The sequence below is a fragment of the Oncorhynchus masou genome, chromosome 9, assembly GCF_036934945.1.
Source record: "Oncorhynchus masou masou isolate Uvic2021 chromosome 9, UVic_Omas_1.1, whole genome shotgun sequence".
In the NCBI taxonomy this organism is placed as follows: Eukaryota; Metazoa; Chordata; class Actinopteri; order Salmoniformes; family Salmonidae; genus Oncorhynchus; species Oncorhynchus masou.
The window spans coordinates 12,680,750-12,808,571 of record NC_088220.1 but is presented as its reverse complement, the minus strand read 5'-3'; the positions used below and the strand labels follow the sequence as shown (position 1 = coordinate 12,808,571).

General features: G+C 44.8%; 6 protein-coding genes and 1 long non-coding RNA gene across 10 annotated transcripts; 4 read left to right on the top strand and 3 right to left on the bottom strand.

The window, feature by feature from the left end:
- Nucleotides 1–27,767: 27,767 nt before the first annotated feature.
- On the bottom strand, nt 27,768–30,234 carry nek12 (NIMA-related kinase 12). Its single transcript, XM_064973198.1, has 4 exons — nt 29,121–30,234; nt 28,785–28,988; nt 28,454–28,651; nt 27,768–28,342 (listed from the first exon to the last, which is right to left on the bottom strand). The coding sequence occupies exons 1-4, from the start codon at nt 30,118–30,120 to the stop codon at nt 28,248–28,250; spliced, it is 1,497 nt and encodes a 498-aa protein (XP_064829270.1). The 5' UTR covers nt 30,121–30,234; the 3' UTR covers nt 27,768–28,247.
- Nucleotides 30,235–46,474: 16,240 nt separating this feature from the next.
- LOC135545535 (NTF2-related export protein 2-like) lies at nt 46,475–69,876 on the bottom strand. 2 transcript variants are annotated; one of them, XM_064973197.1, is made up of 4 exons: nt 68,658–69,876; nt 58,640–58,726; nt 58,334–58,478; nt 46,475–47,071 (listed from the first exon to the last, which is right to left on the bottom strand). In XM_064973197.1, exons 1-4 carry the CDS (start codon nt 68,661–68,663, stop codon nt 46,713–46,715), a joined length of 597 nt encoding a protein of 198 aa, XP_064829269.1. In that variant the 5' UTR covers nt 68,664–69,876; the 3' UTR covers nt 46,475–46,712. The 2 variants fall into 2 exon arrangements, with proteins under 2 accessions (XP_064829269.1, XP_064829268.1); XM_064973196.1 differs by lacking the exon at nt 68,658–69,876 and having other exon boundaries at nt 58,640–58,798.
- Nucleotides 62,474–63,232, bottom strand: LOC135545346 (uncharacterized protein C21orf140 homolog). Its single transcript, XM_064972959.1, has one exon. It carries the CDS (start codon nt 63,230–63,232, stop codon nt 62,474–62,476), a length of 759 nt encoding a protein of 252 aa, XP_064829031.1.
- A 1,285-nt stretch (nt 69,877–71,161) lies between the features above and the next one.
- On the top strand, nt 71,162–82,781 carry LOC135545534 (E3 ubiquitin-protein ligase XIAP-like). Of its 3 annotated transcripts, XM_064973194.1 has the most exons (9): nt 71,163–71,321; nt 72,424–72,546; nt 73,365–73,640; nt 73,730–74,297; nt 76,198–76,297; nt 76,382–76,460; nt 76,593–76,632; nt 79,756–79,938; nt 81,637–82,781. In XM_064973194.1, the coding sequence occupies exons 3-9, from the start codon at nt 73,401–73,403 to the stop codon at nt 81,828–81,830; spliced, it is 1,404 nt and encodes a 467-aa protein (XP_064829266.1). In that variant the 5' UTR covers nt 71,163–71,321; nt 72,424–72,546; nt 73,365–73,400; the 3' UTR covers nt 81,831–82,781. The 3 variants fall into 3 exon arrangements, with proteins under 3 accessions (XP_064829267.1, XP_064829266.1, XP_064829265.1); XM_064973195.1 differs by lacking the exon at nt 72,424–72,546 and having other exon boundaries at nt 71,162–71,321; nt 76,402–76,460; nt 81,637–81,774; XM_064973193.1 differs by lacking the exon at nt 72,424–72,546 and having other exon boundaries at nt 71,164–71,321.
- A 4,681-nt stretch (nt 82,782–87,462) lies between these two features.
- On the top strand, nt 87,463–90,162 carry LOC135545533 (uncharacterized). Its single transcript, XR_010456474.1, has 3 exons — nt 87,463–87,630; nt 89,806–89,923; nt 90,003–90,162. It is a non-coding gene; the product is annotated as an uncharacterized LOC135545533 (long non-coding RNA).
- A 5,728-nt stretch (nt 90,163–95,890) lies between these two features.
- LOC135544943 (cohesin subunit SA-2-like) lies at nt 95,891–97,079 on the top strand. The gene is made up of 4 exons (XM_064972634.1): nt 95,891–95,987; nt 96,264–96,347; nt 96,611–96,838; nt 96,964–97,079. Exons 1-4 carry the CDS (start codon nt 95,891–95,893, stop codon nt 97,077–97,079), a joined length of 525 nt encoding a protein of 174 aa, XP_064828706.1.
- Nucleotides 97,080–101,390: 4,311 nt separating this feature from the next.
- On the top strand, nt 101,391–118,019 carry LOC135545532 (cohesin subunit SA-2-like). The gene is made up of 25 exons (XM_064973192.1): nt 101,391–101,542; nt 101,642–101,765; nt 101,891–101,989; nt 103,237–103,316; nt 103,407–103,514; nt 103,955–104,066; nt 104,189–104,306; nt 104,385–104,488; nt 104,580–104,672; nt 104,783–104,872; nt 105,243–105,446; nt 105,646–105,716; nt 105,828–105,996; nt 106,473–106,565; nt 107,201–107,375; nt 108,282–108,421; nt 108,749–108,850; nt 109,589–109,737; nt 109,929–110,057; nt 110,302–110,528; nt 110,759–111,011; nt 111,104–111,211; nt 111,461–111,587; nt 113,565–113,642; nt 116,513–118,019. Exons 1-25 carry the CDS (start codon nt 101,499–101,501, stop codon nt 116,534–116,536), a joined length of 3,021 nt encoding a protein of 1,006 aa, XP_064829264.1. The 5' UTR covers nt 101,391–101,498; the 3' UTR covers nt 116,537–118,019.
- Nucleotides 118,020–127,822: the final 9,803 nt, after the last annotated feature.

Here is a 127,822-nt window from a genome sequence, read left to right as displayed (position 1 = left end):
CGTCTCGTTTGCTTCCACCTAGTCCTATCCTGTCGGAGTCTGCCTGGCAGGTGCATCCTGCACTCTACTAACTATCTTTTGTTTGCACCGTGTCCAGTTCATCATATGCTACGTGTGATCAGCTACCACCGTTCCTCTGTGACCCGCACCGACCCAGAGCGACCTGCAGCCTGTCGCCGCTACCCAGCTATTCATCAGAGGGACTTTATGTTTCATTTGTCACCCTCTCTGCGGGTATTCTATTGTGCCATTGACAACGTCGGAAGAGGATCTATGCCATTCCTGTTTTTTCATTAAAAGAACTCTGTTTCTGTCAAAACCGCTTTTGGGTCTTCACTCAAGTACATAACACAAAAGTGAAACATTTGCCGCCATGTCACACCCTGATCTGTGTCATCTGTCCTCGTTATTGTCTCCACCCCCTCCAGGTGTAGCTTGTAAACCCCAGTGTATTTATCCCTGTGTTTCCTGTCTTTCTGTACCAGTTTGTCTTGTATGTTCCGAGTCGACCAGTAGGTTTCCTGGGCTTCTGCGGATTTTTTGTTGTTGCATTTCTTCATCTAGTCCTCCTGGTTTTGACCCTTGCCTATTTCTGGACTCTGTACCTGTCTGCCTCGACCACTAGCCTGTCTGCCTCGACCACTAGCTTGTCTGCCTTGACCACGAGCCTGTCTGCCTTGACCACGAGCCTGTCTGCCTTAACCACGAGCCTGTCTGCCTCGACCACTAGCCTGTCTGCCTTGACCACGAGCCTGTCTGCCTCGACCACTAGCCTGTCTGCCTCGACCACTAGCTTGTCTGCCTCGACCACTAGCCTGTCTGCCTCGACCACTAGCCTGTCTACCACGTTATACCTCCTGGACTCTGATCTGGTTTTGACCTTTTTCCCTGTCCACGACCCTTCTCTTGCCTACTTCTTTTGGATGAATAAACATTGTAAGACCTCAACCATCTGCCAACTGTGTCTGGATCTGGGTCCCGCCTTGATATAGTCTGAAACACAGGCTTCCAGGGGAAGCTATTTTGGGGTTTCACCTTGTTTCATCAAAATGTACAGATGTGTGTCGTTCGCACAGCAGTGAAAGTTGACATTGTATTTCTGAATCGCGTCACCAAGAGGTAGTATGTGTGTGAAAACAATAGTGGTCCTAAAATGGAACATTGAAGAACACCGACACGTACAATTGATTTGTTAAAGGACAAACCATCCACCGAGACAAACATATCTTTCAGACAGATAAGATCTAAACCAGGCCAGAACTTGTCCGTGTAGACCAATTAGTTTCCAATCTCTCCAAAGAATGTGGTGGTCGATGGTGTCAAAAGCAGCACTAAGTTCTAGGAGGATGAGGACCGATGCAGAGCCCTGGTCTGACGCCACTAAAAAGGTCATTTACAACTTTCAGGAGTGCAGTCTGCTAAAACAGGCATCTGGAACAGGCAACTGCAACAGGCTGACGGAACAGGCAGCTAGCGTGTAGAGCCACATTGAGGCAGCAGCTCAGTGATCGACACTGAGAGACATATGTTAAATAACAGAGCAATTAACATTTTTTTGTATGACTTTGTAATTCTCAAGTATGTGGTACATTTTCACAACTCTTAGTACAAAACTCAAAACAGATCATTAAAAAGGCTAAACAAATGTTAAATTAGCCTACAACACAAATCATACAAAGGACATCATATTCCCAATGGGCTCTAGTCAAAAGTATCGCACTAAATAGGGAATAGGGTGCCATTTGGGACGTATCCCACATGTTGGTCTTCCTGTACTCCTCTCCAGACTTTGTACTGTAGTTGATCGTCTTAAAATATACAAGATCTTTGGTGGAATTATTCAATGCATGATAACAGTGGAGAGAATTCAAACAGTAATGACGTAGTCACCCGGAAACCCACACGAGCGCAGCAAAATAGCAAAATTATGTTTGGAGTAACAAGTTATGTTGGGGTATCTTATCGCGTGTGTGTGTTCGTACAAACTTTAAATCCTCGCTCTCTTCAGATGGAGAGACTAAATAAAGGAGTCAGATAAGACCTCTCCATCCTCATAGAGAGGATTGTGGGTAACGGCATGTATCTTCTTGTACATCATACATCTGGTCTGTATATCTTGGTTGAGGTCTACAGAGGTCTACCTGTTCCTGTAGACTTCCAGCACGCAGAGACATAAATATGGTATCTATCTGATATCTCTCCTGACAGGGACTTGACAAATGAACCCTGGAAACCACTGAATGACCTGGGTCTTGTTTGTAGGAACAAGATATCTGTAGTTCGCTAATACAGTAGCGAGGCTATATACAATGTTTTGAAAAATATATATTTATTTTCCTTAAAAAATACAGTTGATCGAAAAATCATTCATGTAAAGTTCTTTACAGTATCAAATGTAGGATTCATCCACATTCAACCATTATAGTATAAAATAAATATTCAATACATATAACATTTGTACATTAATTTGAAATATTCTGTAATACAATATAAAATCATCTTATTTGAGAACAATTATGCTTTTCATCATGGAAGTACATAGTACAGTATATCAATCAAACGTTTATATTCTGTAAACAAGCAGACATGGGAAGAACACGGACTGTAATCTTCAAGACACATTTAGAAAGTAATAATTTAACAAATAAATATGTTTGTTTTAAATAAATAAATACATTAAATAAATACTCAACTTGTGAATACCTTTTCTTTAACATAGTGATCCAATCCGTAAGAAGTACATTGAAAAATACATGAACAATCTAAACCTGAGAATGGTCTATAAATAATCATTACTTCTCTCACAAAAAGCGATGCAGCATATTTATGGGCCATATTACCCAAAGAGATCAATCTATAAGATATAGAGAATCTGATGACTGTATCTATACGGTAGTATCTCACACACATTCGTTTTCATTAAGGTTTCGAAGGAATAATATGTACTTCATTAGAACAATTGTCGTCTGTAAACGGGGAAGCACTTTGTCCACCATGGGGCAGATCCTGGCCTCCTTTAAAAATAAAACACATTCAACCATTAGTATGTAACCTTCAGTGTCCTGAACCAACTTCTACCAGTAGAGTGGGCAGAACCGTCCCGGAGCTGGACCTGAACCTGAACCAACTTCTACCAGTAGAGTGAATAAACAGAGACAAATGGCAACATATTCCCTATATAGTGCACTACTTTTGACCAGGGCCCATAGGGACTGACCTGTCCAAAACACTAAACTAAACAATGTGTATAAAACAGCCAGTGTTCAGAAACTTACTTCATGGGTAGAGGTCTGAGGCAGAGCCTGGATGTTCTTCTGCAGTCTGTTCAGAAGTGGTTTGTGTTCCTCGGTCCGGGGCTTCACCTTGTCGACCACACGCTTCAGCTGAGTGGCAAACACCCCCTGGCACTTACACTCCAGCTAATACATGAGTAGACTTGATCAGATCACAATTCAGACAACAGTTGTGAGTTATGCATACAATACAGATGTGTGTGTGTGTGTGTGTGTGTGTGTGTGTGTGTGTGTGTGTGTGTGTGTGTGTGTGTGTGTGTGTGTGTGTGTGTGTGTGTGTGTGTGTGTGTGTGTGTGTGTGTGTGTGTGTGTGTGTGTGTGTGTGTGCATGTGGACTGATGAAGGGTTGATGACTTACTGCGTTATCCTCCATTTCTTCTGTTGGTATTCTGTTGGGCAGCAATGTCTGTATGATGGAAGTAAGACAGTCATTAGATAAGAAAGGCTGCATTCAGAATGGCAGTATATTACAACTCCACCAGTCATCTCACTGTTTCTGTGTATTTATTTCATTTAGAACGCATCTCTTGTTGAACCAATGCCCTGCAATTTGTGACTAGCCACAATGAACCACATTGTATGGAACTCACCAACCAACTCCTCACATGTCAACTAATGTCAGTGATCTTAACTTTGAAACCTTATCAGGAACTATCATCTCAGCCACACTGCTGATAATGACGCTGGGCTAGGTTTTTTTTCTTCTTAGAATTTTCTGTTGGGACAAGTTTGAATAACTAACCTTAACCCTAATCTTAACTTTAACCCAGTTCCATCATTCAAATAGTAAAGGAATCTGAGCTGCTGCCGCCTATAGAGTCTTTGATGATTGCATTGTTCATGAACGTGGTCAAAACACATGGAAATCTGTGACAAATTTAGGTAATGTCCCAAATGGCACCTTATGCCCAATGCCCTTTACATCTACGAGGGCCCATATAGGGAATAGGGTGCCATTTGGGAAGCAGCCTATGAGATGGTTATCTCTGCTGTTTAAATCAGGTTGTAAGAACTAGATGTTTCATTTGCATATTCACATCTAGACCCAATCTCCTCCATGAGTCTGATGTTATCTCATATGTATAGTGGAGTTATTAGGCCTCAGTTACATTTCCTGTACATTAATCATATATATGTACAGTATGTCACCATTAACATGCTCTAATAAATTATCCAATTTTTTATTCATTATTTTTACATAACAAATTCTGATGCTTAAATTGTCCACTCTCCCAGCCTTCCATCTCCAGCTGGTGTCAGCCAGGCATTCTGTGAAATAAGTTTCTGTTGTGATGTGTGTTTACTTATGGTTGTGCTAATTTCATTTGCCCTCAGTGGCTATGAAATTGCTTAACACTTATGCATACACACCCCCATAACCAAGTCTAGAATGATTACACTAATTCATAAATATGTCTGTGTAGTGGTAGAGCCTCACGCTGGTTAATGCAACAACATCATCCTATAGCTATGGGCTGAAGCCATATAGAATCTAGCAGAAACACCCTCCTATCAGATCTGGGTTCAAATATTATTCTCAATAATTAAAATAGTTTGAGCCTTTGCTCTGGCCTGCCTGGAATGGCCGATTTGTGGGGTTGCAGGGCAGGGTTGCAGATTTGGGGCTACTCAATCAATCAAATATTTTTATGAAGCCCTTTTTACATCAGCAGATGTTACAAAGTGCCATACAGAAACCCAGCCTAAATCCCCAAACAGCAAGCAATGCAGATGTAGAAGCACGGTGGCTAGGAAAAACTCCCTACAAAGGCAGGAACTTAGGAAGAAACCTAGAAAGGAACCAGGCTCTGAGGGGTCCTCTTCTGGCTGTGCCGGGTGGAGATTATAAGGGAACATGGCCATTTAGGCCAGATTGTTCTTAAAGATGTTCAAATGTTCATAGATGACCAGCGGGGTCAAATAATAATCACAGTGGTTGTCGAGGGTGCAACATGTCAGTACCTCAGGAGTAAATGTCAGTTGGCTTTTCATAGCCGAGCATTCAGAGGTCGAGACAGCAGGTGCAGTAGAGAAAGAGAGAGAGAGAGGTAGTTGAAAATAACAGGTTCGGGACAAGGTAGCACGTCCGGTGAACAGGTCGGGGTTCCATAGCCACAGGCAGAACAGTTGAAACTGGAGCAGCAGCACGACCAGGTGGACTGGGGACAGCCAGGAGTCATCAGGCCAGGTTGTCTTGAGGCATTGTCCTAGGGCTCAGGTCCTAGGACAGAGAGAGAATTAGAAGTAGCATGCTTAAATTCACACAGTACACCAGATAAGACAGGAGAATTACACCAGATATAAGACTGACCCTAGCCCCCCGGCACATAGACTATTGCAGCATAGATCCTGGAGGCTGAGACGGGGGCGACGACACTGTGGTCCTGTCCGACGATACTCCAGGACAGGGCCAACCATGCAGGATATAACCCCACCCAAGGCTGAGTATATCCCACCAAGATTCTAGGGACAATAAGGAGGCCTCCATCTTGTGATTGTAGCGTACGTGTAGGTATGTACGGCAGGACGAAATCAGAGATATAGGTAGGAGCAAGCCCATGTAATGCTTTGTAGCTTCGAAGTAAAAGCTTGAAATATGCCCTAGCCTTAACAGGAAGCCAGTGTAGAGAGGCTAGCACTGGAATAATATGAATGATACATTTTTTGGTTCTAGTCAGGCTTCTAGCAGCCGTGTTTAACACTTACTGAAGATTATTTAGTAATTCATCCTGGGAGCCGGGGAGTAGAGCATTGCATACTCTAATCTAAGAAGTGACAAAAGCATGCATTTATGGACCAAAGGTTTCTGATTTTTGCAATGTTACGAAGATGGAAAAAAGCTGTCTTGAAAAATTCTTGATATGTTCGTCAAAAGAGAGATCAGGGTCCAGAGTAATGCGGAGGCCCTTCACAGTTATTTTAGAGACGACTGTTCAACCATCAAGATTAATTGCCAGATACAACAGATCTCTTTGTTTCTTGGAACCGAGAAGTAGCATCTCTGTTTTGTCTGAGTTCAAAAGTGAAACATTTGCCGCCATGTCACACCCTGATCTGTGTCATCTGTCCTCGTTATTGTCTCCACCCCCTCCAGGTGTAGCTTGTAAACCCCAGTGTATTTATCCCTGTGTTTCCTGTCTTTCTGTACCAGTTTGTCTTGTATGTTCCGAGTCGACCAGTAGGTTTCCTGGGCTTCTGCGGATTTTTTGTTGTTGCATTTCTTCATCTAGTCCTCCTGGTTTTGACCCTTGCCTATTTCTGGACTCTGTACCTGTCTGCCTCGACCACTAGCCTGTCTGCCTCGACCACTAGCTTGTCTGCCTTTACCACGAGCCTGTCTGCCTTGACCACGAGCCTGTCTGCCTTAACCACGAGCCTGTCTGCCTCGACCACTAGCCTGTCTGCCTTGACCACGAGCCTGTCTGCCTCGACCACTAGCCTGTCTGCCTCGACCACCAGCTTGTCTGCCTCGACCACTAGCCTGTCTGCCTCGACCACTAGCCTGTCTACCACGTTATACCTCCTGGACTCTGATCTGGTTTTGACCTTTTTCCCTGTCCACGACCCTTCTCTTGCCTACTTCTTTTGGATGAATAAACATTGTAAGACCTCAACCATCTGTCAACTGTGTCTGGATCTGGGTCCCGCCTTGATATAGTCTGAAACACAGGCTTCCAGGGGAAGCTATTTTGGGGTTTCACCTTGTTTCATCAAAATGTACAGATGTGTGTCGTTCGCACAGCAGTGAAAGTTGACATTGTATTTCTGAATCGCGTCACCAAGAGGTAGTATGTGTGTGAAAACAATAGTGGTCCTAAAATGGAACATTGAAGAACACCGACACGTACAATTGATTTGTTAGAGGACAAACCATCCACCGAGACAAACATATCTTTCAGACAGATAAGATCTAAACCAGGCCAGAACTTGTCCGTGTAGACCAATTAGTTTCCAATCTCTCCAAAGAATGTGGTGGTCGATGGTGTCAAAAGCAGCACTAAGTTCTAGGAGGATGAGGACCGATGCAGAGCCCTGGTCTGACGCCACTAAAAAGGTCATTTACAACTTTCAGGAGTGCAGTCTGCTAAAACAGGCATCTGGAACAGGCAACTGCAACAGGCTGACGGAACAGGCAGCTAGCGTGTAGAGCCACATTGAGGCAGCAGCTCAGTGATCGACACTGAGAGACATATGTTAAATAACAGAGCAATTAACATTTTGTATGACTTTGTAATTCTCAAGTATGTGGTACATTTTCACAACTCTTAGTACAAAACTCAAAACAGATCATTAAAAAGGCTAAACAAATGTTAAATTAGCCTACAACACAAATCATACAAAGGACATCATATTCCCAATGGGCTCTAGTCAAAAGTATCGCACTAAATAGGGAATAGGGTGCCATTTGGGACGTAACCCACATGTTGGTCTTCCTGTACTCCTCTCCAGACTTTGTACTGTAGTTGATCGTCTTAAAATATACAAGATCTTTGGTGGAATTATTCAATGCATGATAACAGTGGAGAGAATTCAAACAGTAATGACGTAGTCACCCGGAAACCCACACGAGCGCAGCAAAATAGCAAAATTATGTTTGGAGTAACAAGTTATGTTGGGGTATCTTATCGCGTGTGTGCGTTTGTACAAACTTTAAATCCTCGCTCTCTTCAGATGGAGAGACGAAATAAAGGAGTCAGATAAGATCTCTCCATCCTCATAGAGAGGATTGTGGGTAACGGCATGTATCTTCTTGTACATCATACATCTGGTCTGTATATCTTGGTTGAGGTCTACAGAGGTCTACCTGTTCCTGTAGACTTCCAGCAAGCAGAGACATAAATATGGTATCTATCTGATATCTCTCCTGACAGGGACTTGACAAATGAACCCTGGACACCACTGAATGACCTGGGTCTTGTTTGTAGGAACAAGATATCTGTAGTTCGCCAATACAGTAGCGAGGCTATATACAATGTTTTGAAAAATATATATTTATTTTCCTTAAAAAATACAGTTGATCGAAAAATCATTCATGTAAAGTTCTTTACAGTATCAAATGTAGGATTCATCCACATTCAACCATTATAGTATAAAATAAATATTCAATACATATAACATTTGTACATTAATTTGAAATATTCTGTAATACAATATAAAATTATCTTATTTGAGAACAATTATGCTTTTCATCATGGAAGTACATAGTACAGTATATCAATCAAACGTTTATTTTCTGTAAACAAGCAGACATGGGAAGAACACGGACTGTAATCTTCAAGACACATTTAGAAAGTAATAATTTAACAAATAAATATGTTTGTTTTAAATAAATAAATACATTAAATAAATACTCAACTTGTGAATACCTTTTCTTTAACATAGTGATCCAATACGTAAGTAGTACATTGAAAAATACATGAACAATCTAAACCTGAGAATGGTCTATAAATAATCATTACTTCTCTCACAAAGAGCGATGCAGCATATTTATGGGCCATATTACCCAAAGAGATCAATCTATAAAATATAGAGAATCTGATGACTGTATCTATACGGTAGTATCTCACACACATTCGTTTTCATTAAGGTTTCGGAGGAATAATATGTACTTCATTAGAACGATTGTCGTCTGTAAACGGGGAAGCACTTTGTCCACCATGGGGCAGATCCTGGCCTCCTTTAAAAATAAAACACATTCAACCATTAGTATGTAGCCTTCAGTGTCCTGAACCAACTTCTACCAGTAGAGTGGGCAGAACCGTCCCGGAGCTGGACCTGAACCTGAACCAACTTCTACCAGTAGAGTGAATAAACAGAGACAAATGGCAACATATTCCCTATATAGTGCACTACTTTTGACCAGGGCCCATAGGGACTGACCTGTCCAAAACACTAAACTAAACAATGTGTATAAAACAGCCAGTGTTCAGAAACTCACTTCATGGGTAGAGGTCTGAGGCAGAGCCTGGATGTTCTTCTGCAGTCTGTTCAGAAGTGGTTTGTGTTCCTCGGTCCGGGGCTTCACCTTGTCGACTACACGCTTCAGTTGAGTGGCAAACACCCCCTGGCACTTACACTCCAGCTAATACATGAGTAGACTTGATCAGATCACAATTCAGACAACAGTTGTGAGTTATGCATACAATACAGATGTGTGTGTGTGTGTGTGTGTGTGTGTGTGTGTGTGTGTGTGTGTGTGTGTGTGTGTGTGTGTGTGTGTGTGTGTGTGTGTGTGTGTGTGTGTGTGTGTGTGTGTGTGTGTGTGTGTGTGTGTGTGTGTGTGTGTGTGTGTGTGTGTGTGCATGTGGATTGATGAAGGGTTGATGACTTACTGCGTTATCCTCCATTTCTTCTGTTGGTATTCTGTTGGGCAGCAATGTCTGTATGATGGAAGTAAGACAGTCATTAGATAAGAAAGGCTGCATTCAGAATGGCAGTATATTACAACTCCACCAGTCATCTCACTGTTTCTGTGTATTTATTTCATTTAGAACGCATCTCTTGTTGAACCAATGCCCTGCAATTTGTGACTAGCCACAATGAACCACATTGTATGGAACTCACCAACCAACTCCTCACATGTCAACTACTGTCAGTGATCTTAACTTTGAACTCTAAGTTTAAGTCCCAAATAGCACCCTTGCACTCATATAGGGCACTACTCTGGTCAAAAGTAATGCCCTATATAGGGAATAGGGTGTCATTTGTGGCACAACTCTAACTACAAGTGATAAGAACATTCCTATAACTGTATACTTACAAAATTGAAGTTCTTCTGAGTGAGCTTTTCCAGGTCTTCCAGGATCTCTGTGCGTAAGTTGTTGCCCAGGCCGAGATGCAGCATGTTGAGAAACATAACGACGACAACAACAGACTTTATCATTTTCATACTGTGATCTCTGGTTCTCTGTCTCTCGCTGTCTCTCTCTGCTTCTCTCTGTCGGTCTGTCGGTCTGTCGGTCTCTCGGTCTCTGTAAAATGTGTGAAGTGAATATGATAGAGATCAGCAGCATTGATGCTTTTTATGATAAACAAACAGGAAGTTGTTGTGAGAGGGCGTAAAGAAACCGTGATGTCACTGAAACAGCCCTTTTCTGAGACATCAAGGAAAACACTATTATCATCTTCACCACCAAAGCAATTAATGGTCAGGGATGATATTCGTGCATATATGAATCTGATGAAGATTTTTGATAGATAGTTTCATGTTTTTTGTTTCCAGGAGCATATATGTGTTTACAAAATTCTGACTTGTTAAATTAAAATCTATTAAATATGTTTAGAATTGCTGCTCTCTCGTTCCAGACCAGCAGGTGTCTTTTTAGAGTGTGTGTGCGCATGGTGAGAGAGATGGTGCACTGGAAAAGCTATGATAGAGTCAACATATTACACTTAGCTTTCATCAAATAAAGGCTCTGACAGGTTGCAAAAAGTTTTTGAGGAGGGATTTTGTGGATGTGGAGCTCTGGCCTCTTGTGCGAGATGACCCAGAGATTCAGCTTGAGTTCTAGGCTACTATAGGAAGTGGTTGTCAGTGAGATAAAATTACTCTATATTTATCTGGTTGCACAGACAGACATTTCTGTGCCTCAAGCCTGCTTGAAGCACTCTGACCATGCTTGAAACCATATTGCCCATCTGCCCATGAGATAAATCAACCATGAAGTGACTCTAGGTCAGGCAAATTGCACAATGGGGCTGCATCTGAAACGGCACCCTATTCCCTACATAGTGCACTACTTTTGACCAGAGTTCTATGGTTCCTGGTAAAATGTAGTGTACAAGGGAATAAATAGGGTGCCATTTCGGAAGCACCCAAGCTGTCAGTCTAGGCAGTGTAAAAGTAACTTTCCATCACAGGAGGTTGGTGGCACCTTAATTGGGGAGGACAGGCTCATGGTGATGGCTGGAGTGGAATCAGTGGAATAGTACCATATACATCAAACACATGAGTTTCATTCCTTTCACTCTGTTGCAGCCATTGTTATGAGCCTTCCACTGCTTTCCATTGAAAAAGCTGTGGGGTTTCTTAGCCTTCTCTAGTGTGTGAGGAGGAGTTGACTAATAATACCTTGTGTGAAGCAGAGTTTCTGTAGTGTCAATGAAACCTTATCAGGAACTATCATCTCAGCCACACTGCTGATAATGACGCTGGGCTAGGTTTTTTTTCTTCTTAGAATTTTCTGTTGGGACAAGTTTGAATAACTAACCTTAACCCTAATCTTAACTTTAACCCAGTTCCATCATTCAAATAGTAAAGGAATCTGAGCTGCTGCCGCCTATAGAGTCTTTGATGATTGCATGGTTCATGAACGTGGTCAGAACACATGGAAATCTGTGACAAATTTAGGTAATGTCCCAAATGGCACCTTATGCCCTTTACAGGGCACTACATCTACCAGGGCCCATATAGGGAAGGGGGTGCCATTTGGGAAGCAGAGATGGTTATCTCTGCTGTTTAAATCAGGTTTCCTGTCAGAAATAGATGTTTTCATTTGCATATTCACGTCCAGACCCATTCACACATCTCCTCCATGAGTACCGTAATTTCCGGACTATAAGCCGCTACTTTATTCCCACGCTTTGAACCTCGCGGTTTATACAATGACGCGGCAAATTTGTGGATTTTTCCCGCTTTCACAAGATTCATGCCTCCAAAAAACTGAGCACCGTCACATAATGTGACGTAAATCGAGCGCACTCAAACTTCCCATCATTCTGATTACGGTAGTCATTTTGTCACCCTCATCATGGCAAAGACACGGAGAAATGCATATGATGCAGCTTTCCAGTTGAAGGCGATCGATCTGGCTGTTGGAAAAGGAAATAGAGCTGCTTCACGGGAGCTTGGCCTTAATGAGTCGATGATAAGACGTTGGAAACAGCAGCATGAGGAACTGACTCAGTGCAAAAAGACAACAAAAGCTTTCAGAGGGAAGAAAAGCAGATGGCCCAAAGTATTTGTAGCCACTCGACATCAGTGTAAATCGTGCATTTAAGGTGGCGCTCCTTGTTCAGTGGGAGGCTTGGATGACAAGTGGGGAGAAATCCTTCACTAAAACGGGCCGCATGCGAAGAGCAACTTATGGTCAAGTCTGCCAGTGGGTCCTGACAGCGTGGAGCATTGTCGAAAAATCCACTATCATCAAAGGATTTCGAAAGGCTGGACTGCTGCGTGTTGAAGGGGCAGCATGAGCTCAGCGGGGTATTTGCCTCCGGATGAAAGTGACGAGAGCGACAATGAAAACGATCCAACATCGGATGAAGCAATTCTGAGGCTATTCAACTCCGACACCGAAGGAGATGACTTCAGTGGTTTCAGTGCACAGGAGGAGGACGATAGTGACCAAGTTAATTTGTTTCAATGTACCGGTAGGCACCTGCGGCTTATAGACATGTGCGGCTTATTTATGTACAAAATACATATTTTTTAATAATTCAGTGGGTGCGGTTTATATTCAGGTGCGCTTAATAGTCCAGCAATTACGGTATAACTATATCTCATATGTATAGTGCACACTGGAGTTAATACACCGCAGCTGATCATTTATATGTACAGTATGTCACCATCTAATAAATTATCTATTTTATTTTTTTATTTTTTTATTTTTTTTATTTTCAGATTTTTTCTCCCCAATTTCGTAGTATCCAATTGTTAGTATCTTTGTTAGTATCTCTCATCGCTACAACTCCCGTACGGGCTCGGGAGAGACGAAGGTTGAAAGTCATGCGTCCTCCAAAACACAACCCAACCATGCCGCACTGCTTCTTATCACAGCGTGCATCCAACCCGGAAGCCAGCCGCACCAATGTGTCGGAGGAAACACCGTGCAACCTTTGTTAGCGGGCACTGCACCCGGCCCGCCACAGGAGTTAATGGTGCGCGATGACAAGGATATCCCTACCGGCCAAACCCTCCCTAACCCGGACATCAGCAGATGTTACAAAAGTGCTATACAGAAACCCAGCCTAAATCCCAAAACAGCAAGCAATGCTGATGTAGAAACACGGTGGCTAGGAAAAACTCCCTACAAAGGCAGGAACTTAGGAAGAAACCTAGAGAGGAACCAGGCTCTGAGGGGAGGCCAGTCCTCTTCTGGCTGTGCCAGGTCAGTACCTCAGGATAAATGTCAGTTGGCTTTTCATAGCCGATCATTCAGAGGTTGAGACAGCAGGTGCAGTATAAAAAGAGAGAGATAGTTGATAATAGCAGGTTCGGGACAAGGTAGCACGTCCGGTGAACAGGTCAGGGTTCCATAGCCACAGGCAGAACAGTTGAAACTGGAGCAGCAGCACGACCAGGTTGACTGGGGACAGCCAGGAGTCATCAGGCCAGGTAGTCCCGAGGCATGGTCCTAGGGCTCAGGTCCTAGGAGAGAGAGAGAATTAGAAGGAGCATGCTTAAATTCACACAGGACACCAGATAAGACAGGAGAATTACACCAGATGTAACAGACCGACCCTAGTCCCCCGTCACATAGACTATTGCAGCATAGCTCCTGGAGGCTGTGGTCCTGTCCGACGATACTCCAGGACAGGGCCAACCATGCAGGATATAACCCCACACAAGGCTGAGTATATCCCACCAAGATTCTAGGGACAATAAGGAGGCCTCCATCTTGTGATTGTAGCATACGTGTAGGTATGTACGGCAGGACGAAATTAGAGATATAGGTAGGAGCAAGCCCATGTAATACTTTGTAGCTTCGAAGTAAAAGCTTGAAATATGCCCTAGCCTTAACAGGAAGCCAGTGTAGAGAGGCTAGCACTGGAATAATATGAATGATACATTTTTTGGTTCTAGTCAGGATTCTAGCAGCCATGTTTAACACTTACTGAAGATTATTTAGTAATTCATCCTGGGAGCCGGGGAGTAGAGCATTGCGTACTCTAATATAGAAGTGACTAAAGCATACATTTATGGACCAGAGGTTTCTGATTTTTGCAATGTTACAAAGATGGAAAACAAAGCTGTCCTTGAAAAATTCTTGATATGTTCGTCAAAAGAGAGATCAGGGTCCAGAGTAATGCGGAGGCCCTTCACAGTTATTTTTGAGACGACTGTTCAACCATCAAGATTAATTGCCAGATACAACAGATCTCTTTGTTTCTTGGAACCGAGAAGTAGCATCTCTGTTTTGTCTGAGTTCAAAAGTGAAACATTTGCCGCCATCCACTTCCTTATGTGTCACACCCTGATCTGTGTCACCTGTCCTCGTTATTGTCTCCACCCCCTCCAGGTGTAGCTTGTTAACCCCAGTGTATTTATCCATGTGTTTCCTGTCTTTCTGTACCAGTTTGTCTTGTATGTTTTCAAGTCAACCAGTTGGTTTCCCGGTTTTTTGTTTTGTTTGTTTTGTTTTGTTTTGCATTTCTTCATTTTCTAGTCCTCCCGGTTTTGACCCTTGCCTGTTTCTTGACTCTGTACCTGCCTGCCTCAACCACGAGCCTGTCTGCCTCGACCACTAACCTGTCTGCCTCGACCACTAGCCTGTCTGCCTCGACCACGAGCCTGTCTGCCTCGACCACGAGCCTGTCTGCCTCGACCACTAGCCTGTCTGCCTCGACCACTAGCCTGTCTGCCTCGACCACTAGCCTGTCTGCCTCGACCACTAGCCTGTCTGCCTCGACCACTAGCCTGTCTGCCTCGACCACGAGTCTGTCTGCCTCGACCACGAGTCTGTCTGCCACTCTATACCTCCTGGACTCTGATCTGGTTTTGACCTTTTTCCCTGTCCACGACCCTTCTCTTGCCTACTTCTGTTGGATGAATAAACATTGTAAGACCTCAACCATCTGCCAACTGTGTCTGCATCTGGGTCTCGCCTTGATATAGTCTGAAACACAGGCTTCCAGGGGAAGCTATTTTGGGGTTTCACCTTGTTTCATCAAAATGTGCAGATGTGTGTCGTTCGCACAGCAGTGAAAGTTGACATTGTATTTCTGAATCGCGTCACCAAGAGGTAGTATGTGTGTGAAAACAATAGTGGTCCTAAAATTGAAAATTGAAGAACACCGACACGTATAATTGATTTGTTTAGAGGACAAACCATCCACCGAGACAAACATATCTTTCAGACAGATAAGATCTAAACCAGGCCAGAACTTGTCCGTGTAGACCAATTAGTTTCCAATCTCTCCAAAGAATGTGGTGGTCGATGGTGTCAAAAGCAACACTAAGTTCTAGGAGGATGAGGACCGATGCAGAGCCCTGGTCTGACGCCACTAAAAAGGTCATTTACAACTTTCAGGAGTGCAGTCTGAGTGCTATGATGGGGTCTAAAACCAAACTGAAGACTTTTGTGTACACTATTTGTCTTCGGGAAGGCAGTGAGTTGCTGCGCACAGTTTTTTCTAAAATGTTTGAGAAGAATTTGAGTTTAAATGTTTGTTTTTTAATAAAACGTTTTCCAGGTCAAGGTTTTGCTTTTTCAAGAGGCTTTACTGCCACTTTTAGTGAGTTTGGTGGTTAAGGGGTCATTTACTGAGTTGAACTATGTTAAACATAGGAAGGCCAAGCACTCTCTCAGTAGTTTAGTTGGAATAGGGTCCAGTATGCAGCTTGAAGAGGCCATTATTATTTTCATAAATGTGTCAAGAGTCTGTGCAGACTCAGGACAACTGAGCTTTGGAGAAAAACGCAGATTCAAAGAGGGGTCTGTAATTTGCTTTGATTTTTTTTTTTTTAAGTTAATGAATTCATTACTGCTGCTCTATCCTGTCTTGGGAATGCTTATAGCATACCTCTGTTTGAGCAGGGTGTTTCAGTAGGCTAAACTAGCTAGCTGCATGTTCTAGCTAACTAAGTGGGAAAAAAGAGAATACATCTCTTTCTCTCTTGCTTCTCCATTTTGGAAGAAATACATTTTTTCAAAACTGTTCAACAATTATGTTTCTCTCGAGTCAATTACTCACCACATTTTTATACACTGCAGTGCTAGTTAGCTGTAGCTTATGTTTTCAGTACTAGATTAATTCTCTGAACCTTTGATTAGTTGATTAGTTGGACAACATGTTCATGCTGCAAGAGCTCTGATAGGCAGGAGGACGTCCTCCGGACGTTGCCATAATTAGTGTGTAAGTCTATGGAAAAGGGTGAGAACCATGACTCCTAAGTTTTGTATTGAAGTCAATGTACCCAGAGGAGGACGGAAGCTAGCTGTCCTCTGGCTACACCATGGTGCTACCCTACAGAGCGCTGTTGAGGCTACTGTAGACCTTTGCGTAATAGTGTGTTTTAATCAGTTATTTGGTGACGGGATTATATTTAATATAGTTGTATCTAAAAAGGTGACCTTTTTAATGTTTTACAATTTTAAATGTTCATGAAATTTATTGAGGAGGATGGTCTTTCCCTTCCTCCTCTAAGGAGCCTCCACTGTTTGCAACTGTCTTAAAAATACATTTGGGATTGTTCTTATTCTCCTCAATTAGGTTGGAAAAATAGGATGGCTCTTCGATATTGCACGGTACTGTCTTTCCAAGCTAGTCGGAAGATTTCCAGTTTGGTAGAGTGACATTTCCGTGACAATTTTCTGGAAGCTTGCTTCAGGGCTGGGGTATTTTCTGGAAGCTTGCTTCAGGGCTGGGGTATTTTCTGGAAGCTTGCTTCAGGGCTGGGGTATTTTCTGGAAGCTTGCTTCAGGGCTGGGGTATTTTCTGGAAGCTTGCTTCAGGGCTGGGGTATTTTCTGGAAGCTTGCTTCAGGGCTGGGGTATTTTCTGGAAGCTTGCTTTAGGGCTGGGGTATTTTCTGGAAGCTTGCTTCAGGGCTGGGGTATTTTCTGTATACCAGTGAGCTAATTTCTTGTGACAAATGTTTGTTTTTAGGTGTGCGACTGCATCTAGGGTATTACGCAAGGTTAAATTTACGTCCTCAGTTAGATGGTTCCCTGATTTTTGTACTCTGACGTCCTTGGGTAGGCGGAGGGAGTCTGGAAGGGCATCTAGGAATCTTTGGGTTGCCCAAGAATTTATAGTATGGCTTTAGATGATCCTTGGTTGGGGTCGAAGCAGATTATTTGTTGTGATTGCAAACGTAATAAGATGGTAGTCCGATAGACCAGGACATGAGGAAAAACATTTAGATCCACAATATTTATTCCACTGGACAAAACTAGATCCAGGGTATGACTGTGGCAATGTGTAGGTCTGGAGACATGTTGGACAAAACCCACTGAGTCGATGATGGCCCTGAAAGCCTGGGGTCTGTGGACTTTTCCATGTGAATACTGAAGTCACCAAAAACTGTGAATATTATCTGCCATGACTACAAGGTCTGACAGGAACTCAGTGAGGAACGCTGTATACGGCCCAGGAGTCCTGTAAACAGTAGCTATAAAGAATTATTGAGTAAGCTGCATAGATTTCATGACTAGAAGCTCAAAAGATTAAAACTCAGTCATTTTATTTTTATATAAATTGAAATTTGCTGTCGTAAATCTTGGCAACACCTCTGCCTTTTCAGGATGCGCAGGGGATATGGTCACTGGTGTAACCAGGAGGAGAGGCCTCATTTAACACAGTCAATTCATCAGGTTTGAGACATGTTTCAATGAAGTCAATCACATCAAGATTACGAACAGATATAAGTTGACTATGAATGCTTTGGAAGTGAGGGATCTAACATTAAGTAGCCCTATTTTGAGATGTTGGATATCACAATCTCTTTCAATAATGACAGGAATGGAGGAGGTCTTTATTCCCAGTGAGATTGCTAAGGAAAACACCGCCATGTTGAGTTTAGCCCAACCTAGATTGAGGCACAGACACGGTCTCAATGGGGATAGCTGAGCTGACTACACTGACTGTGCTAAGCTGGCAGGCTGGCTAACAGCCTGCTACCTTGCCTGCATCCTATCTCATTGTGGAGTGAGAGGAGTTAGAGCCCTGTCTACGTTGAGAAGATGAGAGCCTCCCTCGAGCTAGGATGGAGTCCGTCACTCCTCAGCAAGCCAAGCTCGGTCCTGTTTGTGGGTGAGTCCCAGAAATAGGGCCAATTATCTACAAATTCAATTTTTTGGAAGGGGCAGAAATGTTTTCAACCAGCGATTGAGTTGAGACTGCTGTAGCGCTCATCAGTCCCCATCACTCTCAGTCCATTGAGCCAGGCAAGTTCAATCAAGCACAAATAAAATATATTAAATTATTTCAAATACTATTTAAACGCAGTTCTGCCTTCTGTTGAGACATAAAGTAGGCCTAACTATACAGCCTGGCTCTCCGACCCAGAGATATGGGCTGCATCCCAAATTACACACTATTCCCAATATAGCGCACAACTTTTGACCACAGCCCTATGAGCCTTGGTCAAAAGTTGTGCACTATATAGGGAATAGGGTCCCATTTGGAACACAGACACTGTGCCACAATGTACATTCTCACAGTACAGCAGAAATAGCACCGCTGCTCTTCTCAATTGAGGATGTCCGGCATGACTGAAGGTGACATCATAGTTTCAGTGTTGCTGCCAACACTCAGGGGACCTCCTGGATCATTAGTGATATAGGCAATAACAGAGCAGGGTAGAAAGGCCCAGAGAGCTGTGAGTCATGTTAGGCTAGCTGTGGTGACTATTTTTTCTCTCTCTCTCTCTCTCGAGTGAAATAACAAGATCCTCTGACTGCAGATAAGAGACCAGGGTGGAGAGGCCCAGACAGGTGTCAGTCACTGTGGTTACCAGTGATAATCTACATAGATTTACAGTACATGGTCATCTTGTGATGATAATGGTCCTCTGGGGAAACCACAGCGGTCGAAAGATATTGAAGGTCATAAAGATAACATGGGTATGACAACAGGTGTTCCCCATCCTTGGTAGTGTTTAAAAATATGTTTTACTGAATTTTAAAACATACAATTCACCTGCAGTTTAGCCGCTCAACATTTACATAACATTTTAGTCATTTAGCAGACACTCCAATCCAGAGTGATTCACAGAAGCAATCAGATCAAGTGCCCCCGCTCAAGCGCATGTCGACAGATCGCTCACCCAGTCGACTCAGGTACCCGAACCAGCGACCTCTCGGCTACTGGCCCAACGCTCAACCATCCAATGCGTGCATTTGAATGTTTTTTTAAACTGACATTTTACCCCTCACTCAAACTTCATTCCCTCTCATCTCCAGTTCCATAATCCAACCCTTGGTTTCCCTCACCCCATCCCATCCCACCCCATCCCACCCCACCCCATCCCACCCCATCCCACCCCATCCCATCCCACCCCATCCCATCCCATCCCACCCCATCCCACCCCATCCCACCCCATCCCACCCCATGCCACCCCATCTCACACCATCCCATCTCATCCCATCCCATCTCACCCCATCCCACCCCATCCCACCCCATCCCATCCCACCCCACCCCATCCCACCCCATCCCACTCCACCCCACCCCATCCCATCCCACCCCATCCTATTCCACCCCACCCCATCTCACCCCATCCCACCCCATCCCATCCCACCCCATCCCACCCCATCTCACACCATCCCATCTCATCCCATCCCATCCCACCCCATCCCATCTCACCCCATCCCATCTCACCCCATCTCACCCCACCCCATCCCATCCCACCCCATCTCACCCCATCCCATCCCACCCCATCTCACCCCACCCCATCCCATCCCATCTCACCCCACCCCATTCATTCCCTCTCATCTCCAGTTCCATAATCCAACCCTTGGTTTCCCTCACCCCATCCCATCCCACCCCATCCCACCCCACCCCACCCCACCTCACCCCATCCCACCCCATCCCACCCCGCCCCATCCCATCTCACCCCACCCATCCCATCCCATCTCACCCCACCCCATCCCATCCCATCCCATCCCATCTCACCCCACCCCACCCCACCCCATCCCACCCCACCCCATCCCACCCCATCCCACCCCACCCCACACCACCCCATCTCACCCCACCGCACCCCTCCCCACCCCACCCCATCTCATCTATCTCTGCTTACCACCCTCTTCAGATTTCTATGTGGGTTGGAATATTATTTGTTGTAATATTTGTTCCTTTCCATGGGATGAAATTGTAACCAGCTCTGTTTTGCCTGTTTGAAAAAGAGAGAATCCTGAACCTAAGTCTACAAAGGACGCGGCCCTTGCAGAGCAAGTGGAACAACTACTTCAAGGGCTCAGAGCAAGTGACGTCACCGATTGAAACGCTATTTGCGTGCACCACCGCTAACTAGCTACCCATTTCACATCGGTTAGAGTGGCAATCTGCAAAAATGCAATTTTTAAACAAGGCATGAGCTTCTTTTAGTAATCTACTTGAGAACCATTTTGGGTTTAAGTAAAACTTTTGTGCAAGTGAAGCTTTTAAAATCGAATAATCTCAGCCCACCCAGTTCAAATTCATTACATAGATAGGCACACTTTATTTTGTCTGGTTTAGCATCCTAGAGAAAGCTAAATATTTTTTGCTCATATGATTTGAAAAACAAGTTATCTGGAGTACACAGCACCATAAATAAGTTAGTAAACAGAGTTAATCAGTGTAATTAATTTTTCCATAAATAGACAGGTATTTGCCTCTCTATGGTTGCAGGATCTTGCCTATTTGTGCACATTTTCTATTGAAATTCATTGTGGAGCGCTCATGAATTTTTTTATGATATGAATACCAAGTACGTCTACTTCATCATCAGACCATTTTATTGGTAAACTGCAGGGTAATGTTATTGGTAAACTGCAGGGTAATGTTATTGGTAAACTCCAAGGTAATGTTATTGGTAAACTGCAGGATAATGTTATTGGTAAACTCCAGGATAATGTTATTGGTAAACTCCAAGGTAATGTTATTGGTAAACTGCAGGGTAATGTTACTGATAAACTGCAGGGTAATGTTACTGATAAACTGCAGGGTAATGTTATTGGTAAACTGCAGGGTAATGTTATTGGTAAACTCCAGGGTAATGTTATTGGTAAACTGCAGGGTAATGTTACTGATAAACTGCAGGGTAATGTTATTGGTAAACTGCAGGGTAATGTTACTGATAAACTGCAGGGTAATGTTATTGGTAAACTGCAGGATAATGTTATTGGTAAACTCCAGGGTAATGTTACTGATAAACTCCAGGGTAATGTTACTGATAAACTGCAGGGTAATGTTATTGGTAAACTGCAGGGTAATGTTATTGGTAAACTCCAGGGTAATGTTATTGGTAAACTGCAGGGTAATGTTACTGATAAACTGCAGGGTAATGTTATTGGTAAACTGCAGGGTAATGTTACTGATAAACTGCAGGGTAATGTTATTGGTAAACTGCAGGGTAATGTTACTGATAAACTGCAGGGTAATGTTACTGATAAACTGCAGGGTAATGTTATTGGTAAACTGCAGGGTAATGTTATTGGTAAACTGCAGGGTAATGTTATTGGTAAACTCCAGGGTAATGTTATTGGTAAACTGCAGGGTAATGTTATTGGTAAACTCCAGGGTAATGTTACTGATAAACTGCAGGGTAATGTTACTGATAAACTGCAGGGTAATGTTATTGGTAAACTGCAGGGTAATGTTATTGGTAAACTGCAGGGTAATGTTATTGGTAAACTCCAGGGTAATGTTACTGATAAACTCCAGGGTAATGTTACTGATAAACTGCAGGGTAATGTTACTGATAAACTGCAGGGTAATGTTATTGGTAAACTGCAGGGTAATGTTATTGGTAAACTGCAGGGTAATGTTATTGGTAAACTCCAGGGTAATGTTACTGATAAACTCCAGGGTAATGTTACTGATAAACTGCAGGGTAATGTTACTGATAAACTGCAGGGTAATGTTATTGGTAAACTGCAGGGTAATGTTATTGGTAAACTCCAGGGTAATGTAAAAGTTGTCTTTTAAAGATCCAATACGTAATATGATTGGGTTTCAGGCCAGAAAATCATCTAGATCTTCAATGAGACATTGCAGGGATCTAGCTTGTGGATTTAATATTAAACTTGAGTCATCGGTAAAAATGTACACCTCTGATTTTAAGCCTTTTTTTTGAGGGGGGGGGGGGTTAAGGCTAATCCAGTGAACACCCTTGATTAACTCTTCTTGACAGTTGTAATGAATACAATGGGAGACACAAGCTGGTTTTAAGCACAGGGCGCAGCAGGTGTTTATTAGGAAAGGACCACAGGAGGAGGCAGGTATCTGGGTCCAGGGACAGGCAGAAGGTCATACACAGGAAGTACAAACAGGTAACAGTCCAGGCAGGGGAAAGGCTAATGACGTAGTCCGGGAGATCAGGCAAGAGGTTGATGACAGGAAATCAGATGGGTAACAGTACAGGCAGGGAGGAGGCAGAAAGGCGTCTTTGGTGAGGATGGCCAAAAACATGATACACGGGACTGATACGGAAATAAACAGAGCTCCGACTAGAACGTGTAACAAAAACAAACAATACCTCACAATGATGGGGTGCAAAGAACTGAACTAAATAGTGTGTGATAATGACATACAGGTCTGTGAACAGGTGATCAGAATTCAGGTGATTGGGGATCTATGTGTTTGAGAGTGTGAAGCAGACGTTACAACAGTAGTAGCCATTATTTACTATTTTACACCTATACATTACTTTTACCCATTGAATAAGAGAATCAACACAATAAAACATATGCATTTACATATTAATTTCAGTCAGACTTTGTTAAAGGCCTTTTTAAAATGGTGGTTTGTTTAGGGCTTGCCTCACCCCTAGAACGCTCACCCTCCCTCAAACCAAAAGACCATTCTCTAGCTTTGCCACATAGTAAGAGGTCATTCAAAAAAAATATTGATTACATTACAACACAATTCAACGTATCTGAATGGAGTATGCCCCAATATGTTGGTATGTACACCACCTGATTTCTGTGGCTGACATTGAATATTTAACATCAAATTTGAGTTGTTGATGTGTTTCTTCTGGGTGCTGAGGTGATGTTAGGTTTAAAGTCTGATCGCTAACGTAATCATTATTTCTATTAAATGTGATGACTTGGTTCTAAAAGTGGTTGGAATCTGAAAGGTGCCTTAAGTTCCAGTCAACAGTCAGAAGGTGTTGCTTTCTTTACATATGTCTGCACACCGTCAGTGTGTGGGCAGAGAGATGAGTGACAAGGTACAGAATATGGGTTGAGGGGGATATTTCTGATGTCAGATTGTGTGATGATAGGAAGCCATTCCTAGTTCTCCTGACTCAGACAGCTATGCACTACAGGCAGTCCATATCTCATCCTGTCTATCTTGTCTCTAATACAGCACTTTTCAACTAAGCTTGTTTGCTTGCATGAGTGTCTGTGCGTGTGTGCGTGTGTGTGTGTGTGTGCGTGTGTGGGAAACTTCAAAGAGGACAGATGGTGTGATGATATGAATCCTGCAACACATTTCCGCTCACAACCCATCTATTTGTTGAACTCATCATGTAATTATGTTTATCACACAGACCTCACAATGAGATATATCCACTGATAGAGAAAATGGAACTGTGGAACGTGGATGGATAATACCACTAAACAGTGTGTGGAATTCCCAAACAATAGAGGGAGCTGCTGTGTTCACTTCTTAGATCAATGGGTTGTTAAAATATCTCATTTTTCAAAATACGTGGGAGATCAAAATGTTACCTGGAAATGTCATCCTCTCCCCCACCTACCCACCGGCAGTGGTGGAAAGTACTACTTAAGTCGTTTTTTGGGGTAACTTTACTTTTTATATTGTTGACAACTTTTTATTTTACTTCACTACACTACTAATGAAAAGAATGTACTTTTTACTGCAGACATTTTCCCTGACACCCAGAATAACTCCTTACATTTTGAATGCTCAGCAGGACAGATAAATGGTCCAATTCATGCAATATCTCTACTGCCTCTGATCTGGTGGACTCACTAAACAGAGAACATCCCTGGTCATCCCTACTGCCTCTGATCTGGTGGACTCACTAAACCGAGAACATCCCTGGTCATCTCTACTGCCTCTGATCTGGCGGACTCACTAAACAGAGAACATCCCTGGTCATCTCTACTGCCTCTGATCTGGCGGACTCACTAAACAAAGAACATCCCTGGTCATCTGGCGGACTCACTAAACAGAGAACATCCCTGGTCATCCCTACTGCCTCTGATCTGGTGGACTCACTAAACAGAGAACATTCCTAGTCATCCCTACTGCCTCTGATCTGGTGGACTCACTAAACAGAGAACATCCCAAGTCATCTCTACTGCCTCTGATCTGGTAGACTCACTAAACAGAGAACATCTTCTGTCATCTCTACTGCCTCTGATCTGGTAGACTCACTAAACAGAGAACATCCCCTGTCATCTCTACTGCCTCTGATCTGGTAGACTCACTAAACAGAGAACATCTTCTGTCATCTCTACTGCCTCTGATCTGGTAGACTCACTAAACAGAGAACATCCCTGATCATCCCTAATGCCTCTGATCTGGTGGACTCACTACACACAAATGCTTTGTTTGTAAATGATGTCTTGAGTGTTTGAGCGTGCCCCTGGCTATCCATAAATAACAAAAACAAGAAAATGGTGCCGTCTGGTTTGCTTAATATAAAGAATTTGCAATTTATCCTTTTACATTTAATTCTTAAGTATACTAAAAAAAAATACTTTGACTTACTCAAGTAGTATTTTACCGCGTCACTGTTACTCGAGTAATTTTCTATTAAGAAATCTTTACTTTTACTCAAGTATGACAATTAGGTACTTTTTACACCTGCCCACCGGTTTTTCCAACTTTCCATAATGCAATGATGAGCAAGCAGAGACAGAATACGCCTCCCAAATGGCACCCTATTCCCTATACAGATTTAGACTAGAGAGCTATGGCTCCTGGTCAAAAGTAGTGCACTATAGAGGGAATAGGATGCCATTTGGGACGCAAGGAGATCTGTCAGACCTTACTGGTGACCCATGACCTATGTCATCTATATGTGTGTACGTAGGAAGAACAAGTGATACTAATTGTTTAGCTCCACTTGGTCACAGCTGAGCTAAATAAAGCTTATGAGGTGTGAAGACGGACATGAAACTCCTATGATTCAACCACATGGGAGGGGCTTATTACTGTGTACTTTTTGGGGATTTTCTAAAATGGTCGCAAGCTGACTTTTAACCAAATTTAGCACAATCCATTGCATAACCTCCAACAGTTGGAAAGCTAATTTCCTCTCTGGCCAGTAGAGGGCAGTACAGAATGTTGTTCCCTCCCTGCTGTATTAAATGTGGATCATTATTAATTAAATGTTGATCATTATCATTGCAATATGTTTGTGTCTGGGCGGGCGTTTGTCCTCGTGGAGATGTGCAAAGGGAAGGGATCACTGCTGTCAACTCGCTTTCCAAACAAGGTGCAAGAATTGAGGAGCGAGGAGATCCAGCAACACAGAGGACAATGGAATTGAATAAAAAACAGTTTCTTTATTGCTAAAAGTAGAACCAGCACGTTTTGGCTTCGAAGAAAAACCTGATGAGGGTGAAAGGTCGAAACACGCTGGTTCTATGTTTAGCAATAAATATGTCCCCTCATCATGGAGATGTGTGAATGTCCCCTCATCATGGAGATGTGTGAATGGATCTCGATGAGAATATGAGGCAAAGGAAAACATTTCTGGGTTATGACAGGAAATCATGAGACAGCAGAGATAACCATCTCATACTCTGAAACAACGCTACGTCCCAAATGAAACCCTATTCCCTATATGATGCACTACTTTTGACCAGGGCCCATAGGTAGTGCACAATATAGGGAATACAGTGCCATTTGGGCCATGCAGATATCCTCTGAAACAGTTTCTGCAACCCCACGACCCATGCTATGGAACACAAATAGATTCGGGGTGTCTTGCTTATCTAACTAACTAACAGGCATTACCTTACCTACAGCTCTGTTGGTTGTTTCAAACTCGGCAGAACAATGACAGACCAGACGAATGTGCTGATAAAGATTCCTCTTTCATAAACTCAGCAAAAAAAGAAACATCCTCTCTCTGTCAACTGTGTTTATTTTCAGCAAACTTAACATGTGTAAATATTTGTATGAACATAAGATTCACAGATATGTGACTAACAGAAATGGAAACATGTGTCCCTGAACAAAGGAGGGGGGGGTCAAAATCAAAAGTAACAGTCAGTATCTGGTGTGGCCACCAGCTGCATTAAGTACTGCAGTGCATCTCCTCCTCATGGACTGCATCAGATTTGCCAGTTCTTGCTGTGAGATGCTACCCCACTCTTCCACCAAGCCACCTGCAAGTTCCCAGACATTTCTGGGGCGAATGGCCCTAGCCCTCACCCTCCGATCCATCAGGTTCCAGAAGTGCTCAATGGGATTGAGTTCCAGCCTCTTTGCTGGCTATGGCAGAACACTGACATTCCTGTCTTGCAGGAAATCATGCACAGAATGAGCAGTATGGCTGGTGGCATTGTCATGCTGGAGGGTCATGTCAGGATGAGCCTGCAGGAAGGGTACCACATGAGGGAAGAGGATGTCTTCCCTGTAACACACAGCGTTGAGATTGCCTGCAATGACAACTAGCTCAGTCCGATGATGCTGTGACACACCGCCCCAGACCATGACGGACCCGCCACCTCCAAATCGATCCCGCTCCAGAGTACAGGCCTCGGTGTAATGCTCATTCCTTAGACGATAAACGCGAATCCGACCATCACCCCTGGTGAGACAAAACCACGACTCGTCAGTGAAGAGCACTTTTTGCCAGTCCTGTCTGGTCCAGCGACGGTGGATTTGTGCCCACAGGCGACATTTTTGCCGGTGATGTCTGGTGACGACCTGCCTTACAACAGGCCTGCAAGCCCTCAGTCTAGCCTCTCTCAGCCTATTGCAGACAGTCTGAGCACTGATGGAGGTTCCTGGTATAACTCAGGCAGTTCTTACACGTGGTCTACCACTGCGAGGGCGATCAGCTATCCGCCCCGTCTCCCTGTAGCGCTGTCTTAGGTGTCTCACAGTACGGACATTGCAATTTATTGCCCTGGCCACATCTGCAGTCCTCATGCCTCCTTGCAGCATGCCTAAGGCACGTTCACACAGATGAGCAGGGACCCTCGGCATCTTTCTTTTGGTGCTTTTCAGAGTCAGTAGAAAGGCCTCATAGCTGTGACTTTAATTGCCTACCGTCTGTCAGCTGTTAGTGTCTTAACGCCTGTTCCACAGGTGCATGTTCATTAATTGTTTATGGTTCATTGAACCAGCATGGGAAACAATGTTTAAACCCTTTACAATGAAGATCTGTGAAGTTATTTGGATTTTTTCAAATTATCTTTGAAAGACAGAGTCCTGAAAAAGGGACGTTTCTTTTTTTGCTGAGTTTAGCATATTGCCAAACATTTCAGTAAAAATGAATATGGGCTTTCTTCTTCAGTAGTACATGAAGTAAAACATTGAGACAACATAGAAATGCATTTACATGGAAGTAATTAAATAGATAAATAAGGAAAGTTTCTACTTGACATCGTAAGTGAATCAATTTTCTTTATTTTTCAAGCACCTTCTACAGTTTCACTGCCTCCAGTAGGGAACCAACAAAAGCCCCTTCAGATTTCTGCTTACTTCACTTCAAGGTATTTTGATGGAGGGTGTTCTCAGTCTTACCCACAGATGTTCACACTTCAAGGTGGTATCTCCTTTAATCTTTTAACTTGCTACCGGTGTCATGAAACCTCAAATCAGTTTGGGCTGTGAACTGCCACTGTAACTGAGGGTATTTTCCCCTCCACAGTTTCAATGAAAAGCCTGATAGCACCCTCTTCTGTTTACAATGTTATGAACCATGATGGATGACAAATCATCCACAACATAAACTTGCTGCATTGTAGGCCTACAGGTAATGTCATGGTGCATCAGAAGTCCAGGTTTGGAGGTTGGTTCCACCATTTAAATGTTTTAACACAGTTTACCCTCTTGGTTGAGAGTGAATATGAGATTGCAGTTTTCCAGATGGTCAGGTCCCCAGTGTGTGTTTAAAGTGTGGCTGCTGGTCTTCAGGGCTCTCAAAGTCTTCGCTGATTTGCTCGTAGAGAGAGGGGCCGATGCCCTCTGCAATGACAGACAGACAGACAATCAACACAGGCAGGCACACACACACACACATACATACACACACACACACACACTCACACACATACACACTCACACACACACACTTACCCATGATATAGCTGTCTCTCAGAGTCTTCAGTGTGACAGCCACACCCCCTGCGTCCCTCAGCTGAAACTCCTCCCCATCACCCTCTGCAGAGAGCTCCAGAGCAGCGCCGGCATAGTGGACCACCATCATCACATCCTCGTCTTCCTCCTCCTCAAAGTCATCAGGGTACTCACTAGGGTCCTCCACTTCAGGGGTCACTGAACACAGATGTAAATTGTTGATTCAAATACTGAAATGTAACCTTAGTGGATTATCTATGAGGATCAAGCACACAGCTTTTGAGTGAGCAACACATTGTTTATTAGACCTAATTGTTTCTATCAGATTTACCATTAGCGTCCATAGAGACATCCTCCGTGACAGAGTTAAAAGTTGTAGAGGTTGCCTCGTCCTCTCTGTGTTCCTCTATGGAAGACAAGCTGTTGTCGTCATCAAAGTCCTCAGAGTAGTCAGACTGGCCTACGCTGACCACATCACCCTCTACCTCCTCATTATCACTGGGACAGGGCTCTGTACTGTCCCCCTCCTCTTCCCCTGTATAGGAAGGTGTGAGCGGATGTGGTCCACAAACACAGAGAGAGACAGAGAGTCACACAAGCACTAAAGACAGCATATAAACACAATAGGGCCTAAACAATGCAAGATTTAAGCATGTAATTAGAGTACCAGAGTTACTGTCACTGCTGCTGTCCTCCTTCCATTCTGCAGTCACGGCCATGCTCTTATCTGCAGGTGAACTCACGGAGCCAGATGTTCTCACGCACTCACAGACCCAACTAGAGAGGGGTATGGATCTGGAGTCTACATTATCATACACTGCTATCTCCCTGTGCTTGACAAACTCTCTGAGATGTTCCCGTACATAGATCATGTCCAGTATGGCTCCAGCACTAGGTCTGTCCTCAGGCACCGGACAGAGCAGTATCTGGACCAGAGGGGTGATGCTGTCTGAGTAGGTCTGGGGAACAGGGCTGTACTCTCCTCTGATGATCTTAGAGAGCAGACTGAGCAGGTTGGAGGCAGCAAACGGCGGTCTGAGAGAACAAATCTCATACAGCAAGCATCCCAGTGCCCAGACATCAGACTTCGAACTGTATGGGATGTCCTGACACAGCTCTGGACTCAGGTAGCTGGGGGTACCAACACAGGTACGAGCCATATCCAAAGTGTTGGTCATTATCTTGGATATCCCAAAGTCCCCCACCTTTACCACGCCTCTCTTAGTTAGAAGCACATTGGAGGTTTTGATGTCCCGGTGGAGGATTCTAGCTGAGTGAATGTAGCTGACTGCCATGGTAACCTGTACAAACCACTCCATTATCATCCACTCTGGGAAATAGTCCCCTGTCTCTCTCTCCTTGACTTTGTCATCCAGTGTCCCTCCATCACAGTAGTCCATGACTATATAGATGTATCCATCATTTGAGTCAAAGAGAGCCTCGCTGCAGGTCACTATGTGAGGGTGATTCAGCTTCCTGATGATTTCAGCTTCTTGTAGGATGGCCTCTTTGGTCTTTGTTTTGCGAGAGTCGTCTGCTTGTATTCTTTTCACTGCATGCAGTCTCTTAGACTCCGCGTGTTTCATCAGGAATACTTCTGCTGCTCCACCTCTTCCCAGACAGAGAATCTTCTTGTACAATTCCATTATCGTTTGTAAAATGTTCATTAGTTATCAGCCATCTCAATTAATGAGATTAAAAATGTTTACATTCCATGTCTTGGTGTGAAGTACAAGTATTTGTATCAGAGAAACTCTCGCACAACAAAAACAAAAGTCACCTTGAACCTTGTGTTGTGTCTGATTCCCATAGTAACCGTCTGGCTCAGCCCACTCGGTAAATAACAGGGTTTCTTTATTTGGTCGGAAATGCTGTTGCGTTCAGAAACTGTTCCAGTGAAGCTTAACATTGTAATGTACCCCAAGGAAACCCAGTGAGCACACATCATAAATAGCTTTTAAAAATCAATATTCATTGGAAAACGATTTAATATAAAAACGGTGCGTATAGGAAATTAGTATTGTTCAAAACACCTAAACTGGATTATGCATGCGCAATTTCTCGTTTACTTCCGCGCAGTTTAGCGCACATTTATAAAGCAGAAACATCACGACTACGCGTGTCTTGTAGTAGATGGCTAGCTAGAAGTTATATTTCCAGTTGTCCCATTCGTTTTCTGTGAAGGGTATTTTCAAGAATGCCACCTGAGGGGAAAGGTGCCAAGGAAGGGGGGAAGGTGCCAAGGAAGGGGGGAAGGTGCCAAGGGGTGCAAAGGTTACTTTATTCATGACTAAATCGACTAGGCATGTTGGATTGAAAAACATGCTAACTTTACAACACAGCCTGTGTGTAGTTAGCTAGCAGCTAGGAAGCCATCTCCATGTTAGTCATGTTATTATGTTGAACGTTATCATTCAGGTGGAGCTGCTGCAGGGGGTGGAGACAAAGGAAAAAGGGAAGAGAAGACGATAAAAAGGAGGCACTTATGTTAAGGTAGGTAGCGAGATAGCTGGTCTATGTTACACATTTACATTTAAGTCATTTAGCAGACGCTCTTATCCAGAGCGACTTACAAATTGGTGAATTCACCTTCTGACATCCAGTGGAACAGCCACTTTACAATAATACACCATACTGTAATGTCTTTGGCTACAGTGTGTACTCATGTGAGCATAGACGGCTAGCTAAATTGACTAGCTATGTTGTTTTAATGTATTCCCCAGGTCAGACATATCCTGTGTGAGAAACATGGTAAATGCATGGAGGCGATGGAGAAACTCAAGTCCGAGTTTCGCTTCAGTGAAGTGGCCTTTCCAGTACAGTGAAGACAGACAAGGGGTACGAGAGCCTTTCCCATGCTAACAGCAACTAACAGACATTCACCTTTACGATCTCTCGTGTATTGGTTTATTATGGTAGTGTAATGTATGGGTTTATCATGTAGTTGAATAGGGGGTGATGTCTGTTAGTATCCAAAAGATCTACTAGATGGCATCCTCTGTCTTGCTGTCTATCACTTGTTCATTTTTCAATAATATTGTTCAGATGGGAGAACTTGGAGGTGTATTCATTATTCGCAGACTGTTGCAAATCTTTTGGTCTGTTGCAAAATGTTTTGCAACGTAAACTTTACTCTAGGAACTAGAGGTCGACCGATTTATGATTTTTCAACCCCAATGCAGATTAATAGGCCAATTTGATTTATTTGTAATAATGACAATTACAACAATACTGAATGAACACTTATTTTAACTTAATATAACACAGCAACAAAATCAATTTAGCCTCAAATACTGAAACATGTTCAATTTGGTTTAAATAATGCAAAAACAGTGTTGGAGAAGAAAGTAAAAGTGCAGTATGTGCCATGTAAGAAAGCTAACGTTTAAGTTCCTTGATCAGAACATGAGAACATATGAAAGCTTGTGGTTCCTTTTAACATGAGTCTTCAATATTCCCTGGTAAGAAGTTTTAGGTTGTAGTTATTATAGGACTTTCTCTATACCATTTGTATTTCATTAACCTTTGACTATTGGCTGTTCTTACAGGCACTATAGTATTGCCAGTGTAACAGTACAGCTTCCGTCCCTCTACTCGCCCCGAACCAGGGACACATCGACAACAGCCACCCTTGAAGCAGCGTTACCCATTGCTCCACAAAAGCCGCGGGGAAGGAGAACAACTACTTCAAGGTCTCAGCGCGAGTGACGTCACCGATTGAAACGCTATTAGCGCGCACCCCACTAACTAGCTAGCCCTTTCACATCGATTACACCAGCCTAGTCTCGGGAGTTGATAAGCTTGAAGTCACAAACAGCTCAATGCTTGAAGCATTGTGAAGAGCTGCTGGAAATCGCAGGAAAGTGCTGTTTGAATGAATGCTTACAAGCCTGCTGCTGCCTACCATCGCTCAGTCAGGCTGCTCTGTCAAATATCAAATCATAGACTTAATTATAACATAACATACTGAAATACAGGCCGTAGGTCATTAATATGGTCAAATCCAGAAACTATCATTTTGAAAACAAAACGTTTATTCTTTCAGTGAAATACGGTACCATTCTGTATTTTATCTAACGGGTCGCATCCCTAAGTCTAAATATTGCTGTTACATTGCACAACCTTCAATGTTTTGTCATAATTATGTACAATTCTGGCAAATTAATTAGTGTCTTTGTTAGGAAGGAATGGTCTTCACAGTTCGCAACGAGCCAGGCGGCCCAAACTGCTGCATATACCCTGACTCTGCTTGCACGGAACGCAAGAGAAGTGACACAATTTCGTTAGTTAAAAGAAATTCATATTAGCAGGCAATATTAACAAAATATGCAGGTTTAAAAATATATACTTATGTATTGATTTTAAAGGCTTTGATGTTTATGGTTAGGGACATTGGTGCAACGACAGTGCTTTTTTTGCGAATGCTCTTGTTAAATCATCACCCGTTTGGCGAAGTAGGCTGTGATTCGATGAGAAATTAACAGGCACCGCATCGATTATATGCAACGCAGGACAAGCTAGATAACTACATATGGTTGACGATATTACTAGTTTAACTAGTGGTTATGATAAGATTTTTTTAATAAGATACGTTTAATGCTAGCTAGCAACGTACCTTGGCTTCTTGCTGCACTCGCGTAACAGGTAGTTCATCTGCCACGCAGTCTCCTCGTGGAGTGCAATGTAATTGGCCACAATCGGTGTCCAAAAATGCCGATTACCGATTTGTTATGAAATCGGCACTAATTAATCGTCCATTCCGATTAATCGGTCGACCTCTACTAGGAACCAAACAGACGCAAAGGCAACAAAGCGGGAGGGTCTAGAAGAAAAAGAGGCGCACATCTATTTAGGTGCTGGCTAGCGGAGTAAAAAAAACGTAAAAATAAAGGAGAGCCGCACACTCTAGGAGATCGGATGCAAAAATGTAATAGCTAACGTTTCAACAGCAAAGCTGTCTTCATCAGGGTATAATCACAAACACTGCAGGGTGACTTGTTTATATAGTGTCAAAAGACACATAGGTGTCGTAATCATGGCCAAGTGTGGCCTGATATCATTGGTTAATTCTCAAATGTTAAAATGGCATACAAAGAACAGCATACAAAAAACTAATGGATAGCATACGATCATAGATTCATATTAGACTACACAAGCTTACAAACAATTACAATGGCAAAAGTCACAATCACAAGAATGGCTTCAGATCAACGTCTACGTTGAGACCGAAGGAAGCAAGGGTCTTTAAATGAAAGATTGAGATGCAATCTGATACACGTCAAATCAGTTTTCTTGATCTTCTGATCTTGTGTGAAGATAATGTTCGAAACACAGATCTTTACAGGACGCCTACTGATCGTAACAGTTTGAGGGCTGATAGTTGTCACCCACTTCCCTTGAAAAATAGCTTGCCCTACTGCCAATTCTGTCAAATCAAAAGAATTTGCAAAAAACAATCAGATTAATATTGCCATTGAGAAAATCCAAAATAAAACGAGACATATCCTTTTTCAAGGTCAGTCTCGCAAAAAGACGCATTCTTGCGTTTCCCTGGGTTTTCACGTGTGTTTTGCAACAGTGTCTGCCTTATGAGTACACCCCTGTTTTAGCCTTTGTGACTGTGGCAATATTGACTGTGCTGTTATCCTGGTTGTGTCAGGGTGATCTGGGCTGGATGACGAGGTTCTATAACTGACCCTTCCAGGACACTGCCTTCACCCTACCCAACAGCACCATGGACCCATTTACACAGACCCTCCCATCAAGACCAAGTCTGGCTACCACATCATCATGGTGGAAGGAAAGCAATGACCTGAAGGTAAGATCCACTACTCTTCACGGTGTCACGAACCGGCTCGTAGCCCGTAACAAAGAGGGAGATAACATGGAGATCAAGGAATAACAAATATATTAAATGTATATACACTGCTCAAAAAAATAAAGGGAACACTTAAACAACACAATGTAACTCCAAGTCAATCAAACTTCTGTGAAATCAAACTGTTCACTTAGGAAGCAACACTGATTGACAATACATTTCACATGCTGTTGTGCAGATGGAATAAACAACAGGTGGAAATTATAGGCAATTAGCAAGACACCCCCAATAAAGGAGTGGTTCTGCAGGTGGTGATCACAGACCACTTCTCAGTTCCTATGCTTCCTGGCTGATGTTTGGGTCACTTTTGAATGCTGGCGGTGCTTTCACTCTAGTGGTAGCACAAGACGGAGTCTACAACCCACACAAGTGGCTCAGGTATTGCAGCTCATCCACGAATAAGACCCGAGTGGTGCAGTGGTCTTAGGCACTGCATCTCAGTGCTAGAGGTGTCACTACAGACCCTGGTTCAATTCCAGGCTGTATCACAACCAGCCGTGATAGGGAGTCCCGTAGGGTAGTGCTCAATTGGTTCAGTGTCGTTTGGCTGGGGTATGATGTCATTGTAAATAAGAATTTGTTCTTAACTGACTTGCCTAGTTAAATAAAGGTTCACAATAAACTAACAATGTACTCCTGTACATAAAAGGACACACAGGGGCCTCCCGAGTGGCGCAGTGGTCTAAGAGTTGTGCCACTAGAGATTTTGGGTTTGAGTCCAGGCTCTGCCACAGCCGACCGCGACCGGGAGACCCATGGGGCGGCCCAGCGTCGTCCGAGTTAGGGGAGGGCTTGGCCGGCAGGAATGTTCTGGACACAGGCTAATAGGATGTATGTACTCCTGTCTGTACATAAAGGGTGGTGAAATGTGTACACTGCTGGTCAATTAAACATTGTAAATGTCCAGGGGTGAAATTAGATTTAATTTCTTACCGGTATGGGACACCCAAGTGAGAGCACAGTGTTTTTTGAATACGACAAAAAATACAGGATATCCTACTCTGCGGTCACTGACAAACAGATCAATAAAAACAATGTTGTCTGATCCGTATAATTGGCCTACGAGAAGGGGAGACAAATAAAATATGCCGTCCATCTAATTATTGTCCAAAAACAAAGTGTCACTCTGTCACTGACCCAATGATAAAGATAGTGAATATGCACATTCACTGGGGATATGGCCGGTGTTCTCCGCTGGTGCCAGATAAGATAAGCTACTGTTCGCTCAACTAAGATAAGAATATTGAAAAGACAGATTGGAGTGTTTTCATTGTCATAGCTTTACAGCAATAGCCATTTGCTTTCCAAACAGTTTTTCTGTGATTTGTATTTTTAAATATTGCGATATGCCTGGTTGAGTCTGCTTTTCACTGACAGTCGCAACTCAACAATCATCTACACTGAACAAAAATCTAAGCGCAACATGTAATGTGTTAGTCCCATGTTTCATGAGCTTCATTAAAAGATCTCAGAAAATGTCCATACGCACAAAGTTTATTTCTCTCAAATGTGGGCACAAATTGGTTTACATGTTATCAAGATAATCCATCCACCTGACAGGTGTGGCATATCAAGAAGCTGATTAAATAGCATGGGCATTACACAGGTGCACCTTGCGCTGGGGACAATAAAAGGCCACTCTAAAATGTGAAGTTTTGTCACACAACATAATGCCACAGATGTCTCAAGTGTTGATGGAGTGTACAATTAGCATGTTGACTGCAGGAATGTCCACCAGAGCTGTTGACAGAGAATGTAATGTTAATTTCTCTACCATAAGCCGCCTCCAACGTTGTTTTAGAGAATTCTGCAGTACGTCCAACCGGCCTCACAACTGTAGACCACGTGTAACCAGGCCAGCCCAGGACCTCCACATCTGGCTTCTTCACCTGCGGGATCATCTGAGCGGTGCTGAGGAGTATTTCTGTCTGTAAAGCGCTTTTGTGGGGGAATATTCATTCTGATTGGCTGGGCCTGGCTCCCTAGTTAGTTGGTCTATACCCTCCCAGGCCTGCTCATGGCTGCACCCCAGTCCAGTCATATGAAAGCCATAGATTAGGACTTAATCTATTTATTTAAATGTACTGATTTCCTTATATGGACTGTAATTCAGCAACATCTTTTAAATTCTTGCATGTTGCGTTCATATTTTTGTTCAGTATATTTCAGTGGTCACCAACCTTTTCTGAGTCTCTCCCTACTCAAGTGCAGTTAGGGTATATTAACTACAGAGTCAGAGCATTTATCCCAAGACCAATGCAGTGTGATCATTGTAAAGGTTTTGGTCATGTATCAAGTGTTTGCAGAAGGGAGAAGCAGAGATGTCCAAGTTGTGGAAAAGATCATATGTGTTATAAAAGTGATGAATATGTGACATGTTGGAATTGCGGTGGGAAGCCATGAAGCCAGGGAAGCCATGAAGCCAGAGAAACAAGGGAAGCCAGGGAAGCCATGAAGGCAGAGTCCATGGTGCTGGATAGACCTTTGCTGCAGATGTTTCCTTTCACCAGCAGGATCCTGACATTTTAAAGGTTAAGATGGACTTTTTGGCATTTATAGCTGTGGTGATTAATGACACTGCAAAGGTGGAGAGAAGGTCCAGGAAGATAGAAATCATAGTGGAGGAGCGGTTCCTGGAGTTACATGGAATATTGGAACAAGCCGTACCACCCGCTCAGGTCCTACAGCCGTACCACCCTCTCATGTCCTACAGCCGTACCACCCTCTCATGTCCTACAGCCGTACCACCCTCTCAGGTCATACAGCCATACCACCCTCTCAGGTCCTACAGCCGTACCACCCTCTCAGGTCCTACAGCCGTACCACCCTCTCAGGTCCTACAGCCGTACCACCCTCTCAGGTCATACAGCCGTACCACCCTCTCAGGTCATACAGCCGTACCACCCTCTCAGGTCCTACAGCCGTACCACCCTCTCAGGTCCTACAGCCGTACCACCCTCTCAGGTCATACAGCCGTACCACCCTCTCAGGTCCTACAGCCGTACCACCCTCTCAGGTCCTACAGCCGTACCACCCTCTCAGGTCATACAGCCGTACCACCCTCTCAGGTCCTACAGCCGTACCACCCTCTCAGGTCCTACAGCCGTACCACCCTCTCAGGTCCTACAGCCGTACCACCCTCTCAGGTCCTACAGCCGTACCACCCTCTCAGGTCATACAGCCGTACCACCCTCTCAGGTCATACAGCCGTACCACCCTCTCAGGTCATACAGCCTGAGAAGGGAGATATGGAAAATTAAACAAAGGAAGAAGTGGGAGTTTGTTTTGGCAGTGTACTATTTTTATTAGGGTGGATTAAGTAAGTTTTACTATTAAGTATGGGTTTTTTATTTCCATTTTTGGGGGGGTTTCAACCCTTACAGTTGGTGTGGACAACACACCTTTTTGGGTTGTAGTCTGCCATAAAACCCACAGAAGAAGAATTGCGGGCCCTTCTGAATGTCGGCTATATGATTCACAACAATCCACTGCTTCTTTTTAAGAAGCTCATGATCCTCTGTGGCCAAATCATGCTTTCTGCTGTAGTAGACTGTTTTAGGAGTCGGCTAATTAGGCTATATCATTTTGCCAATTTAATTCAGTTTACTTTAGGGAAAGCTCAGCTTCCCCTAGTCTTATGGGGACAATGCCTATGCATTATAATGTGGCAGAAACACAACCAGTCATGATGCTTTCATCTGATTGTCAAACAATCACTTAACAAAGACGGTCCTGTAGTCTACCTGTGCACATTAGTTCACTCAGAAAATAATTCCAGCATCCAAACCCCAACAGTGCGCTGTGCATTAACAATGTGATGAATGGAAACAGACAGCTGCTATAAAACACGTAGGTATATTGTAATGACGTTCTGGGATTGTCATTAGGCCTCCACGGTTGTCCACACGTGCCTCGGCCTCGGCCACTCATCAAAATGTAGTGTTCTACTCAAACCAAAATGCAATTGGGGTATTACACCACCTAGTTTCCAGCCAATAAGCACATTTTTCATGCAGGTGACATGTAGTAATATTACATAATTGTGTAATAGACGATAGTTTTTGGGGCATGTAGTATTATTTGTTTTATCGGTAAACTGTACCCCCACTATTTATTTTGCGGGGACGGCGTACTGGACTGTACCGCCTTACTTTCACCCCTGAACATGTCTGAATGAATACCCATTGAGGTGTTTGTTGCAGAAACTTACTTCGGATGCAAAGTTGTCCACTGCTCTCGGAACATACACGATACAATGAATGTGTTTGATATTACCTTGCTTTTTTATTCATGCAACCAACGGTTTACCACTTAAAATCCAAGTAATTTAATAACCTAAAATGATATCAATTCAATAATATACAACCCCTTAAAAAAAAAAACCTAGAAGCACCAAACAGGAAGTAAGAATCCTGCTTCGCCAGCTCATTGGCCCAGGAATATGGAATGAAATGAGGTATTGTTTCCGGGTTCCCTTACTGGCAGAGATCACAAAAGGTAACTGTCGGTCAATTCGCTCTGGCAAGAGGGGTCGACTGACCGGGCTTGGCAGCTGAAGATACGGATGTTTCGAACTTGCCAGGTAAATGGTATTATTTGCTAGCTGGCTACTGTAATCTTAATAAAAGTGTAATCCCTATGCAGATCATTGACATTTCAAATGAGTGGATTCAGCTATTTCAGCCACATCCGTTGCTGACAGTTTTATAAAATCAAGCGCACCGCCATGAAATCTCCATAGACAAACATTGGCAGTAGAATAGCCTTACTGAAGAGCTCAGTGACTTTCAACGTGGCACCGTCAGAGGATGCTGCCTTTCCAACAAGTCAGTTTGCCAAATTTCTGCCCTGCTAGAGCTGCCCTGTGGAAATGTCTAGGAATAACAGTGGCTCAGCCGTGAAGTGGTAGGCCACCCAAGCTCACAGAACGGGACTGTGTAGTGCTGAAGCGCGCAGCGTGTAAAAATCATCTGTCCTCGGTTGCAGCCGAGGACAGATGATGCCTCTGGAAGCAACATCGGTACAAGAACGGTTCGTCGGGGGCTTCAAGAAATGGGTTTTCATGGCCAAACAGCCACAGACAAGCCTAAGATCACCATGCACGATGCCAAGTGTCAGCTGGAGTGGCGTAAAGCTCGCTGCCTTTGGACTCTGGAGCAGTGGAAACAAATTCTCTGGAGTGATGAATCACGCTTCAGTCTGACGGACGAATCTGGGTTTGGCGGATGCCAGGAGAATGACGGAGAGAATGACATCCCCGATGTCCAACCTGACCATCCCTGATATCCAATCTGACCATCTCTGACATCCAACCTGACCATCCCTGACATCCATCCTGACCATCCCTGACATCCAACCTGACCATCCCTGACATCCAACCTGACCATCCCTGACATCCAACCTGACCATCCCTGACATCCAACCTGACCATCCCTGACATCCAACCTGACCATCCCTGACATCCAACCTGACCATCCCTGACATCCAACTTGACCATCCCTGACATCCAACCTGACCATCTTTGACATCCAACCTGACCATCCCTGACATCCAACCTGACCATCTCTGCTCTTCCTGTTTTCACGAACCCCTTTTTCTTCAAATATTAATACCTTTTATTTTCTGTTCCAACATGAGGACTACTCTATTTGGACTGAGTGGACTGGAACCAGATGGCATCAGCCTAAAGTGAGCCCCTACCTGTCTCTGGATCCTTGGCATCGATAAGGTTCCTCTCCTCATTTCCTGCCCTGGTACTACCTCACCAGGGCTGGGGAGAAGAGAACCCAGGCCAGACGGGTCAAGGCTCACTCCACCTACTGCCGCTCCGAGGAGCCATGACACCCTGACCTTTAACCCCTGACCCCCCCCCCCCATCCTTTCCTTCCTGCCCTGGTACTACCTCACCGGGGCTGGGCAGAAGAGAACCCAGGCCACACGGGTCAAGGCTCGCTCCACCTACTGCCGCCCCGAGGAGCCATACCGCTGTGTAGACCGCTTCCAGAGCTTGGCCACAGAAGACTGGTCCAACTGTTCCAGCAAGGTGTGCAGCGCTTTGAGGACTCTTGAGTGTTTAGGGACTGGAGAGGTACTGAGTGAGGAGAACGAGCCCCAGCCCAGTGGGCGTGTGTGGCACTGTGACGTCTTTAAGAAGGTAACCTACATGCATACACCTGTCATAGAGTGCTACATACACCTGTCATAATGTTACATACATCTTTAATAATGGTACATACAGGCCTTCCGAGTGGCACAGCTGTCTAAGGGGAGACCCATGAGGCTGTGCACAATTGGGGAGTTGCAGCGATGAGACAAGACTGTAACTACCAATTGGATACCACAAAATTGAGGAGAAAAAGGGTCGAAGTACAAAAATGTATATAATAATAATAATGGTACATATACCTGTCATATTGCTCCTGTAAGTTTCTCTGGATAAGAGCTTCTGCTAAATAACTCAAATGTAAAGGTCATAATGCTACCTACACCTGTCTTAATGCTACCTACACCTGTCTTAATGCTACCTACACCTGTCATAATGCTACCTACACCTGTCTTAATGCTACCTACACCTGTCTTAATGCTACCTACACCTGTCTTAATGCTACCTACACCTGTCTTAATGCTACCTACACCTGTCATAATGCTACCTACACCTGTCATAATGCTACCGACACCTGTCATAATGCTACCGACACCTGTCATAATGCTACCGACACCTGTCATAATGCTACCGACACCTGTCATAATGCTACCTACACCTGTCATAATGCTACCTACACCTGTCATAATGCTACCTACACCTGTCTTAATGCTACCTACACCTGTCTTAATGCTACCTACACCTGTCTTAATGCTACCTACACCTGTCATAATGCTACCTACACCTGTCATAATGCTACCTACACCTGTCATAATGCTACCTACACCTGTCATAATGCTACCGACACCTGTCATAATGCTACCGACACCTGTCATAATGCTACCTACACCTGTCTTAATGCTACCTACACCTGTCTTAATGCTACCTACACCTGTCATAATGCTACCTACACCTGTCATAATGCTACCTACACCTGTCTTAATGCTACCTACACCTGTCTTAATGCTACCTACACCTGTCTTAATGCTACCTACACCTGTCTTAATGCTACATTCACGTGCTAATCGGAACTAGGAAACTTTAAAATGGCCGACTTGCTATTTGGGTGAACACAGCACGTGTATAACTTCAACCAGTTAGCAAGTCGGAAATGTCAGTTTTCTAGTTCTAACTATCACTAGAACGCAGCAATAATGCCACACACACCCCTCACAGTGCCACACACGCCCGTCACAGTGCCACACACGCCCGTTACAGTGCCACACACGCCCGTCACAGTGCCACACACGCCCGTCACAGTGCCACACACGCCCGTCACAGTGCCACACACGCCCGTCACAGTGCCACACACGCCCGTCACAGTGCCACACACGCCCGTCTCAGTGCCACACACGCCCGTCACAGTGCCACACACGCCCGTCACAGTGCCACACACGCCCGTCACAGTGCCACACACGCCCGTCACAGTGCCACACACACCCCTCACAGTGCCACACACACCCGTCACAGTGCCACACACGCCCGTCACAGTGCTACTTATGCCTATTGTTGCGCTCAGTTCACATGAAGCTCCAAGTCTTCTAAATGTCATCACGGTTGACATAAAACTGCCTCTCTTTGCAACACATTATCTTCACCCAGCTCTCGCTGACCTAAAATGAACAAGGAAGCGCAGTATTTCTCTATTTAAATAGGAGGAGAAGATTGTCTGCTAAATGACTCAAATGCAAATAGACTAACAGGCTAACAGGTGAGCCTCTGAGATCAGTTTTACCTCTCAGCCCATAATAGTAGATGTTTACATTGGCAGAGGATGAGGTGATCTTGGATCTGTGCATACTGGCAACTTCTAACTCCAGCTATCTCAAGTCTCTCAGCCTATATGGGTGCTTCTGACTCATGAACTCTGACCTTGGATCTATTCTAACCTCTAACCACTGCAGTGAGCAGAACTATATGATCAGTGTTGTGTTATGTCATGGACGATGATCACGGCCCTACAGATCATCACAGGCCAATTATGCCATTGATGTATGGTTAAAATGTAATGTAATGAAATGACATGTACATATGAAGACAAACCTGCAAGGATGAAATATGAAATGTAATTATTATTTGCTGAATTGATCAATTCTGATATCAAATATTGAATAATTGATAACTGATTTATTTATTTGCATTATCATTCTCATGGTTACGATGAATAGCTATGATCCTAAATGACTCCATCCTGCTTCATATTGGATTCCTATTGAACTGAATTGCTGAATTACCTCATTAGGTTAATAATGACAATGAATGTTATGATTTAGACTTTTGTGATTATGAATTTGATTGGATACATGTTATTCAGTTTCCTTTGTGATGCAGCACAGACAAACTAGCCAGTAAATATGTGGTTAAAGGAATTCCTGCCTCAGTCTCCTCCATTCCTGTCACCTGACCTGTGACCTCCTGTTCACCTTCACTGTTGTCAGTCATCCTACCTTTCCAGCTACACACACAGATTCCAATAATCTTTCCCTGTTTGACCGCTAGGTTTTATGGGTATTATGACACCTCCACTGTTGGGCCTTATACAGGCTGGCGTGGCTTTATGATTGCAAATTTGCCTAACAGGATAATAGAAACACATTGTTTAGTCAAATGTCTATACAAACGTTCTAAATGTCGACAAACATCTATGGACAAGTTAATGGAAACATGGCTATATCTCGGGTTGTAATGACCTTCCTCTCTCTCACTCTTTCCTTCCTTCTCCCTCCTCTAGTTTAACTCCAGAGGTTTGAGATCCCAATGAAGGTCCACCTCAGCACAGAGCCCTGAGACATGGTGACTGATGCCTTCAAGCTGAAGTGGAAAGAGTTAAAGAACCACTATCTCCAGAACACAGAGAGGCTGTATGGGAGACCGTAATGTAATGACCTACAACTTCACCTAATGCCAATAGTGCACTACTTTTGACCAGAGCCCTATGTAGGGAATAGGGTTCTATTTGGTGTGCAGACCTTGAGAGATGAAGGGTGTGCAGGCTTTCGCTCAGACCCTGCTCTAACAGATTTGATTCAGCTAATCATGGTCTTGGTTACAAGCAGCCAATTACGTAGTTGAATTTGGTGTTAGTTTGAGCAGGGCTGGCGCAAAAGCATGCACAGCTGTCCAGAAATAGGGTTGGCTACCCCTGACCTGAGCCAAAGTCTCCAACATTCTGCTGTTAGTTTATGTAGTCTCAGTCGGTGCCAGTCACGTTTCTGCTCCAGCTGACGTGTTACCTTGTGGCATCCTATTCCACTACTTCTGACCAGAGCCCTATGTGCCCTGGTCAAAAGTAGTTACCTACAGAGTGAATAGGGTATGATTTGGGATGCAGCTGTAGTGTTGTTCAATAGAGAAACCGTTAGGTACCCAGGCTAGTGGGTGTGGAAGCTGTTAGGTACCCAGGCTAGTGGGTGTGGAAGCCTTAGGTACCCAGGCTAGTGGGTGTGGAAGCCGTTAGGTACCCAGGCTAGTGGGTGTGGAAGCCGTTAGGTACCCAGGCTAGTGGATGTGGAAGCCGTTAGGTACCCAGGCTAGTGGATGTGGAAGCCGTTAGGTACCCAGGCTAGTGGGTGTGGAAGACGTTAGGTACCCAGGCTAGTGGGTGTGGAAGACGTTAGGTACCCAGGCTAGTGGGTGTGGAAGACGTTAGGTACCCAGGCTAGTGGGTGTGGAAGACGTTAGGTACCCAGGCTAGTGGGTGTGGAAGACGTTAGGTACCCAGGCTAGTGGGTGTGGGTGGAATGAATATCCCTATTAACCAGTTTAAGCGCGTCCAGTTCTACCCTGCATTGTTGTCATTTTTTTACTTTTTATTTTACTAGGCAAGTCAGTTAAGAACAAATTCTTATTTTCAATGACGGCCTAGGAACAGTGGGTTAACTGCCTGTTCAGGGGCAGAACGACAGATTTTGTACCTTGTCAGCTCGGGGATTTGAATTTGCAACCTTTCGGTTACTAGTCCAACACTCTAACCACTAGGCTACCCTGCCGCCTCATTAGGAAAAGACGCTGATGAGTCTTAACTGTGGATGGGGAAATTATTAGTTGGGAAATCAAACTTGAAGCTGATCCAACCTTATAGAAATATGTTTTAGAAAAGTCCTCAACTTTCACTAACAAACAAATGGAACATTGAGGAAATGGAACCATTCCAACAGTCAGCGTCTACCTGCCATTCCAACAGTCAGCGTCTCCCTGCCATTCCAACAGTCAGCGTCTACCTGCCATTCCAACAGTCAGCGTCTACCTGCCAGTGCTGCCATTCCAACAGTCGTCTACCTGCCATTCCAACAGTCAGCGTCTACCTGCCATTCCAACAGTCAGCGTCTCACCTGCCATTCCAACAGTCAGCGTCTACCTGCCATTCCAACAGTCAGCGCCATTCTCCCTGCCATTCCAACAGTCAGCGTCTCCCTGCCATTCCAACAGTCAGCGTCTCCCTGCCATTCCAACAGTCAGCGTCTCCCTGCCATTCCAACAGTCAGCGTCTCCCTGCCATTCCAACAGTCAGCGTCTACCTGCCATTCCAACAGTCAGCGTCTACCTGCCATTCCAACAGTCAGCGTCTACCTGCCATTCCAACAGTCAGCGTCTACCTGCCATTCCAACAGTCAGCGCCATTCTACCTGCCATTCCAACAGTCAGCGTCTACCTGCCATTCCAACAGTCAGCGTCTACCTGCCATTCCAACAGTCAGCGTCTACCTGCCATTCCAACAGTCAGCGTCTCCCTGCCATTCCAACAGTCAGCGTCTACCTGCCATTCCAACAGTCAGCGTCTACCTGCCATTCCAACAGTCAGCGTCTACCTGCCATTCCAACAGTCAGCGTCTCCCTGCCATTCCAACAGTCAGCGTCTACCTGCCATTCCAACAGTCAGCGTCTCCCTGCCATTCCAACAGTCAGCGTCTACCTGCCATTCCAACAGTCAGCGTCTACCTGCCATTCCAACAGTCAGCGTCTACCTGCCATTCCAACAGTCAGCGTCTCCCTGCCATTCCAACAGTCAGCGTCTACCTGCCATTCCAACAGTCAGCGTCTACCTGCCATTCCAACAGTCAGCGTCTACCTGCCATTCCAACAGTCAGCGTCTACCTGCCATTCCAACAGTCAGCGTCTACCTGCCAGTCCAACAGTCAGCGTCTACCTGCCATTCCAACAGTCAGCGTCTCCCTGCCATTCCAACAGTCAGCGTCTACCTGCCATTCCAACCTAAGCTGTTGGTACCTGTTTTGTAACAGATGTATTTTTGAATATCTGTTTATTCTTTCTCTCTGTGTGTTCTGTAAATACGTTGTTGCTCATCAGTTTTGGTCAATGATATAGTTCTGCTGCCCTCAAGTGGTAAGATGACAGTAGTGACATTACTGTGCCTTCCATAGCTCTCACTTCCCAGTTCCAGGCTATATTTATGAAGAACGTTACATCCATCGAGAAGAGCCAAGTCATATTTTGTTAGACAAAATAAGCATTGAGATTGAAACAATTCGGTTCATTTTACTTTTCAATACATTCTTTCCCTATCAAACATGATATTTGGTTTGTTTTCCTCAGCATATGTCGCACCAAACGTGCCGCTATATTATTCGGCATGTTTTCCCCAGGTTAAATGTATTCGTTTGATCTCCAAAACATTATAAATAGTTTAAACCGTATCCGTCTGTGTGCACCTTAACTCCAGAGAACCTGCCGTTCATTAGGCTGCCATAACTTTGCTCACACTCTCTCAGAATGGGAACACAGGTTTACATCCCACTGTAATACAGCACACATTTACATTGACTAGAACAATGACCACATGGGAAGTAGCATTTTATGTTTCGTTACCTGAATACTGAAAGTAATGTTATGAGGCTAGTAAGATATTTTGACATTGTCTTCATAAACAGTTATTTCATTCCACATGCTTTGGTGGTAAATAAATCATTGTATTTCTGACTACTTTGTTGTGTTTATTTTATTACAAAAGACTTTAGGTCCACAGAACCTTCATTAACATACACAGTGTAACTTCAAAGAAAGGGCATATTTACCAACTATTATAAGACTGGTAGATAGTGGTATAAAAAAGAGCAAACATCTTAAAGCAGGGTTGTACTCATTAGGTACCAAACAGACTGAAACTTGTCCAACTTGTCTATTGTGTTATTATTGGGCTCCAAAGTGGCGCAGCAGTCTAAGACACTGCATCTCAGTGCCAGAGGAGTCACTACAAACACCCTGATTCGAATCCAGCCTGTATCACAACTGGCCGGGATTGGGAGTCCCATAGGGCAGCGCACAATTGGCCCAGCGTCGTCCAGGTTTGGCCGGTGTAGGCTGTCCTTGTAAATAAGAATGTGTTCTTAACAAACTTGCTTGTTGGTAAAATAAAACGCTTGTTTCGTATCCCGTTGCCATTGTGTGCCCTAATGAATAGCTACTCCAGTCCTGGAAGCAGAAACAGTTACTGGCGATCTTCCAGACAGGCTGGTCACTGGTGGGAGAAGCCTGGGCTGTGAGGAGGAAGTTCTGATTGAAGTAACGCTGCTTCTGTCCGTCAAACTTCACATGTCCTGCTTTCAACACCAACAGCGTGGTCTGGCCCTGGGTTGCCTGTTCTGTATGGGAACATAAGGAGGGGAAAGTGGTGTTGGCCTCATTTCACCATCCTGATCATGCACATTCTGTTTCTCTATTGTGTGATTATTTATACTTAATATGGGTCTACACATTTCTACATTAAAACATGTTCATATAACTTCCGGCGCCTACAGAGAAGGCCGCCTTGCTTCGCGTTCCTCGGACACTATGCAGTATTTTGTTTTTTTATGTGTCATTTATTACATTGGTACCCCAGGTAATCTTAGGTTTTATTACATACAGTCGGGAGGAACTACTGGATATTTCTATTTCACCTTTATTTAACCAGGTAGGCTAGTTGAGAACAAGTTCTCATTTGCAACTGAGACCTGGCCAAGATAAAGCATAGCAGTGTGAACAGACAACAACACAGAGTTACACATGGAGTAAACAATACACAAGTCAATAACATAGAAAAAAAATCTATATACATTGTGTGCAAAAGGCATGAGGAGGTAGGCAATAAATAGGCCATAGGAGTGAATAATTACAATTTAGCAGATTAACACTGGAGTGATAAATGATCAGATGAACATGTGCAGGTAGAGAGACTGGTGTGCAAAAGAGCAGAAAAGTAAATAAAATAAAAACAGTATGGGGATGAGGTAGGTAGATTGGGTGGGCTATATACCGATGGACTATGTATAGCTGCAGCGATCGGTTAGCTGCTCAGATAGCAGATGTTTAAAGTTGGTGAGAGAGATAAGTCTCCAGCATCAGATATTTTTGCAATTCGTTCCAGTCGCAGGCAGCAGAGAACTGGAAGGAAAGGCGGCCAAATGAGGTTTTGGCTTTAGTGATCAGTGAGATACACCTGCTGGAGCGCGTGCTACGCGTGCTACGGGTGGGTGTTGCCATCGTGAACTGAGATAAGACTGAGCTATACCTAGCATAGACTTGTAGATGACCTGGAGCCAGTGGGTCTGGCGACGAACATGTAGCGAGGGCCAGGGGGTCTGGCGAGGGCCAGCCGACTAGGTCACAGTGGTGGGTGGTATAAGGTGCTTTAGTAACAAAACGGATGGCACTGTGATAAACTGCATCCAGTTTGCTGAGTAGAGTATTGGAAGCTATTTTGTAGATGACATCGCCGAAGTCGAGGATCGGTAGGATAGTCAGTTTTACTAGGGTAAGTTTGCGGCATGAGTGAAGGAGGCTTTGTTGCGAAATAGAAAGCCGACTCTAGATTTGATTTTGAATTGAAGATGTTTGATATGGAAGGAGAGTTTGCAGTCGAGCCAGACACCTAGGTACTTATAGATGTCCACATATTCTAGATCGGAACCATCCAGGGTGGTGATGCTAGTCGTGCGTGCAGCCAGCGAACGGTTGAAAAGCATGCATTTTGTTTTACTAGCGTTTAAGAGCAGTTGGAGGCCACGGAAGGAGTGTTGTATGGCATTGAAGCTCGTTTGGAGGTTAGATAGCACAGTGTCCAAGGACGGGCCGGAAGTATACAGAATGGTGTCGTCTGCGTAAAGGTGGATCAGGGAATTGCCCCCAGCAAGAGCAACATCGTTGATATATACAGAGAAAAGAGTCGGCCCGAGAATTGAACCCTGTGGTACCCCCATAGAGACTACCAGAGGGCCGAACAACATGCCCTGTGGTATCCCCATAGAGACTGCCAGAGGACCGAACAACATGCCCTCCGATTTGACACACTGAACTCTGTCTGCAAAGTAGTTGGTGAACCAGGCAAGGCAGTCATTAGAAGAACCGAGGCTACTGAGTCTGCCGATAAGAATATGGTGGTTGACAGAGTCGAAAGCCTTGGCCAGGTCGATGAAGATGGCTGCACAGTACTGTCCTTTATCAATAGCGGTTATGATATCGTTTAGTACCTTGAGTGTGGCTGAGGTGCACCCGTGACCGGCTCGGAAACCGGATTGCACAGCAGAGAAGGTGCGGTGGGATTCGAGATGGTCAGTGATCTGTTTGTTGACTTGGCTTTCAAAGACCTTAGATAGGCAGGGCAGGATGGATATAGGTCTGTAACAGTTTGGGTCCAGGGTGTCTCCCCCTTTGAAGAGGGGGATGACCGCGGCAGCTTTCCAATCCTTGGGGATCTCAGATGATACGAAGGAGAGGTTGAACAGGCTGGTAATAGGGGTTGCGACAATGGCGGCGGACAGTTTCAGAAATAGAGGGTCCAGATTGTCAAGCCCTGCTGATTTGTATGGGTCCAGGATTTGCAGCTCTTTCAGAACATCTGGATTTGGGTAAAGGAGAAGCTGGGGAGGTGTGGGTGAGTAGCTGCGGGGGGGGGGGAGCTGTTGCCCGAGGTTGTAGTAGCCAGGAGGAAGGCATGGCCAGCCGTTGAGAAATGCTTGTTGAAGTTTTCAATTATCACGGATTTATCGGTGGTGACTGTGTTACCTAGCCTCAGTGCAGTGGGCAGCTGGGAGGAGGTGCTCTTGTTCTCCATGGACTTTACAGTGTTCCAGAATGTTTTGGAGTTAGAGCTACAAGATGCAAATTTCTGCTTGAAAAAGCTGGCCTTTGCTTTCCTGACTGACTGCGTGTATTGGTTCCTGACTTCCCTGAACAGTTGCATATCGCGGGGACTATTCAATGCTATTGCAGTCTGCCACAGGATGTTTTTGTGCTGGTCGAGGGCAGTCAGGTCTGGAGTGAACCAGGGGCTATATCTGTTCTTAGTTCTGCATTTTTGAACGGAGCATGCTTGTCTAAGATGGTGAGAAAGTTACTTTTAAAGAATGACCAAGCATCCTCAACTGACGGGATGAGGTCAATATCCTTCCAGAATACCCGGGCCAGGTTGATTAGAAAGGCCTGCTCGCAGAAGTGTTTTAGGGAGCGTTTGAAAGTGATGAGGGGTGGTCGTTTGACCGCGGATACAGGCAATGAGGCAGTGATCGCTGAGATCCTGATTGAAGACAGCAGAGGTGTATTTGGAGGGCAAGTTGGTCAGGATAATGTCAATTAGGGTGCCCATGTTTACGGATTTAGGGTTGTACCTGGTAGGTTTCTTGATGATTTGTGTGAGATTGAGGGCATCTAGCTTAGATTGTAGGACTGCCGGGGTGTTAAGCATATCCCAGTTTAGGTCACCTAACAGAACAAACTCTGAAGCTAGATGGGGGGCGATCAATTCACAGATGGTGTCCAGGGCACAGCTAGGAGCTGAGGTGGGTCGGTAGCAGGCGGCAACAGTGAGAGACTTATTTCTGGAGAGATTAATTTTTAAAATTAGAAGTTCGAACTGTTTGGACATAGACCTGGAAAGTATCACAGAACTTTGCAGGCTATCTCTGCAGTAGATTGCAACTCCTCCCCCTTTGGCAGTTCTATCTTGACAGAAAGTGTTATAGTTGGGTATGGAAATCTCAGAATTTTTGGTGGCCTTCCTAAGCCAGGATTCAGACACGGCAAGGACATCAGGGTTGGCAGAGTGTGCTAAAGCAGTGAGTAAAACAAACTTAGGGAGGAGGCTTCTGAAGTTGACATGCATGAAACCAAGGCTTTTTCGATCACAGAAGTCAACAAATGAGGATGCCTGGGGACATGCAGGGCCTGGGTTTATCTCCACATCACCCGAGGAACAGAGGAGGAGTAGGATGAGGGTGCGGCTAAAGGCTATCAAAACTGGCCGCCTAGAGCGTTGGGGACAAGGAATAAAAGGAGCAGATTTATGGGCGTGGTAGAATATATTCAGGGCATAATGTGCAGACAGGGGTATGGTGGGGTGCGGGTACAGCGGAGGTAAGCCCAGGCACTGGGTGATGATAAGAGAGGTTGTATCACTGGACATGCTGGTTATAATGGGTGAGGTCACCGCATGTGTGGGAGGTGGGACAAAGGAGGTATCAGAGGTGTGAGGAGTGGAACTAGGGGCTCCATTGTAAACTAAAACAATGATAACTAACCTGAACAACAGTATACAAGGCATATTGATATTTGAGAGAGACATACAGCAAGGCATAAAGTAATCGCAGGTCTTGATTGGGAGAGCTTGCTAAAACAACAACAGCTAGTCAGCTAACACAACAACAGCAGGTAAAATGGCGATGACTAGGCAGAGAGGGTCGGACTAACTACACACAGAGCCTGAGTTTGCGGCTGGGGCCGACAGATAAAACATAAATAAACAGAATGGAGTACCGTGATTAATGGACAGTCCAGCAGGCATCAGCTATGTAGCCAAGTGATCATAGTGTCCAGGAGGCAGCAGTAGATGGAACAGGGAAGCCGCCACTACACTAGCACGCGGGCGACACAGAGTTTAAAGTTGGTAGCCTGGGGGTGGTAGGGGGGTCTGCTCAGACGGAGGCCGGTTGAAGGCACAGCGGATGGAGTATTCGTCGGCAGACCAGTCGTGGTGGTGCGGCAGGGGGCCGTGTCGACAGAGAATCCAAGCCAGATGGCAAAAGAGGTATTGTAGAATTTAGTTTGCTAGCAGGGAGATGTGCCTGGCTCACGGCTAACTGGTGCTAGCTTCGTGGCAGTGGCGTTAGCCAAGGTCCAGAGTTTACAGCAAGGATCCGGTGGAGTATTGGGCTCTAGCCGTGTATGAGTGGGGTTCGGGTGAACAGCTGAGTAGGCCGGGAGCTGGGCCTCAGGGATAGCTTCGGTACTGGGTGCAAGCTAGCTGTGAAGATCAGAAGTAGTGGTCCAGGGATTACGGCAGGAATCCGGCGTTGTTGAGGAGAGCGTTGCTTGGATATAAGAGCAACGTCAACTCACCATCATTACGACCGGGAATACGACTTTCCCGAAGCGGATCCTGTGTTTTGCCCACCACCCAGGACAGTGGATCGGTTCCCAGCCTGCGATCCAATACAACGACGCCGTAAAAGGGGCAGACAAAGCGGTCTTCTGGTCAGGCTCCGGAGACGGGCACATCGCACACCGCTCCCGAGCATACTACTCTCCAATGTCCAGTCTCTTGACAACAAGGTTGATGAAATCCGAGCAAGGGTAGCATTCCAGAGAGACATCAGAGACTAACGTTCTTTGCTTCACGGAAACATGGCTCACTCGAGACACGCTATTGGTGTCGGTACAGCCAGCTGGTTTCTTCACGCATCGCACAGACAGAAACAAACATCTTTCTGAGAAGAAGAGGGGCGGGGGGGGCATGCCTTATGATTAACGAGACGTGGTGTGATCATAACAACATACAGGAACTTAAGTCCTTCTGTTCACCTGACTTAGAATTCCTCACAATCAAATGTCGACAGCATTATCTACCAAGAGAATTCTCTTCGATTATAATCACAGCCGCACATATTCCCCCCCAAGCAGGCACCTCGACGGCCCTGAACTATAACTTTATTTGACTCTATGTAAACTGGAAACGCATATCCTGAGGATGCATTCATTGTAGCTGGGGATTTTAACAAGGCTAATCTGAAAACAAGACTCCCTAAATTATATCAGCATATCGATTGTGCTACCAGGGCTGGTAAAACCCTGGATCATTTTTATTCTAACTTCCGCAATGCATATAAAGTCCTCCACCGCCCTCCTTTCGGAAAAGCTGACCACGACTCCATTTAGTTGCTTCCAGCCTATAGACAGAAACTAAAACAGGAAGCTGACTCTCTCAGGTCTGTTCAACGCTGGTCCGACCAATATGATTCCACGCTTCAAGATTGCTTCAATCACGTGGATTGGGATATGTTCCGAATTGCGTCAAACAACAACATTGATGAATACGCTGATTCGTTGAGCAAGTTCATTAGCAAGTGCATCGGCGATGTCATACCCACAGCAACTATTAAAACATTCCCCAACCAGAAACTGTGGATTGATGGTAGCATTCACGCGAAACTGAAAGCACAAACCAGTGACCGGAAACATGACCGAATACAAACAGTGTAGCTATTCCCTCCGCAAGGCAATCAAACAAGCTAAGCGTCAGTATAGAGACAAAGTAGAGTCGCAATTCAACGGCTCAGACACAGGAGGTATGTGGCAGGGTCTACAGTCAATCAGATTACAAAAAGAAAACCAGCCCCGTCGCGGACCAGGATGTCTTGCTCCCAGACAGACTAAACAACTTCTTTGCTCGCTTTGAGGATATTACAGTGCCACTGACACGGCCCGCTACCAAAACCTGTGGACTCCCCTTCACTGCAGCCGACGTGAGTAAAACATTTAAACGTGTTAACCCTCACAAGGCTGCAGGCACAGACGGCATCCCCAGCCGCGTCCTCAGAGCATGCGCAGACCAGCTGGCTGGTGTGTTTACGAACATATTCAATCAATCCTTATCCCAGTCTGCTGTTCCCACATGCTTCAAGAGGGCCACCATTGTTCCTGCTCCCAAGAAAGCTAAGGTAACTGAGCTAAACGACTACCGCCCCGTAGCACTCACTTACGTCATCATGAAGTGCTTTGAGAGACTAGTCAAGGACCATATCACCTCCACCCTACCTGACACCCTAGACCCACTCCAATTTGCTTACCGCCCCAATAGGTCCACAGACGACACAATCGCAACCACACTGCACACAGCCCTAACCCATCTGGACAAGAGGTATACCTATGTGAGAATGCTGTTCATCGACTACAGCTCAGCATTTAACACCATAGTACCCTCCAAACTCGTCATTAAGCTCGAGACCCTGGGTCTCGACCCCGCCCTGTGCAACTGGGTACTGGACTTCCTGACGGGCCGCACCCAGGTGGTGAGGGTAGGTAACAACATCTCCACCCCGCTGATCCTCAACACTGGGGCCCCACAAGGGTGCGTTGTGAGGCCTCTCCTGTACTCCCTGTTCACCCACGACTGCGTGGCCATGCACGCCTTTAACTCAATCATCAAGTTTGCAGACGACACCACAGTGGTAGGCTTGATTACCAACAACGACGAGACGACCTACAGGGAGGTGAGGGCCCTCGGAGTGTGGTGTCAGGAAAATAACATCACACTCAATGATGATCGTGGACTTCAGGAAACAGCAGGGGGAGCACCCCCCTATCCACATCGAAGGGGCAGTAGTGGAGAGGGTATAAAGTTTTAAGTTCCTCGGCGTACACATCACGGACAAACTGAATTGGTCCACCCACACAGACAGCGTGGTGAAGAAGGCGCGGCAGCACCTCTTCAACCTCAGGAGGCTGAAAATTTGGCTTGTCACCAAAAGCACTCACAAACTTTTACAGATGCACAATAGAGAGCATCCTGTCGGGCTGTATCACAGCCTGGTACGGCAACTGCTCCGCCCACAACCGTAAGGCTCTCCAGAAGGTAGTGAGGTCTGCACAACGCATCAGGCAAACTACCTGCCCTCCAGGACACCTACCCCACCCGATGTCACAGGAAGGCCATAAAGATCATCAAGGACAACAACCACCCGAGCCACTGCCTGTTCACCCCACTATCATCCAGAAGGCGAGGTCAGGACAGGTGTATCAAAGCAGGGACCGAGAGACTGAAAAACAGCTTCCATCTCAAGGCCATCAGACTGTTAAACAGCCACCACAAACATTATGTGACTGCTGCCATACATGTAAAAAATGTATCACTAGCCACTTTAAACAATGCCACTTAATATGTTTACATACCCTACATTACTCATCTCATATGTATATACTGTACTCTATACCACCTTCTGCATCTTGCCATCTTTATGTAATACAGTGCCTTGCGAAAGTATTTGGCCCCCTTGAACTTTGCGACCTTTTGCCACATTTCAGGCTTCAAACATAAAGATATAAAACTGTATTTTTTTGTGAAGAATCAACAACAAGTGGGACACAATCATGAAGTGGAACGACATTTATTGGATATTTCAAACTTTTTTAACAAATCAAAAACTGAAAAATTGGGCGTGCAAAATTATTCAGCCCCCTTAAGTTAATACTTTGTAGCGCCACCTTTTGCTGCAATTACAGCTGTAAGTCGCTTGGGGTATGTCTCTATCAGTTTTGCACATCGAGAGAATGAATTTTTTTTCCCATTCCTCCTTGCAAAACAGCTCGAGCTCAGTGAGGTTGGATGGAGAGCATTTGTGAAAAGCAGTTTTCAGTTCTTTCCACAGATTCTCGATTGGATTCAGGACTGGACTTTGACTTGGCCATTCTAACACCTGGATATGTTTATTTTTGAACCATTCCATTGTAGATTTTGCTTTATGTTTTGGATCATTGTCTTGTTGGAAGACAAATCTCCGTCCCAGTCTCAGGTCTTTTGCAGACTCCATCAGGTTTTCTTCCAGAATGGTCCTGTATTTGGCTCCATCCATCTTCCCATCAATTTTAACAATCTTCCCTGTCCCTGCTGAAGAAAAGCAGGCCCAAACCATGATGCTGCCACCACCATGTTTGACAGTGGGGAGGGTGTGTTCAGGGTGATGAGCTGTGTTGCTTTTACGCCAAACATAACATTTTGCATTGTTGCCAAAAAGTTCAATTTTGGTTTCATCTGACCAGAGCACCTTCTTCCACATGTTTGGTGTGTCTCCCAGGTGGCTTGTGGCAAACTTTAAACAACACTTTTTATGGATATCTTTAAGAAATGGCTTTCTTCTTGCCACTCTTCCATAAAGGCCAGATTTGTGCAATATATGACTGATTGTTGTCCTATGGACAGAGTCTCCCACCTCAGCTGTAGATCTCTGCAGTTCATCCAGAGTGATTATGGGCCTCTTGGCTGCATCTCTGATCAGTCTTCTCCTTGTATGAGCTGAAAGTTTAGAGGGACGGCCAGGTCTTGGTAGATTTGCAGTGGTCTGATACTCCTTCCATTTCAATATTATCGCTTGCACAGTGCTCCTTGGGATGTTTAAAGCTTGGGAAATCTTTTTGTATCCAAATCCGGCCTGGTGTGTTCCTTGTTCTTCATGATGCTCTCTGCGCTTTTAACGGACCTCTGAGACTATCACAGTGCAGGTGCATTTATACGGAGACTTGATTACACACAGGTGGATTGTATTTATCATCATTAGTCATTTAGGTCAACATTGGATCATTCAGAGATCCTCACTGAACTTCTGGAGAGAGTTTGCTGCACTGAAAGTAAAGGGGCTGAATAATTTTGCACGCCCAATTTTTCAGTATTTGATTTGTTAAAAAAGTTTGAAATATCCAATAAATGTCGTTCCACTTCATGATTGTGTCCCACTTGTTGTTCATTCTTCACAAAAAGATACAGTTTTATATCTTTATGTTAGAAGCCTGAAATGTGGCAAAAGGTTGCAAAGTTCAAGGGGGCCGCATACTTTCGCAAGGCACTGTACATGTATCACTATCCACTTTAAACAATGCCACTTAATATAATGTTTACATACCCTACATTACTCATCTCATATGTATATACTGTACTCTATACCACCTACTGCATCTTGCCTATGCCGTTCTGTACCGTCACTCATTCATATACAGTGGGGAGAACAAGTATTTGATACACTGCCGATTTTGCAGGTTTTCCTACTTACAAAACATGTAGAGGTCTGTAATTTTTATCATAGGTACACTTCAACTGTGAGAGGCGGAATCTAAAACAAAAATCCAGAAAATGACATTGTATGATTTTCAAGTAATTAATTTGCATTTTATTGCATGACATAAGTATTTTATTACCTACCAACCAGTAAGAATTCCGGCTCTCACAGACCTGTTAGTTTTTCTTTAAGAAGCCCTCCTGTTCTCCACTCATTACCTGTATTAATTGCACCTGTTTGAACTCGTTACCTGTATAAAAGACACCTGTCCACACACTCAATCAAACAGACTCCAACCTCTCCACAATGGCCAAGACCAGAGAGCTGTGTAAGGACATCAGGGATAAAATTGTAGACCTGCACAAGGCTGGGATGGGCTACAGGACAATAGGCAAGCAGCTTGGTGAGACAGCAACAACGGTGCAATTATTAGAAAATGGAAGAAGTTTAAGATGACGGTCAATCACCCTCGGCCTGGGGCTCCATGCAAGATCTCACCTCGTGGGGCATCAATGATCATGAAGAAGGTCAGCCCAGAACTACACGGCAGGACCTGGTCAATAACCTGAAGAGAGCTGGGACCACAGTCTCAAATAAAACCATTAGTAACACACTACGCCGTCACGGATTAAAATCCTGCAGCGCACACAAGGTCCCCTTGCTCAAGCCAGCGCATGTCCAGGCCCATCTGAAGTTTGCCAATGACCATCTGGATGATCCAGAGGAGGAATGGGAGACGGCCATGTGGTCTGATGAGACAAAAATAGAGCTTTTTGGTCTAAACTCCACTCGCCGTGTTTGGAAGAAGAAGAAGGATGAGTACAACCCCAAGAACACCATCCCAACCATGAAGCATGGAGGTGGAAACATCATTCTTTGGGGATGCTTTTCTGCAAAGGGGACAGGACGACTGCACCGTATTGAGGGGAGGATGGATGAGGCCATGTATAGCAAGATCTTGGCCAACAACCTCCTTCCCTCAGTAAGAGCATTGAAGATGGGTCGTGACTTGGTCTTCCAGCATGACAACGACCAAAAACACACAACCAGGGCAACTAAGGAGTGGCTCCGTAAGAACCATCTCAATGTCCTGGAGTGGCCTAGCCAGTCTCCAGACCTGAACCCAATACAAAATCTTTGAAGGGAGATGAAAGTCCGTATTGCCCAACGACAGCCCCGAAACCTGAAGGATCTGGAGAAGGTCTGTATGGAGGAGTGGGCCAAAATCCCTGCTGCAGTGTGTGCAAACCTGGTCAAGAACTACAGGAAACGTATGATATCTGTAATTGCAAACAAACGTTTCTGTACCAAATATAAAGTTCTGCTTTTCTGATGTATCAAATACTTATATCATGCAATAAAAAGCAAATTAATTACTTAAAAATCATACAATGTGATTTTCTGGATTTTTGTTTTAGATTCCGTCTCTCACGGTTGAAGTGTACCTATGATAAAAATTACAGACCTCTACATGCTTTGTAAGTAGGAAAACCTGCTCGACCAAAATCGGCAGTGTATCAAATACTTGTTCTCCCCACTATCTTTATGTACATATTCTTCATCCCTTTACACTTGTGTGTATATGGTAGCTGTTGTTAAATTGTTAGGTTAGATTACTCGTTGGTAATTACTGCATTTTCGGAACTAGAAGCACAAGCATTTCGCTACACTCGCATTAACATCTGCTAACCATGTGTATGTGACAAATTAAATTATATTTGATTTGATGTTTAATTCAATGTATAACATCTCATGTGCATACGATTCCATCATTGTTAACATTGTAACCAAAGAAATCCCAATATAAATTGAGGGAAAGAAACTCACCGTGCACTGGCTGACAGTCAAGGGTCTGGACACTGAACTCGCTGGAGGGAAGCGACTGAAAGAAGTCCCCAAGAGCAGACTGCCCTAACACAGCATTCCCATTCCAGACCAGGGTTGCTTTGTCCAGGTAGAGTCGTATCAAGTTCTGGGTGAAGATCAACAGTAAGGAGTTAGCTATCTAGCTAAAGTTGAGATATTTCCAGATGCTCACAAAGAAGTGTTTTCCAAAGTAGGGTTCCTGAGGGAGGTGTTTGTACCAGTGTGGTTCAATGCATTCACACAGAACTCCGGTGAATCAGTTCCTACCATCCTGTTCTTGTCCATGCAGTCATAATATATGTTGGTGAACTCCTCGGAATACCTGCATGACGCATCAACGTGGGTCCTGAAATCCTGGAGAAGGGACAAGAGGTTTGATTGATTGTGAATGACAGCCATTAACAACTTGGTCAATACAGATATATGCCTTAGATTTTCTTTTTTAGGGGTCAGTAGTCAGACCATAGAATTACATATTAGAACTAATTGTATTAAATATGATCTGTGTCAAACCATAGCAACCCTGCTGTTACAGAGCCAAGGGTTACAGCAGGGGAAGGGTTACAGCAGGGGAAGGGTTACAACATGGGAAGGGTTACAACAGGGGAAGGGTTACAACATGGGAAGGGTTACAACATGGGAAGGGTTACAACAGGGGAAGGGTTACAACAGGGGAAGGGTTACAGCAGGGGAAGGGTTACAACAGGGGAAGGTTTACAACAGTGGAAGGGTTACAGCAGGGGAAGGGTTACAACAGGGGAATGGTTACAACAGGGGATGGGTTACAGCAGGGGAAGGGTTACAACAGGGGAAGGGTTACAGCAGGGGAATGGTTACAACAGGGGAAGGGTTACAACAGGGGAAGGGTTACAACAGGTGAAGGGTTACAGCAGGGGAATGGTTACAACAGGGGAAGGGTTACAACAGGGGAAGGGTTACAGCAGGGGAAGGGTTACAGCAGGGGATGGGTTACAGCAGGGGAAGGGTTACAACAGGGGATGGGTTACAGCAGGGGAAGGGTTACAACAGGGGAAGGGTTACAACAGGGGAAGGGTTACAGCAGGGGAAGGGTTACAGCAGGGGATGGGTTACAACAGGGGAAGGGTTACAACAGGGGAAGGGTTACAGCAGGGGATGGGTTACAACAGGGGAAGGGTTACAACAGGGGAAGGGTTACAACAGGGGAAGGGTTACAACGGGGGAAGGGTTACAACAGGGGAAGGGTTACAGCAGGGGAAGGGTTACAGCAGGGGAAGGGTTACAACAGGGGAAGGGTTACAACAGGGGAAGGGTTACAGCAGGGGAAGGGTTACAGCAGGGGATGGGTTACAACAGGGGAAGGGTTACAACAGGGGAAGGGTTACAGCAGGGGAAGGGTTACAGCAGGGGAAGGGTTACAGCAGGGGAATGGTTACAACAGGGGAAGGGTTACAGCAGGGGAAGGGTTACAGCAGGGGAAGGGTTACAGCAGGGGAAGGGTTACAGCAGGGGAATGGTTACAACAGTGGAAGGGTTACAGCAGGGGAAGGGTTACAGCAGGGGAAGGGTTACAGCAGGGGAAGGGTTACAACAGGGGAAGGGTTACAACAGGGGAAGGGTTACAACAGGGGAAGGGTTACAACAAGGGAAGGGTTACAACAGGGGAAGGGTTAGAACAAGGGAAGGGTTACAACAGGGGAAGGGTTACAACAGGGGAAGGGTTACAACAAGGGAAGGGTTACAACAGGGGAAGGGTTACAACAGGGGAATGGTTACAACAGGGAAATGTCTAAAACTAGATATTAAGCCTGTAGATATTATAATGGGCATATCAGTGTATAAAGTCTGTAGAAATTATAATGGGCATATCAGTGTATAAAGTCTGTAGAAATTATAATGGGCCCATACCATAACACCACAATCTCTGCTTTACAGTGGTGAAATATACATGCAGAGATCATCCTTTCACCAACACCGTGTCTAATAAAGACACGGCGGTTGAAACCAAAAATACCTCATTTGGACTCCAGACCAAAGGACAAATTTCCACCGGTCTAATGTCCATTGCTCGTATTTCTTTGTCTAAGCAAGTCTCTTCTTATTGGTAGTTAGTAGTGGTTTCTTTGCAGCAATTCGACCATGACAGCTTGATTCACAGTCTCCTCTGAACAGTTGATGTTGAGATGTCTGTTACTTGAACTCTGAAGCATTTATTTGGGCTGCCATTTCTGAGGCTGGTAACTCTAATAACGTATCCTCTGCAGCAGAGGGAACTCTGGGTCTTCCACTCCTGTGGCGGTCCTCCTGAGAGACAGTTTCATCATACCACAGCAGAGGGAACTCTGGGTCTTCATTCCTGTGGCGGTCCTCATGAGAGACAGTTTCACCATACCACAGCAGAGGGAACTCTGGGTCTTCATTCCTGTGGTGGTCCTCATGAGAGACAGTTTCACCATACCACAGCAGAGGGAACTCTGGGTCTTCATTCCTGTGGTGGTCCTCATGAGAGACAGTTTCATCATACCACAGCAGAGGGAACTCTGGGTCTTCCACTCCTGTGGCGGTCCTCATGAGAGACACTTTCATCATACCACAGCAGAGGTAACTCTGGGTCTTCCACTCCTGTGGCGGTCCTCATGAGAGACAGTTTCATCATACCACAGCAGAGGGAACTCTGGGTCTTCCATTCCTGTGGTGGTCCTCATGAGAGACAGTTTCATCATACCACAGCAGAGGGAACTCTGGGTCTTCATTCCTGTGGTGGTCCTCATGAGAGACAGTTTCATCATACCACAGCAGAGGGAACTCTGGGTCTTCCACTCCTGTGGCGGTCCTCATGAGAGACACTTTCATCATACCACAGCAGAGGTAACTCTGGGTCTTCCACTCCTGTGGCGGTCCTCATGAGAGACAGTTTCATCATACCACAGCAGAGGGAACTCTGGGTCTTCCTTTCCTGTGGCGGTCCTCATGAGAGACAGTTTCATCATACCACAGCAGAGGGAACTCTGGGTCTTCCATTTGGCGGTCCTCATGAGAGACAGTTTCATCATACCACAGCAGAGGGAACTCTGGGTCTTCCATTCCTGTGGTGGTCCTCATGAGAGACAGTTTCATCATACCACAGCAGAGGGAACTCTGGGTCTTCCACTCCTGTGGCGGTCCTCATGAGAGACACTTTCATCATACCACAGCAGAGGTAACTCTGGGTCTTCCATTCCTGTGGCGGTCCTCATGAGAGACAGTTTCATCATAGCACTTGATGGTTTTTGCTACTACATTTGAAGAAACTTTCAAAGTTCTTGATATGTTCTGTATTGACTGACCTTTATGTCTTAAAGTAATGATGGACTGTTGTTCCTCTTTGCTTATTTGAGCTCTTCTTGCCATAATATGGACTTGGTCTTTTACCAAATAGGGCTATCTGCTGTATACCCCACTACCTTGTCACAACACAACTGATTGGCTCAAATGCATTAAGGAAAGAAATTCCACAAATTAACTTTCAGCAAGGTACACCTGTTAATTGAAATGCATTCCAGGTGACTACCTCATGAAGTTGGTTGAGAGAGTGCCAAGAGTGTGCAAAGCTGTCATCAAGGTAAAGTGTGATAACATATGTGTTATTTCATAGTTTTGATGTCTTCACTATTATTCTACAATGTAGAAAATATATATTTTTAAAGAAAACCCTTGAATGAGTAGGTGTTCTAAAAATGTAACCAGTAGAGTATGTTAATATCCAGGTCTATTTAAAACATGTTTCACTGTCTGAACATGTGATTTGGTTGTAAATTCATTGCATTCCTTTGATTCTAAATACATTGATAATCTGTAACACGTTTTATTTAATTCTATTTTGGTTGTGAATCTTAATGCATTAGCATTTCGTAATGTACAGTTGTGATTGAGAAGGAGCAGGAATCTTGCTTGAATCAATAACATTGCAGTATGGGGTGAGCACATTATCCTGTGCCATAAAGGTTCAGACCTTTTGGCAGAGACTATAGCACTAACCTCACAATACATGGAAACTATACGTTTACCAACAAACAAACAAACAAAAAGTCCCTTAGCCAATGTCATGTGCATCTCTTTTATATAGTCTGAATGAACCCGTTGTCACTGCTTGTCATGTATGTAATGATTCTCATTCGTCCTAACTCGAGACAATGCTTCCTCCCATTTCCTCTTGGTCATCTTCTTCAGAGCTCCCTCCATCAGCTCATTCCAATAGACGTATTTATGTAGAGTGTCACGGTCGTAAATGGCCTCCGAATACTTCCCATGGTCGTTGGTCGCAAACCACTTCACCGTGGACCAAGCGCTGTTCAGAGGGCACAGGTGCGCGCACTGGAACGGGATTTGAATAAGCTCGTGTCCGTACGCGCGCGCCAACGTCGGGCAGCAGCTCATAGGTATGAGATCCACCGGGGCATCGGGCAGGTGATGAACGTACCCCGCGAAGTTACAATCGTCAACTTTCCTTGGTGACCTCCAGTTATGATTGTTCACCACTATTGCACATTTCCCGTAGTTCTCCCTTAAACTGCCACACAACTCTTCAAATATTTCCCCTGAAGGCTGCAGAGAGGAGACACCGTTACAATGGAACAGTAGTTTGTAATTCCATGGAACCCATCCTCTCTGACCTCCCGCGTGGATGACGCTCCAGCTGTGTCTGCTGCTAGTGGCGTCCGTTGCCGCGGAGATGTCACCAGTGATCAGACCCTCTGTAAACTCGGTTTCACCGAGATAAACTCGGTAGAAACCCTCGCTCTGCAGCTGTCTGATGTCGCGGATGTATGGCACACATTGGGGCCCGCTGTTGGACCTCCTGTTCCACATGAACTGTAGAAGGTTCCGCAGCTTGAGGCGCATCCTCGTGCCTTTTGGATAGGTCTAGGTCAGAGTACTCTTCTGGCGCACATTTACAAGTTCTAAGGTGCGTCATAATATAGCCGTCATTCGAGCAGAGCTTGTTACCTATAGCCCATAGTCTCATCAGCTTGTCACCTAAACTTCTTTCCAAAATAGAACAGGAAAACAATAGGCTTGATTAAATCAGAAGATTAAATCATGATTCAAGGTTCCATGTATTTCCATATTTCAGGCCTATGTAAAAGCATATGAGTTCATAGTCATGGCACCCCAGTAACAGCCTCAGCCTGGTCTCATAGACTAGATGCAACATAGTATACGTAAATCCGGGACACTAAAAGTATTATCATATGTTATGTTTGGTATGGTTACATAAAACAGATTGTTTCTTAAGGGGTAATGGTGGGCGTAATGGTAACGTCTAGCAACTCAAAGTTTGTGAGTTTGAATGTCATCATGGACAACTTCAGCGTTTTAGCTAATTAACAACTTACTACATTTTTGCTACTTCGCAACTACTTACATGTTAGCTAACCCTTCCCCTAACCTTAACCCTTTTAGCTAACCATTCCCATGACCTTAACCTTAACCCTTTATCATAACACCTAAACTTAACACTAACCTCTAGCCTAGCTAGAATTCGTAACATATCAAACGTTTTGAAAATTCATAACATATTGTGTATTTAGCAAATTCATAACATATAATATCAATTGTAATTTGTAACATATCATATGAAATGAGTGATGGATATTCAAAAATGAATATATACCATATTAAAACATAACATACAGTTTTATATTAAATTGAGTATCGCAGATTTACGTACAGGATAATATCAAATGCTCTGAGACCAGGTTGCAGCCTGAGCACAGAGCTGTAAATGTGTACATATTTAATTATTTTGAGGTGATTTTAATTGTTGATTTATAATCCGCGCTTTAGTTTTTAGATAACATTTGAGTTTTTATGACCTATATCTGGTATTTTTGAGCCTAGTATTTGCAGATTGACTGATAGGTTAACATTCTTTGGCTAATGTCTCTTTTTGAAAAAATGCATCTGGACAGAGTACCATCTTTTTTTGTTTCACCTATCTGCCAATTTCTGATCTTCTGCTAACATCATTTGAGGAGTTGCCTGAAGCGTGAGGAGACTGGGAGACAGAGCTTAGGCAGAGGGCTCATAGTGAGGACGACTGGCTACTATTCTTATCCTTGTGTGGTGAGCTTTCTGGCACCCAGAGCTGCTGAGACATCACGCAAGTGGTGTTACACAGAGTGGAAGAGGGTGGCTGTAAGAGTCAGGCTGGTTTCCAGACTTGCCCTCTACAAGATCATCAGAAGACTCCATCAATATCATCTACCATCCTCTGACCAGCTCTCTCCGCTCAAGCCCTGAACCTCTCCATCTGCAGAGGATGCAGCTTTCAAAGACTTGGCCTCTATTGGTTGACCTGATACAGTATACTGCTTGTTTGTTTTTTGCTCTTGAAATGCTTTTAGTCTATGAAAAGCACTATAAAAATGTAATATATTATTATAGGCTACTTGAGTTCAATGAATCGATCATAAAAATACATTTAGAGTTAAGAGGATGTTTAGATTAATGAACAACTCCAAATATGGAATTAAATGACAATATCACATTTCGGATGTCACATAAGCCTAACGTGTGAACGTCACAGAAAGTCTGGGGTGGTTTTGGAAAGAAGGATCTGGGCCATTTCCCCTTTAAAACCACAGAAATGTCCATATCCTTCCCATATTACTTCTGCTTTGGTCAGGGTTGATAAAATCTCTCTCTTGGTTCTGTGTGTGTAGCCTTGGGAGACGTAAAATATGGATAACTGGTTTGAGCATAGATAAAAAAACTATTTTTGATAGGATGAAGAAAAAGATAAAGCAGCCGCGACCGGTTAAAAGTTAATGTATGGCCAAAGATGATCTATTAGATTGACAAAATGGTTGAGTGACCGCTTTAACAATGGAAATATATGTCCTCAAAGAAGGAAGTGAGGCGAGATCAGGTGGGACTGTTCTAGCCAATGACAGGGCAAATACCCCCAACGTAACCCCCCCCCTCCCCCCCACACACAACTATTTTTTAATTTTTTATTATTAATAACAAATCAATACAAAAAGTACATGAGGAACACAAGTATATATAAAGAATATACAAAGGACAATTGGGCTAGGGGGTACAATATCACATTACACATGGACCATAAGGGACATACATACAATTATAAGTGTAACAGTTTTTTTGTTAGTAGAGTATTTATCTTAAAATATAGTTCAATTTCTTTTTGTAAGGTAAGAAAATGTGTTTTCCTTTTTAAATTTACATTTGTGCATATGAAATTTGGCCAAAAGAATGAAATGAAGTAAAATTGTTTCAACTTATTTCTATCGTAGGTAAAGAATCCAAGCCGTACATCTCTCCATAATAGTGTAAAATCTTAATAAATGTGTACAAATATAAATCTACTGATGTCTTGCCACAGATCCCTTACATGAATACAAGGTTTGTATCGCTTTGTTGTTGAATGGACCAATTACAGTCCCAGTGGGTCAGAAGTTCACATACACGCAATTCATTTTTTGTAGCAGTGCCTTTAAATGGTTTAACTTGGGTCAAAAGTTTTTGGATAGCCTTCCACAAGCTTCCCACAATACGTTGGGTGAATTTTGGCCCATTCCTCCTGACAGAGCTGATGTAACTGAGTCAGGTTTGTAAACCTCCTTGCTCGCACATGCTTTTTCAGTTCTGCCCACAAATTTTCTATAGGATTGAGGTCAGGGCTTTGTGATGGTCACTCCAATACCTTGACTTTGTTGTCCTTAAGCCATTTTGCCACAATTTTGGAAGTATGCTTGGGAAGACCCATTTGCGACCAAGCTTTAACTGGTGTCTTAAGATGTTGCTTCAATATATCCACATAATTTTCCATCCTCATGAAGCCTTTTATTTTGTGCACCAGTCTCTCCTGCAGTAAAGCAGCCCCATGATGCTGCCAGCCCCGTACTTCACAGTTCTTCTTCGGCTTGCAAGCCTCCCCCTTTTTCTTCCAAACATAAGTCATTATGTTTTATTTAATTTGACCTTTACTTAACCTTTATTTAACTAGGCAAGTCAGTTAAGAACAAATTCTTATTTTCAATGACGGCCTCGGAACAGTGGGTTAACTGCCTGTTCAGGGGCAGAACAGATTTGTACCTTGTCAGCTCGGGGGTTTGAACTTTAATGAATATATTATCCAGTTTATTTAATCTACATGTATTATCCAGTTTATTTAATCTATATATATTATCCAGTTTATTTAATCTATATATATTATCCAGTTGATTTATTCTATATATATTATCCAGTTTATTTAATCAATATATTATTAAATTATCCACATTATTTAATCTATATATATTATCCAGTTTATTTAATCTATATATATTATCCAGTTTATTTAATCTACATGTATTATCCAGTCTATTTTGTAACTCAATCAGTTCCATCTTCTCCTTCCCCGAGAGGCCGGCTGGGGACCTCTGAGAAAGGGAAGTTATCTTAATGATCACCTTTTCCTCCTCAGCTCTTCTAGTCTTAGCAAGATTACTACCAGATTTTCTAAGGTATTTGAACATCTGAAATTGAAAGAGCTCCCAGTAATTGCAATAAGATTTTTCTTCACAAGCCCTTTCCCAAAAGTGTGAGAGCAGATCTTTAACCTCAAATTTAACTATATCATTATTTAATAATGAGCTATTTAAGTAGGATGCGCTACCAAGGTTAGTATCAGGGGTAAATATTTTGATATCAATGTAAATTGGCCCTATTGTCTGTGAGGGGAGTAGTAAAAATATTTGTAAAAATCTATTCTGGACTGTCTGGGACCTGTTTTGTTACTCCAAGTGAACGATCTGTCGGCCGGAAACCTATCTCTCCATATATATAAGATCAAACTTTTCCATAAAAAGTATTAAACCCAAATTCTGACTGGTAGAAAGAGGAGGAAGGGAAGCGCTGCTAAGGTACACAAAGGTCCAATCAATTTCCCTCTTCCAATTTGGGCTAATTGGAAAAGCTGTTCAAAAGAGGACAATGTATTCCTTTTTTTTGTACTCCCTGACGAAGGCCACACAGCCGAAACGCGTCTGTTTTTAAAAACTTTGTTTCTATTGAACATGCCATACTAATAAAGGCATTTTAATCAATTATATGAAGAGTGCCTTGGTCCTCCTTCCTTTTTGATGACCAAATTCTGACTGGTTGGACAACCTGGGGGCCATCTATCAGTTCAATTATCTATAGTCATGTTAAAGTCCATTCCTATCAATAATGACGAATTGGGAAATTTAGATAACCAATGAAGTATATGTTTCTCTATGGATTCAAGCAACTCATCATTCTCATGTTTGGTGTTGTACCCGTAGAAGTTTACAGTAATGAGCGTAATGTCATTGTAACTGATCACAAGACAAATAAAGTGACCAAAGGGGTCACATTCCGAGTGTAGAATATTACCACCAAAGGTATTTTCCATTGTAGTGACACTAGCGGAGCGTTCAGATCCATGGGAGAGCCAGATATCGTTGCCCCACTGTGACCTCCAGAAATTGACGTCAGCAGAAATTGAGTGAGAACAAAGATCTGTTCTAAATTGTTTAGCAAATAAAAAGACGGCCTTGCGCTTCACATTGTTTCGTAACCCCCTAGCATTAAGAAAAGTATAAAACTGTAGGATGAGTCAATAACGTGGAAGCAGTGAACATAAGCGATAAGGAACCGAGATCTGCACCATTTAAGTAAACTTAAAGTGAAAATAGCGTAAACCATAAACTCTAGTTGTTATTCGACTTTTGAAATTGAATTCAACTGAAAATTATGTTCAAAACCAAACCAAGGGTTCTATGTAGTAAGAGAGACTAAAAACCCTCTTTAGTGTAATCAGGGACTATTCTGAGAAATACAAAACAATAATTTAAAAAATAAAATGATACCTACTATTTTAAGTGTATATGAAAACGGATCATTAAACAACAAAGAATAACGTGTTTTACATATACACATTCCTTGGACCTTTTTCACTTGGAAATAAGTATTAATAACTAAATAGAACAAGAACCATGTGAAGTCAGAGCAGACATGCCCCTTACGGTATGCATAAAAAACGTTCAGTCTTCTTCGTGAGTTTGTAAACAAAATAGGCCTTCTTCTGGTCTGGTCATACAAGAACAAGCTAATAAATGATTGAGGTACCTGAGTATTCAGAAAAAAAATGTAACCTGGGGCTTGTTTGGTAAAAGTTATACCAGTACAAGGAAAATGAGAATACCATGCCTGAAACCATCTGGTGAGATTCTAGGGAGGAATATTGACTTCCGAACCGTTGATGAAGCCTCGTCCTCCGACGAAGCCTTCACCTTACCCTCATGTCGTGCTTTCTTGATCGTTGTTCCTTCTTTCTATGTCCTCCGGGCTGAGATGCTCGGCGAAAAGCAGACCATGGCTCTGAAGGAAGGCGTTCTTCCTAGCAGCTTTCCAGACAGCATCCCTGTAGAATCTGGCAGTGAAGAGGATGATGATACCCCTAGGTCTTGAATCGTTTTGCTGTTGCTTCTTACCGAGGCGATGCACAACGTCGATAGTATCGGCAACGTTTGTTATTCCGCAGATGCGGATAGCCTCTTGTCGCACATCTTCATTCTCCACCTCTGGCACGCCGTAGTCTCAGGTTCCATCTGGTTGTGTATTGCTCCAGATCAGTGAGACGTATGTGGTATTATTTTTATTTTATCTCTATTTTACTAGGCAAGTCAGATAAGAACAAATTCTTATTTTCAATGACGGCCTAGGATAGCCTTCCACAAGCTTCCCACAATACGTTGGGTGAAAATTTTGGCCCATTCCTCCTGACAGAGCTGATGTAACTGAGTCAGGTTTGTAAACCTTGCTCGCACATGCTTTTTCAGTTCTGCCCACTCCAATACCTTGACTTTGTTGTCAGTCAGTTAAGAACAAATTCTTATTTTCAATGACGGCCTCGGAACAGTGGGTTAACTGCCTGTTCAGGGGCAGAACGACAGATTTGTACCTTGTCAGCTCGGGGATTCGAACTTGCAACCTTTCGGTTACTAGTCCAACGCTCTAACCACTAGGCTACCATTGAATTCTGTTCCACCTTTTCAACACTTTTTTCAACTCATTTTCACATCCTTGATTTCACCACATGCAAACTCCACAGTCTGTTTCAAGCCTTCGATTAACATGGTGTTCGCACCTACTATTTCCTTCAATGGCGTCAGACCTGGAGTTGATGAGTGAGGAGAGGGTGGCCACGATCTCAGAGTCCATGTTTTTTTTTTTTGCAGGGTGGAGGTTTGCACGGAGTAACCGGTAAAGAGGGGAACTCGTCACCTTCAACAGCATGATAGGGAAAGCGTAGTTATGGCAGGGAGTCTATAAGCACGTTCCTCTCGTTGTTAGCTGCTTCCTTTCTTTTTTTTGTCACGACTTCGCATGAACATGCCGAAATAAATTATCATATTATTATTGCAGTCATTATTATTGCAGTCACAGGAACAATTTTTTAAATATATTGAACAAATAAAAATATTAATGACTGTAAACTAGTTTTGTTTCCACAATCTTTCTGAAGTTTGGTGCGGAACTCGGTAAAAAAAAGAAGCATAAGATCAAGCCGCCATCTTGGACTTGTCAAACATACTTTTATATTATTTTTCAGTTAATTTTTTATTTATGTTAAAGAACATTCGGAAAGTGTCCAGTATACAATCATATGCCACCGTGGTAATTCAAAGGTTTTCCTCATATACTTGGGAGTATTTTAACACAAACGACATATTGATAGAAATCAACTTTATAGAAAATGTTCATGCAAGGCTACATTCATCAAAAGGTTGGGCAGTCTTTTGAAGTGTTAATTCTCTATAAAGTTGTGTATATACTTAGTTACACCACTCTGCCAACGATACACAGTATAATGATAATCAAAGAATTCTAGCAAAAACAAAGCCATACAAAATATTGAATTACTAGAAAATATTAGGACGTGTATGTATATTATATTAATCCACATTACAATATTACTTTACCTTTGATTAATTTGAATAGGAATTCATAAGATTGGATTGAAAAAAGTGAGGCATCGCTGTGTGAAACATGGCTGAGCCAGTGAAAAAGGATAAATTACTGAACGATATAGAAATGGAAAAGAGGATGAATACTAAAACTCTATTGGCGCCATCACGTTTTAGTGGTACACACTACAGTGTCATTTGTATTGAAGTGTATTCAAACGTCTCATTTCATTTGATATTTCAACTTTGGTTCAGCATGTAACTAAAGTGTATTAGCCGTCTGACATCAACCAGCAAGCAACCTAATTAACAATCCAACATGCCACTTTCTCTATATAAACCTGAGAAAGAAGGCACTTAAAGTGAACTATACCCTAGCCTTGATTTCCAGGCAACGACGGCAACACCAAATGAATTATACCCAGAGGGTTGAGAATGAGAAGTAACTGTGTTCCTGCTACACTACCTACAAAAGTCCAATCCTCAAATGAGTATTACAGTATTTGGTAGACAAGTACAATTAGAGTATAATGAGATATAAAGTATGCAGTTTGGCTGTGCTTGTTACTTTGGTAGATGCACTGCATGGATAAAGATATCAAAATAAAGATATATCGTCCAAGCCCGATGAATATTCATTAATTTCCCCCAACACAGAGCAGTGTTAAGTACTAAGTATTCCGTTCTTATGAATGCCATACACCAAACATAACAACTCATAAACAGGAAGCCTCTATGGAATACATAGAGCCTTGCCACACACGTACTATACCTTCCCTTTTTTTCTACGTCATAAACTTTACATTTCCGCTATGGTGGTCAGGTGGGCTGCGTCTGTAGTGGTGCGCAGAACAACACTAACGCTGAACTTACTTCCCGAAACCAGGGTCAAATAGTCTGGTCAAAAATATTGGTGATCTGTCTTATTTGGAAAGGAGACAGGCACCATCCAAGACCTCACAGACACGAGTTGACATCCAAGCTTTTCCAAGGTATGCGTATAGGTTATGTTTTTGCGATGTATTTTCAACTGTTATGGTTGACGGCTCGTCTGTTGTACTACGTTACTGTCTATGGCGAACCAGCTGAATGTCGACTGATCAGTGCACTATAGACAGATAATATTTGCTTTGTTAGTTTTCGTTATTACACGAAACGTTGCTTGTGTTTTATTTAACTATGTCATACTTAACATTGGAAGAATGTAATCCCCGAGAGTCCATGCCCAGCAGAGTACTCAACTGTGCCAAATCTCAAACAGGTCAATCGGCAGCACATTGCGATTCACGTTAACCCATGGTAATGTTTGGGACTTTTGTCTTGCTATAGACACAAACAAGAGCTTGTGAACTTTCCAGAATGTACGTGGCCGGCCAATAGACCTCACCCACCCCCACGTGTCCGATTGACTGTTGCATTGAGTGGGAACATTTAGTCAGAGTGGAGTTTGAACCGCGGACACGGCGCTACTGTGCCGAAAAGGTCTCCCAGAACCCTTGACCTACACTTTGCATACATGTATGATCAGCCTATTGCTGTCATTCGACCAAGTGCTGTAATCTATACATCCACATGTCCTTTCTGTGCATTTGGATTAAGGCCCAGCTCTGGTCAGTAACAGATGGGCCTCGGCCACAAAGACTGCAGTGTAAAACATGGCTGAGTTATACAATCATGGACACATAGCCAGTTCAGAGTCAAGAATATGTTATACTCAGGGCCCTGTTGCTGATGACTGCATCCATTACTCAGGGCCCTGTTGATGATGACTGCATCCATTACTCAGGGTCCTGTTGATGATGACTGCATCCATTACTCAGGGCCCTGTTGATGATGATGGCATCCATTACTCAGGGCCCTGTTGATGATGACTGCATCCATTACTCAGGGCCCTGTTGATGATGACTGCATCCATTACTCAGGGCCCTGTTGATGATGACTGCATCCATTACTCAGGGCCCTGTTGATGATGACGGCATCCACATGATGCCTTTTGGAGCCGTCAGAGAGAGCATGGGGACGAGTGGATACAGCAAACTTTCCTTAGACATCATCATCCCATCCATTTAGTCATCTACATGTCTCTTTTCACAGCAGTCTGCCAAGGGACAGTTTCATTATAGTGTGAGAGTGCTGCCTATGAAACCATGACAACTTCCAGTCTACGTGCATTTTTCATTCTGAAGCAAGCCTCGCTTGCTGCAATGGGGATGGCAGGTATACAAAATATTACAACAAACATAACCAATATTGGTTGGTTGTTTGCTAGCATAGACAGTAGCGTAATTATATTCCATATAAATGGTAATTCTATGGTTGGTAGCCTGGGTGCCTGTCTGTTGCTGCTATAGCCAATTTATCTAGCCTAACACAAGGCATGGCAACGAGGTACTGTATGTAATTGATTGCATTAATGTTGACGGAAGGAATAGTGATGGGATTGGATAACATTTGATTGGTGAATACAGCCGGAGGTGAAATAGCTGATTGTTCTAACTGACTGGTTCCTTACCCTCCCTGTTGGGGATTTGTGCTGTGTTAGTACCGTAACATTGATAAGGCTGGGTACTGATCGTGTTGCAACACACTACTCGGAGAGGGCTGATTGATTCACATGCAAAGTAGGTGTTACGTAACTCCTTTCCTACAAAATGCTGAGCTTTGTTTTAAAGAGCAGATAATAGGAAATAAAGGAAAACTGAGCCCAGTGCTCACTTAAAATAATAAGTGTTGATTACATTGGGCTGTGTGGGTCGTTGTGTATTTCTCTGTATTCCTGTGGTCAGCAGGACGGTAGTGTGAGAGCATGTCTTAAAGAGCCTGTTCCTGCCTCCCCACCCCTCACATGTAACAGCCAATGCCTGCATGTGACCACACACTCTTTCCTGTCTTAAAGGCACAGCATCCCAATATCCATAGCAATGTGCATATTGCCATCTAGTGCCACTTTAGGAAATACAAGGCTCTCTATTGTCAAACTTATGCATTTACATGGTGTCGTGGTGGAAATGACTTTGTTGTTTGTTCCCCCCCAGTCCATCCATCTCAGGCAGCCCTGTCCCTGTGTCGTGATGTCAGGCCCCGGGAGAGACAGTGATCTGGAGTCGGACCATGCAGTAGACTGGTCCATGATGGACATGCGGCTGGACTCGTTCCGGGGTTCCCCCCTGGCCCAGCAGGTGTCAGCGGAGAGGCTGGCCCGCGCTGGCTTCTACTTCACGGGACAGGCTGACAAGGTGCGCTGCTTCAGCTGCCACAAGACTGTAGAGAACTGGTGTGGAGGGGACACACCCGCGGAGAGGCACGCGGAGGTGAGCATGAGAAGGGTGATGACACATGTGCAAAACAATTTGATTTCCTGTTTCTAACAAATGATGATACTACTGTTGTAATGTTTCAGGTCTCCCCTAACTGTAAGTTCCTGAGCTGCACCCATCGATCCAGGGTCAACTCTCTTCAAGGTGCCATGCTGACCAACGAACCCCACTACAACGAAGACGCCGAGGACATGGAGTTCCGCCTGAGGACGGGAGAGGTGGTGGATGAGTCCACCTACCCCATGGTCCCGCACATGGTCAGCGAAGACTCCCGGTTCAACACCTTAGGCCCGTGGCCCTCCACATCCCCGGTCCGGCCAAGAGAGCTGGCCCAGGCAGGGCTCTTCTATCTGGGGGAGAGTGACCGGGTGCAGTGCTTCTGCTGTGGAGGGATGCTGGGGGGCTGGGAGCCTGGGGACACGGCGTGGGGGGAGCACTCCAAACACTTCCCCTACTGCTTCTTCATACTGGGGCATGATGTGGGGAACCTCCCCTCTCAGGCGGGGAGAGAGGAGGAGGTAGGGGAGACCAGGCCACGCCCGGGTCCTCGGGTCCCCATGCAGAGCTTTGAGGAGAGGCTAGGCAGCTTTGCAGGAATCCAGCACCCTATAGACCACGAGAGGCTGGCCAGAGCAGGCTTCTACAACACAGGTGAGACCTGGGAGTGGGGTACACTAGAGCTTTGGCTGTGAGAAAAGTAACTTAACAAATACAATTCAAAACGTATTATTACAGTTACCTGCTACTTAATAGTAAAAGGGCCTGAGAGGAGGGGACATAGAGGGGACTGTGGACATATATCCTAACCAGTGTGTGTGTGTATGTGTCTGGGTTGATCTTAACCAGTGTGTGTGTGTATGTGTCTGGGTTGATCTAAACCAGTGTGTGTGTGTATGTGTCTGGGTTGATCTTAACCAGTGTGTGTGTGTCTGGGTTGATCTTAACCAGTGTGTGTGTGTGTGTGTGTGTGTGTGTATGTGTATGTGTCTGGGTTGATCTTAACCAGTGTGTGTGTGTGTGTGTGTGTCTGGGTTGATCTTAACCAGTGTGTGTGTCTGGGTTGATCTTAACCAGTGTGTCTGGGTTGATCTTAACCAGTGTGTGTGTGTATGTGTTTGGGTTGATCTTAACCAGTGTGTGTGTGTATGTGTCTGGGTTGATCTTAACCAGTGTGTGTGTGTGTGTGTATGTGTCTGGGTTGATCTTAACCAGTGTGTGTGTGTGTGTGTGTCTGGGTTGATCTTAACCAGTGTGTGTGTATCTGGGTTGATCTTAACCAGTGTGTGTGTGTGTGTGTGTGTGTGTGTCTGGGTTGATCTTAACCAGTGTGTGTGTATCTGGGTTGATCTTAACCAGTGTGTGTGTGTGTGTGTATGTGTCTGGGTTGATCTTAACCTGTGTGTGTGTGTGTATGTGTCTGGGTTGATCTTAACCAGTGTGTGTGTGTGTGTGTGTGTGTGTGTGTCTGGGTTGATCTTAACCAGTGTGTGTGTGTGTGTGTGTCTGGGTTGATCTTAACCAGTGTGTGTGTGTGTGTGTGTCTGGGTTGATCTTAACCAGTGTGTGTGTGTATGTGTCTGGGTTGATCTTAACCAGTGTGCGTGTGTGTGTGTATGTGTCTGGGTTGATCTTAACCAGTGTGTGTGTGTGTCTGGGTTGATCTTAACCAGTGTGTGTCTGGGTTGATCTTAACCAGTGTGTGTGTGTGTGTGTCTGGGTTGATCTTAACCAGTGTGTGTGTGTGTGTCTGGGTTGATCTTAACCAGTGTGTGTGTGTGTGTGTGTGTCTGGGTTGATCTTAACCAGTGTGTGTGTGTGTGTGTGTGTGTGTGTATGTGTCTGGGTTGATCTTAACCAGTGTGTGTGTGTGTGTGTGTGTATGTGTCTGGGTTGATCTTAACCAGTGTGTGTGTGTGTGTGTGTGTATGTGTCTGGGTTGATCTTAACCAGTGTGTGTGTGTGTGTGTGTGTGTGTATGTGTCTGGGTTGATCTTAACCAGTGTGTGTGTGTGTGTGTATGTGTCTGGGTTGATCTTAACCAGTGTGTGTGTGTGTGTATGTGTCTGGGTTGATCTTAACCAGTGTGTGTGTGTGTGTGTGTGTGTCTGGGTTGATCTTAACCAGTGTGTGTGTGTGTGTATGTGTCTGGGTTGATCTTAACCAGTGTGTGTGTGTGTGTGTATGTGTCTGGGTTGATCTTAACCAGTGTGTGTGTCTGGGTTGATCTTAACCAGTGTGTGTGTGTGTGTGTATGTGTCTGGGTTGATCTTAACCAGTGTGTGTGTGTGTGTGTATGTGTCTGGGTTGATCTTAACCAGTGTGTGTGTGTGTGTGTATGTGTCTGGGTTGATCTTAACCAGTGTGTGTGTCTGGGTTGATCTTAACCTGTGTGTGTGTGTGTGTGTGTATGTGTCTGGGTTGATCTTAACCAGTGTGTGTGTGTGTGTGTGTGTGTGTGTGTGTGTGTGTGTATGTGTCTGGGTTGATCTTAACCAGTGTGTGTGTCTGGGTTGATCTTAACCCAAGTGTGTGTGTTTCTGTGTGGGTGCAGGAGCTCCAGACCGTGTGGTGTGTTTCTGCTGTGGTGGAGGTCTGAAGGGCTGGCAGCCGGACGAGAATCCCTGGGAGGAGCACGCCAAACACTATCCGGGGTAAAGACAAACCTGTCACTCACACTCAGTAGAAAGTTAACATCCACATGCACGTCACTAACGTTGTGTCATGTTTTAATCCAGGTGTAATTTTCTGCTGACAGAGAAAGGACAGGAGTTCGTCAGCAGTGTTCAGTTAAAAGGTCCTGGCTGGAACAATGCTGTAAGTCTCAAAGACTTCATCCTCCTAACCCTGACCTCTAACCCCTAAACCTGCGGTCAAACATATTAAACTGTACGTATCCTTACTTGACTCCTACCATATCAAATTCCTTCTTTCTATTGATTTTTCCAGGCTTCAAGTCACCTGAATGGATGTTCAAGTCACAGAACAGGTATAATTTGTTTTTGTTTTTTTAATGAAGTTGTACCCCTTTCACTTTTTATTTATTCGTTTTGGAACGAGACAAAAGGGAGGGGTGGTGTGCATTCAGAAAGTATTCAGACCCCTTGACTTTTTCCACATTTTGTTACGTTACAGCCTTATTTAAAAATTGATTAAATAAATAATCCTCAGCAATCTGCAAACTACCCCATAATGACAAAGCGAAAACAGTTTTAGAAATTTTTGCAAACGTATTAAAACATAAACATACCTAATTTACATGAGTATTCAGACCCTTTGCTTTGAGACTCGAATTTGAGCTCCGGTGCATCCTGTTACCATTGATCATCCTTGAGATGTTTCTACAACCTTGATTGGAGTCCACCAGTGGTAAATTCAATTGATTGGACATGATTTGTCTATATAAGGTCCCACAGTTGACAGTGCATGTCAGAGCAAAAACCAAGCCATGCGGTCAAAGGAATTGTCCGTAGAGCTCCGAGACAGGATTGTGTTGACGCACAGATCTGGGGAAGAGTTTCCCCCCCCAAAAAAATTCCCCTAGAACACAATTCTTAAATGGAAGAAGTTTGGAACCACCAAGACTCTTCCTCAAGCTGGTCAGCTGGCCAAACTGAGCGATTGGGGGGGTTGGTCAGGGCGGCTGACCAAGAACCCAATGGTCACTCTGACAGAGCTCTAGAGTTTCTCTGGAGATGGGAGAACCTTCCAGAAGAACAACCATCTCTGCAGCACACCACCAATCAGGCCTTTATGGTAGTGACCAGACAGAAGCCACTCCTCAGTAAAAGGCACATGACAGCCTAATTTGAGTTTGCCAAAAGCCACCTAAAGACTCTCAACCCATGATAAACAAGGTTCTCTGGTCTGATGAAACCAAAATTGAACTCTTTGGCCTTGAGGCAAAGATGAGTGGAGAAAAATACATAGACATCCTTGATGAAAACCTGCTCCAGAGCACTCAGGACCTCAGACTGGGGTGAAGGTTCACCTTCCAACAGGACAACAACCCTAAGCACACAGCCAAGACAAGGCAGGAGTGGCTTCGGGACAAGTCTCTGAATGTCCTTGAGTGGCCCAGCCAAAGCCTGGACTTGAACCTGATCGAACATCTCTGGAAATAGCTGTGCAGCGACGCTCCACATCCAACCTGACAAAGCATGAGAGGATCTGCAGAGAAGAATGGCATAATCTCCCAAAATAAAAAGTGTGCCAAGCTTATATAGCATCATACCAAAAAAGACTCAAGGCTGTAATCATTGCCAAAGGTGCTTCAACAAAGTACTGAGTAAATGGTCTGAATATTTACAGTACCAGTCAATTTTGCACACACCAGAGTTTCTTTATTTTTACTGTTTTCTACATTGTAGAATAATAGTGAATACTTAAACTATGAAATAACACATGGACTCATGTAGTAACCAAAAAAGTGTTAAACAAATCAAAATATATTTGATATTCTTCAAAGTAGCCACCCTTTGCCTTAACAGCTTTGCACACTCTTGGTATTCTCTCAACCAGCTTCATGAGGTAGTCACCTGGACTGCATTTCAATTAAGAGGTGTGCCTTGTTAATTTGCAGAATTTCTATCCTTCTTAATATGTTTGAGCCAATCAGTTGTGTTGTGACAATGTAGGGGTGGTATACAGAAGAAAGCTCTTTTTGGTAAAAGACCAAGTCCATATTATGGCACGAACGGCTCAAATAATCAAAGACACGACAGTCCGTGAATACTTTAAGACATGGTCAGACAAGGCAGTCGCAAAAACCATCAAGCCCTATGATGAAACTGTCTCTCAGGAGGACCGCCACAGGAGTGGAAGACCCAGAGTTCCCTCTGCTGTGGTATGGTGAAACTGTCTCTCATGAGGACCGCCACAGGAGTGGAAGACCCAGAGTTCCCTCTGCTGTGGTATGGTGCTGTCTCTCATGAGGACCGCCACAGGAGTGGAAGACCCAGAGTTCCCTCTGCTGTGGTATGGTGAAACTGTCTCTCATGAGGACCGCCACAGGAGTGGAAGACCCAGAGTTCCCTCTGCTGTGGTATGGTGAAACTGTCTCTCATGAGGACCGCCACAGGAATGGAAGACCCAGAGTTCCCTCTGCTGCAGAGGATACGTTCATTAGTTACCAGCCTCAGAAAATGCAGTGCAAATATTTGCAATGCTTCAGAGTTCAAGTAACAGACATCTCAACATCAACTGGTCAGAAGAGACTGCGTGAATCAGGCCTTCATGGTCAAATTACTGCAAAGAAACCACTATTAAAGGACACCAATAATAAGAAGAGACTTGCTTGGGCCAAGAAACACGAGCAATGGACATAAGACTGGTGGAAAATGTGTCTTTAAGACGCAGAGTAGGTGCAATACAGCGATATGCCATCCCATCTGGTTTGCACTTAGTCCCACTATCATTTGTTTTTCAACAGGACAATGACCCAAAACACCTCCAGGTTGTGTAAGGGCTATTTGACCACGAAGGAGTGTGATGGAGTGCTGCATAAGATGACCTGGCCTCTACAATAACCCGACCTCAACCCAATTGGGATGAGTTGGACCGCAGAGTCAAGGAAAAGCAGCCAACAAGTGCTCAGCATATGTGGGAACTCCGTCAAGACTGTTGGAAAAGCATTCCAGGTGAAGCTGGTTGAGAGAATGCCAAGAGTGTGCAAAGCTGTCATCGAGGCAAAGGATGGCTATTTTGAAGAATCTCAAATATAAAATATATTTTGATTTAACACTTTTTGGTTACATGATTCCATGTGTTATTTCATAGTTTTGACGTCTTCACTATTATTCTACAATGTAGAAATAGTACAAATAAAGAAACCCTTGAATGAGTAGGTGTCCAAACTTTTGACTTGACTGTCAATTTCTATATTTTTTTACATTTATTTAAAAAAATATAAATTAGCAAACATAAACCCTTTTTTGCTTTGACATTATGTGGTTTTGTGTGTAGATTGAGGGGACAATTGAATCCATTTTAGAATAAGGCTGTAACCTAATGTACCAAAAGTCTGAATACTTTCCGAAGGCCCTCTACGTGTAGGGTGCTATTTCCCACACAGACTAGAACAGGCTCAATGTCCTTCATCATCTCTGTGCAGAGGTGCTGAGGTCAGCCATGGCCCAGAGGGCGGTAGAGATGGGTCTGGAGCCTGCCCTGGTAGAGAGGACCATACTGGAGAGGATACGCAGGGCTGGGACAGGCTACACCACCCTGGAGACTCTGCTGCAGGACTGCTTTAACAGAGGCCCTGACAGCGACGCAGAGACCGCAGAGAACCATGGTATGTGTCTCACAGTTAGCAATGCTTGTTAGTAGAGGTCGACAGATTTAACTGGAATGGCCGATTTTTAATTAGGGCATATTTCAAGTCTTCATAACAATCGGTAATTGGCAATTTTGGACGCTGATTACATTGCACTCCACGAGGAGACCGTGTGGCAGGCTGACTACCTGTTATGCGAGTGCAGCAAGGAGCCAAGGTAAATTGCTAGCTAGCATTAAACGTATCTTATAAAAACAATCCATCTTAACATAATCACTCGTTAACTACACATGGTTGATGATATTACTAGTTTATCTATCTTGTCCTGCGTTTCATATAATCAATGTGGTGCCTGTTAATTTATCATTGAATCACAGCCTACTTCGCCAAACGGATGATTTAACAAGCGCATTTGTGAAAAAAAGCACTGTCATTTCACCAATGTGTACCTAACCATAAACATCAACGCCTTTCTTAAAATCAATACTTAAGTATATATTTTTAAACCTGCATATTTAGTTAATATTGCCTGCTAACATGAATTTCTTTTAACTAGGGAAATTGTGTCACTTCTCTTGCGTTCATTGCACGCAGTCAGGGTATACACAACAGTTTGGGCCGCCTAGATCGTTGCGAACTAATTTGCCAGAATTTTACATAATTATGACATAACCTTGAAGGTTGTACAATGTAACAGCAATATTTAGACTTATGGATGTTACCCGTTAGATAAAATACGTAACGGTTCCTTCTGTATTTCACTGAAAGAAACATTTTATTTTGAAATGATAGGTTCCGGATTTGACCATATTAATGACCTAAGGCTCGTATTTCTGTGTGTTATTATATTATAATTAAGTCTATGATTTGATAGAGCGGTCTGACTGAGCGGTGGTAGGCAGCAGCAGGCTCGTAAGCATTCATTCAAACAGCACTTTTTGCTGTTTGCCAGCAGCTCTTCGCAATGCTTCAAGAATTGCGCTGTTTTTGACTTCAAGCCTATCAACTACCGAGATTAGGCTGGCAATACTAAAGTACATATTAGAACATACAATAATCAAAGGTATATGAAATACAAATGGTATAGAGGGAAATAGTCCTATAACTACAACCTAAAACTTCTTACCTGGGAATATTGAAGACTTATGTTAAAAGGAACCACCAGCTTTCATATGTTCTCATGTTCTGTGCAAGGAATTTTAGCTTTTTTACATGGCACATATTGTACTTTTACTTCTCCAACACTGTTTTTGCATCATTTAAACCAAATTGAACATGCTTCATTATTTATTTGAGACTAAATTGATTTTTATTGATGTATTATATTAAGTTAAAATAAGTGTTCATTCAATATTGTTGTAATTGTCATTATTACAAATATCTATCTCGTCCGATTTAATCGGTATCGGCGTTGAAAAATAATAATCGGTCAACGTCTACTTGTTAGCATCATTATATCAGGGCATTGTTCTATCAGAACTGGTAATGAGGTTTACAGGATATGTCAAAAGTTCCTGATTAGAGCCACAGGGTTTTGCAATTTGATCTAGTTTACCCATCTGCATATTCCAATCAATCACAATAGCATCACAATGCTATTCACACTGTAGGCCTACGTGATGCTTGGCTATAGAAGTAACAATCAAAATGTGTTGGTCAGTATTCTACCTACTTTATTGTGCTTGGTTACCTACTGATGTTTCTCCCCTATTTCAGATGAGGATCCCTTTGAGAAGCTACGGAAGCTGCAGAGGGAGAAACAGTGCAAAGTGTGTATGGACAGAGACATCTGCATCGTCTTCATCCCCTGTGGGCACCTGGTCGTCTGCAAGGAGTGTTCCGAGGCCCTCGACAAGTGTCCCATCTGCTGTGCAGCCATCACACAGAAGATCAAGACATACATCTCCTAACATGCAACCTGGTGTCAGGGATTGTCATCTCCAGAGTAGGAGTGCTGACCTAGGATCAGGTCCTGTCTCTTACTCATTATGTTTTAAAAGGCAAAAGTGAGCCTAGATCAGCAGTCTTAATCTGAGATGCTTAATGAATGCTGGCCCAGGAGGATGATTTTATAAACACAGGCTTTCCTACTACAAAATGTACATATAGAAATATTATATTTGAGGAGGACCACTGTAAATATGAATAAGAGAATCATGGAAAGTGTGGGGATTTTATTTTTCAATGATTGTTGTATAGATGACACTTCCTTGTTATGTGATGTATCATTGAGGTTCACCCGACAATACCTAAGAGGCAATGGGCCTCAGTTTCCCATCTTGGTATGAAGATTCAGAGGTTGACACTATATGGAGTACAGCTATGAACAGAAATGACTTTACGCAGCAGGTTAGGTAAAGGTTAGGGTTAGATAAAATGCGACAGTTGTCCCTGACTTGAGTTGAACATGCAGCTTTTTGTCCATGGCTGTATCCATGTACCCACAGTTCTGATACTTACATTTGAGTAATTTAGCAGATGCTCTTATCCACAATAGTGAGTGCATACATTTTAATTTATAGGTCCGCTGTGCAGCACCATGATCTACCATTGCAGCTATCAACAGTGCCTTTTCAAACAATCTCATTTACTTCTGTGTGTTTTCTTTATTCAGACTATCACATCATTTCCACGTTATCTTCATATTTCTCTTAAAATTATGAAGTTGTTGACTGGGCTTTTGTTATTGGTTTGCAAGTCATGTGTTTCTAGTTAGTTTGCAAAGTACATGTTTCTGAAGTAGAAGTTCTGCGAGTTCCCAAACGTACTGTCTGTTCCTTGGGCCAACTAGTATGCTTTCAGTGTGGGACTCTTTTATGATTCATTATGTGTGCTCTGTGTGAATAAATAGATGAATTGTAGACTTGGATCAATTTCCATTATTTATATATAACGGCATAACTGACATATCCACTTAATTACTTGATTTAGTTCTAGAGATCACGTCCAAATATTATACCCCTTTTTTAAATTGTGTTGTTCGGAAATTAATCTTTTCAAGTGCAACTCGTTTGACCAAGACTGGAAAATAAATGTTTAAAAAAAATGTAAGTGTGTCTTGTCTTTACTTTCATGTATGCTACTAACTATTTTATTCTTTGTCGCAGTGTTATCGTCTTGAAGGCCAGGCAGGGCTATTGGTATTTAAACTAGTGACGACAGTCTTTGGGTACAGCTCAGGAGTTGAAAGTAGCTTCTCCCCCTCTGCTTTCCTTCATCCCCACTTCTATAATAGAAGAAAAACAGGTACAGTTGAAGTTGGAAGTTTACGTCCACCTTAAACAAATACATTTAAACTCGGTTTTTCACAATTTCTGACATTTAATCCTAGTAAAAATTCTCTGTTTTAGGTCAGTTAGGATCACCACTTTATTTTAAGAATGTGAAATGTCAAAATAATAGTAGAGTGATTTATTTAAGCTTTTCTTTCTTTCATCACATTCCCAGTGAGTCAGAAGTTTACATACACTCAATTAGTATTTGGCAGCGTTGCCTTTAAATTGTTTAACTTGGGTCAAACGTTTCGCGTAGCCTTCCACAATAAATTGGGTGAATTTTGGCCCATTCCTCCTGACAGAGCTGGTGTAACTGAGTCAGGTTTGTAGGCCTCCTTGCTCGCACATGCTTTTTCAGTTCTGCCCACAAATGTTCTATAGGATTGAGGTCAGGGCTTTGTGATGGCCACTCCAATACCTTGACTTTGTTGTCCTTAAGCCATTTTGCCACAACTTTGGAAGTATGCTTGGGGTCATTGTCCATTTGGAAGACTCATTTGCGACCAAGCTTTAACTTCCTGACTAATGTCTTTATGTTGCTTCAATATATCCACATAATTTTCCATCCTCATGATAACACCTATTTTGTGAAGTGCACCAGTCCCTCCTGCAGCAAAGCACCCCCACAACATGATGCTGCCACCCCCGTGCTTCACGGTTGGGATGGTGTTCTTTGGCTTGCAAGCTTCCCTCTTTTTCCTCTAAACATAACAACGGTCATTATGGCCAAACAGTTCTATTTTTGTTTCATCAGACCAGAGGACATTTCTCCAAAAGGTACAATCTTTGCCCCCATGTGCAGTTGCAAACCGTAGTCTGGCTTTCTTATGGGGGTTTTGGAGCAGTGGATTCTTCCTTGCTGAGCGGCCTTTCAGGTTATGTCGATATGGGACTCGTTTTACTGTGGATATAGATACTTTTGTACCTGTTTCCTCCAGCATCTTCACAAGGTCCTTTGCTGTTGTTCTGTGATTGATTTGCACTTTTCACACCAAAGTACTTTCATCTCTAGGAGACAGAATGCGTCTCCTTCCTGAGCAGTATAATGGCTGCGTGGTCCCATGGTGTTTACTTGCGTACTATTGTTTGTACAGATGAACGTGGTACCTTCATGCGTTTGGAAACTGCTCCCAAGGATGAACCAGACTTGTGGAGGTCTACTTTTTTTCTGAGGTTTTGGCTGATTTCGTTTGATTTTTCCATGATGTCAAGCAAAGAGGCACTGAGCTTGAAGATAGGCCTTGAAATACATCCACAGGTACACCACCAATTGACTCAAATAATGTCAATTAGCCTATCAGAAGCTTCTAAAGCCATGACATTTTCTGGAATTTTCCAAGCTGTTTAAATTCACAGTCAATTTAGCGTATGTACATGTCTGACCCACTGGAATTGTAATACAGTGAATTATAAGTGAAATAATCTGTATTTAATCAATTGTTGGAAAATGACTTGTGTCATTCACAAAGTAGATGCCATATCAGACTTGCCAAAACTATAGTTTGTTAACAAGAAATTTGTGGAGTGGTTGAAAAACAAGTTTAATTGGCTCCAACCTAAGTGTATGTAAACTTCCGACTTCAACTGTATCTGCAACTTCTTACACGAATTATGTCTTCAGTTTCTGGAACAGTTCTAATAAAGGAAATGAGACAAGGAAGGAGGGGGAAGCTTTTTCCTCCCACAATGGGATAATCACAATTGGATTTCATTGACTCCAGATGTCCCTCCCCTCTGACTTTCTCCTCCAATGGAAAAGAGGAGTCAAGGAAATGTAATTGAGATTCTACAAGTATTGAGCTTTGGCCACACCATTGACTGCAGGGGCAAAGAATGTACAGTATAAAGATAGGCAGAAACTGCTTCTCCAATAGAAGTCCCTGATCACACTTGTAGGCGCAGCAACGTGTCTGTCATCGTATCTAACGGTCCTTCGATATAAAGTTGTTTTTGTCAGTTTGTCACTTTCATGACGTTGGAATCGTAACATGATCAACTACTTAAGACTAAAGAAGAATTGTTCACTTTTCTCATTGACTTCTCAAACCCTGGCTTGGTCGGCTTGATCTGTTTTGCAAGCGTTCCTCGCAATTCAACGGCTCAGACACAAGACGTATTTGGCAGGGTTTACAGACAATCACGGACTACAAAAGAAAACCAACCACGCCACGGACACCGACGTCCAGCTTCCAGACAAACTAAACACCTTCTTTTCCCGCTTTGAGGATATTACAGTGCCACTGACGCGGCCCCCCACCAAGGACTGTGAGCTCTCCTTCTCTGTGGCCGACGCGAGTAAGACATTTAAAAGTGTTAACCTTCGCAGGGCTGCCGGCCCGGACGGCATCCCTAGCCGCGTCCTCAGAGTGCAGACCAGCTGGCTGGGGTGTTTACAGGCATATTCATTCTCTTCCTATCCAAGGCTGCTGTCCCTACATGCTTCAAGTAGGCCCCCACTGTTCCTGTACCCAAAAGAGCAAAGGTAACTGAACTAAATGTCTATTGCCCCGCAGCACTCACTTCTGTCATCATGAAGTGCTTTGAGAGACTAGTCAAGGATCATATCACCTCCACCCTACCTGACACCCTAGACCCACTCCAATTTGCTTACCGCCCCAATAGGTCCACAGACGATGCAATCGCCATCATACTGCACACTGCCGTATGCCATCTGGACAAGAGGAATACCTATGTAAGAATGCTGTTATTTGACTATTGCTCAGCATTCAACACCATTGTACCCTCCAAGCTCATCATTAAGCTAGAGGCCCTGGGTCTCAACCCTGCCCTGTGCAATTAGGCTCTGGACTTCCAGACGGGCCACACTCAGGCGGTTAAGGTAGGAAACAACATCACCACTTCGCTGATCCTCAACACTGGGGCCCAACATGGGTGTGTGCTAAGCCCCCTCCCGTACTCTCTGTTCACCCACTACTGCATGGCCATGCACACCTCCAACTCAATCATCAAGTTTGCAGACGACACAACAGTCGTAGGCTTGATTACCAACAATGACGAGACAGTCTACAGGGTGGAGGTGAGGGCACTCTGTGCATGGTGTCAGAAAAACAACCTCTCACTCAACGTCAACAAAACAAAGGAGATGATCGTGGACTTCAGGAAACAGCAGAGGGAGCTCCCCCTTATCCAGATCAAAGGGACAGCAGTGGAGCAGGTGGAAAGTTTTAAGTTCCTTGGCGTATGTAACAGTATAGCTTCCATCCCTCTCCTCGCCCCTACCTGGGCTCGACTCAGGGTGCCTCTGCACACATTGACAACAGCCACCCTCAAAGCATCGTTACCCATCGCTTCACAAAAGACGTTGCTGAGCAAGGGGAACAGCTATTTCAAGGTCTCAGAGCGAGTGACGTCACCGATTGTAATGCTATTAGTGCGCACCCTGCTAACTAGCTAGCCATCAAATCGGTTACAGGTACATGTACACATCACGGATAAACTGAAATGGTCCACCCACACAGGCTGTGTGGTGAAGAAGGCGCAACAGCGCCTCTTTAACCTCAGGAGGCTGAAGAAATGTGGCTTGTTACCTAAAACCCTCACAAACTTTTACAGATGCACAACCGCGAGCATCCTGCCGGGCTGCATCACCGCCTGGTACGAAAACCGCACCGCCCACAACCCGCAAAGCTCTCCAGAGGGTGGTGCGGTCTGCACAACACATAACCACTGGCAAACTACCTGCTCTCCAGGACACCTACAACACCCGATGTCACAGGAAGGCCAAAAAGATAATCAAGGACAACAACCAGAAACACTGCCTGATCACCCCGCTACCACCCAGAAGGTGAGGTCAGTACAGATGCATTAAATCAAAGCTGGGACCGAGAGACTGAAAAACAGCTTCTATCTCAACAGCCATCTAAACAGCCATCACTAACACAGAGAGGCTGCTGCCTACATACAGACTTGAAATCATTGGCCACTTTAATAAATAGATCACTAGTCACTTTAATAATGTTTACATATCTTGCATTACTCATCTCATATGTATATACTGTATTTTATAACATCTACTGCATCCTGCCTATGTCGCTCTGTTATTGCGCCTCTGGGTTCAGAAACTCTGTGGTAGGGCCATCCCCACCCCCATCTGTCACGTACTTGCTGGTCGCTGGCAGCTGCACACCTTGTAAATAACCGCTAGGTGTCAGATCCCCCATCGTCACGGGGCTACGGACGTATTTCCTCTGGCCGCTAGAGGGCAGCTGTACACCAGGAGTTTTCCTCCCCCCTCGTTGTCGAAACAACAAACCCTACTACGGAGCAAGTGGCGGGGTGAAACTGAGAGAGCGTCCAAAACCGCCTCTGACCGCCAGTTTCAAACTCATTTGCGGAAATCGTGGTTATATCAAAACAGGAACAGATAGCGACTCAACAAAGCAGTGACTCGTTTGGAAATAAATTGAATAACGGGGTAAGTTGTAAAATGGCGGAGTGGAATCTCGAAGTTAGTTGGTTTGTAGCAATTTTGTTGGTAGCTAGCTTCTCATGCTAGCTAACAGGCTAGAAGTACGGAGACTGCTAGCCATGGAAAGTCGTAAGCTAGCCACTGTAGGCTACTTTTTTTGTCTAGTTTATCGTGAATCTGTGTTATGCATACCGAAAAGTGGACTCACTTAATTGCAACGTAGATAGCTAGTTAGCTAGGCTAATATGCAATAAAGTGTTTGTTTACTTCCATTTAAATGTTGTTTTTTCCACTTGGGAGTTAACGTTAGCTAGGTAACGTTACAGTATCGAAACTCCCGAGGCAAGATGGAGGACGTAAGGACCAGGTGTTTTTATGTAACTATATGGTTGTATTGTTGTTCCACAACAAGTGGGTTGCATTAAACAAGCTAATTTAGTTCTTTACACGAACTTTGAGGGCCACATGGTATTAGCTAACTAGCTAAATATCCACTGTTTTATTGAGAAGATGGCTGGCTATCCGAACTCCGTTCGATTGCAGCCAGCAGTCTAGGACGCTAACATGGCTAATTGGCTAACTAGCCAGGAAACTAGCTAGCTAACTTAACAAGATGGAGAATGGCAGCTATGCTATGCTAACGTCAGTTAGCTACCCAGTTAAGATGGAGATAATTTCACGAGTGTTTTTTGCCTTGTATGTACTGTAGCTGCTTAGCTGACAGAAAAGTGGGTCCTGACGTTAATTGAATGATACAATTGAAACTCTTGGTGGAATGTTATCCACGGAAGGCAAGTTATTATTTTAATGTACTTAACGTTAAGGGTAACTTTCTGATGACAGCCGGTGTTTAGCTAGCTTCTTCAGCAAGCCAGTCTGGGCAATCCCTCGCCGGGATACCGCTGTCTGATCATGACAGTGACCGTTACCGAACAAGCCCAAGAGCGGCTCACACTATCTAGCCAATTGTAGCTAGTCTAGTTCAGGATGCTCTCCGTTGGTTATTTCGACGTTGGCAGCGATCAATAATGTAGTTATTTACGCGCTTTGTGTTGCTCAGGGACCCGGGTTTGGCGCCACTTTTCAGTCCCCATCATCAAGGCTTCGCGTCTGTCAGCCAGCCAGTGTACTGTCTCACGAGTGTCTCCGCTTTTGCAATAAGATGCACAGGATGTTGCTTGCTAATGCTATTTTATTGCGTTGCAGTACAGTTGTAGCTGTATGTATTATGTATTAATGTTGCCTGCAGGGATGGCTTTTAGATTCAGTGAAATAAGTCGAATGTGTATTGGAATTCACGCGTTCACATTCGAGCCCATGGGATATTCTCTCAGGTACTTAGCTATATACATTAGCGTTTTAAAGTTTAGTCTGAATCCACCTACTTTTCATTCCATACTTCTCACTGGTTCGTGAGGGTAGATGCCCCACTTCTCCCCTGCAAAACTTTAATCAGCCTGCAATCCACCACAAAAAAAAAGCACAAACTGGTTGTATGTACAGACACGAGCAGTTTTATTGTACTGTCAAGTGCAATTCATTTCTCGTTGGTCGTTACAATTCATTTTCTGATTGACACTTCTATTGTAATCCTTCATAGTACAGTATTCCCCAACTGTCAATAAGACACACCCAGGACAGGGTCGCTCCCTTCGGCCTCCTGTAGTTCAACACCCCTGTCCTGATGACATACTAGTATTGACAATATTGTTGATTCATAAAAATAAATAATAAAATAAAAATTGATCTTTAATATAATAGTTTTGTTAATGATGGTTGAGTATACCACTCTTGCTGCTCTCTGCTATTTGCCTTTTATATGTCTACTGGTGTCTCTAGTAGAGGGTGGATGTGACACTCCTTTATATGGTCATTGGGGAAGTTCCTATGTCCAGCCCTGGGTGACGTTTCCTGGAAACCAAAGAGTGAGAGAGCCAATGAGCTCACAGCTGAGTATGACAGAAGGGATAGAGCCCGCCCCCTGTTACCATGTGAAAGCAATATTTTTGTTTATTTTTTTTCTCAGTGATGAGCCACTGGCAGATATTGAGGCCTGTTCAAGAGGATGCAATGTGTATTTTGTAGAAGTTGATCTGCAGGTTATCATATAACTCCTCTTTCTCCTGTCTTCTCTGAATGTGAGCCCAATACCCATGCATTCTCTTCTGTTTTCTCCTCCAGGTCCTACGCTACCTTGTGGACGCTGAGGATCTGAGGTCTGTTCTTATTTCAGTTGGATCAGACATGTTAGAGAAATGATAGCGGCACCAGAGTTACCGTCAGAGTTCCACTATCCTCAGTAAGTGGCTACTTTCATTGTGTGTGTGTCAACCAGCATGCAGCAGACTGTTTCTAATATGTGTGTGTGTTTTTGCCAGAGATACAGACACTCGTTTCTCCTCAGACACAGACTTCTCTGAGGCTCCTGATGTCAGTATCAACCCAACCAAAGGAAAGGTACGACTCTTACCCAAGTTATACACACCACAACATATTACAAGCTCTACAACACAGTATTACAACCTCTTCCCCACGCTCTACAGCATAGTATTAGAGCCCTCTTCCCCACGCTCTACAGCATAGTATTAGAACCCTCTTCCCCACGCTCTACAGCATAGTATTAGAACCCTCTTCCCCACGCTCTACAGCATAGTATTAGAACCCTCTTCCCCACGCTCTACAGCATAGTATTAGAACCCTCTTCCCCACGCTCTACAGCATAGTATTAGAACCCTCTTCCCCACGCTCTACAGCATAGTATTAGAACCCGCTTCCCCACGCTCTACAGCATAGTATTAGAACCCTCTTCCCCACGCTCTACAGCATAGTATTAGAACCCTCTTCCCCACGCTCTACAGCATAGTATTAGAACCCTCTTCCCCACGCTCTACACCATAGTATTAGACCCTCTTCCCCACGCTCTGCAGCATAGTATTAGAACCCTCTTCCCCACGCTCTACAGCATAGTATTAGAGCCCTCTTCCCCACGCTCTACAGCATAGTATTAGAACCCTCTTCCCCACGCTCTACAGCATAGTATTACAACCTCTTCCCCACGCTCTACAGCATAGTATTAGAAACCTCTTCCCCACGCTCTACAGCATAGTATTAGAACCCTCTTCCCCACGCTCTACAGCATAGTATTAGAACCCTCTTCCCCACGCTCTACAGCATAGTATTAGAAACCTCTTCCCCACGCTCTACAGCATAGTATTAGAACCCTCTTCCCCACGCTCTACAGCATAGTATTAGAACCCTCTTCCCCACGTTCTACAGCATAGTATTAGAACCCTCTTCCCCACGCTCTACAGCATAGTATTAGAACCCTCTTCCCCACGCTCTACAGCATAGTATTAGAACCCTCTTCCCCACGCTCTACAGCATAGTATTAGAACCCTCTTCCCCACGCTCTACAGCATAGTATTAGAACCCTCTTCCCCACGCTCTACAGCATAGTATTAGAACCCTCTTCCCCACGCTCTACAGCATAGTATTAGAGCCCTCTTCCCCACGCTCTACAGCATAGTATTAGAGACCTCTTCCCCACGCTCTACAGCATAGTATTATACAGCATAGAGCCCTCTTCCCCACGCTCTACAGCATAGTATTAGAAACCTCTTCCCCACGCTCTACAGCATAGTATTAGAACCCTCTTCCCCACGCTCTACAGCATAGTATTAGAACCCTCTTCCCCACGTTCTACAGCATAGTATTAGAGCCCTCTTCCCCACGCTCTACAGCATAGTATTAGAACCCTCTTCCCCACGCTCTACAGCATAGTATTAGAGCCCTCTTCCCCACGCTCTACAGCATAGTATTAGAACCCTCTTCCCCACGCTCTACAACACAGTATTAGAACCCTCTTCCCCACGCTCTACAGCATAGTATTAGAACCCTCTTCCCCACGCTCTACAGCATAGTATTAGAACCCTCTTCCACACGCTCTACAGCATAGTATTAGAACCCTCTTCCCCACGCTCTACAGCATAGTATTAGAACCCTCTTCCCCACGCTCTACAGCATAGTATTAGAACCCTCTTCCCCACGCTCTACAGCATAGTATTAGAACCCTCTTCCCCACGCTCTACAGCATAGTATTAGAACCCATAGTATTAGAACCCTCTTCCCCACGCTCTACAGCATAGTATTAGAGCCCTCTTCCCCACGCTCTACAGCATAGTATTAGAGCCCTCTTCCCCACGCTCTACAGCATAGTATTGCAGCCCTCTTCCCCACGCTCTACAGCATAGTATTAGAAACCTCTTCCCCACGCTCTACAGCATAGTATTAGCAGCCCTCTTCCCCACGCTCTACAGCATAGTATTAGAACCCTCTTCCCCACGCTCTACAGCATAGTATTAGAACCCTCTTCCCCACGTTCTACAGCATAGTATTAGAGCCCTCTTCCCCACGCTCTACAGCATAGTATTAGAACCCTCTTCCCCACGTTCTACAGCATAGTATTAGAGCCCTCTTCCCCACGCTCTACAGCATAGTATTAGAACCCTCTTCCCCACGCTCTACAACACAGTATTAGAACCCTCTTCCCCACGCTCTACAGCATAGTATTAGAACCCTCTTCCCCACGCTCTACAGCATAGTATTAGAGCCCTCTTCCCACGCTCTACAGCATAGTATTAGAACCCTCTTCCCCACGCTCTACAGCATAGTATTAGAACCCTCTTCCCCACGCTCTACAGCATAGTATTAGAACCCTCTTCCCCACGCTCTACAGCACAGTATTAGCAGCCCTCTTCCCCACGCTCTACAGCATAGTATTAGCAGCCCTCTTCCCCACGCTCTACAGCATAGTATTAGAACCCTCTTCCCCACGCTCTACAGCATAGTATTAGAACCCTCTTCCCCACGCTCTACAGCATAGTATTAGAGCCCTCTTCCCCACGCTCTACAGCATAGTATTAGAGCCCTCTTCCCCACGCTCTACAGCATAGTATTAGAGCCCTCTTCCCCACGCTCTACAGCATAGTATTAGAACCCTCTTCCCCACGCTCTACAGCACAGTATTAGAACCCTCTTCCACACGCTCTACAGCATAGTATTAGAACCCTCTTCCCCACGCTCTACAGCATAGTATTAGAGCCCTCTTCCCCACGCTCTACAGCATAGTATTAGAGCCCTCTTCCCCACGCTCTACAGCATCCCCACGCTCTACAGCATAGTATTAGAACCCTCTTCCCCACGCTCTACAGCATAGTATTAGAGCCCTCTTCCCCACGCTCTACAGCATAGTATTAGAACCCTCTTCCCCACGCTCTACAGCATAGTATTAGAACCCTCTTCCCCACGCTCTACAGCATAGTATTAGAGCCCTCTTCCCCACGCTCTACAGCATAGTATTAGAGCCCTCTTCCCCACGCTCTACAGCATAGTATTAGAACCTCTTCCCCACGCTCTACAGCATAGTATTAGAACCCTCTTCCCCACGCTCTACAGCATAGTATTAGAACCCTCTTCCCCACGCTCTACAGCATAGTATTAGAGCCCTCTTCCCCACGCTCTACAGCATAGTATTAGAGCCCTCTTCCCCACGCTCTACAGCATAGTATTAGAGCCCTCTTCCCCACGCTCTACAGCATAGTATTAGAGCCCTCTTCCCCACGCTCTACAGCATAGTATTAGAGCCCTCTTCCCCACGCTCTACAGCATAGTATTAGAGCCCTCTTCCCCACGCTCTACAGCATAGTATTAGCGCCCTCTTCCCCACGCTCTACAGCATAGTATTAGAGCCCTCTTCCCCACGCTCTACAGCATAGTATTAGAGCCCTCTTCCCCACGCTCTACAGCAGTATTAGAGTATTAGAGCCCTCTTCCCCACGCTCTTCTACAGCATAGTATTAGAGCCCTCTTCCCCACGCTCTACAGCATAGTATTAGAGCCCTCTTCCCCACGCTCTACAGCACAGTATTAGAGCCCTCTTCCCCACGCTCTACAGCACAGTATTAGAGCCCTCTTCCCCACGCTCTACAGCACAGTATTAGAGCCCTCTTCCCCACGCTCTACAGCACAGTATTAGAGCCCTCTTCCCCACGCTCTACAGCACAGTATTAGAGCCCTCTTCCCCACGCTCTACAGCACAGTATTAGAGCCCTCTTCCCCACGCTCTACAGCACAGTATTAGAGCCCTCTTCCCCCCTACAGCTTCCCTACAGCACAGTATTAGAGCCCTCTTCCCCACGCTCTACAGCACAGTATTAGAGCCCTCTTCCCTTCCCAGCACGCTCTACAGCACAGTATTAGAGCCCTCTTCCCCACGCTCTACAGCACAGTATTAGAGCCCTCTTCCCCACGCTCTACAGCACAGTATTAGAGCCCTCTTCCCCACGCTCTACAGCACAGTATTAGAGCCCTCTTCCCCACGCTCTACAGCACAGTATTAGAGCCCTCTTCCCCACGCTCTACAGCACAGTATTAGAGCCCTCTTCCCCACGCTCTACAGCACAGTATTAGAGCCCTCTTCCCCACGCTCTACAGCACAGTATTAGAGCCCTCTTCCCCACGCTCTACAGCACAGTATTAGAGCCCTCTTCCCCACGCTCTACAGCACAGTATTAGAGCCCTCTTCCCCACGCTCTACAGCACAGTATTAGAGCCCTCTTCCCCACGCTCTACAGCACAGTATTAGAGCCCTCTTCCCCACGCTCTACAGCACAGTATTAGAGCCCTCTTCCCCACGCTCTACAGCACAGTATTAGAGCCCTCTTCCCCACGCTCTACAGCACAGTATTAGAGCCCTCTTCCCCACGCTCTACATTAGTATTAGAGCCCTCTTCCCCACGCTCTACAGCACAGTATTAGAGCCCTCTTCCCCACGCTCTACAGCACAGTATTAGAGCCCTCTTCCCCACGCTCTACAGCACCGTATTAGAGCCCTCTTCCCCACGCTATACAGCACAGTATTAGAGCCCTCTTCCCCACAGTATTAGAGCCCTCTTCCCCACAGTATTAGAGCCCTCTTCCCCACGCTCTACAGCACAGTATTAGAGCCCTCTTCCCCACGCTCTACAGCACAGTATTAGAGCCCTCTTCCCCACGCTCTACAGCACAGTATTAGAGCCCTCTTCCCCACAGCTCTACAGCACAGTATTAGAGCCCCAGTATTAGAGCCCTCCCCACGCTCTACAGCACAGTATTAGAGCCCTCTTCCCCACGCTCTACAGCACAGTATTAGAGCCCTCTTCCCCACGCTCTACAGCACAGTATTAGAGCCCTCTTCCCCACAGTATTAGAGCCCTCCACGCTCTACAGCACAGTATTAGAGCCCTCTTCCCCACGCTCTACAGCACAGTCCCCACGCTCTACAGCACAGTGGCATTAGAGCCCTCTTCCCCACGCTCTACAGCACAGTATTAGAGCCCTCTTCCCCACGCTCTACAGCACAGTATTAGAGCCCTCTTCCCCACGCTCTACAGCACAGTATTAGAGCCCTCTTCCCCACGCTCTACAGCACAGTATTAGAGCCCTCTTCCCCACGCTCTACAGCACAGTATTAGAGCCCTCTTCCCCACAGCACAGTATTAGAGCCCTCTTACAGCACAGTATTAGAGCCCTCTTCCCCACGCTCTACAGCACAGTATTAGAGCCCTCTTCCCCACAGTATTAGAGCCCTCTTCCCCACAGTATTAGAGCCCTCTTCCCCACAGTATTAGAGCCCTCTTCCCCACAGCATTAGAGCCCTCTTCCCCACAGCATTAGAGCCCTCTTCCCCACGCTACTGTCTCTGGCCATATTAGTAAGCATTATGCTGTTTAACCCTTTACAGCACAGTATTAGAGCCCCTCCCCCCATCCCAGCACAGTATTAGAAGGGGAAGAAGGTGACACACAGCACAGGAGAGAACAGCACAGTATTAACGGACAGGGAGGATAGAACTTCCCCACTACAGCACAGAATGGCATGGAGAACCTAATGCTGTTTGAGCCCTCTTCCCAAGATGGGCAAGCACAGTATTAGAGCCCTCTTCCCCACGTGTGTACAGCACAGTATGTATGTATGTATGAATGGATGACAATGTATGAATGAATGACAATGAATGAGACGCCTACAGCACAGAACTTAGAGCCCTTTCCCCACGCCACAGCACAGTATTAGATTATCTAATGACCAGATCAGCTTTATTGGAGTTGAACGCTCTGGGACAGTTTTAGTTATATATTGTCTATCTCTGCTACAGCACAGTATTGTCCTGGCTCCCCAGTCTGTGGTGGATGACTGTCTACAGATTGAGGCATATAAAACCGACAGGGACATGGCTCTTGGACCTGATCAACTTCTTCCCCAGTGTTCTGGCTGTAAAGGAGTGGTCAGTGGAGAGCATGTTCCGAAGAGCCCTCATGCAGAGCATAGTATGAGATCATCAGGAGGATGACGCTCTAAGAAGGGGAAGAAGGTGTGGAGGAGTTTCCCCACGCTCTACAGCATAGTTGAGCCTCTTACGCTCTACAGCATAGTGTGTAGAGCCGAATCTTCCCCAGGTTTGTGTGTGTGAGCTCTACAGCATAGGTAGGTTTTGTGTATGTGAGATCTTCCCCAGCTCTACAGGTTTAGTGCGTTGAGCCCTCTTCCCCAGGTTTTGTAGTGTAGAGCCCTCTTAGGTCTTTGTGTATTGCCCTGGCTTCCAGACGAGGTAGGCACAGTATTGAGCCCTCTTGTGACGCTCTACAGCACAGGTTTTAGAGCCCTCTTCCCCACGCTCTACAGCACAGGTTTGTGCCCTGTGTGAGCACAGGTAGGTTTTGTGCAGCACAGTGTGAGCCCTCTTCCCAGGTTCTGACAGCACAGTGAGACGAGGCCCTTTTGTGTGTGTGAGACGTGGTAGGGGCATCACTCTGGGTTGAAGTTTAGTCTTGTCACCTGAAATGTACCAGCTGATTGCTTCAGTTTTAAATGTCATTACCCTCTCTTTGAGTTGCATGCAATAGTGAAGCCATAACTCCCATAAACCTTCTCTCTCTCTCCACCCTCCTAGAGCCCTCCTCCCCTCTACAGGACAGCGGTGACTACCCTCTGACCATGGCAGGTCCACTGTGGAAGAAGTTTAAGGGTAGTTTCTGTGAGTTCATTGCTGTCTTGGTTAGACAGTGTCAGTACAGCATCATCTATGATGAGTACCTCATGGACACGGTCATATCGCTCCTCACCGGACTGTCGGACTCACAGGTCCGAGCCCTCTTCAGGCACACCAGCACACTGGCAGGTAAGGGAGAGAGAATGGGTGTGGTCGGGGATATGTCTGTCTGTATTGGTTGTTTATTTCCATCTTCCCTGGGCACACAGGGCCCTCTTCCCCACGCTGAGTAACAGTATTGTGTGTGTGTGTAGCTATGAAGCTGATGACAGCCCTGGTGAATGTAGCTCTGAACCTGAGCATCAACATGGACAACACACAGCGGCAGCCCTCTTCCCCACGAGACAGAGAGAAACAAGATGGTCGCTAAGAGAGCCAATGACCGGCTGGAGCTACTGCTGCAGAAACAGCAAAGAGGTGAGAGGGATGAGGTACAGCACAGTGTTAGGCTCCTCCTGGGTTGGTGGTAAGGCTCCTCCTGGGTTACAGTGGTAAGGCTCTCCTGGGTTACAGGTATTAAGGCTCCTCCTGGGTTGGTGGTAAGGCTCCTCCTGGGTTGCACAGTGGTAAGGCTCCTCCTGGGTTGGTGGTAAGGCTCCTCCTGGGTTGGTGGTAAGAGCTCCTCCTGGGTTGGTGGTAAGGCTCCTCCTGGGTTGGTGGCACAGTATTAGGCTCCTCCTGGGTTGGTTAAGGCTCCTCCTGGGTACAGCACAGTGGTAGAAGGCTCCTCCCTGGGTTGGTGGCACAAGGCCCTCTTCCTGGGTTACAGTGGTTAGGCTCCTCCTGGGTTGGTGGTAAGGCTCCTCCTGGGTTGGTGGTAAGCCCTCCTCCTGGGTTGGTAGGCTCCTCCTGGGTTGGTGGTAAGGCCCTCCTGGGTTGGTGGTACAGCACAGGTTAGGCTCCTCCTGGGTTGGTGGTAAGCACAGGTTAGGCTCCTCCTGGGTTGGTGGTAAGGCTCCTCCTGGGTTGGTGGTAAGGCTCCTCCTGGGTTGGTGGTAAGGGTAAGGCTCCCCCTGGGTTGGGGGTAAGGCTCCCCCTGGGTTGGGGGTAAGGCTCCCCCTGGGTTGGTGGTAAGGCTCCCCCTGGGTTGGTGGTAAGTATTAGGCCCCTCCTGGGTTGGTGGTAAGGCTCCCCCTGGGTTGGTGGTAAGGCTCCTCCTGGGTTGGTGGTAAGGCTCCTCCCCTGGGTTGGTGGCACAGGGTTAGGCTCCTCCTGGGTTGGTGGTACAGGGTTAGGCTCCTCCTGGGTTGGTGGTAAGGCTCTTCCCCTGGGTTGGGGGTAAGGCTTCCCCCTGGGTTGGGGTTTAACCCTTTAGGCTCCCCCTGGGTTGGGGGTAAGGCTCCCCCTGGGTTGGGGGTAAGGGGGTTAGGCCCTACCATGGGTTGGGGGTAGTTTGGCTCACATTTTCTTTAGTGTTGGCTAATATTGTTGCTTCTGAGAACCTGCTTGTATGAATAATGACAATGAATGAGACATTACCCACTTTCAGCAGCCTACTGTTTTAGTTATATGTGTCAAGAGGTGTTCCAATTTAGAGAAGAGGATACGTGAAGACATGCCTGAGGAGCATAAGTAGTCAGTTCAGAGGGGCTCCTCCATACATACATACATACATACATTCATACTAGGCCCTGTGGCTGAGCTGGCATCAATGTCTGTGTCCTGGCTTACATAACACTATGTCCCACTGGGCTTCCATCTGCTGGCTCCTACTACTACAACAGTTTCACTAATTATAACTATACCAGCTGTCTCTTCTGTGGTGTTTGGTTGTCTTGGTAACTATACCAGCTGTCTCTTCTGTGGTGTTTGGTTGTCTTGGTAACTATAGTTTTAGCTGTCTCTTCTGTGGTGTTTAGTTGTCTTGGTAACTATACATAGCTGTCTCTTCTGTGGTGTTTGGTTGACTTGGCAGGTAACTACACTAGCAGTGTCTCTTCTGATGGTAACTATACTAGCTGTCTCTTCTGTGGTGTTTGGTTTTCTTGGTATTGGTTGTTTATTTATCTTCCCTGGGCACACTAGCTGGTGTTTGGTTTCTTGGTAACTCTTCTGTGGTGTTTGGTTGTCTTGGTAACTATACAGCCCTGGTGAATGTCTCTTCCTGGTGTTTGGTTTGTCTTGGTAACTATACAGAGAGCTGTCTCTTCTGTGGTGTTTGGTTGTCTTGGTAACTGAGAGGGATAGGTCAGCTGTCTCTTCTGTGGGTTTGGTTGTCTTGGTAACTATAAGCTGTCCTTCTGTGGTGTTTGGTTGTCTTGGTAACTATACTCCTGGGTTGGTGGTAAGGCTCCTCCTTGGTTGTCTTGGTAACTCCTCCTAGCTGTCTCTTCTGTGGTGTTTGGCTCCTTGGTTGGTAACTATACTAGCTGTCTCTTCTGGTGGTGTTTGGTTCCTGGGTTTGGTAACTCCACCTGTCTCTTCTGTGGTGTTTGGGTAACTCCTCCTGGGTTAGCTGTCTCTTCTCCTGGTGTTTGGTTGCTCTGGGTTGGTAACTATACTAGCTGTCTCTTCTGTGGTGTTTGGTTGTCTTGGTAACTATCCTGGGTAGGTGTCTCTCCTTGGTAACTATACTAGCTGTTCTGGTGGGTTTGGTTGTCTTGGTATACTAGCTGTCTCTTCTGTGGTGTTTGGTGGTAACTATACTAGTTGGTGTCTCTTCTGTGGTGTTTGGTTGACTTGGTAACTATACTAGCTGTCTCTTCTGTGGGTTGGTGTTGGTGTCTCTTCTGTGGTGTTGGCTTGGTAAGCTGTCTCTTCTGTGGTGTTTGGCTCTTGGTAACTATACTAGCTGTCTCTTCTGTGGTGTTTGGTTGTCTTGGTAACTATACTACTTGGTAAGGCTGTCTCTTCTGGGTTGGTGGTTTGGTTGGGTTGGTGGCTGTCTCTTCTGTGGGTTGGTTGTCTTGGTAACTATACTAGCTGTCCTTCTGTGGTGTTTGGTTGTCTTGGTAACTATACTAGCTGTCTCTTCTGTGGTGTTTGGTTGCTTGGTAACTATACTAGCTGTCTCCTGTGGTGTTTGGTTGACTTGGTAACTATACTAGCTGTCTCTTCTGTGGTGTTTGGTTGTCTTGGTAACTATACTAGCTGTCTCTTCTGTGGTGTTTGGTTGTCTTGGTAACTATACTAGCTGTCTCTTCTGTGGTGTTTGGTTGTTTGGTAACTATACTTTAGTGTTGGCTAATATTGTTGCTTCTGAGAACCTGCTTGTAAAGCACTCACATTCTTTCTGTGGTGTTTGGTTGTCTTGGTAACTATGCCTAGCTGTCTCTTCTGTGGTGTTTGGTTGTCTTGGTAACTATACTAGCTGTCTCTTCTGTGGTGTTTGGTTGTCTTGGTAACATACTAGCTGTCTCTTCTGTGGTGTTTGGTTGTCTTGGTAACTATACTAGCTGTCTCTTCTGTGGTGTTTGGTTGTCTTGGTAACTATAACAGCTGTCTCTTCTGTGGTGTTTGGTTGTCTTGGTAACTATACTAGCTGTCTCTTCTGTGGTGTTTGGTTGTTTGGTAACTATACCAGCTGTCTCTTCTGTGGTGTTTGGTTGTCTTGGTAACTATACTAGCTGTCTCTTCTGTGGTGTTTGGTTGTCTTGGATAACTATACTAGCTGTCTCTTCTGTGGTGTTTGGTTGTCTTGGTAACTATACTAGCTGTCTCTTCTGTGGTGTTTGGTTGTCTTGGTAACTATACTAGCTGTCTCTTCTGTGGTGTTTGGTTGTCTTGGTAACTATACTAGCTGTCTCTTCTGTGGTGTTTGGTTGTCTTGGTAACTATACTAGCTGTCTCTTCTGTGGTGTTTGGTTGTCTTGGTAACTATACCAGCTGTCTCTTCTGTGGTGTTTGGTTGTCTTGGTAACTATACTAGCTGTCTCTTCTGTGGTGTTTGGTTGTCTTGGTAACTATACTAGCTGTCTCTTCTGTGGTGTTTGGTTGTCTTGGTAACTATACTAGCTGTCTCTTCTGTGGTGTTTGGTTGTCTTGGTAACTATACTAGCTGTCTCTTCTGTGGTGTTTGGTTGTCTTGGTAACTATACTAGCTGTCTCTTCTGTGGTGTTTGGTTGTCTTGGTAACTATACTAGCTGTCTCTTCTGTGGTGTTTGGTTGTCTTGGTAACTATACTAGCTGTCTCTTCTGTGGTGTTTGGTTGTCTTGGTAACTAACTATACTAGCTGTCTCTTCTGTGGTGTTTGGTTGTCTTGGTAACTATACTAGCTGTCTCTTCTGTGGTGTTTGGTTGTCTTGGTAACTATACTAGCTGTCTCTTCTGTGGTGTTTGGTTGTCTTGGTAACTATACTAGCTGTCTCTTCTGTGGTGTTTGGTTGTCTTGGTAACTATACTAGCTGTCTCTTCTGTGGTGTTTGGTTGTCTTGGTAACTATACTAGCTGTCTCTTCTGTGGTGTGGTGTTTGGTTGTCTTGGTAACTATACTAGCTGTCTCTTCTGTGGTGTTTGGTTGTCTTGGTAACTATACTAGCTGTCTCTTCTGTGGTGTTTGGTTGTCTTGGTAACTATACTAGCTGTCTCTTCTGTGGTGTTTGGTTGTCTTGGTAACTATACTAGCTGTCTCTTCTGTGGTGTTTGGTTGTCTTGGTAACTATACTAGCTGTCTCTTCTGTGGTGTTTGGTTGTCTTGGTAACTATACTAGCTGTCTCTTCTGTGGTGTTTGGTTGTCTTGCTCTTGGTGAATAATCACATCCAGCCTGGTGAACCCTGATCAAAATGTTTTCTTACTGATTCCTCGTTCTAATTTCAGCTCCAAGAAAATCAGGACGAAATTGAGAACATGATGAATGCAATATTCAAGGGTGTGTTTGTACACAGATATCGGTACGTGGCCTATCCATTGTTCCATCACAGAAATGATAATAGATACATTCTCCCCCTGTATAGAAGATATGATGATGACAGGTGTATGTGTTGTTACAGTGATGCCATAGCTGAGATCAGAGCGATCACTATAGAGGAGATAGGAATGTGGATGAAGCTCTACAGTGACGCCTTCCTCAACGACAGCTACCTGAAATACGTAGGCTGGACCATGCATGACAAGGTGAGGAGGAGGGGGGGAAGCATGCGTTGTTAGCAAGGGGTTTGAGTTAGGAGTGTGTGCGACTGATGAGTTTTATATATATTTATTTATATTTGTGTGTGTGATTCCAATGTGTGTTTGTGTAGCAAGGCGAGGTGCGTCTGAAATGTTTGACAGCGCTGCAGGGTCTCTACTACAACAGAGAACTGAACACCAGACTGGAGCTGTTCACCAGCCGCTTCAAGGTCAGAGCGCCACCTGGTGGACACATCGACACACTACAACTGGTTACCCCGAGGCTAAACTTTCATAACTTTCTTTGCCGTTGAACAGACTCTTTATCCAAAGCGACTTACAGTTTCATATGGGTTTGCCCAGTGGGAAGAAAATGTTGCACGTACCATGCTATACCAACTGAGCCCCACACAAGACCATGTCTGACAACGACTCAACCATGCTGGATGCACTATAGCTAATCCACTACTATGCCCTGTTGATTTTGAGTAGGTACACTACATTGCCAAAAGTATGTGGACACTCCTTCAAATTACTAGAGTCTGCTATTTCAACCACAACTATTGCTGACAGGTGTATAAAATTGGGGACACATCCATGCAATCTCCATAGACAAACATTGGCAGTAGTATGGCCTTACTGAAGAGCCCATGGCTGAGCAGCCGCACACAATCCTAAGCTCCCCAATGCTTAATGCCAAGCGTCTGCTGGAGTGGTGTAAAGCTCGCCTCCACTGGACTCTGGAGCAGTGGAAACGCGTTTTCTGGAGTGACGAATCACGCTTCACCGTCTGGCAGTCCGACGGACGAATCTGGGTTTGGCTGATGCCAAGATAACGCTACCTGCCCGAATGCATAGTGCCAACTTAGAAGTTTGATAGAGGAGGAATAATGGTCTGGGGCTGTTTTTCATGGTTCGGGCCCCTTAGTTCCACTGAAGGGAAATCTTAATGCTGCAGCATACAATGACATTCTAGATGATTCTGTGCTTCCAACTTTGTGGCAACAGTTTGGGGAAGGCCCTTTCCTGTTTCAGCATAATGCGCCCGTGCACAAAGCCAGGTCCAAACAGAAACGTTTTGTTGAGATCGGTGTGGATGAACTTGACTGCCCTGCACAGAGCCCTTGACTTCAACCCCATCGAACACCTTTGGGATGAATTGGAACGCGAGCCAGGCCTAATCGCCCAAAATCAGTGCCTGACCTAACTAATGCTCTTGTGGCTGAATGGAAGCAAGTCCCAGCAGCAATATTCTAACACCCATTGGAAAGCCTTCCCAGAAGAGTGGAGGCTGTTATACCAGCAAAGGGGGGACCAACTCCAAATTAATGCCCATGAATGAGATGTTCGACAAATTCATGTCCACATAATTTTGGCCATGTAGTGTATTTTCTGACTAACCTGCTGTGCCCTGGTTAATTTGAGAAGTATTTCAGCTAAATATGAAATCTTTGTCATTGATTTCCTCTCTTCACAGGACCGCATCGTCTCCATGACTTTAGACAAGGAGTACGATGTCGCAGTACAAGCAATTAAACTGCTCACTCTGGTACTACAGTAAGTTGCTACAGTTCAGCCATCACAGTGGATATGGATGTGTGTTTTAATGTGTGTGTTTAATCTGTACTGTGTGTGTGTGTGTTACAGTAGTACAGATGAGGTACTGAGCCCGGAGGACTGTGAGAGCGTCTATCACCTGGTCTACTCCGCCCACCGACCGGTCGCCATAGCAGCCGGGGAGTTCCTCTTCAAGAAGTAGGATTTGTTCTATTTTTATTGAATCCATTGTGACACGTTCTTCTATCATGTCTTCTCTTAAGTCAGATCAATCAAAATACTCTTGAAAACAATGTTGCATCTCAAGACATTGTCCTGCCAAATGTCATGTCTGGTTTCTACCCTGTAACAGTAATAGAGCGTGCAGAGAGCTGAAGAGAGGAAGGTAGAGAGGTTAGGATAAGAGAAGGACACAGGGCAGGCAGGAGGAGAATGGGAGTGTGTGGAGGAGAGTACAGGCATGAGAACTTGAGGAAGCAGCAGAATGAGAGAGAGGTTTGTAGATCTGGGATCTGTTTTTTCTGGCATATACATATTGCATGTATGTTTTATGTAGTCAGGGCAAATGTCGAGCTGAGGTTTATGTACTTTGATATAGTTTTATATTTCTATATCTAATACTAGTAACTTCTCTCCAGACTGTTCAGTACACGGGAGCCGGAAGAGGAGGGCGCCCCCAAGAGGAGAGGAAGACAAAGCCCCAACGCCAACCTCATCAAAACTACTGTTTTCTTCTTCCTGGAGAGCGAGGTACACGCACACACCGTGTCACACACATTCTCTCTCTTTCTCCCTCCATGAACATGCAGCATACTTACACCACTCACTGGGGGAAAAACCACCCACATTCTGCCCGTCTCTGCATGTTTCAGCTCCATGAGCACGCTGCGTACCTGGTGGACTCTCTGTGGGAGAGTGGAGCAGACCTGTTGAAGGACTGGGAGTGTATGACCAGCCTGCTACTGGATGACCCTGTGCCAGGGGAGGAAGGTATGATCTCTGACCTCTATTCTTGACCTCTGACCCATAACCCCTAAATGTGGTCTCTAATGTATCTGGTGTGTGTAGCCCTGACAGACAGACAGGAGACGGCTCTCATAGAGATAATGCTGTGTACGGTGCGCCAGGCTGCAGAGTGCCACCCGCCCGTAGGCCGCGGAACCGGGAAGAGGGTGAGAGACTTCAGACTGGGCATCAACATTCTCTTATTTTTCTTGCCTTCCACTTAGCAAAAGAGAAACGGCAACTATTTCTCCCCCCCAGGTGATGACAGCGAAGGAGAAGAAGACCCAGCTAGATGACAGGACCAGGATGACAGAGCTGTTTGCTGTGGCATTGCCTCCTCTGCTGGCCAAAGTAGGACACTACACCTTCACCCCCACCACCCTCTGTAATAAACCTGTGTTCTCGTCTGTTTCCCCTGCCTGCAGTACTGTGTGTGAGTGTGCTCCCTCTCTTTGTTTCAGTACTCCATAGATTCAGAAAAGGTGACCAACCTGCTGCAGCTCCCTCAGTTCTTTGACCTGGATATCTACACCACAGGACGACTAGAGAAGGTCTAACCCCCGACCGACCCTACACTGGAGTCTAATTCAACTCTAACCCCCGACCCTACACTGGAGTCTAATTCAAACTCTAACCCCCGGCTGACCCTACACTGGAGTCTAATTCAAACTCTAACCCCCGACCCTACACTGGAGTCTAATTCAAACTCTAACCCCCGGCTGACCCTACACTGGAGTCTAATTCAAACTCTAACCCCCGGCTGACCCTACACTGGAGTCTAATTCAAACTCTAACCCCCGACCATACGCTGTAGTCTAATTCAAAGCACTGTTCAACTTGACAAAATGTTGTGAAATGTCTGGCAGTGTAGTGGCATTTGATATCTCTAAAACATATTTCCCGACTCCCTCCTTCTTCTAGCACTTGGAGGCGTTGCTGCGTCAGATCAGGGAGATCGTGGAGAAACACACAGACACAGAGGTTCTGGAGGCGTGCTCGAAGACCTACCACGCTCTCTGCAACGAGGAGTTCACCATCTTTAACAGAGTGGACATCGCCAGGTCACAGCTGCTCGATGAACTGGTGGACAAATTCAACAGACTGCTGGAAGACTTCTTACAAGAGGTGAGGGGAAGGGATGAGGGAGGGAGGAAAACGAGAATGAACTGGTGGACAAATTCAACAGATTGTTGAAGGACTTCATACAACGGGTGAGCGAGGGGGAGGAGAGAGCTCAGAGGGAGGACCTCCAGTCTATGTTTCATCTATTGGGCTGCGTGGACCAGTTTGTGTGTAGGTGATACTGATCTGTCTCTGTGTTCAGGGTGAAGAGCCTGATGATGATGATGCCTACCAGGTCCTGTCTACTCTCAAGAGAATCACGGCCTTCCACAAGTAAGGCCCTCCCTCTTCTTTCTCTTCCTCTTGTTTCTCCTCTTTCTCTTTTCCTCTCCTCTTCTTTCTCCCCCCTCCTTTCTCTAACCTCCCCTCCTCTCTCTCTCCCAGTGCCCATGACCTGTCCCAGTGGGATCTGTTCAGCAGTAACTTCAAGTTGCTCAACACGGGCATTGAGAACGGAGACATGCCAGAGCAGATAGTGGTCCATGCCCTACAGTGTACCCACTACGTTGTCCTGTGGTACTTGGCCAAGGTCTCAGAGGGCAGCCACAGAAAGGTATGCAACTCACTTCTCAACTGGCTGCCAGCTCAGAACCTTCTCATTAATTTCACTGTTATTTACTATCTAGGAAAATGGCATTAGGGTTGGGGAGTAAGTCGAGGTTTATACAGCAAGTCTTATGATGGTTCACTCGTGTGTATGTAATCTAGGAGGATGTGTGTTTTGATCATGTAATATTGTTTTTGTAGGAGGGCGTGTGTGTTTTGATCATGTAATATTGTTTTGTAGGAGAGCGTGTGTGTTTTGATCATGTAATATTGTTTTGTAGGAGGGCGTGTGTGTTTTGATCATGTAATATTGTTTTGTAGGAGGGCGTGTGTGTTTTGATCATGTAATATTGTTTTGTAGGAGGGTGTGTGTGTTTTGATCATGTAATATTGTTTTTGTAGGAGGACGTGTGTGTTTTGATCATGTAATATTGTTTTGTAGGAGGGCGAGTGTGTGTTGATCATGTAATATTGTTTTTGTAGGAGGACATGGTGAGCCTGAGGAAACAGATGCGGATGTTCTGTCTGATGTGTCAACGTTACCTCACCAACGTCAACACAACCGTCAAGGAACAGGTACGGTCCTGTAGCAGCTAATCACGTCCTAGTGATTTAAATGAAATTCTCAGAATCCTCATGGAACCCCATTGAGATGAGGAAGACCACTGATAACCAACAGTCCATCTCCTCTCTCTCCCAGGCGTTCACCATCCTGTGTGATGTGTTGCTAGTCTTTAGTGTCATCAGATGGTATTGGGAGACAGACCACTGATAACCTACAGTCCATCTCCTCTCTCTCCCAGGCGTTCACCATCCTGTGTGATGTGTTGCTGGTCTTTAGTCATCAGATGGTATCGGGAGACAGACCACTGATAACCAACAGTCCATCTCCTCTCTCTCCCAGGCGTTCACCATCCTGTGTGATGTGTTGCTGGTCTTTAGTCATCAGATGGTATCGGGAGACAGACCACTGATAACCAACAGTCCATCTCCTCTCTCTCCCAGGCGTTCACCATCCTGTGTGATGTGTTGCTGGTCTTTAGTCATCAGATGGTATCGGGAGACAGACCACTGATAACCAACAGTCCATCTCCTCTCTCTCCACCAGGCGTTCACCATCCTGTGTGATGTGTTGCTGGTCTTTAGTCATCAGATGGTATCGGGAGACAGACCACTGATAACCAACAGTCCATCTCCTCTCTCTCCACCAGGCGTTCACCATCCTGTGTGATGTGTTGCTGGTCTTTAGTCATCAGATGGTATCGGGAGGCAGAGAGCAGCTGGAGCCGCTGGTCTACAGTCCTGATGACTCGTTACAGACAGAGCTACTATCCTTCATACTGCACCATGTGTTTATAGACCAGGACGATGACAACGGCAGCACAGGTACACACACTGCTAACCACACACTGCTAACCACACACTGCTAACCACACACTGCTAACCACACACCGCTGCACACTTTTCCAGTAGCATTGATTTTAAAAATAGCTCGTTTGGCCATCGCTAACCAACAAGACCCTGTTCCGGAAATTACATTACTGCCTGGCCTTGTGACAGTCTGTGGGCTGTGTGTGTCGTGGGCTGATGGTGTCGGGGGCTGTGTGGAGCCGCTGGTCTACAGCTGTGTGTCGTGGGCTACTGTGTTCGTGGGCTGTGTTTGTGACGTGGGCTGTGTGTGTCGTGGGCTGTGTGCACACTTTTCCAGTATTGCATAAAAATAGTCGTGGGCTGTGTGTGTCGTGGGCTGTGTGTGTCGTGGGCTGTGTGTGTCGTGGGCTGTGTGTGTCGTGGGCTGTGTGTGCGTGGGCTGTGTGTGTCGTGGGCTGTGTGTGTCGTGGGCTGTGTGTGTCGTGGGCTGTGTGTGTCGTGGGCTGTGTGTGTCGTGGGCTGTGTGTGTCGTGGGCTGTGTGTGTCGTGGGCTGTGTGTCGTGGGCTGTGTGTGTCGTGGGCTGTGTGTGTCGTGGGGTGTGTGGGCTGTGTGTGTCGTGGGCTGTGCGTGTCGTGGGCTGTGCGTGTCGTGGGCTGTGCGTGTGTCGTGGGCTGTGCGTGTGTCGTGGGCTGTGCGTGTCGTGGGCTGCGCGTGTCGTGGGCTGCGCGTGTCGTGGGCTGCGCGTGTCGTGGGCTGCGCGTGTCGTGGGCTGCGCGTGTCGTGGGCTGCGCGTGTCGTGGGCTGCGCGTGTCGTGGGCTGCGCGTGTCGTGGGCTGTGCGTCTATTTAAATGGTCAGCAAGATAGATGCTCCCCATAAGAGCTCTGTTACACAGCCACTAACAATCTGTTGTATCTACAGATGGCCAGCAGGATGACGAGGCAGCGAAGATAGAAGCTCTTCACAAGAGACGTAACCTCCTGGCTGCCTACTGTAAACTTATCATCTATAACGTAGTAGAGATGAACACTGGAGCTGACATCTTTAAACAGTACATGAGGGTAAGAATAGAGAAACACTCACCTGTCTTTACACAGTTATGACCATAGAATATATAGAAAATACTTGGGATCTCTCAACCTGGTAATTTGACTGCTGAAGTCATGGGTACACTCGTAATGGTTGTCAGTCCACACGTTATCCCATTGCTAACTGGAACGGGGATGCCCGTTGAATAGATTCTATGGTTATCACCTCTTCGTGCCTGTGACACTCATTTAACCTCAACACCATATCATTCCAGGTACTACTTGGTTGCATCTGTATCTGAAGTCCTGTTTTCTCCTGAAGGAGACTGACTTGTGGCTGAACTGTCTTCCTCTCTCTAGTATTATAATGACTATGGTGACATCATCAAGGAGACCATGTCTAAGACCAGACAGATAGACAAGATCCAATGTGCCAAGACACTCATCCTCAGTCTACAACAGGTACCACACACACACGCACACCCCTCGTCCTCGGTCTACAACAGGTTACACACACGCACACCCCTCGTCCTCGGTCTACAACAGGTACACACACACACACACACCCCTCGTCCTCGGTCTACAACAGGTTACACACACACACACACACACACCCCTCGTCCTCGGTCTACAACAGGTTACACACACACACACACACCCCTCGTCCTCGGTCTACAACAGGTTACACACACACACACACACACACACCCCTCGTCCTCGGTCTACAACAGGTTACACACACACACACACCCCTCGTCCTCGGTCTACAACAGGTTACACACACACACACCCCTCGTCCTCGGTCTACAACAGGTTACACACACACACACACCCCTCGTCCTCAGTCTACAACAGGTTACACACACACACACACCCCTCGTCCTCAGTCTACAACAGGTTACACACACGCACACCCCTCGTCCTCGGTCTACAACAGGTTACACACACGCACACCCCTCGTCCTCGGTCTACAACAGGTTACACACCTCGTCCTCGGTCTACAACAGGTTACACACACGCACACCCCTCGTCCTCGGTCTACAACAGGTTACACACACGCACTGTTTTAGTCAAGCTAGATCTTGGTTTTAAGTTTCAGATCTCTGCATTCCAGCCTTTCCTGAGCAAATCCCATTGAAAGAACCATGTCTTTATTCCACACATGTATTCCCACATCCCTCTCTTCCCCGTCTCCTCCAGTTGTTCCATGAGATGATGTCAGAGTTGGGGACAGGATTTGACCGCTCGTCCTCAGCGTTCTGTGGGATCAAGGAGCTGGCCAGACGTTTCTCTCTCACCTTTGGTCTGGACCAGGTGAAAACACGAGATGCTATCGCCATGCTGCACAAGTCAGTCTCCTCTTCTGATCTCTCTTTCTCATAGCTTTTCAACATGATTAGCATATGATGGATGTGAGCTGTACGTGAGCTGTACTAGTTAATGTATGCATCTACATGTGCTGCTAGATACCTAATTTTTCTGAACAAAAATGGTATCTCCCTACCTCTCCCACCCCTCTCTCCCTCTTGTCCCTCTCCAGGGATGGTATAGAGTTTGCGTTTAAGGAGCCCAGTCCCCAGGGAGAAGGAAACCCTCCTCTTCACCTGGCCTTCCTAGACATCCTCTCTGAGTTTTCCTCCAAACTAATGAGGCAGGACAAGAGGACTGTGTGAGTGCACACCTCTGCCTCTCCTAATCAGACACATGTCCCTGTGTGTGTGTGTGTGTGTGTGTGTGTGTGTGTGTGTGTGTGTGTGTGTGTGTCATAGCTGATGGCTGTGTAAGAAATGACTCGTCTGATATGTTGTATGATATCATGAAGGAGGGCAAGAGGACTGTGTCCCCTCCCAGACACACAACCTTAAGGACCTTCCAGATGACTGAGTGTGACATCTCTCCTCTCTCCGCTGTAGTCACATGTATCTGGAGAGGTTCATGACCTTCCAGATGGCCCTCCAGAGAGACGACTGCTGGCTACCGCTCATCTCCTACAGGAACTCCCTGCAGGCCGGCGGGGACGACGACACCATGTCGGTTGTCTCCGGCTACTCCTCCAGAGGGTCGTCGGTCAGATCCAAGAAGACCAAGGCTGCTACTCCCACTGCTGCCGTCGCTGCAGCCAAGAGGAAACTCCCTGAAGGTAGCTACAGAACCAGCGTCTAGAAGTCAGAGTGGTCACTACATGGCCATGTTAGAGAGGACTGTCCCGGTCTGAGGTCAACTCCTTCTGTAAACACTGTTACCCCTGGTTGGTAGATGGTGTAGTCTCCATGGCTGAAATCACCTAGCCTGGTTGGGACGTGCTCACTGCATCTCTTAAAGTCATCCAACTCTTTGAGTTGTGTGTGTGTGTGTGTGTATTCTCTCTAGCGGAGGAGAGCAGCAGCAGTAGTACAGATGTGTTGTGGCAGCACCAGAGCATGCAGACGCCCGTGATGATGCCCTCCCCCCACCTCACCTCTACCATGATGAGAGGACCAGGGGACATGAGGGGGGAGGCCAAACGGGGGAGAGACGACAGCTATATAGGAGTGTACGCCCTCCCTTCAGACTCCCAGCAGCAGCCACACCCTCACACACTCCCCCAAACCCCTCAACTCCACCAGACACCCATCGACTACAAGTAAGTCTCGCTCTTTTCATCTCTCAATTTTGACATGTACCTACCTGAACCACCAGTATTGTTGTCTGACCGGTTGTCTGACCGGTTTTTAGTACCCAGGTGACGTGGATGCTGGCTCAGAGGCAGCAGGAGGAGGTTCGTCAGCAGCAGGAGAGGGCCATGAACTACGCCAAGCTCAGGACCAACCTGCAACAGGCCATGTAAGAACACACACACACACCCCCATCTCTCACTAACCCCGAGCCCAGGACGAACCTGCAACAGGCCATGCACAAACACACACACACACACCCCCATCTCTCCCTAACCCCGAGCCCTGGACGAACCTGCAACAGGCCATGTAAGAGCTACTTCCTTTTCATATCTGTTTATGGACTAACTAGTTGTGGATTTAGGGTTCTCTATATTGATGGTTGTTTGACTGTACTAATTATGGTGTGTGTGTGTAGTCGGCGTGGTACAGGGCTGATGGAAGAGGATGAGGAGCCTATCGTAGAGGACGTGATGATGTCATCAGAGGGTCGTATGGAAGACCTCAACGAGGGCATGGACTTTGACACCATGGACATCGACCTGGTGAGACCTTTGACCTTCTACTACATATATGATTTTTTTTTTTTTTTTTATTATTATTTTTTTTAACAACCTTTTCCAGAGAATTATGTGGGGATCCACAAAGATCTCTGTCAAGAAACACTGAATATAAACACATGTCAAGTGTTGGTCCCATGTTTCATGAGCTGAAATGAAACATCCCAGATACTTTCCATATACTCCGAAAGCTTATTTCTCTTAAAAGTTGTGCAGAATTTGGTTTACATCCCTGTTAGTGATCATTTCTCCTTTGCCAAGATAATCCATCCACCTGACAGATGTGGCATTTCAAGAAGCTGATTAAATGGAGTGATCATTACAGGTGCACCTTGTGCTGGGGCCAGTGAAAGGCCATTAAACAATGTGCAGTATTGTCGCTACACAATGCCACGATGTCTCAGGTTTTGAGGGAGTGTGCTATTGGCATGCTGACTGCAGGAATGTCCACCAGAGCTGTTGCCATATAATTGAATGTTAATTTATCTACCATAAGCTGCCTCCAATGTCGTTTTTAAGCCGGGTGTACACTACAAACGACTTTCACAATCTTAACATTGCTAAACCTCTCGTATTAAAGGACCATCTTTCCTGGAGTGTATTTGGTCTCGCCAACTTAGTGGTGCGCACATTAAACAATGTGGTACAGACTGGGGTCACACATTACAAGAGGATTGTCGATACCATACTGTCACGCAAAAACAATGTGATGTGGTTAGATTTAATGTAGCTACAAGGAGCTGTGGCTTGCCACACAGTTAAAACTATTTTGCCAACATTTTTTAATCGATTAACGTTGCTTGTGAACTTCAGACCTGAAACAATTTGACGCTTAGATTAAAGGCAATTACAAACGCAAACTAGTAGTACTCGGTGCTCCTTCTCAAGTGTCGACACATTCCGGGTGACGCGAAACATCGCTGTTGTCTGTGGCTTCTACTCTGGCGCACTCTCATTGGCTATCGCTGATCATCGTTCTCAACTTGCTCAAAGACCAGATCGGTAGCCCTCAGATTGCGTCTCTGACCTGCTCACATTTAACGAGCGTCGGTGATGGCCGTGTGACCCGTGTAGGCAACCTCATGGGGATTTTGTCTCTGATCACAAACTTGCCTGAAACAGCTAAAACAGGCCAAAATGGTGTAGTGTACACCTGGATTTAGAGATTTTGGAAGTCGTAATTGACTTCAGTAGGCAAATGCTCACCTTCGATGGCTACTGGCACGTTGGAGTGTTCGTCACGCATGAATCCCGGTTTCATCTGTACCGGGCAGATTGCAGACAGCGTATGTGGCATCGTGTGGGTGAGCAGGTTGCTGATGTCAACGTTGTGAACAGAGTGCTCCATGGTGGCAGTGGGGTTATGGTATGGGCAGGCATAAGCTATGGCCACAAACACAATTTGCGTTTTATCAATGGCAATTTGAAATGCACAGACATACCGTGACGAGATCCTGAGGCCCATTGTTGTGCCATTCATCCGCCACCACCTCATGTTTCAGTATGGTAATGCACAGCCCCATGTCACAAGGATCTGCACACAGTTCCTGGAATCTGACAATGTCCCAGTTCTTCCATGGCCTGCACACTCACCAGACGTGTCACCCATTGAGCATGTTTGGGATCCACTGCATTGACATGTATGACGGTGTGATCCAGTTTCCGCCAATAGCCATCAACTTCGCATTGCCATTGAATAGGAGTGGGACAACATTCTACAATCAACAGCCTGTTCAACTCAATGTGAAGATGTGTCTCGCTGCATGAGGCTAATGGTGGTCACACCACATACTGACTGGTTTTCTGATCCCAAATGGTTTTTAATGGGATCTGTGACCAACGGATGATGACAATTGACCAGATTTTCTTATATGAACTAACTCAGTAAAATATTTAAAATGGTTGCATGTTGAGTTTTATATTTTAGTTCAGTGTATCATGATCTCTCTCTCCTTTCTCCAGCCCCCCTCTAAGAACAGGAGAGAGAGATCAGAGCTGAAACCAGACTACTTTGACCCTGGTTCCATCATGGATGAGTCTGTAAGTAACTCTCTTCTCTTATACTCATAAACCATTACTTTATAGTAAAACTCTTCCTTATACATACACAGTGCTCTAAATTAAATGTTTTCATTGGTGATACTGGTACCCCCAACTTAAAATTAGGAGCACCAGAAAATAAGCTTTAAAAAAAATTGATTTAGATACAGCCTATACGACTTCTAAAGCACATACTGTGCCCTAGAAACTAACATGTAATGAGCACCTGGGTGGCGCAGCGGTCAAACCATGTCCTGCAGTGCTGAGGCACTCCTACAGCATGTTCATCCTAGGCTGTGTCACAAGCAGCCGTGACCGGGAGCCACATAGGTCGGCGCACAATTGATGTTGTCCGGGTTAAGGGGTTTGGCTGCTGGGGGTTTTCCTCATCGTGCTCTACTGACTCCTTGTGACAGGGCCGGGAAACCTGCAAGCTGACTCCGGTCGTCAGTCGAACAGAGTTTCCTCATTGGTGTGGCTGACAGCCGGGTGTAGCGAGCAGTGTGATAAGTAGTAGGCGGTCAGGCGAACCGTGTTTCGGAGGATGCATGACCTTCGTCTCTCCTGGGCCCATTGAGGAGTCAAGGGACCTAATTCACAGAGAACAGATATAGATATATATATATATATATATACACACACACACACACACACACACACACACACACACACACACACACACACACACACACACACACACACACACACACACACACACTCATGTGGCCATACCACCCAGAACAGTCAAGGTTAGTCCTGGGACAGGAGACAGCCTGGGAATGTCCAAAGCTAAAAAATATATTTTGATTAACACTAAACCTATGTATTATTGTTAAGACATAAAAACTATAATGTTGACACGAATACCTGTCATTGAAGTAATTTGTGGAATATTAGGTTTCTACATTTTGTAAAAGCACCATTTTCTTATTGATAATTGTGCGCTGTCTCTTTAAAAATGTGCTGTTAGTGATGACGACATACTAGAGATCTGTCATTCATTGCTATGATCATAGATCTCCTGAGAAGCCTTTCCTTTCTGTGACCCAAAATGTTTGGATATACTGTTAAAGTTACCAGTACTGCAGCGCCAGCTGTGCCATCAGAGACAGAGGGTTCGCGCCCAGGCTCTGTCGTAACCGGCCGCGACCGGGAGGTCCGTGGGGCGACGCACAATTGGCCTAGCGTCGTCCGGGTTAGGGAGGGCTTGGCTGGTAGGGATGCCCTATCAGATGGTTAGCTAACGAATGAGGTTACATGACTGAACAAAGAGTAAACAAATACATAACGAGCACAAATAGTTTTAGAACGGCCCACGAATCTGCACTCGCCTGTTTCTCTGGGGCATTCGGAAACAACAGAACAGTGGATGTATCAATTGAAAACATTCTGGTTGCACAGCTAAATATTTTGTAGCACTTTACAGCCCTGGACATACAACACACTACTTTATAGCAGGGTTTAGAACCGGCTCGGGGAACAGAGAACCCCACGGAAAATAAAATAATTTTTCAAGAATCAGAACCGGGAACGAATGCGAACTATACTGTTCTGGAACATAACCGTTATTTTTAAAAGCATGAGAACCGGTTAATAACTCACTGTCAGTCTAAATTCTTCCAGTGTCTTCATGCCCCTCCCCCCTTCCGAAGCCTAGGCTACCTGCCCCCTCCCCCTTCCGAAGCCTAGGCTACCTGCCCCTCTTCCGAAGCCTAGGCTACCTGCCCCCTCCCCTCTTCCGAAGCCTAGGCTACCTGCCCCCCTCCCCCCTTCCGAAGCCTAGGCTACCTGCCCCCTCCCCCTTCCGCCTAGCCTAGGCTTCCTGCCCCCTGCCCCCTTCCGAAGCCTAGGCTACCTGCCCCCCTCCCCCCTTCCGAAGCCTAGGCTACTGATGTTACCAGTGTGGTTCAGAAATGTTTTAATTAGAGTAATGGATATTTTTTCAGTGCTAGTTAACTATAGTGCCTTTATCACGGTTCACATTGGATTTATTAACGACAGTAAGGTAAGACATGTTTTTGCACACAAGCTTGTTAGCTAGCTAGCTAGCTCTGGTCCAACGTTAAGCCAACTCTCAGAATTTCAAACATTCAACGCTGCTTCTCTGTGGGCCTAATTCAGATAATGCAGGTCATGACAAGATGCTCAGCACTTCAAGCCTCTTCCTCCACCCTCTCTCTCCTCACCCTCAATTTCAGTTGCATCTAGCACCCGACAGTTCTCTTTCCATCACGCACGTAAACAACTCACTGAGCTACAGCTTGCCCCCTCCATTGCAAGCTGCTCTATCCACACTGCATGATTGGTGGTAATTTGTTGCCCTAAATGTGGTTAAATCTGCTGTTCTCTTGAGTAAGGCATATCCCCCATTAACTGCTCCCCAGGCGCCTAATGATGTGGATGTCCATTAAGGCAGCACCTCTCTGATTTGAGGTGTTGGGTTAAACGCGGAATACTGATTCGTTTGAATACATTCCTTTCTCCTTTTTCAGTTGGAAAGCCTGGGAAGTTCTCCACAGGAAAATGATGAAAGGGGGTGGGGTCTAGTGACGCAGCTAGCATGCACAAGATACAAACTAATGCAGCATAGGCTGCTGGTAGGAAAACAAAAAGATAAAACAAGGAAATGCCTCTCTTGGGTAAACAATTTCCCCCAGAGCCAATCAAATGCTTAATTTCTACTCGGATCAAATCAAATACAAGCATAACACCTAGCGCTACATTCAAACACAGTCCTATACTGAAGTTCTCCAGACTTCCAATAGTCAAAGTGAGATCTGGAAGGGCAGTTCAGCCTCGCTAGTAAAACCTAAGACATGTTGTTGCCAAGTGCTTTTACAGATGTGTAATGACACCTTTTCTCTCTGCAGGTCCTTGGAGTGTCCATGTTTTAAACTGGTATTTGTCGACAGAGGAGAGGCGTACCCTATTTATGGAGACGTTAAGCTGCAGATCAGAAGTGTTCTCTGGTTTATCCTCCATGGTCTAACGCACAGTGTTGCTCGCTCAGAGGGGACTGAATGAAAACAAAATGCTTTTTCTAATCCTTGGGTAAGCTGTCACCTTACAGTTAGTGACCAACCAGTTCCAAACCCAGAACAATCCTCCACGCGCTTCGTCTGAAGGAAGTTCTATAGTTCTATAGCTCTATAGTTCTTCAGTTCTACAAGGTTTTATTTTTCTTCCAACAGGAGATGGAATGAGTTGTAAGATGTCCTCTAACATGTCTTCTAACCCTCTCTATGCTAGTATAGTGAGTAACCCGGCGCGGTGTAGTCATTTAGACACAGATTGTTAGAAGGAAAGGTAGCTAGCTGTGGTAGAAGTGGACGGACATGGTCTTTATGCTAGTTTCAGTTTTTTTCCTTTCTCCCATGTTGGACTGTCAGTAGAATCTGTTGGTTCTGTGGTTGTGATGACGACGACTGCTGGTGGTTGTTGGTGACCTGTTGAATAGATCAGCTGTGAGAGTCATGGATGTAGCAACACGCATCCAGACGTTTTCCAAGTGCAGAGTAGAAATAGCGCCACACTGTCGTACATCCTTCAGTGTAGTTTCTGTCAACGTTTGGACCAGAGGGTCTGTCCGTCATATCCAACTGTGTGTGTGGGTAGTGTTTCTATTCCGTGGTTGTTGAATACAGTCTGAGGACCCCGGTAGTTGCTGTGAAGAGGCCCAGGGTGCGTCTCAAAAGTAGTGCACTATATAGGGAATAGGGCTCTGGTCTAAAGTAGTGCACTATATAGGGAATAGGGCTCTGGTCTAAAGTAGTGCACTATATAGGGAATAGGGCTCTGGTCTAAAGTAGTGCACTATATAGGGAATAGGGCTCTGGTCTAAAGTAGTGCACTATATATAGGGAATAGGGTGCCATTTGGGACGAAGACCCAGTGTTTAACAAGGAACTAGGCTGCCGCACAAGTCCTGAAGCTTACCCAAAGATTTGGATCCTTCTCCCTATCTGAAGAGACTACTCTCCCGACGGACAGCGAGGTGATCCTCTCTCTGGTAGTGCCACCACTGTGTTGACTCAGAGACAAGCAAGCAGCATGTTAATAGACAGAAAATCCAGCATATTTAGTGTTGAAATGGCTATCTCTAAATTTTAAATAAAGTTATATATGAATCGGTGCTGATTTTATAACTGTGCTTTTTTTAAATTAAAATGTTCAACATAAGTTAAGGTTTCATAAATGTGTAAAACTGTTTAAAATGGAAAGCATGTGTCGTCATGCGGCGATGAAGATTTTTACATTTGTATTTTTGTTTTTCTTTGTCTTAATGTTTTGGGGTTTCTACCTCTTGTTTTTCCTACGTGTAAATTAGTTTGGATAAGACTCATTATGAAAAAAATAAATGTGACTTGTGAAATATCAGCTTTAAGGTTTTCACCATCAACATGAGTAATAATAATGTCCTGTTGCAAAACGCCACCATATAAAACTGTATAGAGAACTTAAAGCCAGTCATTATATTCCAATAGAAAGGTTGTTGTTTTCATCCCAAATGGCACCCTGGTGCCCTCACCAGGCCAAATATTCCCTATGGGACCTGGTCAAAAGTAGTGCACTGTATAGGGAATAGGGTGCCATTTGGGACAGTTCTCAACAGCAGCAGCACTCTGGCAGCTAGACAAAGCTTACATGTGACATGAACTATTATGTCATCCATAAGTTTTAATGAAATGTTTTGTCTACTGAGGTAAATCTACTTGGTAATCATTCCATGCCTGGGCCTTAAACATGCAGTAGTGGAAGGAAATCAACTCCCCTGTCTAAGAAACTGCCCCTCGCCCCATACAAACAGTATTGCTAGAATATAATTGCTCTGGTTTAAGTGTAGATCCCCCACTCTAGTAATTCTATGCCTCTACCCCTAGGCACCTGTGGATATCTGATAGGAATGGATAAGTAAGGTGTATCCAATTTGGCTTCATCCCAACTAGTTTTATCGGGGAGAAGGTAATACTCCTACCCATCAAATCACTGCAGATTTACCCTCGCACCTTGGGGTTAGGGCCGGGGTAGCCTCAGAAAGCCTCGGGGTTAGGGCCGGGGTAGCCTCAGAAAGCCTCGGGGTTAGGGCCGGGGGCCGGGGTTAAGGCTGGGGTAGCCTCGGAAAGCCTAGGGGTTAGGGCCGGGGTAGCCTCAGAAAGCCTCGGGGTTAGGGCCGGGGTAGCCTCAAAGCCTCTGGGTTAGGGCCGGGGTAGCCTCAGAAAGCCTAGGGGTTAGGGCCGGGGTAGCCTCAAAGCCTCGGGGTTAGGGCCGGGGTAGCCTCGGTTAGGGCCGGGGTAGCCTCAGGGTTAGGGCCGGGGTAGCCTCAGGGTTAGGGCTGGGGTAGCCTCGGAAAGCCTAGGGGTTAGGGCCGGGTTAGGGCTGGGGTAGCCTCGGAAAGCCTCGGGGTTAGGACTGGGGTAACCTCAGAAATCTTCTGTAGATGACATTTGGAAGGATGTCCTCGTGAGACTAGAGTTTAGGGTGCTAGGGGTTGTTTCTGGACAGGTCCTAAATCGTTTTCTTTTACTAATCCTCTTCCGTGTCAGGTAGCCATGAAAGGTGATTATTGGGGTTGTTATAACGACAGAAAACAGATGGTCCAGATGTGACGTCGATGAAGTAGAGACAGGCAGCCTGTGTGTTTTACCTTATTATTATTATTATTATATGTAAGTAAATATTTTGGAGTAAAAATGACTGTGGCTTTTGTTTTGTCACTTACTACCACTACATTGGTATTGTCCTTTATTTGAGCCTTCCTGTATATAAAACAAACATCAAGCTTTATTTTCATTTGTTGTGTTTTTCCTTTTTGGCCATTTTATGTATGTGTTTAATTTTGTCATATATATAATATACAAACACACACAGTTCTGCGCTGTTTGTTCCCTATTCTATTACCACTCCCTCTCAGATTTGTACTTGCCTGGAGACAGTCACTTTTTTGAATAAAAGTAAACCAACTCGACATGAGTGATGTGATCTATGTAAGCAGTTTGCGTTGTTTGAAAATAAACTATTTTAGTATATTTAACCGTAGCTATTCATCGCCACAAGGGGGTGGTGTCTCCTCAGAAATGAGAGGACCCTATTCCCTACACGACTTCTGGCCAGAGCCCCATGCACTCGGCAATAGGGTGCCATTTTGCCTTTGTACGTGTAAAAAGCTGGTGTGTTTCTGTTAATGGGTTGATCTGCCTGTTTTGCCTTTTAAGTGTATGTGCCTAGCTACTCAAGTGTAGATTCACAAACAGAAAATCAAAAGCACTACTTCCTTCCCACTTTTGATATTCTAACTACTGTATCATTCCATGTAGCTCTCCCATCTTTCTACATCGTGCTACTCCTGTGTTTGTCAATCTCCTACCTACAGTTACAAGTTATGCAGAGCACAGCTCCCCCATGCTGGGAGCTATCCGTTTATGTCTGTTGAGAGGGTGGGGGGCGATGGAGTCGATGGCTGTTATCATAAAAGAGAGTCTGGCAGGAGATGAAAGCCTGCGGAGGCCTCTATATTAGACAGAGCTGAAGAGAACCTCAGATCAATGGCTGCTCGTTTAGAATGGTGCGGGGAACGAGGGAAGGGGTGCATGAAAGAGGGATGAAGGGATCCATTCAGCCCAATTCACTACGACTGCTACCTGTGATCTGGTGAAGGTTGCAGGGAAGGAAAGAGGGATGAAGGGGAGGGTTCCCATTTATACGCTACTTGTCTGAAGGATCTGGAGAGGTCTATCCTCACATCAGACCTCGTCATCCCTCCTTTCAGAATGACAAAGTACCGCTGTGTACGGAAACTTAAATGGTTCCTTTCTCAGCCCTGAACTTTCTCAAACACGTGATCCCTGTCACGGCCCTTCTCTAGTGTGTGTTCGTCTATAATCAGTCTCACGGCCCTTCTCTAGTGTGTGTACGTCTATAATCAGTCTCACTGCTCTGCTCTAGTGTGTGTACGTCTATAATCAGTCTCACTGCCCTGCTCTAGTGTGTGTACGTCTATAATCAGTCTCACGGCCCTGCTCTAGTGTGTGTACGTCTATAATCAGTCTCACTGCCCTGCTCTAGTGTGTGTACGTCTATAATCAGTCTCACTGCCCTGCTCTAGTGTGTGTACGTCTATAATCAGTCTCACTGCCCTTCTTGAGTGTGTGTACGTCTATAATCAGTCTCACTGCCCTGCTCTAGTGTATGTACGTCTATAATCAGTCTCACTGCCCTGCTCTAGTGTGTGTACGTCTATAATCAGTCTCACTGCCCTTCTCTAGTGTGTGTATGTCTATAATCAGTCTCACTGCCCTTCTCTAGTGTGTGTACGTCTATAATCAGTCTCACTGCCCTGCTCTAGTGTGTGTACGTCTATAATCAGTCTCCCTGCTCTAGTGTGTGTACGTCTATAATCAGTCTCACTGCCCTGCTCTAGTGTGTGTACGTCTATAATCAGTCTCCCTGCTCTAGTGTGTGTACGTCTATAATCAGTCTCACTGCCCTGCTCTGGTAGGTGTTGACAGGGTCAGGGCTGAGGGGTTAAATCCCAGCCTGGCAGTTCTTCCAGCTGCAGAGGCCAGAGATATGGCTTATATTTACTCCTGATAACCCCATGGGCCCCCCGCTGCATACCAAATGGAACCCTGTTCCCTATTTAGTGCACTACTTTTGACCCAGGATCCAAAGGCACTATATAGGTCAGGAGTGCCATTTGGGGGACACACGTTCAGACCAGGAATCTGAAGCCTGGTCAGTGGACTTCAGCCTGACAGTTACTCTCTGTTCTATTCCCGGAAATAACAGTTCAATGTGCATCACTTTCTGTAATTTCATGGATTTTACAATCAGTTAGGGTTTAAAACAAAGCCTGTAACATTTGGTCTGTAGGCTGCACCTGAAAGGGTTAAATCCATAGGATTCTAATTCCCTGGTTAAATCATTGCTGAAGTAATCAGTTGTAATCTCGCTGGTGTTGTCAGGGCAGAGAAAATAGAATAATCATTCACTAGTCTCTCTGGCCTCAAACAGGCAGGCAGACAGGTATGGAAAGTAGCTTTATAAGGTCATTTTATAACAATTAAAAAATTAGAACAAGCATAAAGATCTCTCGCGGATTAGAAAATTAAAACTTTGTGGATCAGCGCAGACATGGAGGTGAAAGTTAAATCTAAGAATCAATGCATTTCTGTTCATTATAGAGAGAGGTGGTTTTACAGAGTCTGAAGACAAGCAGGAAGAGGTCAGGGATTCCACTTATGTCTGTTCTTAGAAAATCCCACTGGTGAAACCTGTGGTGTGTTCAGTCCACTCCTGACGGTCTGTCATTGTCCCCTGTGTTAACGGAGAGCTAGAGCGATGGCGGGTGTGGTGAATGACTGACTGAACTAGTGATAGAGATGTTGTAGTTGGTAAATGAGTGAAACTGGCATTAGCCACTTGTCTTCTCCCTGTGTGAGGCTGGCAGAGAGACTAGTCTGTGGATGGATCCTGTCACCAGAACAGGCCATTTTAAGTCCAGGAGAGGCTTAGGTGAAGCACAGGGGGTAGAGGTCAGGGCTTGAACTATGGTCAGACCCCCCCTACACACACAGGGGAGGGGGAGGAGTCGACCCAGGGCATGTGGGAGTGGAGGAGGACAGGAGGGTCAGGTCACAGCTTGGATATAGGTTCCTCTCAGAGAACTGCGGCTTTGTGTAGAGCTGTGGTGGGCAAACTGTTTGGCTTGAGGGCTTTCAGAATTCAACAGAGGACGACACAGACTTGTTTTTGACTGATTTGTTTGTCAAAATCAGTTTGCAGGTCATAAAAAGTGCCGTTATTTGAAAATATATAGGTCCATTGTAATTTATCTAAATATATAGGTCCATTATAATTTATCTAAATATATAGGTCCATTATAATTTATCTAAATATATAGGTCCATTATAATTTATCTAAATATATAGGTCCATTATAATTTATCTAAATATATAGGTCCATTATAATTTATCTAAATATATAGGTCCATTATAATTTATCTAAATATATAGGTCCATTATAATTTATCTATATATATAGGTCAATTGTAATTTATCTATATATATAGGTCAATTGTAATTTATCTATATATATAGGTCAATTGTAATTTATCTAAATATATAGGTCCATTGTAATTTATCTAAATATATAGGTCCATTATAATTTATCTAAATATATAGGTCCATTATAATTTATCTAAATATATAGGTCCATTATAATTTATCTAAATATATAGGTCCATTATAATTTATCTAAATATATAGGTCCATTATAATTTATCTAAATATATAGGTCCATTATAATTTATCTAAATATATAGGTCCATTATAATTTATATCAATATATAGGTCCATTATAATTTATCTAAATATATAGGTCCATTATAATTTATCTAAATATATAGGTCCATTATAATTTATCTAAATATATAGGTCCATTATAATTTATCTAAATATATAGGTCCATTATAATTTATCTAAATATATAGGTCCATTATAATTTATATCAATATATAGGTCCATTATAATTTATCTAAATATATAGGTCCATTATAATTTATATCAATATATAGGTCCATTATAATTTATCTAAATATATAGGTCCATTATAATTTATCTATATATATAGGTCAATTGTAATTTATCTATATATATAGGTCAATTGTAATTTATCTATATATATAGGTCAATTGTAATTTATCTAAATATATAGGTCCATTGTAATTTATCTAAATATATAGGTCCATTATAATTTATCTAAATATATAGGTCCATTTATAATTTATCTAATTATATAGGTCCATTATAATTTATCTAAATATATAGGTCCATTATAATATATCTAAATATATAGGTCCATTATAATTTATCTAAATATATAGGTCCATTATAATTTATATCAATATATAGGTCAATTTTAATTTATATCAATATGTAGGTCCATTAAATTTTAAATGAATATATAGGTCCATTATAATGGATACTTTCTGTCTAGTTGTAGACATTTAAGTGTGGCCTGGAGTTTACTTTTTTTAAAACCCAAAATAATAAAGTTATTTGAAGCTAAGAGCCCTTGAAATCTTTTGCTTCTTATTAAAACCTCCCATTTAGAGTCCCTGGGTGTGTTTTGTGTTCTGTCCCTGTGTGACATCAGTGAGACTGGCAGTGACAGTGACACGTTAATCAAGGGACTCAGGACTGTGACCTGACAGCTGATGGGAACAAGTGGGTTCAGACAGCTATGATACCGCTCTGTCTCTCTCCCCGACACACACAGACCCCTCTGTCTCCTGCTGAAACCTCTGTCTGTCTCTCTCTAACACACACACAGACCCCTCTGTCTTCTGCTGAAACCTCTGTCTGTCTCTCTCTAACACACACACAGACCCCTCTGTCTCCTGCTGAAACCTCTGTCTGTCTCTCTCCAACACACACACACCCCTCTGTCTCCTGCTGAAACCTCTGTCTGTCTCTCTCCAACACACACACACCCCTCTGTCTCCTGCTGTCTGTCTCTCTCCAACACACACACACCCCTCTGTCTCCTGCTGAAACCTCTGTCTGTCTCTCTCCAACACACACACACCCCTCTGTCTCCTGCTGAAACCTCTGTCTGTCTCTCTCCAACACACACACACCCCTCTGTCTCCTGCTGAAACCTCTGTCTGTCTCTTTCTAACACACACACACCCCTCTGTCTTCTGCTGAAACCTCTCTGTCTGTCTCTCTCTAACACACACACACACACCCTGTCTCTGTCTCCACACACCTGCTGTCTGCTCCTCTGTCTCTCTCTCCACACACACACACACACACACACACACACCCCTCTGTCTCCTGCTGAAACTGTCTGTCTGTCTGTCTGTCTGAAACCTCTGTCTGTCTCTCTAACACACACACACCCCTCTGTCTCCTCTGAAACCTCTCTGTCTGTCTGTCTGTCTGTCTCCAACACACACACACATCCCTCTGTCTGTCTGCTCTCTGTCTGTCTCTCCAACACACACACACCCCTCTGTCTCCTGCTGAAACCTCTGTCTGTCTGTCTCTCTAACACACACACACCCCTCTGTCTCCTGCTGAAACCTCTGTCTGTCTCCTCTACCCCTCTGTCTCCTGCTGAAACCTCTGTCTGTCTCTCTAACACACACACACTGAAACCTCTGTCTCTCTAACACACACACACCCCTCTGTCTCCTGCTGAAACCTCTATGTCTGTCTGTCTGTCTCTCTCTAACACACACACACCCCTCTGTCTCCTGCTGAAACCTCTGTCTGTCTGTCTGTCTGTCTCTCTCTAACACACACACACCCCTCTGTCTCCTGCTGAAACATCTGTCTGTCTGTCTCTGTCTCTCTCTCGCACTCTCACTCACTAACCCCAATCTAAGAGTGTGACCAAGCAACAGACAGTAGCTTGAGTGAATTAGCGACAGACAGCAGTAGCCTGAGTGACCTTACGGCAGGCAGTAAGTAGCCCGAGTGACCTAACGACAGACAATAGCTTGAGTGAGAGTCTTCCTCTAGAATGGGATTAGTCCTTCAGGCCATGAAGCCATCAACGGATGGACATTAGTTTGTGTAAAACACATTGATGTGAGATCAGATAGAGAGGAGGCTGTCTGATTCATTTCCTACAGCAAATATGTTTCGGTCATTTTTTTGAGGTCGGTATCTTAGTTTGCTCTGACTCAGTAAAATGAGAAGGATACTTCCTGAAGCAATTATGAGTGAGTCTGTGAGAGAGGAACACATCTGGGCAGCAATCAGACTTCTTCTAAAGAGGAAGTGGTTTTATTTGACTCTTATTGTGGCTGTGGTGAAATTAAAGCTGAATGAATCACCGTAGCAACCATTTCAGAGCCTCATAACCCCAGGATAACAACTGTGTGTGTGTGTTCCTCTCCAGTTGTTAATGTGTGTGTGCTATTGATTGCAACTAGAAGGGAGGTGAGTCACAAGTCGGCCATGTCCTACCCATTATCTTCTCCTCTAGATAAACGAGGGGTTGACCATTTGATCCTCCACATTTCGAGAGGCTCCACTCACCCGTCCGTCTGTCTGTCCTGTCTGATGAAGGCCATTGTTGTCGAAACGTCAAGCTTTAACCAAGTAGTAAGAGTTGCTTACCAAGAGTTTTTAATATTGAGTGATTCTCTCAGGCTACTTTTCCTGATGTTAATGTCATTTTTGGCTGCACCTCTTGAACCGCTTGAAGCGATCTGTCTACTCCAGACCTGAGCAGAATGATGATTAGCAAACGACTTTCTACAACACATCTTGTATTACACAAACCAATATGACTACGAGCAGCGTTGCAATGTGCAGAACAGTGCATTTACCTGTAAGACATCAGCCTTCTATACAGGCTAACGAGACTGGCCAGTGACAACTGGGATGTGTTTTTTTCAGAGGAATAGGCAAAGCAATGAACTAGAATATCTTCACTCTGGTACTGCTGACCTCATGCCTTGGCCACTTCTTGGCAGTGATGATTAAATCAAATGTATTTATAATGCCCTTCTCACAACAGCTGATATCTCAAAGTGCTGTACAGAAACCCAGCCTAAAACCCCAAACAGCAAGCAATGCAGGTGTAGAAGCCCGGTGGCTAGGAAAAACTCCCTATAAAGGCCAAAACCTAGAGAGGAACCAGGCTATGAGGGGTGGACAGTCCTCTTCTGGCTGTGCCGGGTGGAGATTATTACAGAACATGGCCAAGATGTTCAATTGTTCATAAATGACCAGCATGGTCAAGTAATAGTAATCACAGTGAACAGGTCAGGGTTCCATAGCCGCAGGCAGAACAGTTGAAACTGGAGTAGCAGCACGGCCAGGTGGACTGGGGACAATGAGGAGTCATCATGCCAGGTAGTCCTGAGGCATGGTCTTAGGGCTCATGTCCTGATGTCATAGTTTCAGTGTTAATGAGTGTTTCTGACTGTTTCTGAGTGTTATCTGACTGTTAATGACTGTTATCTGACTGTTAATGAGTGTTATCTGACTGTTAATGACTGTTATCTGACTGTTAATGAGTGTTATCTGACTGTTAATGACTGTTATCTGACTGTTAATGAGTGTTATCTGACTGTTTATGAGTGTTATCTGACTGTTAATGAGTGTTATCTGACTGTTAATGAGTGTTATCTGACTGTTATCTGACTGTTAATGAGTGTTATCTGACTGTTAATGAGTGTTATCTGACTGTTAATGAGTGTTATCTGACTGTTATCTGACTGTTAATGAGTGTTATCTGACTGTTATCTGACTGTTTATGAGTGTTATCTGACTGTTAATGAGTGTTATCTGACTGTTAATGACTGTTAATGAGTGTTGGGGAACCGCAGACTTCAGTCTCAGGGTGTAGCACCATGTTTGTGTTCATGTAGAATGTGGACCAGGTCTGTGGCCCAAACTTCAGCCTATTCCCTTCATAGAGCGCTTCATTTGACCAGAGCCCAAAGGGAATTAGGAACAACGGGGTGTCGTTGGGGACACATCCAGTGGTCAACAGGGTGCCGTTGGGGACACATCCAGTGGTCAACAGTGTGTCGTTGGGGACGCATCCAGTGGTCAACAGGGTGCCGTTGGGGAAACATCCAGTGGTCAACAGGGTGCCGTTGGGGACACATCCAGTGGTCAACTTCCTCTTGTTCCAGCCCTGTTGTGAATTTGATTTGCCCCTCTGTAGAAGACCTACAATACAAATCTATGGACTCTAGCTCCAGTATACAATGACTAATTCCCCAAACATATGATCATGTACCTGTAAATGCCTGCTATCTTTCTGCTCTTAGGTTAGTCTGTTGTCTCCTGGTGATCTATTGATTGATCTCTCCTCAACCGTTAGGGGGCAATGTTGATTATACAAATGCACCAGCTCAAACCTATAGTGAACACACACAGGAGGCACAGATATGGACATGATCAATTAAGTGTCTAGCATTTTGTCCTCAACATCAATGGATCATCAACTACATTCAGCTGCAGACCCATTTATTTATTGAGTGGATGCGAAGGAGGCCGAACATCATTACAAATAATTGGCAGACTGCAAATTGACCACAAAAAAAACACAAACAGATATATTTGACTAAAACATCATTTCAAACCTTGCTTACATTTGTATATGATCACATAAACGTATGAATACTTTGGAACAGATTGTTTTTTTCTCAGAAA

Excerpts from the sequence above, each read along its gene's own strand:
- LOC135545532 (XM_064973192.1), top strand. The coding sequence starts at position 101,499 with ATGATGAATGCAATATTCAAGGGTGTGTTTGTACACAGATATCG. Across the intron at positions 108,422-108,748 it reads TCTTTAAACAGTACATGAGG|TATTATAATGACTATGGTGA; the intron begins GTAAGAATAGAG and ends TCCTCTCTCTAG. Across the intron at positions 111,012-111,103 it reads CAGACACCCATCGACTACAA|TACCCAGGTGACGTGGATGC; the intron begins GTAAGTCTCGCT and ends ACCGGTTTTTAG.
- LOC135545534 (XM_064973194.1), top strand. The coding sequence starts at position 73,401 with ATGTCAGGCCCCGGGAGAGACAGTGATCTGGAGTCGGACCATGCAGTA. Across the intron at positions 76,461-76,592 it reads GTCCTGGCTGGAACAATGCT|GCTTCAAGTCACCTGAATGG; the intron begins GTAAGTCTCAAA and ends TGATTTTTCCAG. Across the intron at positions 76,633-79,755 it reads ATGTTCAAGTCACAGAACAG|AGGTGCTGAGGTCAGCCATG; the intron begins GTATAATTTGTT and ends ATCTCTGTGCAG.
- LOC135544943 (XM_064972634.1), top strand. The coding sequence starts at position 95,891 with ATGGCTCTTGGACCTGATCAACTTCTTCCCCAGTGTTCTGGCTGTAAA. Across the intron at positions 95,988-96,263 it reads GAGCCCTCATGCAGAGCATA|ACGAGGTAGGCACAGTATTG; the intron begins GTATGAGATCAT and ends CCTGGCTTCCAG. Across the intron at positions 96,839-96,963 it reads GCACACCAGCACACTGGCAG|CTATGAAGCTGATGACAGCC; the intron begins GTAAGGGAGAGA and ends GTGTGTGTGTAG.
- nek12 (XM_064973198.1), bottom strand. The coding sequence starts at position 30,120 with ATGAACATTTTACAAACGATAATGGAATTGTACAAGAAGATTCTCTGT. Across the intron at positions 28,989-29,120 it reads CAGCAGTGACAGTAACTCTG|GGGAAGAGGAGGGGGACAGT; the intron begins GTACTCTAATTA and ends CTTCCTATACAG. Across the intron at positions 28,652-28,784 it reads TGTCTCTATGGACGCTAATG|TGACCCCTGAAGTGGAGGAC; the intron begins GTAAATCTGATA and ends ATCTGTGTTCAG.
- LOC135545535 (XM_064973196.1), bottom strand. The coding sequence starts at position 58,771 with ATGGCTGTCATTCACAATCAATCAAACCTCTTGTCCCTTCTCCAGGAT. Across the intron at positions 58,479-58,639 it reads GCATGGACAAGAACAGGATG|AACTTGATACGACTCTACCT; the intron begins GTAGGAACTGAT and ends ATCTTCACCCAG. Across the intron at positions 47,072-58,333 it reads TGACTGTCAGCCAGTGCACG|AACAGGCAACCCAGGGCCAG; the intron begins GTGAGTTTCTTT and ends GTTCCCATACAG.
- LOC135545346 (XM_064972959.1), bottom strand. The coding sequence starts at position 63,232 with ATGCGCCTCAAGCTGCGGAACCTTCTACAGTTCATGTGGAACAGGAGG.